Source organism: Phalacrocorax aristotelis, chromosome W, assembly GCF_949628215.1.
Source record: "Phalacrocorax aristotelis chromosome W, bGulAri2.1, whole genome shotgun sequence".
Classification (NCBI taxonomy): Eukaryota; Metazoa; Chordata; class Aves; order Suliformes; family Phalacrocoracidae; genus Phalacrocorax; species Phalacrocorax aristotelis.
This window is the reverse complement of record NC_134310.1, coordinates 4,802,053-4,945,705: the sequence shown is the minus strand read 5'-3', so window position 1 is coordinate 4,945,705 and position 143,653 is coordinate 4,802,053. Positions and strand designations below refer to the sequence as shown.

Genomic DNA, 143,653 nt, shown 5'->3' with positions numbered 1-143,653 from the left:
GTGTTGCCCCACACGATGATGTCATCAATGTATTGAAGGCGTTCTGGAGCGTCTCCCTGTTCCAGTACAGTCTGAATCAGTCCATGGCAAATGGTGGGACTGTGTTTCCACCCCTGGGGCAGTCGATTCCAGGTGTACTGGACGCCCCTCCATGTGAAAGCAAACTGTGGCCTGCATTCTGCTGCCAGAGGGATGGAGAAGAATGCATTAGTGATATCAATTGTGGCATACTACTTGGCCGCCTTTGACTCCAGTTCGTATTGAAGTTCTAGCATGTCTGGCACAGCAGCACTCAACGGTGCAGTGACTTCATTCAGGCCACGATAGTCTATTTTATTCTCCACTCTCCATTAGACTTCCGCACTGGCCATATGGGACTGTTAAAGGGTGAGGGGGTCTTACTGATGACTCCTTGGCTCCTCAGTTGGTGAATGAGCTCATGGATGGGGATCAGAGAGTCTCGGTTGGTGCGATATTGCCACCAGTGCACTGTTGTGGTGGCAATCGGCACCTGTTGTTCTTTGACCCTCAGCAACCGCAGAACAGAAGGGTCCTTCGAGAGACCGGGCAAGGTAGACAGCTGTTTCATTTCCTCCGTCTCCAAGGCAGCTACACCAAAAGCCTACCTGTACCCTTTTGGGTCCTTGAAATACCCTCTCCTGAGGTAGTCTATGCCAAGGATGCACGGAGCCTCTGGGCCAGTCACAATGGGGTGCTTCTGCCACTCATTCCCAGTTAGGCTCACTTCGGCCTCCAATACAGTTAGCTCTTGGGATCTCCCTGTCACTCCAGCAATGCTGATGGGTTCTGCCCCTATATAGTTTGATGGCATTAAGGTGCACTGTGCGCCGGTGTCCACTAAAGCTTTATACTCCTGTGGGTCGGACGTGCCAGGCCATCGGAGCCACACAGTGCAGTAAGCCCGGTTATCCCTTTCCTCCACCTGGCTGGAGGCAGGGCCCCTCTAGTCCTGATCATGGCACTCACAACTCACTTCCTGTAAATGTGAATCAAAAGTCTCTCTATTACGCTTAGAAATAAAATCAGCGCTTCTACTCCTCTGTCTGGGGACTTGCTCACTGGAAACTGGAGCAGCAGCTTTCCTGGAAGAGCCTCCCTGAGTGACTGTTCTTCCTTGCAGTTCACGTACTCGTGCCTGTAGGGTCGAAGTAGGCTTGCCATCCCACTTCATCATGTCCTCTCCGTGGTCACACAGGTGGAACCATAGGGTGGCCTGTGGTGTATATCCTCTCCTTTGAGCCAAAAGACGCTTATTCCTAACAGCTGAGACACTACTCTGTAGAGGTGGGGAGCAGGACAGATCTTCTTTGAGTTGCTGGACCTCTTGGGATAGTTTCTCCACAGAAGAGACAAGCAAGGAAGAGATATTTGTTTCATAGTCCCGGAGTCTATCAATCAAGTCCTCCACCGTTGGTGTCTCGTCATCTTTCCAGGACGTTACTGCCAATGAGTTTGCATGCGAAGATGGTGCGCTCCGTACAAACTTCCGCCACATGGGTCGTGTGCACTTGGCTTCATCTGGATCTTTGGATGACTGTTGATCATCCAGGTCACCATAAATCACCTCAAGCACAGCTAATGCCCTCAGGTACTGGATACCTTTCTCCATGGTTGTTCATTTTCCTAGGCAATATGTAACATCATCTTTAAAGGGATACCTTTCCTTCACTTTGGACAGGAGTCGCCTCCAGAGGCTGAGGGCTTGGGTCCCTTTTCCAATTGCTTTGTCAACACCCCCTTCCCCAGAAAGGGATCCCGGTTGTTTGGCTTCTTTTCCCTCTAATTCCAGGCTACTGGCCCCATTATCCCAGCATCGGGGCAGCCAGGTGACAATGTGCTCACCTGGACGACGGCCGAAATCTTTTCACATATCTCACAACTCGCTCAAGGACAGGGACCGGGTGGTCTCTATTTCATTTATGACTTCTTCCTCCTCTCCTTGTGACAGCCCTGCTTTTTCATCATCCCGTTCTAAACGAGTTGACGTCCGCTTCCAAGATTTCGTCTTATGTATGGGGGCGACTGATACTGGCACGGGTTGATTCTCTGAGTCAGCTCCAGTACTTGTTGTGGGGGTTGAGTAGCCACAGTGCTTGTCCTGGGGGTTTAAGTGGCCGCAGTGCCTGTCACTTTGCCTTTCAATCCAGACCTCTTCCCCTTGGGAACACTGAATACTGTTGAGCAGGGCTTGGTATGCATGGGCCAGGCCCGAGCACATTGCAGTTATCTGTGTCTCTCTGGAGTTCCCAGCATAACAACATACTTTCTCCAAATATTCTACTAGTTTTTCAGGATTCTGCACTTGTTCAGGGGTGAAACTCCAAAACACTGGGGGTGCCCACTGCCCTAGGTATTTGCCCGTGCTATCCCACATGCCCTGCCACTCATAACTATCAAGCGTCGGAGCAGATTTCTGGGTAATATCCTTAAGTTGCTTAGTCAAAACCAAAACGACATGCCCCAAAACTAACAATAAGTGTATCTTAACCACCCAAGGATGTTCAAGATACAAAAAGGTTGTTGTAATAGAGGCAGAGATATCATTGAACAAAGTTGCAAAAGTACTATTCTGTATTTCCTCCATATAAAATCTCTCAGAGGAGGAGGTATAATTGGTAATTGCCTCAACAAGGTGGTATCCAAAGTACAGTAAGGGTTTCAGGAAAAACCCCAAATACCAGATAAAGCTGAAAACAAGTGTTTGCATAACAAATCTTGTAGCCAAACCTTACTAATCACAGCAGAACACAGCAGACTCAACAAACCAACACCAATCTTTAATACCAACTGCAAAAAGGACAACATGGTGCTGTGACCAGCAGCTGTTGTTATCTCTAACCCTTGAGCCCCACGTTGGGCGCCAAAAAGACTGTCGTGGTTTAGCCGGCAGCTCAGCCCCACACAGTCACTCACTCGCTCCCCCACCGGTAGATGGGGGAGAGAATCAGAAGGGTAACGCTCGTGGGTTGGGATAAGAACAGTTTAATAATTAAAATTAAAAGAAACAACAACAGAAATGCAATGTATAGGAGAACAACAAGAGGCGCAAAACCCTTGGAGGGGCAGAAGTGAATGAACCGCCAAAACAAACTGCATGCGACGCAGCCGATCACCACCCTCCGACCCAACGCTGCGATGCTCCCGAGCCGCAAACTGCCCCCCCTTCATATACTGGTCATGATGTCACATGGTATGGAATGGACATGCCATTGGCCAGTCGGGGTCAGCCACCCCCACCATGGCCCTGCCCCTCCCAGCCCCCCCCCCCGCCAAGTGGCAGAGCACGGGAAGCTGGAAAGGTAGCTGAGCCCCCATGGTGAGGAGAATTAACCCCTTCTCTGCCAAAACCAGCACATGTTTGCTGGAGGAGAGGGGAGATGGTTTGAGTTTATAGTTCCTCTTCTCCCATTACTTTTACCGTTACTTTTACCGTTACTTTTACCATTACTTTTACTTTTTTTTTTAAAAGCTCATTTAACAGTGAGATAGCGAGATAGTGAGAGGGAAATGTCACCAAACATTTGCTTGATTATGCCTATGTGTTGATGTAGTAGGGCTTTCAGATGGTTGCCCGCATGTGGGGAAACACATTTTTGTTTTACTAATACTGGAAACAACTGTGTCTGGAAAAGGCAACTTGTAGCTTGCTCTGCTGCCCGGCACAAGACAAAATTCATTTTAGGCAGTAAAGAGACTTTTGGCAGCTGCAGCATCCTTAGTATGAGGTCTAGAAGTGATCTGGGTAGCTAATGGTGTGAAACTATACCTGCTCTACAGGACTGTTCATCTTTTGCTTCAGCTGGTATGGCCCTGCAAACACACTGAATTGTCACCCTGGGGCTGTTTTGTGCAAGTACCTGCTGGACCAGGGTTTGCAAGGGGTTGCTGATGGAGATGTCTCCACTTAGCACAGTGGGGACAGCTATCGTAGAATCATCGAATGGTTTGGGTTGGAAGGGACCTTCCAAGGTCATCTACTCCAATCCCTCTGCCATGAGCTGGGACATCTTCAACTAGATCAGGTTGCTCAGAGCCCCAGCCAACCTGACCTTGACTGTTTCCATGGATGGGGCATCGACCACCTCTCTGTTCCAGGGTTTCACCACACTCACCATAAAAAATTTCTTCCCTATATCCAGTCTGAATTTCCTCTCTTTTAGTTTAAAACCATGACCCCTTGTCCTATTGCAACAGGTCCTACGAAAAGTCTGTCCCCATCTTTCTTCTAAGCCTCCTTTAGGTACAGAAATGCTGCAATAAGGTCTCCCCACAGCCTTCTCTTCTCCAGGCTGAACAACCCCAACTCTCTCAGCCTGTCCTTGTAGGAGAGGTGCTCCAGCCCTTGGATCATTTCTGATCCCTCCTCTGTACCTGCTCCAACAGGTCCATGTCTGTCCTGTGCTGAGGACCCCAGAGCTAGACGCAGCACTGCAGGTGGGGTCTCACCAGAGCAGAGTAGAGGGGCAGAATCACCTCCCTCGGCCTGCTGACAATATCTTCCCAGATATCATCTGGGGAGGAGCATCTTCCTACACACCCATGGGCAGGCATGAAACAATTGTGGACGCTTGGATCTCCCATTCATCAGCCTGGGGACAAGATTGGTGTCTTTGAGGCAGTCAGAGCTTTCCCTTGCAACTTGTGTCTTAGTTATCCTTCTCCAAACCCAGCAGTATCTGTGCCAAAGGAGTGCTAGCTTGTCTGACTGAAAAAAACCCCCACCCTCGAGTCTATTTAGGGTACCTTTGATTTTTTTATATTTTCTTTTTTTTAGTGCAAATGGGTAGTGCCTGTGTGGCAGTGCAAAGCAGAGAGGGAAATCATAGAATCATAGAATCATTAAGGTTGGAAAAGACCTCTAGGATCATCAAATCCAGCCGTCAACCCAACAATATCACAACTCCTAATCCATGCCCTGAAGTGCCACGTCTACATGTCTCTTAAATACCTCCAGGGATGGTGACTCAACCACTTCCCGGGGCAGCCTGTTCCAATGGCTGACCACTCTTGCAGTGAAGAAATTTTTCCTACCTGCTAGACAGGGTAGGGTAGGTTTAGGGGAGGCCAACAACATCCTGGCTTGTATCAGGGACAGTGTGGCCAGCAAGAGTAGGGAAGTGATCATGCCCCTGTACTCGGCACTGGTGAGGCCACACTTCGAATATCGTGTTCAGTTTTGGGCCCCTCACTACAAGAGGGACACTGAGTTGCTGGAGTGTGTCCAGAGAAGGGCAACAAAGCTGGTGAAGGGTCTGGAGAGCAGGTCTTATGAGGAGAAGTTGTGGGAGCTGGGGTTGTTCAGTCTGGAGAAGAGGAGGCTGAGGGGAGACCGTATCACTCTCTTACAACTACCTGAAAGGAGGTTGTAGTGAAGTGAGTGTTGGCCTTTTCTCCCAAATCACTAGCAATAGGATGAGAGGGAATGGCCTCAAGCTGCATCAGGGGAGGTTTAGATAGGATATTAGGAAAAATTTCTTCACTGCAAGAGTGGTCAGGCATTGGAACAGGCTGCCCAGAGAGGTGGGGGAGTCACCATCCCTGGGGGTATTTAAAGACGTGTAGACGTGGCACTTCAGGGCATGGTTTAGGAGACGTGATATTGTTGGGTTGATGGTTGGATTTGATGATCCTAGAGGTCTTTTCCAACCTTACTGATTCTATGATTGTGTGTATATATATAAAAGCATGTATCTGCCTAGGTAGAGCCAGTGGCGAGGCTTTGGGTCACTCCTGCCTTATCTGTGGGATGCTTCTTTTATCTTTTGAGATGAAAGGTGCCCCAGAAATGAAATCCACCAATAAGCTGTACTCCTTTTGATGTAAAATAGTAATAATAAATACTATCCTGCTGTTCCCCTCATCCCTCGTGGTCACAAAGCACTCCATAAATTGCACTCCAGCCTTTCACATTCCAGCTGTTGCATGTACCGAGATACAGCCGTGCGTGGGAATAGAAGAAATCATATCTTTGGGGCCATTGCTTATGTTACCCACAGGTTAATGTGAATGGTTTGTTTTTCCCTTCACTCTCCCTTATCCCAGTCTGTGATTTGTGTTGATTTGGAGGCTGAGTTCAGCCTGCAGCAGTTTATGCCTTTATTTCTGTTGAGTCCTTAATAGCAGCTGGTGCATCTTGCATCCCCCTGGCCAGGGCAATGTTGACCCGGTCTTTGCTCACCAAGCAGTGGATTGAGGCTTGATGAAATATTTGGTGTTCACCTATTCTAGAAATGGAACAGGGTCATATTTTTTGCCACCTTGCTTTGCTGCCCTTTCCCATGGATCTAAAACTGGCGCCTGGCTTGATGTGATGCTCAGATTTCCCTTTGGCAGGCTGTGTTACCCTCCCTCCTCAGCTTGGGTCTTTGTTCATGGAGGTCTTAGACATCACTAAATCGTGTTTACCTTCTGTCAGCCACACCTCCTTCCCATCCAGCATGGGATGAGTGTTTTGGAAGGAGGGACGAGTGTGCCTGAGCTCTGGTATTTCTCCATGGGGACCTCCTGGCTCCTCAGAACATCCTCTAGGTCCCTGATCACCCTTCTTTCCTCATCCTCACACTTTTGGTCAAGGAGAGAACATAAGCTGGTAGGTCTGATGCTGTCCCGGCCCACACGCATCAGCCTAATTTCCCCAAGAGTAATTTATTTTGTAATTCATTAGACACCCAAGAACCTTTCCTAGCACTGAACCATCTGTGTTTTAGAATCATTGAATGGTTTGGGTTGGAAGGGGCCTTTAAAGGTCATCTAGTCCAACCCCCCTGCAATGAGCAGGGACATCTTCAATGAGATCAGGTTGCTCAGAGCCCCATCCAGCCTCACCTTGAGTGTTTCCAGGGATGGGGCATCTACCACCTCTCTGGGTTTTTTTTTGTCTCCCAACAGTGAAGGGCTAAAGATGTAGTAAAAGTTCAGCTGCAAATTGGCCTCCAGGCTCTTGTTTGCTGGGCCTTACCCAGGAGCCATATCCAAATTACCCAAATTCAGACCGGGCTCCTGTGGGCTGGCAGCAGCCCAGGGGACCACAACCTCCATTGGGAAGGCCCAGCCCAGCAGCCTGGCTTACTTTAAAGCAGGCAAGTGGAAAAGCCCACCAAGATAAATGCTCAGGTAATCACATGGGTCCAAACTGTGCAAGCACCTTATGTCATCAAAGCAATGTCAAAATCAATTTGATGTCTAGCAGGGAGGCAGACACGTTGGGTCCCTTCAGCATTCATTAGCATTCAGGTGGCAGCTGTTTGCCGAAGCTGCTTTTTCTGGGAAATACATTTAAAAAAAAATTAAAGGAGGGGAAAAATTAAAATTAAGTATTAACCATAATTTTCTCTTGTTAAAGGTAACAACAGCCCCAGCACCAGTCTCTAACAGGGATGGTTGTTGGGTTTCCAAGACGGAGAAGCAGAGTGCACACCACAGAAGTGAAGTGATGATCAAATAAGAAAGCAAATGAGTCTACCCCTCATTTTTAACAAAGGCAGGAACAGGGCCAGTGGCAGAGTGGTTTAGCTGAGCAGTTAGAAAATTGGAGGTCAAAGCCTGACATAGCTATTGATGAATTGGAGGGTGATGGAAGAAGAGTAGCAGATATTATGAGTGGGCTGCAGGGACTGAAACACGAAGCAAGATTAAAAGAAGCTAAGTACCTGGAGGCGGTGTGGCTGCACGGCAGCGAGGCGAACCATAATTGCAGTCACTGCATGCTGGAGACTGGAGAGGGATGGGGGAGAGAGGATCAGAGTGGGGCAAAATGGGTGTAAGGCAGAGGAAAGGGGTGAAATTCAGGCTGTTCTCTCCAGAGGATGAATTTGTTCAGGTTGTGTGGTGCATCACCCGCTGGTCATCTCTTTTTGGCCATCTTTCCTTGAGTTATTCTGGTTCATACCCCAATGTTTCCAATATAGCTGCAGGTCATTAATGAAGGGCTGGATTCCGCTCTGCTGATGGAGGATGATCCTGTCTAAGCAACCTCCAGTGCCTGCTCCTGTAAAGCATCCTCATGAGTATTGGGTTCAATGCTTGAAAGAGCAAATCCTTTGAAGATCTGGTCTGCCCTTGGTAGCTCATACCGTGCGGGGCTTACTGGGCAAGGTGTTGGGATGGAGTTGGCTCAGGGCTGGTAGCAGCTCTCAGGAAAGTGTTTCTGCTGGGAATGGTCAGGCATCAGGCTCACATTGCAGCTTTTCTCACAGTGGTGTCACTTACCAGCTCTTGCTTGATGAGATCGCCCATTTTCATGAAGACCTTATAAGCGTCATAACTTCCTATCATAACAGCTTCCTTTGAAACTAGAGTGCAGATGATGCCCTGGGCAGGTGACGTACCAAAAGATGTAGATGCAGAGACTTGGACGTATTTTATTAATCTTGCTTCTTTGCAAAGTGAAGCTCCAAATGAATCCCTAACCACTGTGACTGCAAAATTGCCTCAGTGGGTCTGAGCATGACGGCACCTGCCTGAGTCTGCAGGTAGCCTGAGGTAGTAAAAGAAAGGATGAACTCTCCTGCCTCTTACCAAATGCTTTGGGGAGCTCAGCTCGGTGGCTTTGCCTTGGTCTAGACTAACTTTTTGCTGATTATTGTTTCAGTGGCTGGAGTGGCAAAGGGAACGGATTAAGTCTGTTAGCATCATGCTTGTCCATGATTGCATGTTCAGTTGATTGACTGAATCCATGATTGCATGTATCATTTTTTAGCCTGGCTTCCAAGGAAACAAATCTGAGACTTGGCTCTTTCCCTGGTCACATATTTCCCTTCAGTAATTCTTGAATGATGTTGTAGCTGAGGGTCAAATTTGATGGAGGGCTAGGAAGAATTTGAAACACTTAGGTTTCCTGAGAATAAATATCTTGCTAGAGACCCTACTAATGACCTGAGTGAGGAAACACCTGCAGTGGTATTAGACACAAGCGAATCTGGTAATGGTAGAGCCATGCGATGTGGTTGCCACCTGACTGCAGAGGCTTTCTGGGTGGATGCTTTTAACAAATTAATCCTAAGGGTGCCTGCAGTCTCTGTAAAGCCAGACACTCCTAGGATAAATCCTGGACCTAATTCCAAGCTGTCTAGCATCTCATGTAGTCATTGAGCTTCTGCAGAGCAGGGACAAGAAGCAGCCAGACTGATCTTTGACTGTGAGGCACTGAGGGATTCAACCTTTTGCATGTGTCTGAGCCAGGCAGACATGAGTCTTGAATCAGATTTTAAAAAAAACCCCAACTTGTTAGTTCATTAGACATGACTAAGGGCTGTTTGGGTTAATGAAAAAGTTGAGCAAAACTTAATTGTTCCTGCATAAAGAGCGCATGGAGGAGCTATGGAGGCAGAGGTGATGTGCATAAGGTGTTGCTTGTGTGCTTTTAGGCTTGAAGGGAGTAGATGCGCCAGCATCACTTTGCATGAGAAGGAGGAATATAAAAATAAAGCTCATAAGCTTTTATTTTGAGGGCTTTTGGTGCCACAGCAGGATGCTGGGCTGGGATGCTTTGGGTTCAGCTGTGGTGCAGCATTTTTTTTTTAATGAATTTACTTTATATCGGAGGATTTTGTGCCAAATGAGATACCATTTGCTTGTGGCAATCTCGTTGTGTGCCACTTGGGGTTCAGCTGTCCGCTACAGCTGGCATAGAGCCCATCTTTAAGTGATAATGGGTGGAAGGGGCATCTATATGCCTATGTGCTTTGAAACCCATTTCAGCTCACTGCTCGTGGAGATGTGGACCAAGCCAGAGGTCTCCAGTGCTGCAGTGGAAGTTGGGCAAAGATGCAGAGTGCATCAGTGCTGGTGACCTCCTCCCTGAAATGATTTCCAGGTGCTTTCTCTGGCCACATCCAGTGACAAAGCAGTAAGGGGCAGCTGCCTTTTTTCTGATGCCTGAGGGTGGGCATCCTGCAAGTCTCGCAACAAAGCCTCAGCAAGGGTGTCACCTCCTTTATGCATCCTCCTCCATAACCACTCCATCCGGTTGCATGGTGACATGGGGTTTTGCCTCCTTGCTTTCCTCTCCTTTAACCCCTGGTTGCCATGACCAGCCTCACCTCCTTTCTTGTGGATCAGAGCTGCTGCTCTGATCTTTTGTCTTTTTTATCTACCTAAGGAAGGTGGGAGAGAGGCAAAGAAAGGAGAAAGGGGTGGGAAAGCCATCGTGATTGCTGGGCTGACTGCTCCGGTCCATGCTGCTGCCCTGAGGGGAGAGGGGGACACCAGGGTGAGCATGGGAAACCCCAGCCAGCATCCGTGCAGCATTTTCTGTCGCACTGGCGAGGAGTTAAGTAGAGTTTAATGTTATATCGACACAGAAAAACATACTTGATGTAGAAGAAAACTGACCAAGAAGTGGAATAAGAATTTATGCAACATCTTTTTTTTCCTCCCTCTTTTACACCTCAGTAGCACACACTGATGTTGTCTGGGTGGGTCTGATCTCAGCGCTTGGGTAATTTTATGAATGGTCTTGCTGTTTTCATGGGAGTCAAGTGATTTATGTGCATCTTTGCAGATCTGGGCCTTTAGATAATACCTAAGTGCACACCCACACATGCCGCTACAGAAATATCTTATAACCCCTGTGTAAAAAAATATTTTCTTTTAATTGTAGCAGTAAAGCTGGAATTTCTGGATAGGACTAATGGTGTGAAGTGCCTAATTCCCACCAACGTACATAAGAGTTGAGCACATCATTCTTTCCAAGACCCTTTTTGGAAAACTCCTTGGTGCGTGTGTCTGCTGAGGGTAGATTGTGGGGGGAGAGGAGGCAGCTGGAGCTTGAGTAGCTTCCTGGTGGCCACTCTTGAATCATAGAATCATTAAGGTTGGAAAAGACCTCTAGGATCATCAAGTCCAACCATCAACCCAACAATATCACATCTCCTAAACCATGCCCTGAAGTGCCACGTCTACACGTCTTTAAATACCCCCAGGGATGGTGACTCCCCCACCTCTCTGGGCAGCCTGTTCCAATGCCTGACCACTCTTTCAGTAAAGACATTTTTCCTAATATCCTATCTAAACCTTCCCTGATGCAGCTTGAGGCCATTTCCTCTTGTCCTATTGCTAGTGATTTGGGAGAAAAGGCCAACACTCACTTCACTACAACCTCCTTTCAGGTAGTTGTAAGAGAGTGATACGGTCTCCCCTCAGCCTCCTCTTCTCCAGGCTAAACAACCCCAGCTCCCTCAGCTGTTCTTCATCAGACTTGTTCTCCAGACCCTTTACCAGCTTTGTTGCCCTTCTCTGGACACACTCCAGCAACTCAGTGTCCCTCTTGTAGTGAGGGGCCCAAAACTGAACACGATATTCGAAGTGTGGCCTCACCAGTGCTGAGTACAGGGGCACAATCCCTGCCCTGCTCCTGCTGGCCACACTATTCCTGATACAAGCCAGGATTTTGTTGGCCTTCTTGGCCGCCTGAGCACACTGCTGGCTCATGTTCAGTCAGCTCTCAACCAACACCCCCAGGTCCTTTTCCTCCAGGCAGCTTTCCAGCCACTCTTCCCCAAGCCTGTAGCATTGCATGGGGTTGTTGTGACCAAAGTGCATGACCTGGCACTTGGCCTTGTTAAACCTCATACAATTGGCCTCATCCCATCGATCCAGCCTGTCCAGGTCCCTTTATAGAGCCTTCCTACCCTTGAGAAGATCAACACTCCTGTCCAACTTGGTGTCATCTGCAAACTTACTGAGTGTGCACTTGATCCCCTCATCCAGATCATCAATGAAGATATTAAACAAGACTGGCCCCAACACTCAGCCCTGGGGAACCCTGCTTGTGACCAGTCGCCAACTGGATTTAGCTCCATTCACCACAACTCTCTGGGCTTGGCCATCCAGCCAGTATTTTACCCAGTGACACGTACACCCATCCAAGCCATGAGCCGCCAGCTTCTCTAGGAGGATGCTGTGGGAGACAGTATCAAAGGCTTTGCTAAAGTCCAGGTAGACAACATCCACAGCCTTTCCCTCATCCACTAGGTGGGTCACCCTGTCATAGAAGGAGATCAGATAGGTCAAGTAGGACCTGCCCTTCATGAACCCATGCTGGCTGGGCCTGATTCCCTGGTTGTCCTACACACGCTTAGTGAGCTCACTCAAGATTAACTGCTCCATAACCTTCCCCAGTACTGAGGTCAAGCTGATAGGCCTGTAGTTTCCCAGATCCTCCTTCTGGCCCTTCTTGTAGATGGGCATCACATCAGCAAGACTCTAGTCATCTGGGACCTCCCCTGTTAACCAGGACTGCTGGTAAACGATGGAGAGTGGCTTGGCAAGCTCCTCCGCCAGCTCCCTCAGTACTCTCCAGTGGATCCCATCCAGCCCCATAGACTTGTGAGTGTCCAGGTGGAGCAGCAGGTCATAAACAGCTTCCTCCTGGATTATGGGGGGTTTATTCTGCTCCCCATCCCTGCCTTCCAGCTCAGGGGGATGAATACCCTGGGGATAACTGGTCTGACTGTTTAAAGACTGAGGCAAAGAAGGCACTTAGTAACTCAGCCTTTTCCTCATCCTCAGTTGCAGTGTTCCCCTCTGCATCCAATAGAGGCTGGAGATTCTCTTTGATTCTCTTTTTGTTGTTTATATATTTGTAAAAACATTTTTTGTTATCCCTTACAGCAGTGGCCAGGCTGAGTTCTAGCCAGGCTTTTGCTTGCCTAATTTTCTCTCTGCAAGACCTAACGAGACCTCTGTACTCTTCTTGTGTAACCTGCCCCTTCTTCCAAAAGTGGTAGACTCCCTGTCGTGGTTTAGCCGGCAGCTCAGCCCCACACAGTCGCTCGCTCGCTCCCCCACCGGTAGATGGGGGAGAGAATCAGAAGGGTAACGCTCGTGGGTTGGGATAAGAACAGTTTAATAATTAAAATTAAAAGAAACAACAATAGAAATGCAATGTAAAGGAGAACAATGAGAGGCGCAAAGCCCCGGGGAAGGGGGGAAGGGGAGGGAACGAACCGCACACTACACAGCCGATCACCACCTACCGACCCGATGCCGTGCCACTCCTGAGCCGCAAACTGCCCCCCCTTCATATACTGGTCATGGTGTCACATGGTATGGAATGAACCTGCCATTGGCCAATTGGGGTCAGCCGCCCCCACCACGGCCCTGCCCCTCCCAGCCCGCCCCCCCCCACCACGCGGCAGAGCGCGGGAAGCTGGAAAGGTAGCCGACCCCCACAGTGAGAATTAACCCCTTCTCAGCCAAAACCAGCACACTCCCCTTTTTATCCTGAGTCCCAGCAGAAGCTCCCTGTTCAGCCAGGCCGGTCATCTTCCCCGCCAGTTTGTCTTGTGGCACTTGGGGACAGCCTGCTCCTGTGCCTGCAAAACTTCCTTCTTGAAGAAAGCCCAGCCTTCCTGGACTCCTTTGCCCTTCACAACTTCCTCCCAAGGGACTCTCCCAACCAGTGCCCTGAACAGGCCAAAGTCTGCCCTCTGGAAGTCCATGGTAGTGGTTCTGCTGACCCCTCTTCTTACTTTGTTAAGAATCAAGAACTAGATCATATCACAGACTCACAGAATCACAGGTTGGAAGGGACCTCAGGGATCATCTAGTCCAACCTTTCTAGGAAGAGCACAGTCTAAACAAGATGGCCCAGCACCCTGTCCAGACAACTCTTGAAGGTGTCCAACGTGGCCGAGTTAACCCCTTCCCTGGGGAGATTATTCCAATGGTTGACTGTCCTCACTGTGAAAAATTTCCCTCTGGTGTCCAATCGGAAAGAGCAACTTGTGTCCATTCCCCCTTGTCCTCTCCATGGGACTCCTTGTAAAAAGGGAATCTCCATCTTCTTTGTAACTACCCCTAAAGTACTGGTACATGGTGATGAGATCCCCTCTAAGCCTCCTTTTCTCAAGGCTGAACAAATCCAGTTCTCCCAGCCTATCCTCGCATGGCAGGCTTCCCAGTCCTTTGATCATCTTGGTGGCCTTTCTCTGGACCCCTTCCAGCCTGTCCACATCCTTTTTGTATAGAGGGGACCAGAACTGCACACAGTACTCCAGGTGTGGCCTGACAAGTGCTGAGTAGAGTGGTATAATGACTTCTTTCTCTCTGCTGGCGATGCCCTTTTTGATGCAACCCAGCATCCTATTGGCCTTCTTGGCCGCAGCAGCACACTGTTCGCTCATGTTGAGCTTCCTGCCCACCAGGACCCCCAGGTCCCTTTCCACAGAGCTGCTCTACAGCCAGGTGGATCTCAGTCTGTGCTGCACTCCCGGATTATGTTATCCCAGGTGCATGACTTTACACTTGTCCTTGTTGAACTTCATAAGGTTCTTGCTGGCCCACTCCTCCAGCCTATCCAGATCTCCCTGCAGAGCAGCTCTCCCTTCTGGAGTGTCTACTTCCCCACTCAACTTGGTGTCATCTGCAAACTTCATCAGGCTACACTTGATGCCGTTATCCAGATCACTTATAAAGATATTGAATAACATTGGGCCCAATATTGATCCCTGGGGGACCCTGCTTGTGACAGGTTGCCAGTTTGAGAAAGAGCTATTTACCACCACCCTTTGGGTGTGGCCTGTCAGCCAGTTCCCCACCCACTGCACAGACCACTTGTCTAGGCCATAACACATCAATTTCTCCAGGAGGAGGCCATGGGGGACTGTGTCAAAGGCCTTGGAGAAGTCCAGGTAGACAATGTCCACCGCCTGCCCCATGTCAACCAGGCAAGTCACTTTGTCATAGAAGGCCACCAGGTTTGTCAAGCATGATCTGCTCTTAGTGAAGCCATGTTGGCTTTTCCCAATCACATGCTTCATTTGACTTGTGATGGCCCCCAGGAGGATTCATTCCATAACTTTCCCAAGGATTGAAGTAAGACTGATAGGCCTGTAGTTACCTGGCGCCTCCCTCGAGCCTTTCTTGTAGATAGGGGTAACATTTGCCTTCCTCCAGTCCTCTGGGACATCCCCCGTTCTCCACAACTTCTCGAAGATTATGGAGAGTGGCCTTGCAGTGACATCAGCCAGCTCTCTCAACACCCTCAGGTGGATGGCATCAGGGCCCATCGACTTGTAGGGGTCAAGCTCCTGTAATAATTCACGTACTAACTCTTCCTTCACTGATGGTGGGTTGGTGTTTGGATCAACCGGGAATTTTGTTCCCAAAGCCTGGGACCCAACAGTGTTGGTAAAGACAGAGGTGAATAAGGTGTTGAGGACCTCTGACTTTTCAGCATCGTTGGTGACTGACTCTCCTATTCTGTTTAACAGTGGGCCTTTGTTTTCCTTCTTTTTCAAGAAGTTCCTAAGCCCAAGATGCCTCTGACCACCACATCATCCACCAGTCCTTCTGTGTTTGTGAGCAGGAGGTCAAGTGAGGCACCTCCCCTAGTTGGCTCACTTACCAGCTGTGTCAGGAAGTTATTTTCCACACACTCCAGGAACATCCTAGACTGTTTCTTCTCTGCTGTGTTGTATTTCCAGCAGACATCTGGTAAATTGAAGTCCCCCACTAGAACAAGGGCAACCAATACTTCCTCCAGCCGCTTGTAGAACACTTCATCTACCTCTTCATCCTGGCTGGGTGGTCTATAACAGACCCCCAGCAGGATATCTGCCTTGTTGCCCTTCCCCCTCATCCTTACCCATGAGCACTTGACCTTATCATCAAAGTCACTAAGCTCTACACAATCGAAGCACTCCCTATCATATAGAGCCACCCCACCACCTCTCCTCCCTTGCCTAGCCCTTCTGAAGAGCTTATAGCCATCCATTGCAGCACTCCAGTTGTAAGAGTCATCCCACCATGTCTCTGTGATGGCAACTAAGTCATAGCTATCCTGCTGCACAATGGCTTTCAGCTCCTCCTGTTTGATGCCCATGCTGCGTGCATTGGTATAGATGCACTTGAGCTGGGCTATTGTTTTCACCCCCAACCCTGGCATGCCACCCCTAGGCTCCTCTCTGGTGGGCCTGGCTACATCCCCTTCCCCCTTCAAACCTAGTTTAAAGCCCTCTTAATGAGCCCCGCCAACTCATTTGCAAGAATCCTTTTCCCCCTTTGAGACAGGTGAACTCCATCTGCTGCCATCTTGCTGGTGGCTTTGAAACATTTTGCCATCACACCAGAGCTCCTATGCTGGGAAAAATCATCCAGCTGGTGCTGTGCAAAGCAAGACTGGCTTGTGGTTCTCAGTGTGGGGGATACTGAGGTCCATCTCATGTCAGCCATTGTTAAAAACAAGATATGGGGCTAGACAACCCTTTCTGAAAGTGTTTCTTCCCATGGTGCAGACCTGAGTTGACATGTTGTCGTCCTGTGTAGATTACCCACCTCTTACATGGTGTCCTGCAGTGGGACTCAGTCCTTCAGGTGGTGTCTTGTGGTACCCAGGTTCATGTAGCTCTGGCAAATGCCAGAAGTCTATCTATCTCTTACAGCTATTTCCAGTCTTCTGCTCAGCTTTTTAAACTCCCCATTGATCTGAGCTTGCTGCTCAGCTCCTCTTATTTCTGCTGGAGAACCCAGCACACATGGACTAGAAGGAAGGGCTGACTGACACGTGACTGTCTGAGCCTGAATAAAGCTACTGCTGGACCCAGCGAGGTGGTTTGCCTATCTCCAGTATTCAGTGCCACGCTGGTCTTTCTGCAAGCTGGAGGCCAGCAAGAGGTTTGACCTTAAAAGAGAAGGGATTTCTGAGGGCATTCACCATTGTTCTAATGCTTTCAATTTTGTGTTATTAAAAAAAAAAGTGAAGAGCATTTTGCCAATGTGCATTTGCTATTCCATTCACTGGAAGCAGAATTAGCTCAATGCTGGCTGTATTTGAAGCCCCTGCCAATCTCAAAGGACCTCATTCAGTATCCACTTTGTTTCAACAACTAGCAAGACGAAAGAGCATCTGGCATGCAAATTGTATGCTAGGACACATGCCCAATGTGAGGTCCTGCCCTGGCAAGCAACAGTTCAAACCAACCAAACAAAATATCTCTTTCAGTCAAGAGATCTGCTGTTGGGTTGCCTCCAAATGCCTGTACATTGACACAAAACATTTTTTTCTCATGGTGTCCCTCCAGGGCCAGCCTGTGCAGAAATTGCCACTCTGCTGTGTGCGTCGTTAGTTGATTACCAACATCTAATCATGTTTGGTGTAGCTGTCTAACATGCCATGTCTTGGCTGTCATCGCAGTGTGGTGCAACCTTGTGCTAAAGCCTGGTCATCATTACAGGTTGCCCAGAGAAGCTGTGGATGCCCCCTCCCTGGAAGTGTTCAAGGCCGGGTTGGACAGGGCTTTGAGCAACGTGGTCTAGTGGAAGGTGTCCGTGCCCATGGCAGTGGAGCTGGACTAGATGATCTTCAAGGTCCCTTCCAACCCAAACCATTCTGTGATTCTGTGATCCTCCAGCTTGTGCTAAGGAGCTCCTACAAACAGCTCTGGAGTGCTTTGGAGGAGAAGGGTTGGGGGAAAGTGTGGGTCATCATTCCCAATGCTCTTAAGCCCATGATGATGCTCCTTCTTTACCACTGGGTAAATGTCAGGTCCTGTTACGGGGCCCTGTGCAGGAGAAGGGGAGATCCTAGATCGCTGCTCAGCTTGAAAATGCAGGCTGGAGAGGAAAAATGGCTTTTCACTCCTATCTACTGATCTGATGTAGTAAATTATACTGCGGGGGGGGGAGAGCCACAGAAGCATGCTGCCTTTCTGCAGGGGACCTCCCTGTCCCCTGGTGAGAGGTGTGGGAAGGATGGTGGTCCCTACCTGCAGAGAGCATGAGAAAAGATTTTCAATATTTTCTTAAAATGCATGACAAAAATAGACTTTGGGGTCAATGTTGCTGAAGCATCAGTGAAAGGGAGCGTATCTCTTTGCTGGAAGTGGAGGCAGGCTTTCATGGGAGAGTGTGGGCTTGTTTGATGCTTTCATGTTTTATTGTCTAAGGCAGGGTTGACCCAGCAGTGGTTGCCCTTTGGAGTGTGTGGATCCTCATGGTAGGGGTTGTGTCTTGTCCTGCCCTCAGGTGTTGTGACTGCTGAGGGAATGACCCTTTTGATGGAATAAAGAGAAAACAAGTGGATGACTAACCAAACAAGTTCTGTAGGTACTTGCTCTGAAAGCAAATGTTTGTTTTCTTCTTCTGAGGGTTTTCAGACACTCTTCTGCATTCAGCTTTGCTGGAAAGTTAAAAGGAAAACACTCAGAAAGATGAAATTTCCCATTCAATCCTCTAGGATTTTTTTCCTGAAGCTTGTGTAAGGATCTTTGGAAGGTCAGTGGCAGCTTCTGCTGTGGTGTGATGGACTTATTTCCCTTTCCCCTACACAGCCCTGTAGAGAGCCTTGGCTCCAGACCCTGCTCTCACCGTACAGCTGTGCAAGTGGCAATACTAATTTTTGTGGGCTGGACGAGCCTTCTGCTGTCCTCCGTGCTTTGGCAAAGGAGGCTGCAATTCAGCGTGCGGTATCTTCCATGGCATCTGGGCAGTTGACATTGCATGAAAATGAAAGTGAGTTGCAAGGCCAAGAGGGAGGCAGTGGGGCAGTTAGGACTGGATGTGGCCTCAAGAGGGGTTGGAGGCAGGTCCCGTCACCTGTCCATAGCTCCTGTTTTCCCTTCTTCTCCGTGTCTGTCTGTGTTGGACATCCCAGCAGATCATACCCTCTGCAGATGACTTTGACCTTGGCTGCTGCCCAAACTTGCTCTGCTGGGGCAGGTAGACATAGGAGGAATTCAGAGCCTTTGAGACCAGCAATCAGCCCTTAAGCATTTTCTAAATACTATGAAGCATGATTTAAGCTGATAACTACTTTTTTCCACTGGAAAAAAAATATAAGTCATGGTTTTGGGAAACTGCACTTACTTTAGCTTGAGGTAACTTCAGCTGAGCTTCTTGAAGTCTCTGATCCATCCCAAACCTGCTGAGCTCAGAAAATAAAATTAAAACGGTGATAACAACAAGCCCGGCGTACCCTGTGAGAGACAGAGTGGGGTGAATAGCAAGAATTTGGGGGTTTTTGATCTTGTAGCTTTGATGTGATTCATGAAAAATAAATGCGCTACAACTTTAAGGCTTTGCCTGCAGCTAAATATAAGGGTGTGCTGTCTCCACCCTGCTGCTTTGTTAAGGATATGGGCATTTATTTTCTGGAGTGGATTTTGGCTTTATTTTTTTCCCTTCTATTTTATTTTTTTGGTGCATCACAGCCATGAAATAACCAATGGTTTAAGAGAGTGGCCGTGGAGCATGCAGGAGAGAGACCTCCTAACATTTTCGCTGTGGAAAATTAAAGGATTGGGATTTAACCAGATCCAAATTTCAACTTTCGCGTAAGTGCTGCGTGTCTCGTCTGGTGGGGAGACGATGACGGTAGGGATGAATCCTTAAGATGGCAAGTCTCTATCTTAACTTGACTTTCACAAGCCCCTAGCCTGGTTGATGTTAAGCCAGCAGCCAGGTAAGCCAGGGGCAGCTGATCTTTGCATCATGGGCTTGCAGATGATCAGCCCTGAGCGGATGACTCTTCTTTTCCTAAATAATTTTTTTTAGGTGAAAACTCTGTGTGTTGGTAAAACTCAGAGAGGTGATGGCAGGGTGTGTTTTCAGTCAGTATTTGCTCAGTCTAAACTTAGTTAGTCTCTGACTTTCTGTTTCTGAAGGAGAAGCTGGTTTCGTCTCCATTTTCTATAATCATCTATTTATTTTATTAGCTTTTTCAAAAAAGCTGTATTTCCCCTGATGCCTGGCCACCTGTTTTATATGAGCTGATGAAGGTCTGAGCACTTGCTCTGCTTGTGCAGAGCAGATTTCTTTCAACAAGCCAAAAGAAATGACATGATGATATACTAAAAAGGGCAAAGAACCCACACGCTGTGTTATTTGGTAGCAGCAAATTATGCACCCTGCAGATTACCATTGGTTATGAACATGGTCCATCTGTCTGGATGACAATGTCCTGCTTTCAGACCACCACTAATACAGTTAGAGTTAGATAATACCCATTGAACTCCAAAGCGTCTTCTCTTTTCTGAGCCCTGATTTATTCCTACCAGCAAATGTTGCATGTAAGTAGAAGTTTTATGGCTGTATAATTCACAATTAGGCATCTTATTAGGAAGGACTTGGACTTTTTAAAAAATGACTTGAGGTTGTTCTTTTAGTATCAGGAAACTATCAGTTCTCTAGATTTTCTTGCTTGCTGGCTTCCTCTTTTCCTTTTTTCTTTTCCCTTTTTTTCTTTTCCATTTTTCTTTTTCTTTTCCTTTTCCCCCTCTTTTTCTACCCCTCTTTTTTCTTTTCCTCCCTTTTTCTTTCTGTCCCTTTTCCTTCTTCTTTCTTTCTTTCTTTCTTTCTTTCTTTCTTTCTTTCTTTCTTTCTTTCTTTCTTTCTTTCTTTCTTTCTTTCTTTCTTTCTTTCTTTCTTTCTTTCTTTCTTTCTTTCTTTCTTTCTTTCTTTCTTTCTTTCTTTTCTTTCTTTCTCCTTCTTGCTCTTTCTTTTTTATTTTTACCTTTTCATTTTTCCTTTTCTTTTTCTTTTTGTTTCTTTTTCTCTTTGTTTCTTTTTCTCTTTTTTCTTTCTTTTTCTTTCCTTCTTTCCAGTGAATCACAAGTTGAACTGAGTTGACCTTTCAATCTCAGCTTCATGAACATCAGCTCTGAAATACCACTCTGAAATCACGGTGAGGACTGTAGTACTGTAAATACATTGAGAGATAGATTAGATTAGATTGTCTGTCAGAATTTTCCCACCTACGGTATCATGAACATATTCAGCATTTGATACTTTACAAACTTCTTGTCAGCTGTAATAGAAAGCAGTAATTTGCATTCCTTCTTCATTCATGCTTCAGGAAGATGATAAAATCCCAAATATTCTCACATGTATTCCTATCTGTCTTGTACACTTATTTGTGGTGGCATAGCAGGCTCACTGTGAACTGCTTTTCAGGCTGCTCTGCATCAAGAAGCTCCAGTAGCAATTTTCTGGCTGATTTTGACTAAGGGGCAGAGGAGTGTCACGAGGGGACGTCCGCCCATCAGCCTGGTGCTCTGTTCACTCCTGCATCCCGCTGCCCTCCCACCCCACAGGTCACCTTGCAGAGGTGGTTCATGCCCACATCTTGACCTGTGGTGGCCTTTTTATACAGTGTTTAGTGAATGCCCTAAGCAGATGTTGCCAGACGTGAGGTTGCATGGGGGCTCATGGGCAGGTGTGGGAGCGGGGTGAGGCCTGGCCCCTGGTCCCCCAGCTCAGCTTTGGTGTGTGCATGCACTGGATGAATCCCAGAGTTGGAAGCCCAGCAGGCAGCTTTCTCCTCTTCTACAAGCCCTCTCTGGAGCTTGTAGAAACTCTAATTTTCCTGAGTCACCTTTTGCACAAATGGGATTGAAACAAAGAAAGAGAATGGCACGTCCATGGGGGCAGGTTGGTTTTTGCCTTCCACGCTGCCTGGCACGTTCCTGTTAGAGAATGTCTGGTCAGCATTTCTGCAGCATCTCTCTCCTGTAACACATCTGTGTTTCTCCTCTCTGGGGTCTTCTCTGTGCCAGTTATCTGTGCCAAGCAGAGGACAGGAGGTGAGCTGCTTTACTGACTGCCTGGGGAGAAAACAGTATGGTGGCCTCATTCCATGCCAAATGGATCCAGGCATTGCTCTACTTCCATTAAATATTTTAATGGTAAATTCAGAGACCTTCTCCTTGCTTCGCCTTCCTTTTTCTTACTTCTCTTTCTCCCTTCTCCATCATTCTCCTCCTCCACCCCTGTCATAGCCATTACTGCATACTGGTGCTGCAGCAGGACCTGGGGATGGCTAGATCAGGTCCCAGTGTGCCAGATGCTGCACAAATCCAGAGTGACATTCCCAGCTCTGACTGCCACATCCATGAGCCTTATCTGATGCCAGAGCTGTCTGCCCCTTGTACTGCAAGGGTAGTCTTTGCAGAATGGAGACCCCACGGTATCTCATTGGAGGGGTGGTGTTGTGGGACTCCTGGGAGCTGTTGTGAAGGCTTCTCTCTTTGAGTGCCTGCGGTGTTTGTTGCCAGGATCAGTCCCACTGTCACTCTCCACCTGCTGCTATGGTGTCTCAGGGCTTTGGGTGGCCAAACAGGACAGCAGCATGTACCTGCTGGGTTACTCACACAAGGGTGCAAGGAAGGTATGAAGCACCCATCATTGCAAAGGTGCTTGCAGAGGGTTTTGTGCATGTGGAGCCATTTTAAACAGACTTTTATCCATTGCAGCGATGAGTGCAGGATTTGCTGGGTTGCATCCTCAGATGCTCAGGAGCTGCATGGTGTTTCAGGCTATAAAACCAAAGTGCTGTGCCTGGAAGGAAAGATTGCTGCCACAGCATAAGCAAATTTATCGAAACCAGACATCTTGCTAATTCACCCTGTGCAAGGTGTGGATCTCTCCACCCCGGCCAGACTGAGAACGGCTTGAGCATTGCTGCCTTCTCAAAGAGAGGGAGAGAGAAAGAAACTGCTTCTAGAGACCAAACCAAGCAGGAGTAATCACTTGGGACTCTGGGGAGATTCCCCATCACCCTCCCAGATGGGGAATCATGACCCAAAGCTCCTGTTTTGAGTAAAATGGGAGTGAGAGCCACTGAGTGAGGAGGAACACTGGTCCCAACACTAATGGAGGACTGTTGGAAGTAGCCTGGGCTGATGACTAAGGCTTTAGCCTTAAGACTGTGGGAAATGGGTTTGTTTGGGTCTCTGGGTCTCAGACAAGCAACCAGGTGATGACAGTGTAAGGGGGGGGCTGTGTGATAGCCACACTGAGACCCACACAGCTGGGGCTGCTGCTCAACTCCCCATGCCTTGGGAAGTCCTCTGGGGACTGAGCCCCATTCACAGCCACTGCTGGAGAGAGGGTGGGATGTTGTCCCTTGGCCCTGCCGTGTGTGACCCTGTGCCTGGAGCATGGTTGTGGATGGCGTGGGTGCTCCATGTCCTGGTGCAGAGATGTCCTGCCTGGGGTGATGCGAGTGTGAATGTCCTGTGGGACCCCTGGGTGCCCCAGTCCAGCAGATGCCTCAGGCAGGATTTCTCAGTGCACTGATGAAATGAGGATGAGGGGGGGAGACAGACCTGGGCAGGTCCTGGAATGCAAGGACATCACCACCAACACAATTTCAGCTGGTAGTACCTGGCAGCGTCTGCTCGAGACCGGCCATTTCAAGGCTGCATTGAAGCACACTGTGGTCAGTGCAGACTTGTTGGGGTCCTGGCCACAAACAGGGATGCTTTGGGTAGTAGCTATGGAGATGACAGCAAATACAAGGGACCCACTGCTAAGGCTACTTAGGAGCTGCTTTGGTAGAACAGCCACAGCAAAGGGAACGAGCCCTCAAGGAAGTGCTTTGGTTCAGCAGTGGCATTGCACCAGCCATGCTGGTGGTAGCTATGTTTCCCGGAGGGGAGAAGCCAGCCTGGATCTCAGGTGGCCAGGGCCACTGGGAAATGCCTTGCTTGAGCTGGGAATCTGTACCCACATGTGCAGGGAGCCCAGAAGGGATGCCCAGGGCTCCCTGATACCAGGACTTGCTCAGAGTGAATCATCTCAGTCCAGCCCTGGCAGAAGATGTAGCATCAGAATAGGGGTGGATCCCAAAGGGTGCTGCCAGGCAGCGTGGGTGAGCTCCTGGGACAGGAGCAAGGTGATGTGTATAGGTAGCAGATGCCTGTTACTTAAAATGAGCCCCACACAGATCTCGCCAAGCTGGGACTGTCATGAGATGGCACTAAAGTTTCTTCAGAGCCTTTGTCGTTCTGTCTGGGTCAAACCCCTTGAGCAGGAGTGAGGCCATTCTCCTTCGTGTGACTTTGGAGGAGCTGAGTAATGATTTCTGGAACATGTATATGTAAATCTCTACCTATAGGTCCCTGAATTTTTGACAGTGGATAGAAATTAAAAGCTGGTTTTGTTTAAAGATTGATGAGCTGCAGCTGATGGTGCTCATTTATACTTTTTCCATCTCCTAATGGAAGGGATGCAGTGTCCACTGGCAAATTGAACAAATGCTCTATAGAGGACCTAAAAAGGGATACGTGTGTGTGTATAGGCTGCAGAGGGGAAGTGCACATAGATGTAAGCATTAGCATTTCTAAGAAACAGCAAGTCTTCTTTGGAAGCCTAAGTGAATGCCACTTTCTGGGAGTTGCCTAATTTAAATCATCTTTGCTCTGTTTTGTCCTATCCATTATTTTCAGCTGTCATGTTAAGTGCCACAAAGACTCTTCAAGAGGCTTCTTTCTGCTTGCCTCTAATAATCCCAGAAACAGGCACTGGTCCCTTTGTCCAGGGCGCTCTCTGATGGCTCTCAGTGTTCAATTTGCTGGAGAGGATTCACTTTGTGGAATAGGACAGTCAGCGCTGCAGCGGCTCAAGTGCTGCCATCCTGCCCTTGAAGAGGCAGGAGAAGAGTGAGGTGGAATTGTGTTTTGGCCATCGTGGTTAGTGACTTCTAGGAAAAGTTTTGGAGGCGGCTCAACAAAGGTGATCCTGGCCTGCAAAAATAGATGCTTGCATTTAATTTGCTATGAAATTTGTTGGGGTTTAGCGTGATCCTTGGTGCTCAAGGAGAGCGATAAGTTCTGGTGTTCAGGTCTGGATTAGGGCTTGGAGTCTGAGTCCAACAGGAGGGTCCAAGCCTTGCTTGTCAAAGCCAGGGTGAAGTCCAGAAGAGATAAAGTGTTGCCTGACTTTCTTGGCTTGTTGAGGAGTTAGTAGGGTCCAGTGATGAGTCTTCACATTGAGAGCAGATCCTTGGGGCAGTAAAGTACCTCTAAAGAAAAAGCTGGCGAAACACTGGGGGCCTGTCAGTGCTATGGATCCATCCATGGCAGTCCTGAACTAGACAAGCATCTCCTGTGTGTCCTTGGAGATCCCTGCTTTGGGCCAGAGGTGAACCAGAAGACTTCTTGAGGACTCTTTCAGTACTTTGATGTTATAGTCTTTATATCTTCCTTCAAGGCTGTGTAAGGCATCCAATACCTGACTCAGCATAGGCTTGGGGGAACTGTACCCTTGTTTCCTGGGGAGAAAGCATGATCTCTTACTGGAGTGGAGAAACAGCAAGTGCCCCCACTGCCCAAAATATCCAAAACTCCATGTGACTCCATACTGACTTTGTGCTAAGCTTTCCTTATTCTGCTCCAGCTGCTGCCCACAGCTTTACCTGTCTGTCCATCTACCCCTTCTGCCATCAGTTACTGGTCCAGGTCTGCCCTCCCACTCATGCACCAGTCTGCTTTGGAAATTCACTTTGCTGCTCAGCTTGTGGCAGCTGAAAATACCCTAAGTATGGCTTAAAGTCCCCTAACGATGCTGCACTGGGGCTTAGAAGACTGTTTCTATCTATCAGTTAAGAATGGCTCTGTGACAACCCTTTTCTAGAGATATTAAGGGAAAAGAGGTGTAAAGATAGAGTTTGATGTGCTTTTGAGGAACTCCTTTGCCTATGACTGCTTTCTCATCCAGCCCTCTGGCCCTGGATGTGATGTGATATGATAGAGGAAAGGCACCAAGACTGCATGATGGAGGGAGTCCTTCCTCTCCCAGCTCTGTCCCGGGGATGGCTCAGAAAGCAGGTGAAGGCAGCTGCAGAATGCAAGTTTTCTATAGGTACATAAAGAAATAAACCATTACAGTAGGAACTATTAGTTAATTCTGTAAAATACATAAATAACAAGGAGGAAAATAACTTTTCAAGTAAGTTTTAAAAGTAGAAGTAAAATTTGATTTTTAAATTTGCACTATCCATACAGAAGCACAGGACGATTGCTTCTGAGTGTGTGTAATCCCAAAGCTTGAGCCTTACAGCACCACTGTCAGAAGTTGTTTTGCATTGTTTTTTGTTGGCTGGTGCTGCATTTCATCTGCCATCACACTGCCTAGTCCCTTTGCCTGTTGCTTGGCTTTCTTGAGTCCTGCTGGATTTTTTTCATGGGTTTTTGTGGTCTTGAAGCACCAAATTTAGGAATTAAAAAGAAGTTTAAAAAATGCTATTAAAAAAGCTTACGGTGATTTGGCTGGGGGTGTCCCAAGCTCATAAAAATCCGCTTAAATTGTGCTCTGTCTCTGAGCAAATCCCTGTGCAAAATATCCCCTTGCATATCAACATGGCCCTTCAATACACCTGGGTGCTTTCTGTGAAGTCCCAGGTCTGAAATTGGGTGGAAAGCTGAAAATCTCAGGAAACCGGTCATGACAAAATCTGGACGTGTTTGTCCTGTGTGGTTATGGAAAGAAAAGTTGCAAACTGAACCTCTGAGCTCTCCCAAAGGTTAAAAAAAAAAAGAACCCAATGTGTTTAGAAGAAAAAAAAGCACTGAGCTCACAGTGTTGAGGGCAATCTCATGGCTTTGGGATGGTCTGAGCAGTCAGTGCTGCAGCCTTTCCTCCTGCCCCCCAGCAGCTCTGGCCGGGGCTGGCAGTAAGCCGAAACCATGGCCAAGGAGAGAACTCACCCTCTGGCTTTTCTTTGGAGGCAAGGAAGGTGGATTGTTTTCCGGTGATGGCATTTCCTATTGAAAAATTGAATGCTTCCTTGTTGCGCTTGTGAATGGGACACCTGGGAAGCGGAGCATGCTGGCTCCAATTACCAGCGCAGCAAGGCCAAGTGCTGCAGTCGGGCAGGAATCTATACCTTTTCATACATACTTGAAAAGATAAAACCTTTTTTTTTCTTCTTTTTTTTAATGTCATTAATGAATTCAAAGCAGGAGCTCAGCCAGCCAAGTAGGCTGTAGGTACCCTAGTAGGAAGGAAGTGGGAGGGAGCAGAGGCACTGGCTTTAGGGACTCGCTCCTGACCAATGGTCTGTACGTGCAGGACATCATGGGAGATAATGTGGCTGTCCTAGGGTAAAAGCAGCAGGTTGGTGAAGGGGGCAAGAGAGGGAGGGGGACATAAATGGGCCATAACTGTCATAATAGCATGATATATTAAGTCTCATTTTCAATTCCAAGTATTGAAAGGGTGTAGAACCACTGAATCCAGGTATTGGGATGGCCTGCAATCATGTAGCTGCCTCGTTCATTTGTACAGGGGCTTGCTCCTTGTCTAGACAAAGCCACGCAGAGCACCAGCACTGCTTGCCCTCTGGGACCCCTTCTCCCCAGACCTTTCCCTGCCTGTGCGGGTGGGGTGGCTGGCCCAATTTTTAGGCAGTGCTGGCTGTAAGTGGTGCTAGCTGTGACTGCAGATGGGGCCGTAGGCTCCAACTTTGCACGCTTGCCTTCTGCAGATATCTGGCAGAGCACAAAAACCTCATTGAGGTGGCTAGTTTGACTACACGTGCACATCCCTTGCAGTGCACACTTGAGGCAGGCGGTGCTGCTGCCTTACCAAGCTGTTGCTTCCCCACATTCCTCTCGATATGTAAAATGAGAGCATGCATCTCTATTAATGTTTGCATCCCAGTGTCACCTACAGGTCTTCAAACAGGATCCCCACTTTCCTATGGGTTTGCACAAAGCCTCAACAAAGCCAAAGCTTGCTCTAAAGAGATGGCAGTCTAAGACAAGGGACAGCAGGCAGATGTAACTAGGTGGAGGAGAATAAAAAAATAATGATCCTGAATTGGCTGTGGGAGACGCAGAGGTCCCACCACACACAAAGTAGCTTATAGTATATGGAAATGTTGCGTATACAACTGTATGGTTGCAAAAGATGCACATTGTTCCGTTGTGTTATTGAGAAATAGTACATGATCATTAGGAATGAGCTAGAATGGGAACACCTGGAGGGGCAGAGTTAATGGTGATTATGCAGCCCAGCCCTGGCGTTTCTTCACTTTGGAGAGCTACATGGCATAATTTCATCATAGATTTATATACAGCTAATTGGCACGTAGTTTGATACATAAATAAACCTATCATAAATATCAGAGAAATATTTAATGCTGTGTTTTCCACTGTCATGCTATAATCCTTGCTTTTCTGGTCAGTCTAATCTACCCAATTACTCCTTTCATCATCTTGTGTTTTGAAGACGTGATATCTCTTTCAAAGAACATCTGTCAGACATATATTAATTAGTTAATTTTTCTGGATGGGATGAGAAAACAAGGGTGGGGAACCCAGAGCCCTGAGGAACAGATGTGGTGCATGGCCAAGTAATTGTTTTGGGTTAACATGGAGATGTTTCATGTGCGGCTAGTGTTTGGTCTATAAAGACCGCTCTAGCTCTTGGCAAGAAACAGGTTTCCTAGCAGAGATACTCAGTTTATGCTAAAGCTTGAAGTGAAATTTTCTTAATGTGTGTAATAGAGTATCTGTAGTAGACACCATTGAGATGTCACTTCCAGACTGAGCTTTCCAGATCAAGGATGCTACAGGAAATGGTGCTGAAGGATGTTATTAATTCAGAAGATTAAGCTTAAGTGGTTAATGAATGGGGGAAGTGTGGATGGAGACAATATTTTTATGTTCAAGGACAAATTGAAAATGTAGACTTGTTTGCTGCTAACATCAAAGGTTGCAGCTAGATTAGGACACCCGGATGCTTCTCATCCGGTTTACCCTGAGAACCAAATTTGTTGGGATTTTTGTGTTGTGATCTTGGGTGAATGTCTTTTATTATCACTGTGAGTTTCGAATCAGATACATTTCATGCAATATCAAGAAATATGTTCTATGTGAGGGGACTATGACCAGGTGTGTCATCAGTTCAGGGGCCAAATCCAGGCCTGACAGCAGTGCAGAGGAAGCAGGGCAATGCCCATATAGGTGCTGGGCAGGAATTCCCAAAGGGTGTCAGTAGTGGTGGAGCATGCCTCTCCATCAGGGAGCTCTGGAAATCCTGCTAAGGCACAGTCCTCTCTGTCAAATCCCTCCTTGACACCTCCGGTTCTCTGAGGATGAGGAGTCCCCAGGCTCACTGGGCAGTCACCAGCCTGGGTGCCCCATTTCTGACCTCATGTGGGAGAGCTGCCCCTCGATACTGGACAACAAGGGTCTTTGTGTTGGCAATCAATACGTGGCAATGTAATTTCAGGGGGATGAGTTTTGGATTTGTTCAGGTTGTACCAAAGCTGTGTTTGACTTCCACCATCTGTTTTTACCTCCTCTGCCTTTTTTCATGGTTTTTTATGTGCTTGCAGGCTTCCAGTCCTCCCGATAATGTGTTGGGTGTGGGCTACTAACCTGTCCTTACAGGAGCACCCCTACTTGTGTTTTCCTTTTGGAATAAGGAAAAGAGAACAACCCTTATCCCTTCTTCCCCCCCCCCTTTTTGGTTTCTTCTCTTTTCCATCCTCCTCCCTGTCACCTTTTTTCCCCACCCATTCTCCTGTAGAGCTGAACCCCACTGAAGCATGAGCTCTTCCAGGGGCAGAGGAGCCTGAAGGCTGTAAGCCAGTCTCCGAGCACTGTGTCTTTTCCCAGAGAGGTCCCTGGGGGTGGGAGGACTGGAAGTTGATAGCTGGTGTGATCCCTCAAAGGAAATGCCTTTTTTTTTTGGTGGTGGGTGCTTTGTGTAATGCATCCAGCTCTGGAGTCCTCAGTACAAGAACATGGACCTGTTGGAGCGGGCCTGGAGGAGGCCACAAAAATGATCAGAGGGATGGAACACCCCTCCTATGAGGAAAGGCTGAGAGAGTTGGGGGTTGTTTAGCCTGGAGAAGAGAAGGCTCCAGGTAGACCTTACTGTAGCCTTTCAGTACTTAAAGGGGGCTTATAAGAAAGATAGGGACAGACTTTTTAGCAGGGCCTGTTGCAATAGGACAAGGGGTCATGGTTTTAAACTAAAAGACGGGAGATTCAGACTAGATAGAAGGAAGACCTTTTTTACAATGAGGGTGGTGAAACCCTGGCCCAGGTTGCTCAGAGAGGTGGTCGATGCCCCATCCCTGGAAACATTCAAGGTCAGGCTGGACGGGGCTCTGAGCAACCTGATCTAGTTGAAGATGTCCCTGCTCATTGCAGGGGGGTTGGACTAGATGACTTTGAATGGTCCCTTCCAACCCAAACCATTCTGTGATTCTATGATTTGTGTAATTAGGCAGTGGACTGCTGGTGGGTCCTAAAGGTTTTAAAAAAATGCATCATTTTCCCCCACCCCCAGCCAAATAATCACAAAACTGCCTGGAGGAGAAAGGGATGTATATCATCAGCTCGGGATCTGGTAGAACACTGTACATCACAAGATTTCCAGTAAAGTCACAGCACTGGCAATGCTAGTCTAAGGACTTTTGCTGGGGCTCGTGGTTTCTTTGCCTTGCTCAGTATCATAAAACCTGCCAAAGCAGTGGTGGTGCGCTCCCATCTATCTGGTCTCATACTTCCAGCCTCTTCTGTTTGAATTATTCATGTTCGGTAAGTGATCTGCAAACAGCTCCTGTGATCTCTCTGTGATCTGTGTGTGTGAGACTCACCCCTGCTTAGGCCAGGGCATTTTCTTGTTTCCTTCCTCATGGCAGGGTGTCTGTGGGAATCTCCAGATTGCTCACCACCTCTTTCTGATTAACCCTCCATTATTTATTATTTACGCAGTATAATTTGTCCAACTGTCCCAGGCATGCAGTATTATCACTGGATAAGCGAGAAGACTCCATGCAAACATCTGTAGGTGTTGCTAGACAAATCCTATTGTAGAAATAATATCAAGGAGCTGCAGAGGCACTTGTAGGGCAAATGTCCTTACAAGTGAAGGCAGTGCTGCCAGCTCCTCACCCAGCGTAGGATGCATTTCACTTGCATGTACATCTCAATAGAGCTTTACTGGGCTGTTATATATAAATATATATGTGTGTGTGTTTTCTGTGTGTGTTTTATGTGTTTTCTTGTTTTCCACAAGCTCTGCTCTGTGTTTAATTTAATTTTTTATAACGTGTTCTGATTTGGTCCTAACAAGAGGTTTGTAAAACTAGTGAGAAGGGCAGTTTATGGTCAGCCAATTGGCAGGTGTCCTGTTTACTTTGCAATCCATATAATTAGCAAAACAGGCTGTACACCCACCTCTTCCAGCACACCCACCCCAGGGATGTCTCAGATCTGCCCCTCCAGTATCATCTACTTCATCCTAGTGTACTAGTCTGCATTTTGGGATGAGGGCTTGGATGCTTCAGGATGCTTCAGGAGCCCATTTCCAAGCAGAGCTGGAGCTGATGCTCTGAGCAAGGCAATGCAAGCAAAGAAGGACTCCCAGGTCCCCTTCTGCAGCTGAGTAGGGTGAAAAAAGCTCAATTTGGGGTACCTGCTTTTATACAGTACCCTTGAGGACCTGTGCCTTGCCTAGCACATCCCTCACCTATGACATAACTGGAATACAGTAGTGAGTTTGTTAAACTATCCTACCTCTGCATTCTGGAAAGAAGATTTTCTATTAAACCTTAAGGAAGTTACTGGTCCTGTTAACTAGCGTAGAAGTAATGAACCACAGCAGGGTTATTCGAGAGATTTGGGCCCTGGCTTTGTAAGAATGCATTGTTTCTTTAAATGAGAGGAATAATTTAAGTAAACAAACAAAGAAAGAATTTCTGGAAATTAAAGTACGGTACGAATGGGATGATTTGCTCATCTTCTTTTTAATAGGAGCAGTGCAGTGAACAATTGCATGGTCGACCTCAGAAATCTGTCCATGGTAACTAGACACGGGAGAGAAAAATAGACAGCCTGCCACCAACTTGGTATTAAAATTATATTTTCTGTTTTTTCCATGGTTGTGGGCCAGTCAGGGACTTTCCATGAGCAATCAGCATGGCAGAAATCCCCTTCTGCCTTGTAGCAACCACTGCTGCTAAGCAATGAAAGGTCTGATGCTGGTTTTGGCTTTAGTGGGATTTGTTCCCAGTTTCCAGTGGGATCAGGCTGGGGCAGACCCTTCCTGACAAATGCATCCTGCTTAACCAGGGCTATGGGTGGGTGATGACCCCTTGTCCCTTCCACCTCATGGCCAAGGCTTGCTTGTGATAGGGTCTCAACTTTGGTTTCATCACCTCTACAAAGTGCTGGATGTTAAATCCCCAACTGGGTTTGGGGTCTGTGCGAGCCCTGCATGATCCATGCAGCTCTGGGCAAGTCCTGCAAGAATCTGGAGGAAGGACAGAAAGATGCTGCCAGGCTGGATTTCATCCAACAATAAATAAACCAGAAATACTGGGCCTTCAGGCTCAATCGTCTGTTCCTCAAAAGACATTTTTGGAAGGGATCACTGTGCTTTTGTTCTTCCATTAGGCAAGTGTTTTCCTCCCTTCATCCATTCCCCTTATAGGGAAAGAAGAAGGAGGGCTTGGCCACCCTGAGCTGAGCATCTCGGGGGACCTCCCAAAATAAAGGGCCATATGGAGAAAAGTGCTGTCATCCTGTCCCCGTCATCCTCTTCCCTCCCTTCACCCTGCTCTTGGCACGGCCATGCATGCCCGGGGCTGGCATGCCACGTGTCACTGCCAGCCAGCAGTGAGCATGGAGGGGTGTTCCTAGGCTTCCTCCCTGGAAACCCAGCAAAATTCTCTTATCTCCAGGTTTATCGCTTCCCGTAGACTTTGCAAGGCAACCCTGGAGTTTGTCTTCTGCCAGGGAGGTGTGTTAGCTCTGGGACGATGTTGACAGCATATGTGTCTGTCGTGGTTTAGCCCCAGTCAGCAACCAAGCACCACGCAGCCGCTCGCTCACTCCCCCCTACAATGGGATGGGGGAGAGAATCGGAAGAGTAAGAGTGAAGTAACTCATGGTTTGAGATAAAGACAGTTTAATAGGTAAAGCAAAAACTGCGCGCAGAAGCAAAGCAAAACAAGGAATTCATTCACCACTTCCCATGGGCAGGCAGGTGTTCAGCCGTCTCCAGGAAAACAGGGCTCCATCACGCGTAGCAGTTACTTGGGAAGACAAATGCCATCACTCCCAATGTCCCCCTTCCTTCTTCTTCCCCAGCTTTATATACTGAGCATGACATCATATGGTATGGAATAGCCCATTGGTCAGTTGGGGTCAGCAGTCCTGGCTGTGTCCCCTCCCAGCTTCTTGTGCACCCGGCAGACCGTGGGGAGCTGAAAAAGTCCTTGACCAGTGTAACTGCTACTTAGCAACAACTAAAACATCTCCACATTATCACCGCTGTTTCCAGCAAAACTCCAAAACATAGTCCCATACTAGCTACTACAAAGAAATTTAACTCTATCCCAGCTGAAACCAGGACAGTGTCCATGTGTGATGGCTTGGATAAAGCAGTACTCCTGAGGAACATCATTTTGATGTTCCTAGATGTGGACCAAAGCTCTATGGATGCATCCATGCCAGTGTAGTTTCCCTCCCATATGCTTTAGGCATCCATCCCGGATCTGCAGAGAATGCCTGTGGATTGGAGAGCATCTCCCTGGCCACGTTCTGCATGACCCTTGCGTTAGCTCCCCATACAGGAATACAGAGCCAGCACGGGGAGCTGGGATGGGGTGTTGTGCTGGTTTTGGCTGAGAAGGGGTTAATTCTCCTCACTGTGGGGGTCGGCTACCTTTCCGGCTTCCCACGCTCTGCCGCGTGGCGTGGCGGGGGGGCTGGGAGGGGCAGGGCCATGGTGGGGGCGGCTGACCCCGACTGGCCAATGGCAGGTTCATTCCATACCATGTGACACCATGACCAGTATATTGAGGGGGGTGCAGTGGCAGCGCGGAAGCGGCGCGGCGTCGGGTCGGCGGGCGGCGGGCGGCGAGCGGCTGCGGCGCGTGCGGTTTGTTTCGGCGGTTCGTACCCCCTCTGCCATCCCTTCCCCCCTCCCCCGGGGCTTTGCGCCTCTCGTTGTTCTCCTTTACATTGCATTTCTGTTGTTGTTTCTTTTAATTTTAAATATTAAACTGTTCTTATCCCAACCCACGAGCGTTACCCTTCTGATTCTCTCCCCCATCTACCGGTGGGGAGTGAGCGAGCGACTGTGGGGCTGAGCTGCCGCTAAACCACGACAGGTGTTTTTTAAATATAGGTTGTATAGGGTTTTTTTACAAAAGACTGGACTAAGACCAACCTATCTTGTTTTGCCCAGGCTCCAAGGCTGACCCTACTGAGAGCCCCTGAGATACTGAACAATATGGGAGCAGAGACCACTTGACTGCACTCAGCACCTTTCAGGATCGGGCCCTAGGTAATTATTCTAATTCTCTGCCTGGATGACAGATTAAATTTGATGTTCTGGGCTATGCGAACCATCTGGAATGACGTTCCTAGTTGTCCATCCCATGAATCCATGGACTTTTTTCCCCCTGAAGGTTGTCACTCCGTAGATCAGTGGCTTGACACTACAATAATAACCACTGTTCCCTTAGAAATAAAACAATATATCTCCTTTGCTTCCAGAGGAAGAATCATAGAATCACAGAATGGTTTGGCTTGGAAGGGACCTTTCAAAGCCATCTAGTCCAGCCCCCCTGCAATGAGCAGGGACATCTTCAACTAGATCGGGTTGTTCAGAGCCCTGTCCAGCCTGGCCTTGAATGTTTCCAGGGATGGGGCATCGACCACCTCACTGGGCAACCTGAATTGCTGGATCACCATTCTAGCAAGTCACCAGCTCTTCTACTTGGGAAGTTCTCCTGAAGGTAGCTTGCAGAAAGATGCAAAAAACCCCAAAAAACAACAACCAAAAAAAAGGTTTTCACTCCCATCAGAAGCAATCAAAGGCTTAAAATATCAATATTTGTTGGCAATGATGCTTGTTCATGTCAGACTTTTAAGAAGGGCTAAAAACCTACAGCTGCAGGAGCCTGCTTTTTAAAATAAACCTAGCAACTATTTTCTGCAGAAAAATAAATTGTGAAAATCTTATTTACCCAGGTTCACAGCAGCTGCATTCTCTCCTCCAAGCCTGGCCTCGTTGTTGTGTCTTTGAGAAACTTTAAATCTTTGCTCCAAGGTGGATAGATGGAAATCAAAGAGCCTAGGGCCAAGCAGCACCCTGCTCTGCATCCTCATGGAGATGCAGTGTCAGCCCAGAGCCTTGCCCTGGGGGGGACCATGGGCAGGATTTGACCCAAGATTTGTTCTTCCAGCCCAGTGAGGCCAGCTCAAACTCAGAGTATGAGCTTGAGAAGCGAGGATGTCAGGGGTGAGTTGTAAGAGGAGTAGGAAGGAAGACAACAGGATGCTGTGGATGTTACTCTGAAATATTAAGGATGATTGATTTCTTGTAGGGTTGGCTTACTGAGTGAGAATATATTTCTTATGAAATTCTCTATGCTGATATAAATATTGGCCAACAGAGGGTTATAATTTTTAACCCCCTCTCAGATTTTTTTCCTCACAATAAATCAGTTAATAAAAACCAGTTTCCCACTGATTTCGGCAGAGGTTAAAGCCCAGCTCTCAGGATCAGGGTGGCGTGAGGGCAGATCGTGTGTTGCTGGCCGCTCTCCCAGAGCATCCTCTCTCTGTGTGGGAACAGAGGGCTATTCTCCATCCCTTGCAGCTCTGTACAGTGACATTTTCAGGACCCAGGCCTGAGGACTTTGACTGGGTTGTTTCCTGTTTTGACAATCTCCATTTCAAGTACTCTATACACAGCATTGTGCAGGGAATTTAAAAAAACCAAACCACCCCATATTCTTTCCTCCTGAATATTGTGGTGGGTAGTGGGGAGCTAAGCTTACATTTCCAATGGGGTGGGAGAAGACACAGATGGTAAAACAAGCTCAGAAGGTGAAAGAGAGGAAAATTAAGAATCAGAAAGAAGAAATAGGCTCATTATTGGGGCTGTGGTGCAATATTTTTCCCCATCCACTCTGAATTTGTGGGGATGGGGTGCTTTCTTGGTGCCGAAGCTCATACGCTCTGTGTTTAAACCACCACTGTCAAAGCTCGGAGAGTGACTAAAACAAAAATGTCACATGTCAAATGGATGTTTTCCAATTGACTGGTGTGCAATGTAAATCCTGGGGAAGGAAATAACCCACCAAACATTCACTAGCCCTGTGACTGCGTCCCCCATCCCAGTGCTGGCTGTTGGTGGCAGGCCCTACTAGGACCTGCACCTTGGTGGCAGGGCCGGGCAGGCAGGCAGCTGCCTGTTTCAGCATCCTGAAGGTTTCTGCAAGCAGCATTCTCTCCCCAGTAAATTTTTGTGCAGTATCAGATGCAGTAAATTTTTTAACAGTACCAGATCCGGATTTGATCTATATCAGTGATTAGGAGGATCAAGAAGTTGCTTCAGGTGATCATGGTAGGAGAGAAAGCATCTGCCTGACAAGGAGCCTGGGCTGGAGGCTCATCCTAAGTCCCTAAAACACATCTTCAGCCAAGGACTGATCTTTGCTGCTGTAAATTCAGAGGATTTGGATAGGTAACACTCCCAGAGAGCATCAAGGCAAGTGCGTCTCCACTGCTGCTTTGCACTGTCCTGAGTTTTCCTGAGGTTTTGGCGTGGCCGATTGCTCTTTGATGTGTTGTAACCTGAAAATAAGGATAGATAAAGGCAAAATGTTCTGGGAACGATGCCAAGCTGAAGGCACTGAATTATTAAGAGATCTGTATCTGGATAACAGATATATGGTCTTTCACAACTTTTAAGAGAAATTATGGTGTTTGCAGAGTCAGATTGGGCTGATCCTCAGAAATAGAGCTCTCCTTTTTAAATTGTATTGCTTTTATTATTATTATTTTAATAATAATAGCATTTCCCCTGTGAAGCCATATATGAGAATATTATTTGCGTAGGAACTGGAAATGAACCTGAAATGATCAGCATATTTTTTAAAGGCACCTTTACAAGTCACTTGGCATTGGAAAAAGTACAACTATCTGTCAAAGCAAGGCTTGGGGATAAAATAATTAGAAATCACACAACCATAGCAAAGGAAGATTAATGCTAAAATTAGAAGCCATAAAATTGTTTTTAGATTAGACTGGAATCTGGACAGGCTGTTTTATTGTACCATGTTACTTAAGAAAATGCAAGGTGAGAGGTGTGAATTGCCTGCATTTGGTTGTGTTGCAATGGAAATGCTATCGCTAATGTTAGGTGGGATGATCTATGAGATAATTTTCAGGGAAGCCCTTAGGAAGTGGAAGTACAATCCACCATGAAAGATGAAGAACTGCTAAAGGAGCTGGGTTCAGCGCTGGGCTCTTCTTCCCATGGTCTGCTCCTAGTTTAGTTTCAAGGTTGTAGCGGCCAAATGCCCATGTTGCATCCAGAAACCATGGTGGGATCGCTGGGTGCAGAAGGATCTGCATCCACAGGCAGTGTGGGTGTTAGTTGGAGCTGCTGTGGTCCCAGGACCTGAGCTTTTTGGATCAGATAGCAATGTTAGATGGGGCATAGCCCATGCAAAGTCATTAGTTCATATATCTGCTGGAGCTCCTTATGCATGAACAGGAATGAAGCCTCTATCAGAGAAGGGCCACAAAAATGATCAGAGGAAAGGCTGAGAGAGCTGGGGTTGTTCAGCCTGGAGAAGAGAAGGATGCAGGGAGACCTTATTGTGACCTTTCAGTACTTAAAGGAGGCTTAGAAGAAAGATGGGGACAGACTTTTTAGCAGGGCCTGTAGCGATAGGACAAAGGGAAATTCAGGTAGATTCAGACTAGGTATAAGGAAGAAATTGTTTATGATGAGGGTGGTGAAATCCTGGCCCAGGTTGCCCAAAAAGGTGGTCGATGATCCATCCCTGGAAACGTTCAAGGTCAGGCTGGACAGGGCTCTGAGCAACCTGATCTAGTTGAAGATGTCCCTGCTCATGGCAGGGAAGTTGGACTAGGTGACCTTGAAAGGTCCCTTCCAAGCCAAACCATTCTGTGACTCTGTGATCTCTCATGGAGGCTGTATTATATCTGGAAAGTGTGTAATGCAGTGGGACCCACCTTTATTCTCAGCTGGTGTCAGCTAATAGAGGTGCATGTGCCTCTAGTGCTGGTCTTCAGCCCCATCACACCATTAGTTTCCAAGGGGTCTCTTTTGATTAACACCCATGTCAGTTAAGCCTATTGCAGTGTGTATTGTGTTTTGGGGATGGGGATGTACCTGAACATGCCTTGGTTCATGTGCTGGGGACATGGCATGGCTGGGGATTTGCTTCTCCCTGTGTGGAGGTACTGGGAGCATCTTCTTACTGCAGCGGGTTGGGATGCAAGGATCTGCCACCACGCTGGGTGGTGGATGCTTTTTTAGGAAAGGAGCCAAAAGTGTGTCCCATTTGATGTGTGAGGCCTCCTAGTGTGTCTGGAGTAGGATGGAGAAGGGGACAAGGAGTGATATGGGACAGCTTCAGTGTGAAAAGTGGCTGAACAGATTAAGTCCTTCAGTCTGGAGAAGAAGCTGAGGAGGTATCTTAGTGGGATATATAAGCCCTAGTGGTGTGGAAGTGGATAGGGAAGACTTATTTGTTGTGTCTCACAACAGAAAAGCTAAAGAACCGTGAAATGATTGGGCAGAGGCCTTAATCAGAAGGACATGTTTTTTTATAAACATATAATTAAACTGTGGACCTCCTTGCCACAGGATGTTGCGGATGCCAAAAGTATAAATGGCTTCAAAAGCTGATTAGAGAAATTTATGGATGAAAAGTCCGTCAAGGGCTGTTAGCACAGTGCTGCAGGTACAGCCACTGGATTGGGAAGCAGCTCAGCTGCTTGCTGGCCATCAGGAGCATATACCTGAAGAAGTATTCCATGTCTCCCTCAGAGCTCGGATCTTGGGCTGCAGGACCTCGGGCACCTGCTCTGGTGTTGAACCCCATTCATGCTGGTGGAGGACAAGGGAAGCTGCATCTGCTGTCCCTCTCTCCTGGGCTTCCCATGGCAAATGCATACCCATACCTGAAGACTGGGCATCGCCAAAGCAGACCAGCTGGGTAGCGTGGGGCGTGATATTCCCTGATATATCAGCAAGCCTTCCCCTGTGAGTTAGGTTACTCCAGCATGCCTGGCTGAGGCAGGAGTACAGGTCCAGATGGGTTAAGATCCTCCAGTGAAAATGTCCTATCACCAGATTTGTCCTAAGTCCAAGTGAGCATCCCAAGAGGGTGTCACCGAAATCGGGAATGAACCTCGTAACACCAATGTAGTGTTAAAAGGCAGGCATTCTTTATTTGCGGAGCCAGATGCACAGGGGATCGCTCCTCCTAACGTGCATACCATCAGATCTCATTGTGCCAGTTAAGTACATGCTTCATATACATATTCATTAACTTTCTGATAAAAGATATACATATTCATTATATGCAGACATCATTTGCGCATGCCTATTGGTGTCTCCGGGTGGTCATCAGGGGTCTCTGGATGAAGGACATACTCTTCCTCCCTGTGTCCGCTAGTTAACCCTTGTATTTGCGCAAACTCAGTTCTGAGATTAGGTATGTACTGTCCTTGAGGGATGGTCTGTTCTGGTTTAGTGTCTGCTCTGCAGTTCCTTATCTTTATGGCTCTGTACATCTGCTTTTCTTAAGGCCAAATGTCATCGTGACTTTGTTCAGGTACTTCAAATCTTGAGGCCTCTCTGACTCCCCATAAGCAACAAGGTTTAGTCATCGTGCAGGCTGTTCTTGTTTCGGCTACCTCATTATTCTATCGTGCAGGCTGTTCTTGTTTCGGCTACCTCATTATCTTGGCTAAGTTTTGGCTCTGGGTCCCAGCCTTAGTTGAGCTACACTAGATTGTATTAGTAACTCCCAACCATTTATACCCTGAATCATTGCTACCTAAAAGTGAGGCTTTAATTTAATCCTTAAAACAGAGGTTTGGACCCTAAGCACTAGGAGTGAGGGTTTTGGGATCTAAAAATTAGGCGTTGAGTCTGAAAGGAGAGGGGTTCTGACAGAAACACATTATCTATTGCATTCATGATTAACTAATGACTAAAATACAGATTAAAGAATACACTGATTGTCCCCATGTTACCGAATGTTGCCATTTCATCCCATTTTCCTTCCCGCTTGCAAAACAGCATTAATTTCAAGATGGTATTATATTTCAATGTTCCATTTTCAGGCCATTTTTCTCCATCCTCCAATTTATACATTGGCCACCAATGATTACAATATTCAATTAATTGTTTTTGAGTTAGCGGGTCACCACCCCCGATGTCTTTCCAATGCTTCAAAATACATCCTAAAGGTGTTCTTTGTGGGATAGGTTTCTTACTCGGAAACGTTCCCATCTCCCAATCGACTAGTGGTTGTGATTGTGCACTGTCACAAGTACTAGTCAGAGGGACTCCAACCCCTGTTAGAGCTCCCTCTGGGATTCCACTCTCACTGGAAATCCCCCACTGGGATTTCTAGCCCCTTGCTAGATATCCCTGGAGACTTCAACCCCCTGTTGAAGACTCCCCTATCCTTGGGCCCCGCTCCACAGGCTTTCGCCTAGCAGAGCCTTACCAACCGAGGTACCTCTTGGCCCCAACCCTGCGTAGCTTTCGCCGCACTTTACGGGCAGGCCTGTGGGACTTTAACCCACTATCCTATCCTATCCTATGTAGGAAGCTAACCCCACGTATTATTCTACCTAAGTTTCTTCTTAAGAGAATGCCTTGTTTACCTCAATCCAAGGGATCTTGCTCAGAATTCTCTGGTCCGGGGATCGGAAGTTCTCCCCGAGAATCCCTCGGTGCCAGTTGGAGGTACCACGATCCCACGGATCTGCTGAGATTCAAAAGCAGGGTCCCATCTGGGTCGCCAAAACTGTTACCGAAAAACGCGGTAAAATCAGAAACAACTCTTTAACACCAATTTAGTATTAAAGAGCAGGCATTCTTTATTCATGGCGCCGGATGCGCGGGGGATTGCTCCTCCTAACGTGCATACCTTACATCACTCCTCTCACACAATTTATAGATCAAAAATTTACATATTCATTATTGTCTTTTTGCTGATTGGTACAAACTTGCTCCATATGTAAATTACTGCGCAGACTCGGTTGTCCTCCTCCATTGTTCTTTTTTGAGTAGGTGGTATTACTTGGGTCGGTGGTCCGTGAGTCGGTGGTCGCGATCTCCCCCTGCCGGAATTACCTTTTACCTACTGGGCTCTCAGTCTTGGCAATCCTGGCCAGTTTTCTCAGTCCACTACACGAAACCACACTTTATCATTCTCTTTGACAGAAATGCGTTCCTCTACTGACAAAACACATTGTCTATATAAATGATCACCTAGATACTAAAACACAATGTGTTTTGGTCACAACACAGATCAACGGATACACTGATTCGTACACTCCATGTTCTCATATAACAACATTTCTAGTTGATTTCGTTACATTTTATTGCTTTTTGGTCACACCCAGACTTAATGTTCTGTTGGATGGTTTAGCAGCATCCATGTTTAGTTAACTTCATCACCCTGGTTACAAGGGTACAGGGTAGAGAGGAACTGGCATGCTCCATGTATAAATGCCTTCGGAGAAAATGTGTCTTGATACTAAGAAGTTTTCTGACATAATTGGAAAGGCATAACATGAGCGAGAAGTTGGAGGACAAAGTCAGGTGCACCCAGGTGTTTTCACCACGGAGGTGACCAACTAGAGGTCCCTGTCACCCAGAGAAAGGTGAATTCTTCAGGGCTGGTGCCTTGAAATGGGGAGTGGGGAATTTCTGGGATAAACCTGAACTTAGTGGGATGTGCTACCTAAATATGGATGCGACTGGGCGAAGCCCTTCACCTGGTCCCACCAGAGGTACCAAATGAAAGGATCTCCTGGCTGGGAAGCACCAGTGCCTCTGCAACCACCCGCAGCATCTTGTCAACACATGCATTTCCTGGTGCCTCAGTGCCTGCAACAGGAGAGTGGAGTCGAACAGCCTGCCTGCTCCCTCCCCCCGAAACACTCCCCACCACGCCTCCAGCTTGGTGAAAGCAGGACAACTCCTCATAAACTCTTTGTAGCCCAAGAACAGAGCCATGGAAAAGTCTGGCTGGGGAACTTTACTAATTCTAACTAATGACTCCAAAATACTGACTGAGGGGAACAATTGAGTACCATCAAAAGGTGCAGACAAAAGAAATGCAATGTATTGTAATAGCAAACAGAGCTGAATTTGGTCTGATGGAGCACCTTTCATATTCAGAGCATTTCAAAGTGCTTTGCAGAGTAATGAGCTGCATGCTGACAGTGGGGCTGTGGAGTGGTCTTTATGTGCCCAACAATAGCTGGTGCAAGAGGACCTGCTCGTGGTGGGAAAGGGGATGGTGGCTGGGATGATGGGGTTATCCTGCACTTTCCTGTTTTTTCAGTGCTGTTAGATCTCTAGCTAGCACTTCAACAGGCACTGGAGGTGATCAGGCAAGACCTATTTGCCTGGGTAAGATTAATTCATTCACAAGTGCCCATGGCACTATTATGTCTTGAAACAACTCAAAGCAACTTTCAAGCATCTTGCTGAGCTTCAAGGCATCTAAATTTAAAGCTATTGTGCATATATCACACAGGGTGTGCTGTTTGCACAGAGCCTATCCAAATCTTTCTCATTTTGCCTTTATATCATCTGGGGCTGATATGAGTAACCTGTACTCAGCCTTTGAGCGTAGTAGGAGGCAAGGCAACTCTGGAGGCTCAGAGGAGACTGTGCTTGGAGGAGGACCAGGACTGAAGGTGGAGGTGATGTTGGTCCTGGTGGTGTGTTTGAGGTGGATTTACATCCTCATACTCTTAGCCAGATGGATGCTTTGCCTATGGTTCTCATTTCAGCTGAATGGTGTGGTAGGGACAGGAGGGAAGATATTAGGAAGTCAAGAAATGGGTTTATAATCCCAAGCCAGCACCGCTTGGTCTAGGAGGGCATCAGTGGAGCCTCGCTGGTGTTTTCCAGCAGAGGGGCAGACCTGCTGAGCCTGGGCATCCCCATGGGGGATGCAGGAAGATGCAGTGCCTGACGGTGAAGCATAGCCTTGGGGTGGAGGGGGTTCTCACTGCCCTCTCCAGTGCAGCTCTGGGGGGAGGGACTCATCTGGATTTAGCAGAATGGGTTTCCTTGCCTCCTGTCTGGGATTCACCATCTGTTTGAGCTTTTAATATCACTTCATTCTCCTTCCCTACATCCCATGCCCCTGTCCCAGATGTATTTGTTTAAGTGGCTTTAATTAACTTACATTTTCCTGTGCATGACAGCTCCTTGAGGTTTTGGTAGCTGTTTTCTGTCTTTCCACAGTTGTCACTGACATGTAGCACTTTCCCTGCAGACTGGCCTTCAAGCTTACCATGTTTTTTCCCTGCTCTGCGGAATTATTTTAGCATACTGGAAGGAAATGGCTTCCATGTGAGCCTTGTTACACACACGCAATTGATTATTAGGTGTGATTTTCCTGATCCCTGCCAGTATCTATGAGGATTTTGAGCAAGGAAGCCAGCCAGCAGGGGTGTAGGATGATGGTTTAGGTCAGATAGATTTATCTTCACGAGTGACAAGACAGGTAACTCTGGAGTGGCATGGCTACAGGTGTTATCATTTGGGTGCCTCCTCAAGAGTGAAGGTTAATGTCGTGCCACTACTGATCCATCATGGTGTTGTCTACAGGATTTATAGGTCTTCTTGTGCCTTTCCAGCAGGTTCACTTTTATGGAACTCAGAGCTATGTACCTGCTCCCTGGTTGCAGCAGCCGTAGCGGTCACGACAGCAAAGCCCCTGCTCTCCTGGGTTCATTTGCTTTTAAACCCAATGTTAGGAATAATCTCTGCTTGTTATTGTGTAGTTTTGCATTTCCCCAGTGGAGGAAGGTGGGATGGATGCGGGCAAGCCCAGCATTGGAGCCTTCTCTCAAGGGAGGGCATCAGGCAGATGAGGGCAAGACAAGCCCTGATCCTGCCTTCCTGAGGACCATCACCCCAAGAAATTTAAGCAGGAGGATGTCAGGGAGCAAAGAGGGACTCAGATCTTAAAGTAAAATCTGTTTTTAAAAAAAAGCAATAAATCCAGCAAATTAAAATAAAAAGGCAGCTAACATGAGTGACAATTGTACAGTATCAGATAACACCACATTCTGAATTCCAGTGGGATAGAAAATATGAAGCAAAAATCACTCAGGTGCTTCTAGATAGCAGTAAGGAAAGCAATTCCCATTTACTGGTAGAAATAAAATAAGAGGTCCTGATAAACCCTCCATGACTAGACTGGATTAGGGCTCTAGCCGTGAAAATTCATTACAGGCATGCAAATCTCACCAAGCTAAACTGACTACAAACACCATTTATCTGGAGAAGAGATGATTCACTCAGAATAAACATATTTCTTTCAAAGGGAGGGGAGGGGGTATCTGTCAGAAATCTGTATCCCTGCCTTGTCATTTATTATGCAAATAAGTCCCACACCTTTCTAAACCATGAAGGATGAGTTTGTGTTGGAAGAGTGATCTTAAGCTGTTCCAGCAACTCCAGGACCAGGAACTGCTGATTTCAGGAGGGCTTCTGGTGGCAAGAAGTGCCAGTGCTTGTCAACGAGGGTAATGCAATTTGGTCAGATGTTTTCAGAGTTCCCATATACAAACTCATTGCTTCACATTATTTTGTATTATTTATTTTATTTTATTTATTTATTTTATTTTATTTGCCCATTCTCTGTAGGAATGCCTTTGTATCTGGGTCATGTGCAGAAGGGAGCCCATGGCATATTCTGCTCTGTCCTTGTCCTCAGCTCTCTTCCTTTTGGCATCGGCACTGGTTAAAGCTGCATTGCTTTGCTGAGTAGGGCTTAGTGGAACAGGATATGTTTGAGCTTCAGTCTGTGGTTGACTCTGAAGTGGTTGTAGGTGACTGCAGAAGCACTTAGCATGGTGTGTAAGGACCAAAACATGAACTAACACCTTTTGTTCTAGCAATTAAGTAAGTATCTCAGGATGCTAATTTTAGAAATAGAATTGAGCTGGTAGGAGCCACGAATAGTAGATGAAACCTTGATGTTCCTTTTGGTGGAGAGAGTGCTGAGCCAACGTTAAATGAATGACAAAAAAAAACCACAACCCACCCAAACAGAAAAAGATCTCTAGAAGGTTTTTCCTGTCAAGGACATTTTAGTTTTTGGTCCTGTATTTTTGAAAGGCTCCTGATGAATCATATGGCCCCAATTCAGTACATGTGAACAAAGCTCCAGAGGTGGAAGCCTGACCCCACAAACCCACCCAGCTCCCAGCTCCGAGCAGACTCTGAGCACGATTTGGGGCAAGTGGGTCTCCTCCCTAAGGCAACATGAAAGTCGGGGATGCTCAGAGTAGAAGGATCCAGATGGGACATTGTACATGTATATAAGCAGGTTGTAGGACGCACAGAGAACCTGGGTTATAGAAAAGCACATTCAAAGGACTTTCCTAAATGCTTGATCCCAGATTTCTCACATACTTTCTCCATCACAGCCAGTAGAGGTATTTGCACTGACTTCTGCCTCTGGTGATATTAGGAGACCACGTCAGATGTCTTCTGGTGGGGGGGAGAGGGAGAGGTCCTTTGATGAGCAGGAGGGACTGACCACACCATGTCTGCTGCAGCTGAGGGGGAAGGCAACGCATGTAGATGTTGGCCATCACATGACTCTCTCTCATTTCTTCAGGGGCATCTTACATTTGTGTTTTGCCCTCAGCATTTCTGCAGTACTGGGCTCGCCAGGCTCTTGCAGTGCTCTGGAGTGATTCTGCTAATGGGATCTGACGTGATGGCTTTGCATGTTTTAAGTAAATTAAACACAGCTGCTAGGAAAATCCAGTAACCTTAACAGCACCATGGCTCCATTGTCTGCATTGTAATTACAGCGGCAACTTCCTGGGAGTTCTACTTTCTGGTTTATTTTTAAATAACTTCTGAGCTACCCTTTGATTAACTGTTTCATCCCCGAGTCCTGCCTCTTCCTTGTTCTAGGTTTAACCCTTGCTTCTTCTTCAAGCATCCATCTCATTGCATTTTAAGTCAGTCACAAAATCAAGCAGCTGATCGCAAAAATGACACTCTTCACTCTTCCATGAATATATCCTGCAATTCTGAGCTGAGGGAGAGTCTGAGGAGAATTTAAAACCAGCGCTTATGGGATGTGAGAATACCACAGGCATTCAGACAGCAGTGGTTTATGGATGCTGGGGAAGTGCATCTTGAAATATGCAGCTTTTTCTGTAGCTTCAACCGAAATCCTTTGTATCCCTTCAGAGAGATGGGCTTTCTGTCACAGCGAAAGGAGTTAGTTTTATGTAGGAAGCAAAACTAGGAGCCTAATTAATTTTCCCTCATCAGCCCATGAGTGGAACCCATGCCTGCAAGAGCAAATGATCAACTCCCAGCACGGGTGTAGCTGTATGCTCCTTCCCTTCATTAACAACTACATGGGCTTAAATTTTTGGAGGAAACCCAGGCTCAGGGAAATGACTTAGGGTTTTGCATTAGAGCCTGCAAAAGGGCTCAGAAACCAGGTGAATTTCAAGTATTTCCCAGTGCAAGGAGGGAGGTTGGCTCCGCATCATGGGATGCTCGTCCCACCTCGAGGGCTCCAGAGCTATAGCTCCCCAACTTCACTCAAGGTCACATTGTATTTGGTTATAGAATCACAGAATCACAGAATGGTTTGGGTTGGAAGGGACCTTTCAAAGTCATCTAGTCCAACTCCCCTGCCATGAGCAGGGACATCTTCAACTAGATCAGGTTGCTCAGAGCCCCATTCAGCCTGACCTTGAACGTTTCCAGGGATGGGGCATCGACCACCTTTTGGGGCAACCTGGGCCAGGGTTTCACCACCCTCAGCATATATCATGGTTCTGGCTACCCTTCATCCTGCTGGTACATGGGATGGGCTATCTCCTGGAGATCTAAGCGTACTTCCAACAGAGCCATTTACCAGCTTGTTTTCCAACCTGACTTCTTTTTTTCTTCCACTGGACTGGCCAAGACAAGCAGATCTCTGCTGTGACACCCTCGTTTGCTCTCCCATCTGCTGTCTGCAGCATGTTGTCATATATCCATGTTGAAGAGCAAAGCAGGTGCCTATGCATTTGATCTGGGTGAAAGCACCGAGTGAGTGTGATTGGGGTTGTAAAGCTTATGCTATTGTGTTTTATGGTAAATTTTAAATTGACTTTGCAATCAGGGCATATCAGAGTTTGTAAAGGAAAGTTGGTGTGATGTGTTGCAGAACATAAGGTGGTAATTTCCCCTCTTATTGATGCTATCAACAGTAAAGAATGAAGCAGCTGCTTCTCAGAGGATTGGTTTTTTAATGCATTCAATTTCTGTAATTTATAGACTATTATTTATTATGTGGGGTTTTTCCCCCTTTACTGGCTTTCCCTCTCCCTCCATTACTAGAATAATGCAGCACCATCTTATCTACCACTTTTCATCAGTAGATTTCAAAGCCCTTTCCAACCACAGCTGACAATTGTTTCCATTTTCACACAGGAAGGGGAAAATTAAGGGCTGGAGATGGGAAAGGATGTCAGCCCAAAGACACAGCCAGGCCACTCCTCCTCCTGAGCACGATCCATGCATTCATTTCTCCCCGGGCTGGGAGAGATGAGCTGTCTCATGGCATTTTTGGCTGGAAGGCACAGTCCCTGGCAAGCCCTGGTCCAGCAAAGAGAATCCTGTGCCACCACTCTGCCCCTGTGGTGCCCTGGCATCTACTGTGGGTGCTGCCACAATCTACCCATGCTGGCACTGTCAGATTCCTATGAGCCAAAGCACCCTTTATCTACACACAAAAACGGGTTGCCATTAAAAATGGCAATAATCATCACAAACGATCTCCTAGGCAATGAAACATCCACATGTGGCAGTGCATGATAGATGTGCCTTTTCAATATATATTTGCCAGGTGGGATTTTCTGCAGGAACGTGGGTGACTTGGTTCATAGAATCACAGAATCATAGAAAGGTGGGGGTTGGAAGGGACCTCTGGAGAACATCCCGTCCAACCCCCCTGCTTGAGCAGGCACACCCAGAGCAGGGGGCACAGGACCATGTCCAGGAGGGTTTTGAATGTCACCAGGGAAGGAGACTCCACAGCCTCTCTGGGCAGCCTGTTCCACTGCTCTGTCACCCTCACAGGAAAGAAGTTTTTTCTCACATTTAGCTGGAACTTCCTGTGTTTCAATTTGTGCCCATTGCCCCTTGGCCTGTCATTGCGCACTAGTGAAAAGAGTCTAGTCCCATCATCCTGACACCCACCCTTTAGATATTTATAGGTATTTATGAAATCCCCCCTCAGTCTTTTCTTCTCCAGGCTGAACAAGCCTAAGTCCTTCAGCCTTTTGTCATAAGGGAGGTGCTCCAGTCCCCTAATCATCTTGGGAGCTCTCTGCTGGACTCACTTGAGCAGTTCACCATCCTTCTTAAACTGGGGGGGCCCAAAACTGGACACAGTACTCCAAATGTGGTCTCACTAGGGCAGAGTAGAGGGGGAGGATAACTTCTCTCGACCTGCTGGCCACAATCCTTTTTATGCAGCCCAGGATATTGTTGGCCGCCTTGGCCACAAGGGCACATTGCTGGCTCAGGGTCAACTTGCTGTCCACCAGCACTCCAAGGTCCTTCTCAACACAGCCATTTTCCAGCAGGTCAGACCCCAACCTTGACTGATGCAAGGGGTTGTTTCTCCCCAGGGGCATGACCTTGAACTTGTTCTTGTTGAATTTCATGAGGTTCCCCTCTGCCCAGCTCTCGAGCCTGTCCAGGTCTCATTAGATGGCAGCACAGCCTTCCGGCATATCATCCACTCCTCCCAGCTTGGTATCATCAGCGAACTTGCTGAGGTTACACTTGTCGTGGTTTAGCCAGCAGCTCAGCCCCACACAGTCGCTCGCTCACTCCCCCACCGGTGGGATGGGGGAGAGAATCAGAAGGGTAACGCTCGTGGGTTGGGATAAGAACAGTTTAATAATTAAAATTAAAAGAAACAACAACAGAAATGCAATGTAAAGGAGAACAACGAGAGGCGCAAAGCCCCGGGGGAGGGGGGAAGGGAGGGGGGAGGGGAACGAACAGCCGAAATAAACCGCACGTGACGCAGCCGCTCACCACCCACCAACCCAATGCCGTGCCACTCCCGAGCCGCAACCTGCCCCCCCTCAATATACTGGTCATGGAGTCACATGGTATGGAATGAACATGCCATTGGCCAGTCGGGGTCAGCTGCCCCCACCACGGCCCTGCCCCTCCCAGCCCCCCCCGCCAAGCAACAGAGCGCTGGAAGCTGGAAACGTAGCCAACCCCCCACGGTGAGGAGAATTAACCCCTTCTCAGCCAAAACCAGAACATTCTCCACCCCTTATTCCATACCATTTACACCATGCCCAGGTCCCATATGATGCAATACAACCGTACCAACCACCACCCCTCCCCTTCCCATCCTTTAACATAATACACAGACGACATTCCTTTAGTTCATGGACCTTCCCTGTAAAATGTCCATTAAAATGTCCATTGAGTTCACCCAGTCCATGACTCTGGGCTCCATCTGTCATATCAGTCTTTCAGGGTGGGAGAGATGGTGTGTGTGGCGTTGGGTTGCTGCATACCGAGTCAGTCATCGTTCCATCACTGCTGCACGGCTTGCTTCACAGTCTATCTTCCATGGGTTGGGAGGCTTGTACTCTGATATTATTGGTACAACACAGAGGTGACACACAGTATTATATAGCAGTTCGCATTGTGCCATTCAGTTCATTGACTGTTTTTGCCCAAAATCAAATCCCCTTGAGGCACACATCGGATTTCTCCATCCTCCCGCATCACCCACCAAGTGCACCCAGGTCCTCGAGCAAAAGCAATCCCACGAATGGGTTTGCCTTTGCCGGAGGCAGGAAGAACCCAGACTGTTTTGCCCAGCATAGTTTTTGTGTGCACTACAGGGACTCTATCCCCTTCCACAGTATGTAGGATTTCTGACTGGGCAGGGCCAGCTCGGTTGGCAGATCCCCTCGTGTTGACTAACCACGTGGCTTTTGCTAAATGTGTATCCCAGTGCTTGAATGTTCCACCCCCCCATTGCTCTCAGTGTAGTTTTTAACAGTCCATTGTACTGTTCAATTTTCCCAGAGGCTGGTGCGTGATAGGGGATGTGATACACCCACTCAATGCCATGCTCTTTGGCCCAGGTGTCTATGAGGCTATTTAAGAAATGAGTCCCATTGTCTGACTCAATTCTCTCTGGGGTGCCATGTCGCCACAGGACTTGTTTTTCGAAACCCAGGATAGTGTTCCGGGCAGTGGCGTGGGGGACAGGATATGTTTCCAGCCATCCGGTGGTTGTTTCTACCATTGTAAGCACATGGCGCTTGCCTTGGCGGGTCTGTGGGAGTGTGATATAGTCAATTTGCCAGGCCTCCCCACATTTATATTTCAGCCATCGTCCCCCATACCACAGAGGCTTTACCTGCTTCTCTTGCTTGATTGCGGCGCACATTTCACATTTGTGGATAACCTGTGCAATAACATCCATGGTCAAGTCCACCCCTCGATCACGAGCCCACCTGTATGTTGCATCTCTCCCTTGATGGCCTGAGGTGTCATGGGCCCACCGAGCTAGAAATAGTTCACCCTTATGCTGCCAGTCCAGATCCACCTCAGCCACTTCAATCTTGGCATCCTGATCTACCTGCTGGTTGTTCCGATGTTCTTCAGTGGCCCGACTCTTGGGGACGTGAGTATCCACATGACGTACCTTTACAACGAGGTCCTCTACCCGGGCAGCAATATCTTGCCACAATGTGGCGGCCCAGATGGGTTTGCCTCTGCGCTGCCAGTTGCTTTGCTTCCACTGCTGCAGCCAGCCCCACAGGGCATTTGCCACCATCCAGGAGTCAGTATAGAGATAGAGCATTGGCCACTTTTCCCATTCAGCAATGTCTAAGGCCAGCTGGATGGACTTTACCTCTGCAGACTGGATCAATCCACCTTCTCCTTCAGCAGTTTCTGCTACTTGTCGTGTAGGACTCCATACAGCAGCCTTCAATCTCCAGTGCTTCCCCAGTGCGAGCCAGCACTGGCAGTCGGGGTGCCAGGACCAACTGTGCCTCATTACCAATCACTTCTGAAGCAGACAAACCCATTCATATGCTGCCAATATCTCTTTTTCAGTTGGAGTATAGCGGGCTTCGGTATAGCGGGCTTTGGACCCTCTGTATCCCCGACTCCAAAACCCTAGTGGTCGACCTCGGGTCTCCCCATGTGCTTTCTGCCAGAGGCTCCAGGTAGGGCCATTCTCCCCGGCTGTGGTGTAGAGCACATTTTTTACATCTTGTCCTGCCCGGACTGGCCCAAGAGCTACTGCAGGAACTATTTCTCATATAATCTGTTCAAAGGCTTGTCGTTGCTCAGTCCCATTTGAAATCATTCTTCTTCCGGGTCACTTGATAGAGAGGGCTTACGATCAGACTGTAATTTGGAATATGCATTCTCCAAAAACCCACAACGCCCAAGAAAGCTTGCGTTTCCTTTTTGCTAGTTGGTGGAGACATGGCTGCTCTTTTGTTGATCACATCCATTGGAATCTGACGACGACCATCTTGCCATTTGATTCCTAAGAACTGGATTTCTCATGCGGGTCCCTTCACCTTACTTTGTTTTATGGCAAAACCAGCTTTCAGGAGGATTTGGATTATTTTCTCTCCTTTCTCAAAAACAACTTCTGCTGTGTTGCCCCACACGATGATGTCATCAATGTATTGAAGGTGTTCTGGAGCGTCTCCCTGTTCCAGTACAGTCTGAATCAGTCCATGGCAAATGGTATGACTGCCTTTCCACCCCTGGGGCAGTCGATTCCAGGTGAACTGGACGCCCCTCCATGTGAAAGCAAACTGTGGCCTGCACTCTGCTGCCAGAGGGATTGAGAAGAATGCATTAGCAATATCAGTTGTGGCATACCACTTGGCTGCCTTGGACTCCAGTTCGTATGGAAGTTCCAGCATGTCTGGCACAGCAGCACTCATCGGTGGAGTGACTTCATTCAGACCACAATAGCCTACTGTTAGCCTCCACTCTCCATTAGACTTCCGCACTGGCCATATGGAACTGTTAAAGGGTGAGGAGGTCTTACTGATGACTCTTTGGCTCTTCAGTCGGTGAATGAGCTCATGGATGGGGATCAGAGAGTCTCAGTTGGTGCAATATTGCCACCAGTGCACTGTTGTGGTGGCAATTGGCACCTGTTTTTCTTTGACCCTCAGCAACCGCAGAACAGAAGGGTCCTTCGAGAGACCGGGCAAGGTAGACAGCTGTTTAGTTTCCTCCGTCTCCAAAGCAGCTACACCAAAAGCCTACCTGTACCCTTTTGGGTCCTTGAAATACCCTCTCCTGAGGTAGTCTATGCCAAGGATGCATGGAGCCTCTGGCCCAGTCACAATGGGGTGCTTTTGCCACTCATTGCCAGTTAGGCTCACTTCGGCCTCCAATACAGTTAGCTCTTGGGATCCCCCTGTCACTCCAGCAATGCTGATGGGTTCTGCCCCGTATAGTTTGATGGCATTAAGGTACACTGTGCACCGGTGTCCACTACAGCTTTATACTCCTGTGGGTCGGACGTGCCAGGCCATCGGAGCCACACAGTGCAGTAAGCCCGGTTATCCATTTCCTCCACCTGGCTGGAGGCAGGGCCCCTCTAGTCCTGATCATGGCACTCACAACTCACTTCCTGTAAATGTGAATCAGGAGTCCCTCTATTACACTTAGAAATAAAATCAGTGCTTCTACTCCTCTGTCTGGGGACTTGCTCACTGGAAATTGGAGCAGCAGCTTTCCTGGAAGAACCTCCCTGAGTGATTGTTCTTCCTTGCAGTTCATGCACTCGTGCCTCTAGGGTCGAGGTAGGCTTGCCATCCCACCTCATCATGTCCTCTCCGTGGTCACGCAGGTAGAACCATAGGGTGGCCCGTGGTGTGTATCCCCTCCTTTGAGCCAAAGGACACTTATTCCTAACAGCTGGGACACTACTCTGTCGAGGTGGGGAGCAGGACATATCTTCTTTGAGTTGCTGAAACTCTTGGGATAGTTTCTCCACAGCAGAGACAAGCGAGGAAGAGATATTTGTGTCGTAATCCCGGAGTCTATCAATCACCTCTGCCACTGTTGGTGTCTCGTCATCTTTCCAGGACATCACTGCCAATGAGTTTGCATGCGAAGATGGTGCGCTCCGTACAAACTTCCGCCACATGGGTCGCGTGCACTCGGCTTCATCTGGATCTTTGGATGATCGTTGATCGTCCAGGTCACCATAAATCACCTCAAACACAGCTAATTCCCTTAGATACTGGATGCCTTTCTCCATAGTTGTCCATTTTCCTGGGCGATATGTAACATCTTCTTTAAAGGAATACCTTTCCTTCACTCTGGACAGGAGTCGCCTCCAGAGGCTGAGGGCTTGTGGTTTTTTCCAATTGATTTGTCAACGCCCCCTTCCCCTGAAAGGGATCCCAATTGTTTGGCTACTTTTCCCTCTAGTTCCAGGCTACTGAGCCCCATAATCCCAGCATTGGAGCAGCCAGGTGACAATGTGCTCACCTGAACGAGGGCTGAAATCTTTTCACATATCTTGCAACTCGCTCAAGGACAGGGACTGGGTGGTCTCTATTTCATTTATGACTTCTTCCTCCTCTCCTCATGACGGCCCTGCTTTTTCATCATCCCGTTCTAAATGAGTTGACGTCCGCTTCCAAGATTTTGTCTTGTGTATGGGGGCGACTGATACTGGTAAGGGTTTATTTTCTGAGTCAGCTCCAGTACTTGTCGTGGGGGGGGTTGAGTGGCTGCAGTGCCTGTAGTCAGGGCTGGAGTGACTACAGTGCCAGTCACTTTGCATTTCAATCCAGAGATATTCTCTTCCCTTTGGGAACACTGAATACTGTTGAGCAGGGCTCGGTATGCATGGGCCAGGCCCGAGCACATTGCAGTTATCTGTGTCTCTCTGGAGTTCCCAGCGTAACAACATACTTTCTCCAAATATTCTACTAGCTTTTTAGGATTCTGCACTTGTTCGGGGGTTAAACTCCAAAACACTGGGGGTGCCCACTGCCCTAGGTATTTCTCCATGCTATCCCACATGCCCTGCCACTCATAACTATCAAGCCTTGGGGCAGATTTCTGGGTGATATTCTTAAGTTGCTTAGTCAAAACCAAAACGACATGCCCCAAAACTAACAATAAGTATATCTTAACCACCCAAGGATGTTCAAGATACAAAAAGGTTGTTGTAATAGAGGCAGAGACATCATAGAACAAAGTTGCAAAGGTACTATTCTGTATTTCCTCCATATAAAATTTCTCAGAGGAGGAGGTATAATTGGTAATTGCCTCAACAAGGTGGTATCCAAAGTACAGTAAGGGTTTCAGCAAAAACCCAAATACCAGATAAAGCTGAAAACGAGTGTTTGTATAACAAATCTTGTAGGCAAAACCTTACTAATCACAGCAGAACTCAGCAGACTAAACAAACCAACACCAATCTTTAACACCAACTGCAAAAAGGACAACATGGTGCTGTGACCAGCAGCTATTGTTATCTCCAACCCTTGAGCCCCACGTTGGGCGCCAAAAATACTGTCGTGGTTTAGCCGGCAGCTCAGCCCCACACAGACGCTCGCTCACTCCCCCACCAGTGGGATGGGGGAGAGAATCAGAAGGGTAACACTCGTGGGTTGGGATAAGAACAGTCTAATAATTAAAATTAAAAGAAACAACAACAGAAATGCAATGTAAAGGAGAACAACGAGAGGCGCAAAACCCTTGGAGGGGGCAGAAGTGAATGAACCGCTGAAACAAACCGCACGCGACGCAGCTGCTCACCACCCACCGACCCTACTCCGCGCTGCTCCCAAGCCGCAACCTGCTCCCCCTTCATATACTGGTCATGATGTCACATGGTATGGAATGGACATGCCATTGGCCAGTCGGGGTCAGCCACCCCCACCATGGCCCTGCCCCTCCCAGCCCCCCCCATGGGGCAGAGTGCTGGAAGCTGGAAAGCTAGCTGACCCCCACGGTGAGGAGAATTAACCCCTTCTCAGCCAAAACTAGCACAACACACTATCCCATCATCCCAGTCATTGATGAATATATTGAACAGGACAGGACCCAGCACAGACTCCTGGGGAACACCACTAGTGACAGGCCTCCATCCAGACTCTGCTCTGTTGTTCATGAGCCTCTGAGTTCTGTTGTTGAGCCAGTTCTCAATCCACCTCACTGTCCACTCATCCAACCCATACTTCCTTAGCTTGCCTGTGAGGATGCTATGGGAGACAGTTCCCTTGACTCCAGCGGGCTTTTCCAGGACACAGTCCTATTCCAGGCAACACAGACTTTCAGCAAGGCTCAGGCTCTGGAGTTGCTCTGTTAGTTGACAGAAATAAGGTTTTTAGCTGAGTAGAATATTTTCTGCTGAGGTGGGATTCATCTGTCTGCATTTAGATACCTGGATCCAGTTTTGGGCCCCCCAGTTCAAGAAGGATGTGGAACTGCTTGAGCAAGTCCAGCGGAGAGCTAAGAAGGTGATCAGGGGACTGGAGCATCTCGCTTACGATGAAAGGCTGAGAGACCTGCATTTGTTTAGCCTGGAGAAGAAAAGACAGGGGGGATTTCATAAATACCTATAAATATCTAAAGGGTGGGTGTCAGGATGATGGGACTAGACTCTTTTCACTAGTGCCCAATGATGGGCCAAGGGGCAATGGGCACAAATTGAAACACAGGAAGTTCCAGCTAAATGTGAGAAAAAACTTTTTTACTGTGAGGGTGACAGAGCAGCGGCACAGGCTGCCCAGAGAGGTTGTAGAGTCTCCTTTCCTGGAGACATTCAAACCCCGCCTGGACGCGGTCCTGTGCCCCCTGCTCAAGCAGGAGGGTTGGATGAGATGATCTCCAGAGGTCCCTTCCAACCATTCTGGGATTCTGTGATTCTGTGGATGGTAGCCACCTCTTCCCTAGTTGCCCAGGCTTCCTTCACCATCGATGGAGAGCAGTAAACACAATTTCAGTGGTGTGGTTTCTCTTCTCCTGGGGTAGATATCTAGCTGAGATCCGTTGTATCTTGCTGTGGCTTCTCTCCTTTGCTGATGGACTCTAGCTAACAAGCTTGGTCTAGCTAGCTAGCATTTTTCTGCAGGTACAGGAGGGGTCTCTGTCCCTGGGTGTCTCCTTCCCACCACGCATTTCAGTATCCCAACATAAAATTGAATGTCTGGAAGGAGAATTATCCCCAAAAGGCAGTGTGGCATGGGTTTTGCACACCCGATGTCATGGGCTCTGGTGTTCCACTACGGCCAAGCTCTGTGGTTGCACTGCAGGTCCTGATGCACCATGGTCAGATGTCTTCTTACCTACCTCCATGCACCTCCAGAAGGGATGGGGCCACCCTGGTCTGCCCACCTGACCAGTGAGCATTGCTAAAGGAAGCTATAGCTTTATTTTTGCAGATGATGAAGGGGACAGTCTGTCATTTCATTGCTAGCAGGACACCTCAGATGCTCAGGCTGGCATGGGAAGGCAGCATTACAGTTTTCTCCTCGTCTTCACTGAAGCCAGGGTTCACTCCCATTTCTGTCTGACAACATGGCAGTGTTCGCCTGCAGCTCCATTTTTTTTCTTGCAATTATTAAGCCTGTTAGAAAACAGTTCTGGCACCTTCCTAATTCACTAATGTGTCTGGTGAGGTCAAAGACTCCTGAAAGCATATGAAGGAAATGGGCAGAGTCCTCTGGGAGGAGCCTGGGGTCACCCAGGTGTGAAGGGAGATGTGAGATGAGCTCTTCCCCAGGCTTAGGCTCGTTCATTAAAGCTGAATCACAGCAAAAGTGTTTTATGATGTTTGGTTTTCAGATATGCCAAGAAGATGAAAAAAAACTGATCGCAAAAGTCCCGGGCATTTTAAAATAATATTTAAAATATTTAAAATAATATTTGATAATATTTACTGAAGATGCTGTAATACAGCCTGTAGCAGCATCTGCTTTCCAGATTAACAGAGGGCTTGCAAATGGCACTTCAGAAGCAACCTCCAAGATTATTTGAAAACTAGAGAGCAAATTCCATTTGTTGAATGATTCATTACATGGGTTTATGTATTAGTTGTTCCTTTTCATTTCTTTGTCAAATTTATTATCTTCAGTGATATTATGCAGGAGGCACACAGACACTGTAACCATCCTGGAAGTATTTATGTGCCAGGACTGTGCCACTCATCACAGCAGGGGCCTGAGAGTGCAGAGCTGGAGGGCATCTGCTTCTAATGCAAATGGGTTTTATTTCGGAGCTGTTGAAACTTGGACCAAGAGCTGGAGGTGGGCTGCAGTAGAAAATCAAAATAAGAACTAATCTTCCATTATAGCTGGTGGATACTTGGTCAGTGCAGCCAGTGGAGTTTGGAGGGTGTTTCACACCCCAAAGTAGGTACTGATGTTTGAGTAACTGAATAGCTCTTGCAGACACCCCAGATTGTGCTGACTGCATCCCCTTGGACTGCAGTAAGAGCTGGGAAAGCCAGCACCCATGAAGGTCATGATTCAGCTGCTAGACATAAGTGTTTGGTTTTACCCTAAGACATATCATTTAGCCTCCAGCTGTCAATCAAGAGGGATGCAGGTCCAGAGTCATATCTGGAAAAGCCAAGCACAGGTCTCAGATAGCTTAGGGAGTCCAATGTGGCGATGGGAACCTGCATTTAGGCAACTAAATCCAGGATTTACATGTGGGCACCCCAACTGAGATGCCTTAATCTGGAGCTGAATCCTACTAGGGACTGGTGCAGATTTATCAGGCTGTCCCTGGCTGTCAGATAAGGGCTTCACTGTGCTTCAGGTGAGCTAAATTCTGGATGGTCAGGGCTAGAGCATGGATGGGCTCTTTGGAGGATAGTCCATTAGGAGTATGTGAGTGCTTGTTCTGTTTGGGGCATGGCTGTCCCCAGTGTAGACACCCTGGAGAAGGGCTGTTTCTTCACATGGGGTTGACCTCAAGAGTAGGACAAACATGCCCCATCACCAGGCTGCTTGGAAATCATCCTTCCGAGCTCTGCAGCTCACCCCAGCCAGGTGATGGAGAGGTCAGCGTGCTAGAGAGACAGAAGCGCCCTTTCTAGAGACACGTGGTGAGAGGAACAGACCCGCAAGTGAGCTGATGTGGCATGTTAGTGATGTATTCAAGGAGAGTAATTAGAAACCTTAACATCATATCCAGGAGGGTGTGTTTGATTCATTTAGAAACTACCCCAAGAAGCTAAAAAGGACCTTGTGGCTGAGGGGAAAGCCACAGGCAAGCCTGTTTGCTTTACAGCTTTTCATCCTGCATGTGTTTTGGGAATGGGAGAGCAAAGCCTGGGCTGCTCCCAGCAATGCCCATCCTATTTTGGAAAATGCTACAAGGGCACCAAGGCATCCTCTCCAGCTCCCTGTTTGCTGGCTCAGAGGGTAGACCATGAGCATGGTTGTTCACAGGCACTGTTCTTCAGACCCCTCTTCATGGTAATGAGTTAATGAAATTGTAACTCAGGTGCAGCCTTTGCTTAGCCCAGAAACTCCCATTTATAGCCTCTTCCCATGAGGATTCTCCTGAGCCTCAAACAGTGATTTTTTTTAGATGTTGTGTTGCAAGCTGTTGTGCCCCTGAGTTCCCCTTGCCATGGGGAAAACCCACAATACAGGACTCTGCCTGCAGAGAGAAGGAGACAACTTTAAGTAGGAGTTAAGGCTGAAGCCCGGCATCACACCAGGGAAACGCGGTGCCAGCCCGTGCCCTGATGCAGGGAGGAGGTTGTGCACTGACCTTAGCAGAGCTGATGAGCTCCAGCATGAAGCCAGGTCGTTGCAAGATTTTTGCAGCCTTCCCTGGGAATTTTGCCCAAAATAAAGACGATAGTGCTCACCCATGTGGGTATGTTGACAGTGGTCTGCATTAAGCTCTTTGCCCCCTTGCTGATCGCTTTTGGCTGTTGAGCAGCAAACAAGCCATTAGTCATTGGCAGTGGTGGTTACTCATCAGCTAATGATCTGAACTGGGGCTGGGGCTAAGGAAGGAGGTCGCACTTAAGTGCACAAGGTCAGAGCAGCTGGATGCTCTCAAAAGCGGATGGACACATTAGCTGCTGAGAATTCTCCTTCTTGGGGATGATCATGGCCCCAGAGTTTGGCCAGCCTCCATGGCTGTAGTCACTGGGCTCCACCAGTAACCTGTGCTCCATGCATTGCTTACTGCCTAAATGTCCTCATACTTATGGTCGTAGAAGCACAAAAAAGAAAAGTACAGGCCATCACAAAGGTTACCCTTTGTGGTTTTTCTCTGTTCCTTGAGTGTGCACACAGCGATTATCTTACCAGTTTAATAAAATGGGTAAGGTGGTCAGAACCCCTTGGTTCCTCGGTCCCGGGACAGTCATCCAGGCATCAACCTGACTTGAAAAATGTTGTTGGCACTTTCCCATGAGAGAGAACCCAAAAAAGGCTGACACAAGATTCAGGTGGATGCAGTTTCCATCTAAAAGGATGGAGAGGGTAAGAGAGGGTTCCCAGTTGCTTGCCTGTGTCACAGGTAGTAGGAACTAGTGCTGGTGGACCCTGCCCCAGTAAGCCCATGCCAAGGCCTGCCTGGAGAAGGAAAAGAGGAAATATTGGGGTGATTGATTCAGTCAGCACTTGGGGACCCCAGGAAAAGGAGGCAGTGTCTCCATCTCCAGCTGACCCATGATAACAAGTGTCTTATTGCTTTGGTTTCAACCTTCTTATGTAAAATTTACTGAATGGGAATGTACTGTGTTGGCTCTGCCCATGCCAAATGCGGCAAATCCAGAGACTGCATGCAATAAACAGCTGTTCCTTGCTTTGAGTGACTCCCAGTTGACTGCTCACCACTGAGCCTTGGCAGAGAGATCCCTTTTCCCTTGCAGTTTCCACTAGTTGGTGGGAACCCCTTGACCCTGGCCAAAGCTTAGGTGCAAACCCAGGTTTAAGGATAGGTGTGAGCTGGTGGAGACATTTTTGGGAAAATATCCCAGATCATGAGCTCATTGCTTCTTTTGCATGCAAGTGCCACTTCTCCAGCTGACTGCTGAACCACAGGAGCAATTTCCAGCTATGCACTCCCATAGCATGTGTGCCAGTTGCCCTGGTTTTGTAACAGCCATGGTGGTCTTCCTCTCTGTCCTTACCCAGGAGGAGACCTGGGCCACCACCCCCAGCTGTAGTAGGGGGGCTCTGGACCCCATTAATATGATGGCTGCCTGCTGGTGGGAGTCTCACACCTTGAGGTTGTGCTGAAGCGGAGTCAGGTCCCCCAAAGCATGCTCACACTGATCTCCTTCATCAGCCCTCTGAGTCCTGCCCACCTCCAGCCCAGCTGCTGGCCACCTTGTCCCTCACCAGCCACCCCGTAGCCTGTGTTAGCAGCTGTCTGCATGTTTCATTATCTCCCCTGGCACATGCTGGTGACAGACCTATTCACCTAACATCTCCTGCATGGAGGTGTCAGCTCCCTGTTCAGAAATGCCAGCCCGCTGTCTCCATCGTTTGAAGTGCAAAGTGATGGCCAGAAGTTTCTGTAGAGCTTTTTTCCAAAGTTTTTCCCAAGCTAAGAGGGGCAGAGGACTTGTACGGGCAGAGTTGGGGGGATGCCGGTTGTACGCCTTCCCCCTCTGCGCCCCATCACCTATAGGATGTGGGTTTGTTGCGGGTATCACCAAGCTACCACTGACAACCGAGCTACAGGTGTAGGAAGACCGAGGGAATTGATAATCCCAAAGGGACCAAGGTGTAACATTTAGCTGGGGGCTGGGATGGGTGAAGTAGCCAACATTGCTTTGACAGGATCTGTTTCTGGACTGTTCATCTCCCAGCTGTCACAGGTGATGTGATACAGTGGGAGGATGGGTGGGGTTTGCACCTCCATGGCACGATGTTGCTAGGTGATTTTGTGATACAGGCGTAAGGGAAGGGTGATAAGCAGAGAAACAGCTGAACTGACTGTGCAAACATGGGTGGTAGGAGAGCAGCAGTAGGCCTGGTTCAGTGGTTTCTCCAGACTCGGCCCTTTTTAACCAGAAGCTCAGTTCTGGATCTGATTAAGGTGGGGTTTTTTTTGGTTTGGGGTTGTTTTTTTTCTTCTCTGTTGTTCCTTAGGAAATGCTCAGATGAGCAAAGGGAGCATCGCCGGAGATTTGAAACAAAAACAAGGGTACCGGTCAGTATGCATTTGGGTGTGCTGAGCTGGTGGCTTTGTGGGGAGAGCTAGTGGCTCCTCGCAAGCAGGATGTGAGCTGAGCAGTATCAAGTGGCTGTCCTGATGTCTTTCTGAGGTCTTGGGGGTCTGATCCTGCCCTTCAGTTAGTGGTGGCTCCTGCGGGAGAGGAGGTAGTTTGTCGTGTTGATGTATCAGCACAAATCAGCTTTACCACCATGATTCTCTGCTGTTGTCAATGACTGAACCACTAATTGCTCTTTCTGTAAATCCGTAGAAGATGCTCTCATAAATATGTGTGTTCTGTGTGCTGCAGTGCTGGAAAGAGCAGGCGGCAGATACGCTGGCAGCTGCATAGGAGTGCACTGAGCAACAGTATTTGTTAATGCTTGGAGTGCTTTTGGCTTTTGTTGTGCTTGGGCCTGCTGCAGACCCAGTCACGGGGCTGTAATCTGGGTGACATTTCAAGGTCCTCTCCAGACCTGTTTTCTGCAGCTATCATGCAGGAGGCTGTGGCTTGGGCATTTGCTTAGAAGTCTTGAATAGGAAGAAAGGCGTGTCCTTTTTTTATCATCTGAGCTGGTTTGAATACATCAGAGCCAGTTCCTGAGTTGATGTTGCTGAACTGACACCAGGTGGGAGGCCAGTCTTTTTACAGCATCTTCTCATGAGCAACTGCCTGGTTTGCACAGCTGTGCTGTGAGTCCCCACGGGTCCCCATCCATCAGGGACTGAATCCCCACATCGCCCCTGGGCCCCACGCTGCATATGTGTTATGGATGCTGAGGAGCACCTCAGTGCTGGGTTATCACATAATCATAGAATCATAAAATGTTTTGGGTTGGAAGGGACCTTTCAAGGTCATCTAGTTCAGCCCCCCCGCCATGAGCAGGGACATCTTCAACTAGATCAGGTTGCTCAAAGCCCCATCCAACCTGACCTTGAATGTTTCCAGGGATGGGGCATCGACCACCTCTTTGGGCAACCTGGGCCAGTGTTTCACCACCCTCATCATAAACAATTGCTTCCTTATATCGGTTCTTGGGTCTCTGCTGTAGCCTGGACTATGTGGACGTGCAGAAGTGGTGCTGGTGGCAGGTGCATCATGGGGAGATGTGGATTTTAAGACTCAGCTCAGCTCCTTACAGTGTGAGCTTAGATGAAGGGAGGAGGTGACACCAGCAGAGATGAGAAGGGGCTTCAGGAAGGACTGTTCTTCAGACATTTAACAACATAGAGGCCCTTTATAGTCAGTGGGGATGTTTTTAGCCCATGTTACATCTGATCTAGTTTGGGCATCTGCCCTAGATGAGCTAGAAGCCTGTCTCTCTTCTCTGGCTGCAAGAGCAGGCCAGGTGAGGGGATGGTGTGTCTGCAGGGTCACCTCCTGGCAAGGCAGGCAGAGAGGGTGCTGAGACCCTGCTTTCCCCCATCACCCATCCCAGCAGAAGAGCTTGAGAAGTGACGCTGTGTTCCAGGGATCATCGCTGACTCCAAAATAGGTGCTAATCAGGGCCTGGAGCAGAGACCAAATTGCTCTCTGACTCCCACACCTCCCACTTCCTCCCTGCTGCCTCTCTGCAATCAGCTAGAAAATAAACTCAGCCTATCTTCCTAGGAGCAGCAACCCCCTCGCCTGTAAACAAAGCAGCTTGGGAGGCCACCAGCTGCAGAGCTGAGTGCAATCACCAGCCTGGAGATATTAGACTGTGCTCCCCCCCACCCCAGGGAGCCCTTGCACTCTCAAAACCAATCTGTGTTTTTCCCTCCATGCACTGCAGCCCCTGCACGCCTGGCAGAGACAGAGATAACTGTGGGGACCAGCAGGTATCTGAAGCACTGGGTATATTAGAATGCTGGCTTTCCTGATTTACATCAGTAGGGGTTTGGTCCCTTGAGCTCCTACAGTCCTGGAGTGATTCAGCTTATTAAACATCCGTTTGCACTGTCCTTAGCATTAAAATAATTGGCTCCTCAGCATATTTGAGTTGGAGGGTATCTAATAATCCTGTGAACTATCTATCAGACTCCATTATCATCTCTGCACTCCTGCTCTGGCTGTCTCATGTCAACTCTGCCTGGGTTTTACAAATAGGTTTAGTTTCTCCTGCATGTTTGCTTCTTTTTTCTTTCTCTCTGTCTCAAAGTAGCAGTTTCGGGCTCCTGACAATTTGTGCAGATGCTCCCGTTGGCTGCGACAGCATTTTTCTGTTGACTCATGAGTGATGGGTCCCATCCTTGTCCTGGTCCACTCCTGCCGGAGTCCCCAAGCAAAAAGTCTCATTTGCCACAAAGGAAGAGAATCTTTATCTTGATGGAAAGAATTTCCTTTTCCAACTTACAAACTGATAAACCATCACATTGTTGGAGTTTCCTTATTGGCTTGTAGAATTTGTAGGCCACACAATAATGACCTGTCAACTCTCCTCTGGCAGACCAGCACTGCGCCACTCACAAACAGGGCAAAAACCCCCATGTTGATGGTATTTTAATAAGGATACTTAAGAGGGCTCCTGAAAAGCCCCCTAACCAGATGTGTAATGCGTGAGCTGAGACTTTCTCATATTATTTTTGGTATGTGGAGCTGCCACCTCTGTACCAGTGATGGGAGAGATGCTCAGCACCTCTGGAAATCAGGTTTGTGCTCGCCTCCCCGGGTCTGCAGGATCCTGGAGGAGGTGGATGGGGTGGTAGAACATAACCCTGTGGATCAGATTTGCTTTTAGAGCTAATCCTGCTGGAATCACACATACCAGAGCCGGGGGGGCTGCAGTCACATGCGTCTCCCTCTTTACAGGCTCCAGAGCTGCTGCTGGATGTTTTGCCAATGTCAGGAGAGACATATCTAGGTTTTGGTCATGCAAAATCAGCTTCTTCCTTTTTGTACAGCTTAAGAAATGGTCTTCCTGGTGAAATGTTGGAGTTATCAAGACTATGAGGTATGTTTTAGGCTGACAGGCTGGTATTGCAGGCATACCAGGGAGTAGCACTGGGACAGACAAGGAGAGTCCTTTTTTATAAAAAGGACACGTCTCTCTTACAAACATCTCCCTATATAGTCTGGACACTCCTTTTCTGACTCACCCTAGAGACATCTTTTGCTCCTGGGATATAAGACATGCAAGGCCAATTCAAACAACTTCAACCCATTTAGGAGCTCTTCAGTCCTTGCACTGAATTTTACCCCTGTATTTCAAGATTGCCCTTTAAAAAATCATTCCTAGTTCTCACCTGTCAAGAGCAGATTGATAAGATGAAATTAATGTTCTAAAATAGCAGCCTGGTACTTTTGTAAAAATATATCAGTGTGATTGTCTAAAGGACAAAAGCATTTAATTGTGTACCAAAATGTGTTTGCTTTTGCAAGGATAAGTTTCACTTTACATCCTTGTTCTGGGTCCTATATATTATTGGGCAGGAGCCATCTCTAAACTAGCCAGCTTGCAGTGTAAACAGAAAAAAACCCAAAGGTGAATTATTATGGAACAAGAGCTATTAATTCTGGTTAACATGTGGAGGAGACCGATGCTGGGTGGTGTAAAGTGACCCACCAAAGTCCACATACCTTCAGCAGAAGCAGAGCCCTGGTTGTCTGAGATGTTTGCCATGTCTTAAAGGCTACAAATTTTACTTCTCCGGAAGATGTGACAGCGCTCCCATGCAACTGTAAGACAAAAACCCCACTGATTTCTGTGCCTGTGCCCTAATGTCATTACTCTCCTTCTTTTGCACATCCACATAATGACATTCATGGTCACACACACAAAATTACTTTACAGAAAGAAAATGAAACTGGCTTCAACCGGCTCCTGCCTCCTGCTGTGGTTATCTCCAGACCCTGGCTCGCCCAGGTTGAAATGAAAAGGGGAGTTAATGTAGCAGGGTCGTTTCTCACTGCTGAATTGGTCAGCCATCTATGGAGCCAATTTCTGCAGCTTTTCAGTGGCGTGGCAGACCCCTGGGTAATATTTGACTGAATAGAGCCATAAGCGTTTAAGCTGCATTGCTAGGAATTGCTGTTTTATCCTATGCATCTGAGATTTCAACCCATCAGACATGAAGCAGGTCAAGATTCTCATGCCATTGTGTGCATTATAGCGAACAGAACAGAATATGCTTGATAAAAGAGAGGACTTAAAAGAAATGCTTCTTTAGACCTGCAACTTTCAAGTCCCACAATGCATCAAAGACCCCTTGTACAGACTTTGAAAGGGGTGAAAGGCATTACCTAATATTTGGAGGAAATTAATAATAAAGCATCCCAAGTTCCGGGAAACTAATTTAGGAGTGCACATTGCACTGTATTGCCTCTGCTGGATTCGCTCCCCAGAAGAGTTGCTAACAAAAGATTTTTTTAAAAATAATTACATTTGGAGACCAACTTTTCTGCCTTGAAATGCCCCCTTTTTTATAATGTTTCCTGTTAAGACTTACTTATGAAAAGATGAAATGCAGCCAGCACCAGTTGTCAAATGAAGCTCAAGAGCCTGTAAGGTTTCCCACCGTTCCCCTCCCCACCGCAGTTTTTTGTTCCTTCGTGTTGAAAGCATTGCTTGCAGGATGCTTGCAGGATGCTGAGGCACTACCTGCTCATGGAGTTTAATGTCGTCTCAGGAAAAAAAAAACACAACCTATTTGTGTGGTCTTTGCTTTTGTTCCAGCAAAACCACCTTTGGGCATGCAGCAGGAGCTGGGAGCCTGGTACCATACTGAAGGTACCAGTTATGTTTCTGGTGTCTCCAGGGTTGCTGAAGGTGCTGTTTGAGTCCTGAAATGCCTCTTGCTATTACTTGGTTTGTTAGATGCAGCGGTTCCTCATGAAGTACTCTCCACAGCTAACAAGGCTTCTGTGGGACTTGGGAGCTGCAGAGCTTGTGTGGGCTCAATTTCTGCCTTGTAGCATGAGAAGCAGTGCCAGGTCCGAGTGTGGCTGAGGGGACATCCACCCCATTGGGACCGGTGGGATTGGACTGATGGCTCTGAGAGCATGGGATTCAGCGGAGAGGAGGTTTTGCTCGCCTGTTGGAATAACCTGCTCTAGAGCAGGGTTTTCCCCTGAGAATCAAACCCCATGGCATGGAAAATTTCTCCAAATCCAATGAAGTGATGGGAGATGAGGACAGCTGGGCATCCACGAGGACATTCAGGCAAGAAGGGCTCTGCCAACATGGGAGAGGGGCTGCTTGAAGTGGGAAGGAGGATTCAAGCTGCGGTTCAGGGAACTGACTCTGAAAGGTGTCAAGGACAGGGGAGCCAAGACACCAAGCAACACTTGAGAGATAATTATCTTAACTATCAGCAAAATTGCCTGCAACCCACAGCCGTGACCTGAGCAGGCAGCGAGGCAGAGGGCTGGCTCTCTTCCCTGCCCTGCCCGTGCCCATCCCTGCTGCCTGCACTTGTCACATCAAACTCCATTTTTACCATCTGTGGAGATCAGTTAAATTTGAGTGCTCTCTTACCTGCTTCTCCCCCAGGCCACAATTAACTGAGGCCAGGAGGGCAGGCAGGAGTGCTCAGGCAATATGTACAAGAAAGGGATCTTAATGGGTCACTGGGGTCAGACAGGGAAGGGGATGGGGATGATGGGCAGTGGGGAAGCAATGCATCTCCTGCCAGCCGTGGGGGTGATTAAAACATCAGCTTTCTGTCCAAATGAATCAAAACTAATCTCCCCACCATTAAACTCCTGGTGCTGGGGCTGCGGTTTCAGTGGGACCTTCTGGGATGGGAGGACAGCAAGGTATTGGGATGGGGGAGGATGCCTTTGAATTATCTGTCATTGCAAGGCTAGGGGATGGCGAGCTTTTAAAAAATGGTGGGTTTCCCCATCAGAGCTCAGCCCAGCAGCCCTGGTAGGCTGGGCCTAGTTATTTCAGTTATCAGAGTTATCAGAGAGGCTGTAGACGCCCCATCCCTGGAACCATTCAAGGCATTTAACGTCAGGCTGGATGAGGCTCTGAGCAACCTGATCTAGTTGAATATGTCCCTGCTCATTGCAGGGGGGGTTGGACTAGACACCCTTTAAAGGTCCCTTCCAGCCTAAACCATTCTATGATTCTATTTAGCATTTCTCCACTGCATCCTTCATGAACTGGGTGTGCTCAGTCGCTGCCTCAAGATGCTGATGGTCTCAGCCACAAAGCCCAGTTAGGAGATGAGACACAAAAAGCGGTGTACAGGGGATGACACACCACTTCCCAGCCTTTCCATTGCCTTTTTCCTTAACGCCAGAGAGTCAGGTGATGAAAGCCTGGCCTATCTTTGGCACTGTGGCAATCAGGATCAAGGATTTCCCCCGTGGAAAGGGGATTTGGCAGCACTGCAAGGGGAGGTTCATGCCTTGCCTTAACAATACGTCAGTGTCTGGGGACTTTTTAGTCTTGTGCTTGTTTTTTATGATCCATATTACTTCTCTTTTAATTTTTATTGCTCCACTTTAGTTTTTCATACAGTGCTGCAAGCACCTCTGTGGGCAGGATGGCTCTGCTTGCACTAACTGTCACCTTGTGGCTTGACCTACATTTAAATGAGGGGCAGAGAGGAGTTGGACGCGGGCTCACCAGCCCTTTAGCATGGTGACACCCCTGCCTGTGTCAGCGTTGGTGCAGACAGCTTTTATCTGCCTGCCCACTGCTGTGAGCTGAGAATTTGGTCTTGCTGGTCTCCTGTGCCAATGCAGCGGTGCCAAGGGCAGCTACATCTGTCTTGGTGACTCCCCGGGCAACCTCTTAAACTTGAGCTTGGGCAAAGAGTCACCCTGAAACATGTGCACCAGCAGAGCTGGGAGGAAGAGTTTGGTCTGGGTCTCCTCTTGAGGTGAGGCTACACAAAACTGGTGGCTGTTGGGCTCTTGGTGCTGTTTCCTCCCAGCCCTGTGCTGGGCTGTGTTGCTTTCTCCTGTTCTTCAAGCAGAGAGTGGCAGGGCATGATCTTTTCCTCTGCAGGGCATCTCATTCAGGGGATCTCTGGTCCATCTCATGCAAGGGGTCTCTGGTCCTTGCTCGGGTTCCTAGGACATTGCTGAGCCAGGTAAGCAGGCAGGGATTGCTGCCGGCTGGCCCTGGTTTCTTCCTCCCAGAAGATATGTGCTGACGTGGAAGTCACGGACACTGCACACGACCAATATGATCAAGCAAATGCCAGTTTATTACAGACACAGCACGGTTAATATAGCTCTGTAACCACCTTATCACACACAAGCCTCTATTGTTTATTATACACAAGCCTGTTATTAGTTGGTCAGCACGGCCTTGGGCTTTATCCCAAAGATAGCTACTAGCAGCATTGGCAACGCCTGCCTTGTTTTGCTACCCTGTAACGAGACACTCCCGCCGATGGTATGGGATGCGTCCCCTGTTGACAAAGTAGCACCTGTGGCCAATCTTGGAATGCAACTTATCAGGAAGGCGTAATGCCCTCCTACACGGTCCCACAGTAAGCTTGTACAATGCTACTTCGTAAGTCTTGGGAAATACAAAATCACAGCTGTTATTAATAGCTACATACATTGGTTTTAACTCGCAACATCCTTCTTGAGGCCTTCTTGTTCCCAGGCAGATTAAGTCCACACAGTCTGAGCCTGGATTGTTCACTACGTGTCCTTTGTTTTCCAGATATCCCACAGATATGTTTCCTTCTCTTCTGTGTGTGTCGTCTTTGCTGTAGTCCTGTTTCTTGTTTGCTACCCATTGCAGAGAGAAATAAAATCTCCTCTAATGTCACCCTGATATATGAACATAGTAAAATGTGGAAAACTATGAGGTTTCTCTGGGAAACATAAACAACTCAGAAGCAGAGGGGGTCATCCACCCTCTCCTGAGCTGGAGCCCTAAAGTCCAGTTCCCACAGGTCTGCTGGTGGCTCTTGTCTCAGAATAGCTCTGGATAAGATGTGCTGTTAGGGTGCGCTGGTTTCAGCTGGGATAGAGTTAATTCTCTTCACTGCAGCTGGTAAAGTGCTGATGGCACATTGATGTTTTAGTTGTTGTTAAGTAGTGGCTCAGTGTCGCTAATTGGCGCCTATTCTAGTTAGGGACCTTTCCAGCTTCCCATGCTCTGCCATGTGGGCAAGAGGCTGGAAGGGGCGGGACCACAGCCAAGACAGCTGATCCAAACTGGCCAATGGGATACTCCATATCATATGATGTCATGACCAGTATATTAACTGGGGGAGGCAGTTGTGGCTCAGGGACTGCTGGTGTTGGGTCTGTGGGTGGTGACTGGCTGTGTTACATGTTGTTTGTTTTGGTTGTTTATTCTCCCTTACCCCTGCCCTGGGTTTTGCCTCTCTTGTTATTTTCCTTTTCATTGCATTATTATTGTTGTTGCTATTGTTTTATTTTAATTATCAAACTGTTCTTAGCTCAACCCACAAGCTTTCTCACTTTTACCCTTCTGATTCTCTCCCCCATCCCACTGGTGGGGGAGTGAGTGACTGGTGGTGTGGGGCTGAGTTGCTGGCTGGGGCTAAACCATGACACAGGGGAAGCAAAGGGAAGGGATTTATTTAGCTTGACTGGGAAGTGGGCACTTTAGAAGCTGTATGGTCATGGGGTGACTTCTATTAATGAGACAGTCAGACTGGACTGGTTGGCACATTGGTGTGAAGGGACACCTGCCCTGGGTGTCTCCTGGGGCTCACTCCACACCAGCTGGTAACCCATGTCATTTAGGGGGGGTTTTGTTCCCTGCTGCTTGGCATTTCTGTCTGCTGCTCTGGGACAGATCCAAATCCTGCTGGCATTAGGAGAGCTTTTTCACTGACTTCAGCTGGCTCCATCCTCCCAGAAAGATGTGACACAAAGTCTGTGTAACAGTTTATTCCTGGTGACAAGTGCACCTTCCCTGGTGACCTTTCACACTGTCAAATGGAGAGAATGGGGTGCTGGTCCCCTTCTAGGCAGCCTGAGAGCAGGGCTGTCAGAACCAGGGAACTTGCATGCTGTTAAGAGAAACCTTCCCTGCAGTACCCAAGGGACCTGAGTGCTGGTTCAAAAGGTTTCAAAGCACTGTCAGCTCCTGTTTGGGGCTGTAGCACTGAAGGGAGATCCTGCCCTTGGCAGGTCATAGGCTGAAGCAGGCTGAATTTGAAGCGATTATGGTTTGAAATGATCTTTCAGGTTTGTCAGCCCCATCACAATTTAACTCCTGTAAGGGCAGCCAGGAGCCTGGGGTGCATGGGGTTGGGCAGCCAGCCAGCCAGGGATGGGTGTTCTTGCAGGTGACACAGCTGGGCCCTGTGCTTTCTCCAGCAAGGCAGTGCTCCAGTTTATCTGCAGCAACGGAGAAAGTGTGAGTAGTCACAGGAAAGAAGGGAACAAAGACATCAGCCTCAGCGTTGAGTTTGCCATGGTGTGTGCTGAGGTCCTTCTGATGGCAGCAGAGCGGTAGGGATCCATCCATTTATTCATCCATCCCTGTATCTATCTATCTACTCAGCTCGTTTTCAGACCATGGGCATGTGGGTACATCCCTTTCCCCTCTTCTCAACAGATCTGACGTTTGCTCATGTCAACAGTAGAGCCTCCATTGGCTTCCACAGTGCAGGGTGACGCTTGCTGTGCTTGTCTCCCATGAGCATTCCATTTAAAATGTAACCAGCTCATGAATACTGTTGCTCCAGGTTTCTTCATTAAAACACCCTGTAAAAACATTTAGAATAGCTTTTTACCAGGAGCAACAGAGCCTGGCAAAAAATATGGGAATATTTCTTGGTATGGAAAAATACCCCCAACCAACCAAAAGCCAATTTGTTCTGGTGGAGCAGAGACAATGCAACAAACTCTCTTTTGTTTTGCAGTTCACAGATATTGTTATCTTCACACCTGACATCTTTTACTGAAAATTCAGTATAATTTCTCCCCCTTTTGCCCAGGGAACTGGTAGATTTGAAGTGTCTTTATCCTTTCTAGTTCTGTCAGAACTGATTACTGCAGAACAGGTAGCATCAGTGGGTTGGGAACTGCAGCCTGCATTTCAATGCCTACCAGAAGTCCCATCCGTCAGTGGGAGATGAATATTTCTCCGCTGCTAAAAAAACTATTTATTTTGACCCGTCATTAAGGATATTCATGCAGCAGGGTGAAAGGTGGGAATGATCTATACTTTGTGTTTTACAAGCCTATTGTATTTGTCTTGGTGGTAGAGGAGTGGTAAAGAGCTCTGTGCTTGCGCCTGTTATGATAAGTGAGTTTTGGAAGAGGTTTTCTGTCTGATAGTCCATCTAAAACTGTGGGGAAATGCCATTCTAAAGGCTGTTAAAACACAATTGCTCGCTGATTTACACAGTCAAGGAGTGCCTCTTTAGTAGGAGATGTATGCCGAATAAGTGGTGCTTTTAATAAATAGATAATGGAATGGCATTTTATCTTCTGCTTTAATCCATTATGTTAGTGTAAGGTAGTGTATCCCTCTGATAGATTTGGAGATAGCAGAAACTGAAAGTCAAACCACTTTCTTTGTATTGGTCTGAAGCCAAATCACAGGTTAGTGAAAGGCACTGGGTTCGCAGCACTTGCGAACTGGGGGGTTTTTTTTGCTGTTGAGCAATGATGGATGGGTTTAGTTGGGTCTCAGCGGGCTGGTGTGCTGGGCACTGATCACAGAATCATAGAATATCTCGAGTTGGAAGGGACCAATGAGGATCATCAAGTCAACTCTCTGCTCCTTGCAGGGTCACCTAAAACTAAACCATATGACTAAAAGTGTCATGCAGACACTCCTTGAGCTCTGGAACATGGCTTGGTGCCATGACAGCTTCCCTGGGGAGCCTGTTCCAGTGCCTGACCGCCCTCTCAGTGAAGAACCTTTTCCTAATGTCCAATCTGAACTTCCCCTGACGCAGCTTCATTCCATGATGCCTTGGCTTTGGCCGTGGGGCTGGCACCTTGCTGGGTGGCAATGCTCCTGCTTCACATCCCCAGTGCTATGTGGGGACCCCTCCAGCCTGTGGCTTCTGTGGGTTTGGGTGGGTGGGGAGATCCACATAGACCTGGGAAATTTTGGGTCTGGAGGGTGACCCAACTGCTGTGATGGGACCAAGAGGTTGCCCAGCTGTGGTAGCTCTGGTGAGCAAACCCTCTTCCAGCGATGGCACAGGTGTGAAAGGGCAGATGGAGAGGAGGAGCGGTCTCTGAGGGTAGCTGGTCTCCTAATGCAGTTTAGCAGCTGGTATTGAGGAGAGCTGGCACCGCATCAATAGTGAGCTCTCTGAGGACCATCTGTGAGCGAAGGGCAATGAGAACAATTACAAACCAGAGGAAAAATATCACAGAGAGAGAGAAAGAGAGAGAAGCTGGAAAAAGCTGGGGAGGAGGCATAGAGCCAAACAGAGGCAGAGAGAAGGGGACAGTAGCATCTCTAACCTACTGAGTGGCCAGAGAAAGTACATTGGATGTTTCTGATCTCCCTGTCTTATAACACAAGGTCTGTTTAAGGAAGCAGCCGTGTCCATGAGAAAATGCTCTCCCATCAGGTTGGTTTTGTGAAACTCGCTGCCGCAAGATGCTTCCAAAGGTGGGAACTTAAGACTCAAAAAGGCTTATCAGAGCTATAAATTAGCAGGAAGCCATGAGATTTGGAAGGGGGATTAGACCTCCTTATTCAGTGTTTAAGACAACCTTGAGCTGGTTGGGGTTGAGAGAGCACCTTCCTGGAGGCATAGCTAAATTTTGGTGCATCAGCCTGCCGGTGTTGAGCTATTCTGGGCAATTGGTGGACCCTGGATTTGACCTAAAACCATAACGCCAGGTTGCTTGGGCTCTTCAGGTCATTGCTGTCCACAACACTTTGCTCCCAGGAGTCCTGCCAGTGGGGAGAGTGGCTTTGAAGCTCTTCCCAGGGTAGGGAAGAAACCAAGAAAAGAGCAGATATTTCTTAATGGTAAGCTGGTTGGTCCATTTGGTACTCCCAAAAAGGCTGGTGAGATGGCACAGCACCGAGGAAGGCTGTAGAAGAGCAAAGTTAAGTAATCAAAGTAGAAGGTGATTAAAACCCAAGTAAAATAGCAGCAAGGATGGTTTCAAGGGAGGGAGAAAGTCTGGCAGGGCTCCATAGAGGAGAGTAAGCAAAGGGAGACTGGAAATTAAAACAGGGCAATAATGAAGGTCAATCATATCTCCAAGGCTTTGGGAACTAAGAGTAACACTAACTCTGAACTGCAGCAGCTGCTATGCCAGGGAAGGAGGATGGGAAGGAAACATTGATTTGTTAAATGGGTAGAAATATATTGGTGTATAAACCTGTGACATTTGTTCCCCTGGTCTGAAGGCGAGAGTTGCAGTTGAGCCTGGTTAGGCTGATGTTAACAAGGTTTGCTGAGGTTTTACAGGTTTTTTTAAGCCAGCCTTCCTTTTGGATAGCCCTGCTAATAAATTCCCCTTCTCTATAATGTCTCCTGGTGAAATGAAAGGTGGACTAGAGGGTGGAGCAGGTGCTGCTTTTCTGACCTCTCACTTAGTCATTTGGTGCCTCTTTTCTCCTACCTGGGAGTGCTGGGGAGGGAGAGAGTGTCTGAAGGGATTAGATTGCACAGCAGAGGTGGACCAGCTGCGTCACCTTATCCCAGATATCTCCAGATCATCAGTATCACCCTGACCTGATTTAGGCTGCAAGACTCCCTGGAGCCCATCATCCTCCTGGGGCTCTTCCCAAATGCCTCCTTTCCCAGAGGGGATCAAGGAGTCCTCATCTCTCCTCCCCTGCATCCCATCCAGCTGCAGGACAAAGTCCTCCCCATTAATGAGGCTCGTTAGGCTAACATGAGGGAGTGGACATGCAGGGCCTCCCTACATCTCTCCTTCCCTCCTCCTGACCATTTTAGCCATCACTGCTCCATCCTTCAAGCAGGACAACACCTCCAGGAGCTGGAGTGAGAGGGTGTCACAGTGAGGTGCCACCTGGCAGGCCACCACGCTGTCCCTACCAGGAGCAGGAGCACGTGCTGTCTTTGGGGTGGTGGAGGGATAGAGGAATATGCACTGTCATCACCACCTGATGGGGTTTGGAGGCAGGTGAGGGAAGATGCTCCCCCAGCTTTTGTTTCCCACTCCTCCGCTGAGCTTTCTAGCGGGTTTTCACTATACCCAAAAACTTTCTAGCTTGAGCAGCCTCCAGGAGTAGGTTGTGTAGGTGTGGCTTAGTGTTTGTACGGCTCAGACTTTGTGTTGAAATGGCTTGGAAATGCTCTCACACCTAGCTGTGGTTGTGGCTGTTTGGGGGCACACTTAGGTTTGCTATGAGATCGGAGCCCTGCTGCCCCTCCCAGGGACCTACCATGGCCAGGACCATCACCTTAGCTTGGAGCAGCTGATGTTTGGGTGTGGGGTGTAACTCCTAGCTAACATGGCCAAGCCACCCCACCACCAATGTGGTGGGTGCAAGGGCTGAGCTGCCATCACTTCCACGGCGAGCCCTTAGCAAGTCCAAGCGCTGCAAAATAGCTTTTCAATGTAGAGTGCATCTTTCATGATTATTCTCCCCAAAGTAAATTCTTTTTATTTACAGTATCTTGACCTAAAGACCTGCTCCAGCAGGAGAAGATCAGGTGGAAATCATGGTGCTCCCTTGCTTCTGTAAAGCTCCTGATTTTTGTTTCTTTGCTGACTTTCTCTGTTCCCATTATCTCATGATGGGGGAGTTTAACTAAGTAGGTTTGGGAATGGCAAGGCCATGGAAGTAAGAGCCATCTCCTGTGCACAGAGATTCATTACCTGCTCCTATCTAAGCCAGGAGTGAGCCTACTTTTCTTTTTTTTTAATAAAAAAACCATGACACCAGGAACTTTTTTCTAAATCAAATTAAAGCACAGAAGGACTTGAGAAAGTATGGGGTCTACAAACTAGTGCTGGACCAAAAAGGACTCATTAAAATACAAATTATTTAGGAAAACAAACTGGAATGCCATTATACAAAGTGTCACAGACTCATTTTCATTTCATTGAGTCCAGCCTGGGGTTTGGCTGCATATGATAAATGAGTCTGTCCTACTGCTCCTTCTCCTCTTTTTTTTTTAATATGAGGGGGAAAATATGCAATTACAATTTCAACCTATTGAAAAAGTCAGGTCCTGCTGGAGCGGTCAAATTCAGATCTTTGGGGAGCACCTGGCTTGGTGTGTCCAAATCACTAAGGGACCTGTTCCTTGCCCCTGCAGTGCCCTGCAGACCAAAGACATGGACCTACCCTTGAGATTTGAGAGTGAAGCGCACACATCAGCCAATAGGCATGCACCCTCCTCTCCCCTGCAGGGCCCTCTTCTGCTCTGAACCTGGAGAAAAGTGGTCTCCCATAAATTTGCTGAGCCCAGGGTTCACCCAAGCAAAGGATGGACATTGACTGGCCATGCCCAAGATGAGCAGCTCTTCCTACATACCATGTGCCCCCTGCCCTCCACCTTCACCCTCCTTGTGCAGGCACCTTTGCACTAGCTGCCCATCACTCAGCCTTCCTCCTTGGTACCACATCAGCCACCTGGTCCTTAGGGCAGCACTGCCTTTGCTGAATAATTTCTCTTTTTCTAAGAAAGATGGGAGAGTAGGAATAAAACATAATAAAATTGAAGATGTGGTAGTGCATGACTTCATGGGGAGCTGGATGGTGCCTCAGATAAAAGGTGGTACCTGTTGAGGGAGATGTGGTGGTGCTTATAGGATTCTAGGGAGAGCATAAGTGTTACTGGGATGAGAGAAGCTGCTTCATGTAGGGTTGTTTAAGCATTTCAATTTTCTCTTGCTAAAGGTTTCTAAAAACCTTTTCTTTCAGCTGCTAGGTTTCTGGTTTTGGAGCAGCAAAGAAGACCTAGATGTCCAAGTCTGCAAGGCTGCCCACAGGGATGCTCACTTCTGTGCCTGGCCTTCAAGGTGTCACTGAGGTGTTCACCCATGCATTATGTGTGGCGTTTTCCCAAGGGGCATCCAGGGCTCAGAGCTAGGAAAGGCCAGATGGAAGTATTTCTGTTACAAAAAAGCTGGATCAAACTTTGATTTCCTTGGGGTCACAAAGGTCAGCGTCAGAATTAAGCCCTGTGAGGAGCACAGAAAAGGTTGGTCTGGGTCATGTGTCCTCTCCTAGGCAATGGCCAGCCCCAGATGCTGCAAAATCCTGCAGTATCGAGTCACTGATCCCAACCCCTCTCATCCCAGGTTCTGATTTACCTCCTGATACCCATTCCAACGATTCTTCCTTGGAGTTGGTAGGGTGTGCATAGCATCCAACCCTCTGCTGTCCTGCCAGGCCAGGCATCCCCATCTCTCTGCAGGGACATGATCCCCACCACCACCTGCCATGGTGTCACCTCCCAGTTTCTGCATCTATTCTGAGCATCCCACCTCTGTTTTATCACTGACTGTCCTCTTCTCATCCTCTGAGGTGGAGTGATGACCCCAGCCAGATGCTTGGCTGCCATCATCTCCATTCTGCTCAGATGGCTTGGCCTCGCCTATTTGTGTAGTGCACAGCTGATTTCACAGAATCCCAGAATGGTGGGGGTTGGAAGGGACCTCTGGAGAACATCTCGTCCGACCCCCCCGCTTGAGCAGGGGGCACAGGACCGCGTCCAGGCGGGGTTTGAATGTCTCCAGGGAAGGAGACTCCACAACCTCTCTGGGCAGCCTGTTCCACTGCTCTGGCACCCTCACAGGAAAGAAGTTTTTTCTCACATTTAGCTGGAACTTCCTGTGTTTCAATTTGTGCCCATTGCCCCTTGGCCCATCATTGGGCACTAGTGAAAAGAGTCTAGTCCCATCATCCTGACACCCACCCTTTAGATATTTGTAGGTATTGATGAAATCCCCCCTCAGTCTTTTCTTCTCCAGGCTGAACAAACGCAGGTGTCTCAGCCTTTCATCATAAGGGAGGTGCTCCAGTCCCCTGATCATCTTGGTAGCTCTCTGCTGGACTTGCTCAAGCAGTTCACCATCCTTCTTAAACTGGGGGGGCCCAAAACTGGACACAGTACTCCAAATGTGGTCTCACTAGGGCAGAATAGAGGAGGAGGATAACCTCTCTCGACCTGCTGGCCACACTCCTTTTTATACAGCCCAGGATACTGTTGGCCTTCTTGGCCACAAGGGCACAGTGATGGCTCATGGTCAACTTGCTGTCCACCAGCACTCCCAGATTCTTCTCAACAGAGCCACTTACCAGTAGTTCAGCCCCCAATCTGTACTGGTGCATGGGGTTGTTTCTCCCCAGGGGCATGACCTTGAACTTGCTCTTGTTGAATTTCATCAGGTTCCCCTGGCCCAGCTCTCAAGCCTGTTCAGGTCAATTTATCAGCAGCGATCTTATATTTGCTTCCAGATAAGAAAATGTTGATTATTGGGGCTGGGATTGAGCCTTGTGAAATCCCCCTGGAAACAGTCTGATTCCCCTCTGACAGTTATTTGTTGAGATCAGCTCTGAATCCCCTGCACATGTACTTTATCCTTACAATACAGTGCTCATTTTTTAATCAGCACGTCATGTCATAGTAAATCAAACACTGTACAAAAGCCTATGTATATTATCTCTAGGCGATTATCTTTATTAACCAAACTTGTAATCTCCTCAAAGAACAAAATCAGCTTGCTTTGATGTGATGCGTTTGCCGCAGAACCTCTCTGATGAGCATTAACTGTTTTCCCGTCCTTTAATTTATCTTCTGGTTGACTCTCAGGAGGGTTCCTATTATTTTACCCGTGATTGATGGCAGACAAGCCAACCTGTTCATCAGGCCGTTGCACTTGCCCCTTTTGCAGGTCAGTGCAGCATTTGCATGCTTCCAGCCGTCTGGATCTTCCCCAGTATTCCAAGATTTATTAAAAATTAATATCAGCGGGCCAGAGAACTTCTCAGCCAGCTGTTGGAGGGCTATTGGGAGCAAGTTATCCAGGCCTGTTGATTTAAAATTGTTTATCACTGGTAGATGCTGTTTAACAACCTCCTTGGTTACTAATGGACTGGAAATTACTTCATCTTCCTCATGTGATACAAGCATCTCATCCTGCTTCTTTCCAAATGCGGAGTAGAAATATTGATTGAATAATTCTGCCTTTTTTGTGTCATTACTTTTCTCCCCATCTGAGGCTGCACTACTGATTTATACAAAGGCATTATAATATTTCCAGGATTATTCGCTGTCCCTTTCCATATGCAGCTGAACATCTTGTTAGCTTTGCAGCTGCAGCTGTACACAGAGCAGAGGTCTCCGCTGTGCTGTCTCCATTGCTGGGAGGTCCTTTCCTTGGTTTGACACAGTTTAGGACCCTGGAAGGTGCCTGAGGAGCAGAAATTCCTCTCCTGCCCTGCATCGCTTTGCATTTATTAAGGAAGAGTTATTCATTTGCTGTGCAATGCAATCCATTTGGGTTGCTGAGCAGTTGGGCCAGCTCTAAAAGCTCCAAAACCATTGGACCTCCCCAGCCCTTCCACAGAAGATGAGATTTGCCCGCAAAGGGTTCAGATTTTTTTTAAGTCATGACATTCTACATCTTAACATATCTGTTAACCCCCCGCCTCCATGTTGCCATGATCATTTTATGTTAGTCAGCCCTGGATGGACAAATTCTCATCTCTCCTTAGCAGTTTGTGACTGCTTGCTCTCTCCCCAACCTAGAAGGTGGCTGCTATTTCTTTTTCCCATCTTATCTTTGCCCTTTTCCTTTCCTCCCTTTTCCCCAGCTCCCTCCTGCTCAGGGTTTCTTAAATAATAAATCCCAGGGCTTGGGGCAGGGAGAGCAAATGCACTTGCTGCTGGGGCAGAGCTCTTCGAGGGGTCCTCCTGCAGGTAGCAGAGCCCTGGGACTGGTGTTAGCAGTATGGGTGAGATAGGGGTGGCAGGTGCCCTATAGAAAGGGCAGCCTTATTTCCATGTACAACCCATGTTCACTGATTCCCTTCCATTTGCTGTTTCGTTCGCACCTTTGAGCAGCTCTGAGAGACAAGGACAACATGAGTTTCCCATGCACAGAAATTGAGTTTTTCTGCTGTGATGCTCTTATCCCCTTCATTGCTGCTGAGTCAGCAATGTGGGAGGTGATGAAGGGGCTCTGACCTGCAATTACTGCACATGCTGTGGGACAGTGCCCAAGAATGCCCAAGTGATGGGACAGCCCATCCACAGCATGGCAACATGATTTGGGGCTGTTAGTATTTTTGGCTGGTATGAATTTCTTCTTGTGTTGTCCCTGTTCATACCACTCCCCTCAGTGAATGTGTTGCAGGATCACATGTATCTGTTTTCATTTAATCTGTACTAAAGAGGTCATTATATAAATACCTTTTCTCCCACTATAAGTCCGATGTAATGGTCTTGAAAGGGCAATCCAGTTACAATCCATGGTGGGCTCAAGCTAGGAGATAGGAGGATCATGTTTTGGGTTTGGTGGCATTTTTTTCCTGGATCTGCTGTATTTTGGTTTTTTCTTTGTTGAGTGGAGAAAAACGGGGTCTGGTGGTGAAGTCTGGGGGTACAGAGGGTAGGCATGGATAGCAGGCGTGTTTCATTGTCCCATGTTGTCCTCATGGCAGGTTCCAGCCCATTCAGGCTGGGAGGAGGTGGGCAGATGGCGTCTTCATCTCTCCTCCTTAGGTGAAGATAGATAGGGCTGTGCCATCTCCTCCTGGTCATTGCTCGCGACTCACATTTCTCCCTCAGGCTTTCCCCAACATGGGGAGAGAGGAAACTTGGAGCTGAGTGGACACAGCAGTGCAGAGAGACCACAGGATACAGCTTTTAATCAGTACAAGCCTCAACCCACCTATCCATGGCTTTTCTCCTGAGAAATCTTCACCCGTGGTTCAGCTCTCTGCAGCCACATCCATTGCCAGCAGAGGTGTGTAGTCACCAGTGAGATGCTATGGAAGGGAGATGCTCACAGCTCTCATGCTTGCTCATGGGATCATAAGTCTCAAGTTCCCACTTCAGGAAGAGAGCCAAACTGTTTTCTTTAGTCTAGCAGAAAAAGGCTTATCATAGAGTCACAGAATGGTTTGGGTTGCAAGGGACCTTTAGAGGCCATCTAGTCCAGCCCCCCTGCCATGAGCAGGGACCTCTTCAACCAGAGCCAACCTGACCTTGAATGTTTCCAGGGATGGGGCATCTACTGCCTCTCTGGGCAACCTGGGACAGGGTTTCACCATCCTCAGCATAAACAGTTTCTTCTTTCTATCTAGTCTGAATCTACCCTCTTTTAGTTTAAAACCATTACCCCTTGTCCTATTGCTACAGGCCCTACTAAAAAGTCTGTCCCCACCTTTCTTCTAAGCCCCCTTTAAGTACTGAAAGGCTGCAATAAGGTCTCCCCAGAGCCTTCTCTTCTCCAGGTTGAACAACCCCAACTCTCTCAGCCTGTCCTCATAGGAGAGGTGTTCCATCCCTCTGATCATTTCTGATCCCTCCTCTGGACCCGCTCCAACAGGTCCATGTCTGTCCTGTTCTGAGGACTTGGTGTGATGAGATGCTCAGAAACTAGAGCTAGGCACGTTCAGGCTAAAAAAAAGAAAAATATGCAATTTTTTTTTAATACTGAGACTAATAAAATGCTAGAAACACTTGCCCTTGATTTGAAAACTTTCAGCCAAGATTGCCTCTGCTTCTAAATGTTGGAAGGCAGGAACGAGGGCCTTGCTTCAGAAATTACTGGGTGAAGTATTTTATTTTGTATGAAGCTGCAGGGCATAATACATGATCATAACAGTCCCTGTTTCTTGAAAATACCGGTATGAAATGAACCTTTGTTTTGTAGCCTAAATTTCCTATGAAGTATGGTCTGCAATCCATGCATAGCGTTAGCATGGATGTTAAAATCTTGAATAATAGAGTGAATATTAGGAGGAGTAGGCAAAGGAGGAAAAATGTTCTCCTGTAAAATTTGGGACAGCAAGGGATGGGGAAGCTTGGGAAGCAAAGATGCAAGCTGTGAAGGAAAATACTCTTGTACCCACTAAAGGGGGATTGATCAGTTGTGTTCAATATTGTGTGTAGCTCGGGTCCTCCCTCCCAAGCGTGGTGTGAAAGCAGAGGAAATAAAAGCTTAGCTTTTGCTAAGGAAAAGAATGACCTACAATGTCAATTTTTCTGCGGGAAGAATGGCTGAATTTAGTGTTTTCCTTTCTCCCTCCATCCTGCTGCAACGCTTCGCTGTGAGGCTGGGCAGGCCGGTGAGCAGATAATGAATCTGCCGAAATGTGGCTTTGTTTTGGGAGATGGAGGAGGCTTTAATGCATTTAGACTTACAGCACCTCTCCGATGCCGTGCCACCAAGCCTTCCGCATCCTAATCTGTTGCCCTTAAAGATGATCTTTCTCCCACCAAGAAAGAATTGCACAGGCAGCAGCTCTGCCTGGCTTCATGGGGAAAGGTTTTCCAAGCAAAATACAGGTTTAATTCAAAGTTTGTGTAGAAGTTTTGACACATTCTTGCTAACGTGCATTTATTCTTATTCTCTTGTGGCACCATGAAGATGCAGGGGAGCAAGAAGGAGTGGGAACTGTGGGGCCAGCTTCACCCAGAGGTAGCTGCATTTCCAGAGCTGGTACCAGTCCCTGCTGGTGCAGATATACTGGGGGAACAGGGAGGTCAGGGTACAGCTCCTCCTTCGAGAGCTTCCCAGTGAAGCTATATGATGTAGCAAAATCATATTCTTCAACAGCTTCTTTGCCTCAGTCTTCACTGGCAACCTCTCTTCCCACACCTCTCCAGTTGATGGACCTCAAGGCAGGGACTGGGGGAGCAAAGTCTTTCACAATGTAAGAAAAGATCAGGTTCGTGACCACCTGTAGAGCCTGAACATACACAAGTCTATGGGACCTGATGAGATGCATCCCAGAGTCCTGAGGGAATTGGCTGATGCAGTTGCTAAGCCACTCTCCATGATATTTGAAAAGTCATGGCAGTCAGGTGTAATCCCTGGGGACTGGAAGAAGGGAAACATTCTGCCCATCTTTAAAAAGGGTAGAGAGGAGGACCCTGGGAACTACCGTCCTGTCATCATCACCTCTGTGCAGGGGAAGATCATGGAACAGCTCCTCCTAGAAGCTATGCTAAGGCCCAGGGAGGACAGGGAGGTGATCCGAGGCAGCCACCATGGCTTCACCAAGGGCAAGTCCAGCCTGATCAACCTAGTGGCCTTCTGTGTTGGAGTGACTGCATCAGTGGACAAGGGAAGAGCTACGGATGTCATCTATCTGGACTTCTGTAAGGCCTTTGACATGGTCCCCCACAGCATCCTTCTCTCTCCCAGATATGGATTTGATGGGTGGACTGTTCAGTGGATGAGGAATTGGTTGGATGGTGGCGTCCAGAGGGTAGCGGTCAACGAGTCAATGTCCAGATAGAGATCAGAGACAAGTGGTGTTCCTCAGGGGTCGTACTGGGACCAGTGCTGTTTAATATCGTCATCAATGACACAGACAGTGGGATCGAGTGCACCCTCAGCAAGTTTGCAGATGACACCAAATTGAGTGGTGCAGTTGACATGCCTGAGGGATGGGATGTCATCCAGAGGGACCTGGACACGCTCGAGAAGTGGGGCCATGTGAATCTCATGAAGTTCAACAAGGCCAAGTGCAGGGTCCTGCACCTGGGTCGGGGCAACCCCTGGTATCAATACAGGCTGGGGGATGAAGGGATTGAGAGCAGCCCTGTGGAGAAGGACTTGGGGGTACTGGGGGGTGAAAAGCTGGACATGAGCCAACAACGTGCACTCGCAGCCCAGAAAGCCAACCATATCCTGGGCTGCATCCAAAGCAGCGTGGCCAGCATGGTGAGGGAGGGAATTCTGCTCCTCTACTCTGCTCTGGTGAGATTCCCCTGCAGTGCTATGTCCAGCTCTGGGATCCTCAGCACAGGACAGACATGGACCTGTTGGAGTGGGTCCAGAGGAGGGATCAGAAATGATCTGAGGGATGAAACACCTCTGTTATAAGGAAAGGCTGAGAGAGTTGGGGTTGTTCAGCCTGGAGAGGAGAAGGAAACCTTATTGCAGCCTTTCAGTACTTAAAGGGGGCTTAGAAGAAAGGTGGGGGCAAACATTTTAGTAGGGCCTGTAGCAACAGGACAAAGGATAATGGTTTTAAACTAAAAGATGGTGAATTCAGAGTAGATATAAGGAAGGAATTTTTTATGCTGAAGGTGTTGAAGCACTGGAACGGGTTGCCCAGAGAGGTGGTAGATGCCCCATCCCTGGAAACAATCAAGGTCAGGCTGGACGGGGCTCTGAGTAACCTGATCTGGTTGAAGATGTCCCTGCTCATGGTAGGGGGGTTGGACTAGGTGACCTTGAAAGGTCCCTTCCAACACAACTCTGCTGTGATTCTATGATTCTAAAATACCATCATATAGCTACACATACATTAACACCCTGTACACCTATACAATATCATCTTGGCTACATCCAGCCCTGTTCCATAGGAATCAAATTGTGTATTCATTTCTCAAGGAAATCTCTGGGTAGCATAAACAACCTTATTTCCACTGAAGACACTGGAGCCTCATTGAGTTCCACCATCCACGTTCAGCAAAGCACTGGAGATCCCTTAGGATCTATCTGGATTATGACCATTAAGGTTTGAAATATGGAATCACTGAGACTCTAGCTAGATTGTTTTAGCAAAGCACTTAATCGACATTGGTTTTCATTGATTTGCTTTAGAGCTTTTTTTTTAAAGCTAGGAATACTGTGACAGCAGCTTTGCATGTACACAGAGCCTGGACCTTCAAATCTACCCAGTCCATGCCATGGGGCAACTCGTAATTCTCTCGCTGGAAGCTGCTCCTTGTCTGCAAACCATGGGGCTACTAGCACGGAAATCCCTTTCACCAGTCACCCATTCACCCTTTCCCAGTGTCCAAAATTACCTTTTAAAGATGAAAAAGCAGCAGTTCTTATCAAGGTCATGAGCACAGAGACCTTAAACCAGATAGGACCTTTCCCCATCCTCCTTCCTCCTGACGTAGTGGTACCTCAGCGATGAGGGTGTGCATCAAGGTTGTGGGCTTACATCCTTCCATTTACTCTATCACCTTTAAAATAAGGCCAGCATTTGGAAGCACTTAAGCAAGGCTTAACTTTACTGCCTGGAAAGCAGTGTTGAAGTTAATGGGGATACGTACCATGGCAAACAGAAACATGTGTGGCTGTGTGGGACTCACCGGACTTTTCCAAGTTTCCCTTTTGCAAGCAGATTCTTGTGAGATTTGGGGAGAACTATGTTGATGAGTTTTGGTTCTTACCAAAATTAACCTGTTAAAAAAAATATCTTTTTTATCAACAGGTTTTGGCAATGAAATAGGGATGTTTGAGGAAGAAAATTATTTTCCTTTGAAAAATGTGACTGGTGCAGCAAATCTTGTAGCACATCTTCCTCTGGCTCTCAGAGAGCTGGATTAACTGAGGTTGATTATTGGGCTCCAACTAGCAAAAGTTTAAAATTGGCCTGAAAATCTCAGGTTCAAAAGGAAAATTTGCAAAAATTCATAAAACCAACCAAACAAAAAAAAACCCGTAGAAAGCAAAGCTATGACAAAATTTATTTTGCCCATGAAAATCTTTGTTTGATGATAATTTATTTTTCTGATTAGACAGGCATCCTTCAAGTGTTCTTTCTTCTAGAAAGCTTTCTATTCAATATACTTGTAATTAGAGCTTTCCTGACCTGGGATAAATAATCATTGCAACCTTTTCTATCTTTTTTTTTTACTAGGTGTTTCCTGTTGTGCTTGAGAACCAAGCTGGCATCTGGTACAACTCTTTGTTCTCTTCTTTCTCCTGCTATTCTGATTTTAGACCCTTGTTAGAGGTATTTTAGTCTCTCTTCCTTTATAGTCTAGGACACCAGTTCATCCCTCTGTTAACGGTGATCAAAAACTGGGAACCAATTTCACATGGAAAATGGGAAATAATTTCCAGGGTTCAGTAGGGACCTATTGGTCTGCAGTGGTTTTGGACTCAAAGTCATCACAGAGATGTTTCAGTTGTCACTGTCCCGTCCCCCCTGTCGTGTCGTGTCCCCCCCAAGAATTCTTCTGTATGAAAATGTTGTGTTTGTCTTCCAGGAATGTGGGGGCATTTTTAATCATATAATCATTTAGGTTGGAAAAGACCCTTAAGATCATCGAGTCCACCCATAAACCTAACATTGCCAAGTCCACCACTAAACCACGTCCCTAAAGCAGCACATCTACATGTCTTTTAAATACCTTCTGGGATGGTGACTCAACCACTTCCCTGGGCAGCCTGTTCCAGTGCTTGACAAGCCTTTGGGTGAAGAAATTTTTCCTAATATCCAATCTAAACCTCCCCTGGCACAACTTGAGGCCATTTCCTCTCATCCTATCGCTTGTTAATAGGGAGAAGAGACTGACCCCCCACCTCACTACAACCTCCTTTCAGGTAGTTGCAGAGAGCAATAAGGTCTCCCCTCAGCCTCCTCTTCTCCAGACTAAACAACCCCAGCTCCCTCAGCTGCTCCTCATCAGACTTGTGCTCTAAACCCTTCACCAGCTCCATTGCTCTTCTTTGGACACACTCCAGCACCTCAGTGGTGCTGGGGATACTTCCATAAAACCACCTTGGGAAACAGCACCATGACCAATGTGCTTCAGGAGCATGGGATGGATGTAATTGTTTCTTCAACACATTGGCTGTGGTGGATTGATGGAGGCAAGCCATTTTGATGGGAAAAATAAGTAGTTTTTGTAGGAAATGAAGAGTCGCTTGGTTTTGTGCTTGGGAAGCTTGGCCAGGCTGTGGGTGTGTGGTTAGATGGGTGCTCCAATCCCATGGGGGATGCAAGCTGTGGGATTACCTGGAAAAGCAGTGGGTGGCAACTGGTGTTCCTCTCCGCACCAGCTTGGCAGTCACTGGATGCTGCCTAAGTTTTGCTTTAACCTTAGCTGGGGCCAGACATATTGTTTGCACCAACTTCATTTACTGATTTACCCAGACACTCCTTAGAAACCCAGTAGTCAGAGGAACTGCAGATAGTGGTTTGGGTGTGGGGATGGAAGCAGTATATTTTCTTTTCCTACAGATGAAGAAAGCATGTAATAAAAGTTTCAAAAGTAATGGTGCTCTAAGCACGGAGCTCTTACAAGCCGTGTCTGGGAGTGTCAGGTTGCCCCAGGCTATCTTACGCTTGATTTTGCCTTGTGCTTCAGAAAGATCTCCCTTGTATAAACAATTTTGGTTGTGATTTGGGGTTTTTTTAATGTGCTTCTTAAAAGGAAAACCAGCAGAAAGGCATGTAACGTGGAACCCAGTGTCCAGCTGCTCTCATCAGATTTATTGCATTAACAAAAAAACCTGTGTTTCCACATTGCCATAATACCTGTGCTAGAAAGGAGCTAGTATTTTTTTAACTGCAGCGTTAAACCTACTGCTCGGAGATGTGGCTGCTTAATTTGGGGTAGAATCTCAAGAACGAGCTGATCCCTAGGGCACCCAATGAGGAGAAGAGGAGGGACCTGTTATTTATCACTCAACACAATGATCAACCCTTTGGGGTTGCATGCATGCCAGCAAGCCGGGCTTAGCAAGGTTAGGCTGCTCACAGTGGTGGAGGTGGCATGCTCTGCTGAGCTGGGCTCCAGTGGGGTGACTCCTCTGCCAGGAGCATCCTCATGAATGGGGACTGCAGGAGGTGGGTGTGGGATGGGGTTGTTGGCCACATGGGTGCAGCTGAGGTGGCTTCCAAATCTGGGTGCCAGGGGGACTTTGAAGCACCGTGCTGGACACTTCAGAGAGGTTTTCAAAGTCACTTGTTCATTGGATTGGGCACCCAATTTGGGGTCTTGTCACCTGGACAACACAGCAACTGGGGACTTGGGTAAGCAAACCCCCCTTTGAAGAGGTCTTGCCTCCATCTTCTTGCTCTCTTGGGTCATTCGTGCACAAAACGTGCTTTTTTTAGTTAAATTATATCCAGTTCTTTTCCAAAAGAGGTTTTCATCCCCCCCAGATTTACCTTGTCTCAGCCAAACGGGTGCACGGTTTGCAGGGGAAGTGGAGCAGATCAGTAGGAAAGTCACCCATGGAGTCACCTCTGCAGGGGCAAATCAGCACATGGTCAGGGGTCACCGGTTACACCAGGGAAAGGCTTGGCCCACTGAGTAGAAAACAAAAAGGATGCAATAAATCTGCTTTAAGAAAAATTAGATTAAAAAAAACCCACAACAAAATCCCAAGTTTTTCTTTCCAAAGAACTTTGTGTGCTTGTTTAAAAAGGAAACATGAAAAGATCCTGGTAAAATCAGTCTGTGTCCCCCATGTTGTTTAGACCTTAATAGTACAGGTGGATGAGGAGGGCTCTGTGCCAAATACTTTTGGTTTAGAGGGAGTGGTGGGAGTGAATTCTACTAACTGCGCCTAGAAAGGCTTAACTCTCTGCACACAAATCAATGACAATCTCTGCTTGGCTGAAGACACCTGGGGAGTGACACTGCCGGATTCCCCATGCAGCCAAGGCAGGTGAGGGGAGGACGAGGGTCGGCACCCGGAGCAGGAAGGTGGGTCAGATGCTGGTTTTTTGGCTTCCAAAATATGTAAAAAAAAATTTCCCCCCACTTTTAGGGCTTTTGCGGTTTATTGAGGGGAGGGGAAGGTGCTTGAATTTCATGCTTGGAAGCTAATCGTGTTTTGTTAGAAATCATCAGCACGTTGTAGCAATCCTCTGTACTAATCTATCGCCATTTACATGTGTTTTTAATTGCTGTTTGAACTTGAACTTGTGATTCTTTTTCTGATTTCCTTGCTTGGTATCTTGAGTCTTTACCAAGACCGGGGATTTTGGCTGTGTATCAACACCTGTATGATACAACCTCTCAGTTTGTGGGTTTTTTTTGTAAGTCCGGCTTAGTTAGTTGTTTGCTTGTTTATGATAGGAAATAGTGCAAAAACACATCTGCTAACATCTCCTGCTGGGTAGGCAGAAAGGCTCTGATGAGGTAGATGATTATTAGACTAGATGATAGAATATTAGATGATATTTAGAATAGACTAGAATATATATTCTCTATAGGAATATATAGAAATATATAATATAGAATATTTATTCTATTCTATTCTATATTTTAATACTTATTTATTAATATTTGTTTTAAAGTAATTTTTGTTTCAGTTGTTCTTTGCAGAAAACTTGAAAAAAAACCCCTCTCTCCTCTTAAATAGTTAAAACGTCTCAGCAGATTTAATGCTGGCAGAGAAATTGCGATTAAAGACAGTCTGGGAAGCGTGGTTGGGATGAGGCTGCTGCTTGGTGCAGGGTTAAGCCCAGCTCAAGCCGACCTGCTCTGCACTGCCCATGCCAGAAGCAGGGATCACATGGGTAAACCAGAGGTGCTTTATCTGGAGACCCCCTACCTGGAGTTTGGGTTTAAAACTCAGTCTATCTCAGGCACTTTTTGCTTCTTTACTAGCAAACAGGATGCAGCAGGACAATATGTTATACCCAGTTAAGCTTTAATATTTTTAACAGCTCCTTCCTGAGTTTAAATGCTATTTCAGCAGCACAAACCCCCTCTCCAGCTCCCCTGATCCTGCATAGGTAATTCCCAGAGCTGTGCTGCCAATAAAAACAACAGCCATGGTTTTGTTTAAGGTTGGGCTGAATGAAAACAGGAGGGGAGGAGTGTGCTCAGCAGAGGAGGAACCGGTGCTCGGCCATCCCGGTGTTGCTTTCCAGAGTGTGTCGGGTAGATGGAAACACTTGGTGCGGTTGTGCGGGGACCTGCAGCTTGTTCTGCCCTCGAAAAGGGGATGTGGCATCTACCTTCCAGTTCACTCAGGTACAATGTTTGGGGGAATGAGACCGAGTGGGATTTTCCCCTCCTTTCTGCTTGGTGGAAGTGGGATCGGATGGAGGTTTCTCCTCCTGGGAGGGCTGGGAGGTTGGGAGCAGCAAAGACAGCTGGGTCTATCTGAATCCCTGTCACAGGGAGTGGATGCCGTGGGCACGGCCAGCCCTTGCTGCCTTCAACATCTCCAACACCCCACAATGAAGAGCAAGCCTTTTGTGGGCTTCTCAATGTGTATCCTTGTGTATACGCCCCAGGACAGCCCAGCAAATAACTCCTGGAAAGGCAGATGAGATGCTTTGCCGTCTTTCTCCAGTCTTCTCAATGCCTTCCATCACTTTCACCACCGCAAAAAGGACATTTCAAACCCGTGCTCTGGAGCAGGCAGCATTTAACACCCACTTTACACTTGTCCTTGATGCAGTTTACTTCAGGTGCCAAGCAATGAGCAGTCAGACCTGGCATGTTTGAGCACTGAGCAAGCGTTCAAGCATTAGCTGTACAAACCTGGGATTTTCCAGTGAGCCCAGGGCTATCTGGCACCTAACTCCCTTAGCCTCCTTTGAAATTCCTCCTCTAATTAATAAATAAGTGGCAAATTTAACTGACATAATTTCAGAGCTATTGCTCTTAATTAAATAGCAAGCTATTAAAATAGTTTCAAAACACTGAAGTCTTCCCTCCCCAGTTCATAGTCCTAGTCATATCCCCATTAAGTGTTGCTGGTGGAATGGTTTTATAAATTTGGAACTAATTAGAAAAGGTGAAGGATCTCAGACCACATCAAAACATGTTGTGTGGGTGATCCTAGCAAACGGGGCAGTGATGGGAGGGCTCATCCCTACCCCTGCCCGTGCCCCTGCCCTCCTGGCAGGATGGGGATGGGAAGGCAGCATCATGCCAGGTCCCATCAGCATGGGGCCACCCATGCAGCCCCACATATAATTTATATATTTATGTATAAATATTATATATAGATAAAATAAATGTTCATATAGTATATAAATTTATATAATGTATAAAGTGTGTATATATATATGAGTATTATATTCATGTATAATGGTGCAGAAGGGGCAGCCGACACCCAGCTACACCACGCTGTATGCTGGATCAGCGAGGTAGCTGCACGGTTTATTTTGGCTGAGAGCTTTAGCGATGAATAGAGGGAGAGGCTCCAGGGATGGGATGCTTCTGCCAAGAATGATTTGGAGGCCTCTTTATATTAGTCAGAGCTTTTTTACTCCTTACTGAAAGCCTGAGCGGAGCCATGCACCCGATGGCATTGCCATCCCCCACCCTGCCCTGCCTAGCAGGGAACCAGTTTGGGAAGTGCCTCTGTGTTGCCCGCAGATGAGCCAGCCCAGGAGGAGGTAGGAGACCACTTTGGATTGGCATCCTGGCACCGCTGGGAGGAGGCAGGGTGGAGCGATGGAGACCAGCCAGCTTCCTAACTATGCAAACAACCCACACCCATGTTCGGTGTTTATCCCTGCCAAGCCTGTCACCATGGTATCTGGGCATCTTTTGCCAAGGTGAGTTGAAACTGATGGAGCAGATCCTCTGCCAGACCCCAGGCTCTCTAGGCATGTGTCTGGGAGGTCTCTTAGATCTGCTGGATTTTCCAGAGATACTGCTACTGAGATAATCCCAATTGTTTTGCTGCTGCCTTTGGACCCCCACCGCTGCCTGCCCCATCCCTGGCCAGCTCCTGTCTTCCATGAACTCATGAACTCCTCAAAGCAGGTGCATCCTCACCTCTGCCATGGGGTTTCCTTATGCTGTGTCGCACCACGGTGCCAGGCAGGCAGCCAGAGAGGTGGCTTCACAGGTCCCCTGTGCTGGGACTGCTGCCTTGATGTAAAACTTGGGCCCTTCTCCCCAATGTGGCTGTGGCTGTGGGCTGCTGGGAAGTGATCCAAAGCCTGGTGGTACCTCCAGGAATACATGGGATCTGGGTGCATCACTGGGTGATCAGCTGGTGATCTATCATGTTCTCTGTCATGCTACTCCTGTGTTTTGGGGCAAATTGCTCCATCTGCCACCAGCAAAATGGAGGTGAGAAGGTTTGATGTCCTCCCTGGAGGACATGAGAGGAGGGGAGGGGAGGGGAGAGGAGAGAGGCTGAAAAAAGAAAACAGCAAAGAGGAAGGAAAAGCAAGCCAGCGTATTTTTTTCTGCAACATATTTATCTGGAAAAAAAAATACATTTTTATTATCAATGGAGAGCAATTTCAAAATGGGAAATTTCCCCTCCTATCCTGCCGGCAAGTCATTGCCCTGGTTGCTTGCTGCTGGTGTGTGAGAGGAGAAGAATCACATTGGCTAATCCCCATCTCCTGACTGTTGTGTCCTTTCCAGAACTTCTCCCTAACCTTGCAGGGATGCAGACTTCTGGTGCAGCTGCCTTTCTTGCACAGGAATAACTGGTCAGAGGATGAAACTCAAGGCAGCCTCAGAAGCATTTGGCAACTTCTTGTTTCCTAGTGGCTGCTCAGTGATTGCATTACAGCTGCTTTTATAGCCTGCACCGAGAGACTGAATGCCAGCTGAAAGGGGACTCTGAAGATTCGCCTCAGCCAGAATTAATACCTCCATGCCATGGCTAGATGCTGGAAATACTAAAAGGGGAAAATTTGCAAAAGAAATGGGTCAGATTTGCTTTCCTTTATCATCAGGTCCTTGTGCTGTGACCAGGTTTTGCTGCCTCTGTCTTTAGGGAGGTGTTGGATGAGACATTCTTCTCCATGGACAGGTCCCAGCCCCTTCAAGGTGGTAGGTGGCTTTGAGAGCTGCAAGGGAACATAAGAACATCTGAGCATCCTAGGGCAGAGAAAAAGGTTGTGATTTACATCCAGGCCCAACCTTGATTCACTTCTGGCAACTTCTGCCCTCTTAGTCCTATGCAGAGAAGAATTAGAGATTAGCTCCTCTACACCTTAATTTTCCTGGATGTAAAATAAGTCAGTAGTCACCTTCCATGGGTCTTGGACTTTTTTTGAGATGACTTGGCGATGCTGTGGATACAGGGTGGAAAAATGAATGCCAAGTGTTATATTGAAAGAGGATCAGAGATTTTATGCTCATGGCTGCAGAGGAGCAGGCAGGTTGCAATATTCCAGCCTTTCCACCATGCACACGCACTTTACAAACAGTTTTGTTACAATTAATGACAGTGTAATTAAAGCATAACGACAGTGCTAACTAAGAGCAAAATCTTGTGAAACATATAGTGTTTGGGCTGATTTTGTAATTGCTCCAGGTTCCCCAGATACAAATTACACCATCAGGGCTCCTGATTTATGGTGTAGCGATATACGCACAAATAACTCAGGGCCTGCGTGGGTTGCAGGTGTGGAGGTCCATGCCCCATCGGTTCTCCTTGTGGGTGGTCCATAAAGTGTGTGGTTCTCTTTGAAGTGTGGGTTCTCCTTGAAATGTCCCATGGGCAGCAGGACATGGATGGCACTGGCTGTCCCCCTCTGCCCCATCCTCAAGGCTTCTAATGAGGTTTCTTCACCAGGGAGGTGGCAAAGCTGCCCTGGGTGCAGCTCCATCCTGGGCAGAGGGACACAGCCGGTGACAAGCCACCAATGGGGACATGGTGGGCAGAGGGATCTCATCCACCCGTGGTGGTCCAGCCTATGGGACAATATGGCTGATGGCGCAATTTAGCCTTTGGGTCCCAACATTTTCATGCACGCAGAAAGCCCCCGTGTGGGTGAGGAGGCAAGGCCTGGCTTTGCTAAATTGCAGGCAGCCTGATCCTTGCAGGGCTATCTGGTGTCGCCATGATAAATCATGCCGAAGCATGGTGACTCAGCTGGAGAAAGTGACCTGCAACAGGAATACAAAGAGGTTGTGCCCTTATCTGCTTCTCCAAAGGGGACCAGGCATTTTGTTTTAAAGCTTTGTTTCCTCCACTCTGGTTTTCAGCCATACTGGGAATATCGTGCTTTGTTTTTGTGCGGGAAGTCCCTGGAGTAGGTGTTTTCTCACCTTTAATTAAAAGGAGTGAAGCTGTGACTTTTTAGCAAAGAAATCATGCTTTGCAACCATTTGGAGGTCATTTGAGTTAATGCATTTCAAGAAATGCAAACAAAACCCCTGAAGTATCCAGGCATTGCTGCCTGGAGTTTAAAAATAAGTGAGGTATGCTTCTGAAAAAGTCAGGAGATCAAGTGAAAAACAACAAGATGAGCTAAAAGCATCAGTTCTTACAGTAAAACTCCTCTGTGTTCATTTTCTACCACTGAATGCTGGGGTTTGGGCTGAGCGTCACTCTCTGCTCATGTCCCAGTGCTGGCATGAGCCCACTTGCTCACACCAAGGGCTCCCTGAGGGTTTCAGCCATGGAGGGATAATCTCTCCACCAGGCAACACAAAATCCCATGGTGCTCATGAATGTCCTTTGCTATGGGTGATGGGTGCCTTCCCAGCGCACCTGGAAAGCCGTGGTGGTTCACACCACCATCCTGGCTGTGGCTCAGGGCTGAGCATCCTTCCCTGGCAGGTTTTGGCATTGGGTACCAGTGCTCCCCCCACCCCCAGCACATCCCACCAGCAGCAGGGCTCCTGCTCTGAATACTACACTCTGAGACAGAGAGAAAGAGCCTGTACGCTGATTAATTTGAGCCCGTGCTGCTCTTATCCTAGTTTCAAAGTAATTCTCTCTTGTCCACAATTTTCTCTCCTTACAATTCACTGCATATTTGTTAGGTTTTTGTGAGGCTATCTGCAGCCACATTAAACCAATTTACTCCTTGAAATATCTGACCTTTGATCTGCCAGCCACTGCCTTTTGGAGCCAGAAAAAGAGCCTTTAATAACATGTCACATGAAAGGCTCGCTGCAGAGCCTGTCACTTACACACCCAAACTCCAGTTAATAAAGTATCGGATGAATCAATTATTGCCTAATAATTTTTACCTATATTTTTGTGCTAAACAAGGAGAGTATTTTCCCCCTCTTTTCCCAGTCACATTATAATCTCCCACTAGAGAATACTAATAATGCAAATACAGGTACACAGCTATTACTAATATTTCTCATGCATCTTCAACCTCTGTGGCCAGCTCTGATCCTAGCAGACATGGCAGGTTTTGCAGAGGTGTTAGACTATCTTGGTGTATCTCATTTGGAGTCCCTGCAGCATCCCTGTGTGCTCTGCTGTGTGCTGTGTCTCCTGAGCCCTTCCAGCTGCCCTCTGCAGCAGGCACAGGAGAGAAGAGGGGGGTTAGTGGTTTGCAAAGTGCTTTGCTGGGGATGTTGCAGCTGTTTTCCAGGCAAGGACAGTGAGGCGGGGGGGTGTCATGACTTGTCCATCACAGCAAGGTTGGAAGCAGCCACCCCAAGGACCACGCTCCTCACCAACACCTCCCAGTATCCTGGGCACCTCCTAGTGTCCTTGTGCTTCAGGGCTGGATGCTCCACTATCATCACTGGAGGACTCCAGCTCCACTATCACCGCTCCAGGGGTGATGCCTCACCTCCTAACCCATGGAAAGGACAAAGTGGGGAGAGGACCCCTTCCAGCAGTCTGCTGGCACTAATGGCACAGCCGGCTCTCCATGCTACGAGACTGTGTAGCTCACATCACGGTCATGGCTGCATCCAGCCACACTGCATACTTTTTATTTTACATTCTTATCATGTATTAAGTGACCAATATGTTATCTCTTACTGCTACAGAGCCATCGACCTCTTAGGGGTTTGTTGAGAAAAATAGAGGCAGATGTGGCCAAGCTGCTGTTGAAATAAGGATGTGAGGATGGAGCTGGTGGGGTGCAGCGTAGTTCCCTTGGGGTCTCTGCAGCCTCTGGGCACAAGATGCTGCCTCCCTGAATCCCAAGAATTCATCTGTAGCATTTCACACTGGGTCTGAGACCCCTTTTTGTCAGGCTGCTGGCTCTCACCTGCAAGGTTCTCCGATGCATTGCTCTGAAACATTATCTTGCCCAGCAGCTCCATTTCACTCCCAGTGACATCTCTCCAGGACAGGAGCAGGCAGCAATTTGGAAGGGAGCATGCCTGGATACAGATCCATCCTGGAGGTGGCCTTGGCAACACACTTTGGCATTTATGTGTTACTGATTTTCCCTGACATTTTTCATCTCTTATATAGTTACTTAACAGCACCAGGCTTGCACAAATTGATGGAGAAGGGCTGAAAAATGCAGGAGGCAACCCAGGTCTCTCTCTGCTTTAATCGTCCTGGGATGACTTCTCACTTGCCATATGGGGAGGGACGTGCTCCTGACATCCCCAGCCTGCAAAACACGGCAGCATCGAGCAGAAGCAGAGTCTTGAGATTCAGGGGAAGGAGAGACCATCTGCATCACTCTCTAGCACATCTGTGCTGATTTGGCTGCAAATACTTGGTTGAAAGCCTGTAGGATTCATCTTTCTTCACCTCTGTCTTTACCAACACTTCCAGGTCCCAGGCTTTGGGAACGAAATTGCCGGTTGATTCAAACACCAACCCACCATCAGTGAAGGAAGAGTTAGTACATGAACTACTACAGGAGCTTGACCCCTACAAGTCGATGGGCCCTGATGCCATCTACCCGAGGGTGTTGAGAGAGCTGGCTGATGTCATTGCAAGGCCACTCTCCATAATCTCCAAGAAGTCGTGGAGAACAGGGGATGTCCCAGGGGACTGGAGGAAGGCAAATGTTACCCCTATCTACAAGAAAGGCTCAAGGGAGGCTCCGGGTAACTACAGGCCCATCAGCCTTACTTCAGTCCCTGGGAGAGTTATGGAATGAATCTTCCTGGGGGCCATCACAAGTCAAATGAAGCATGTGATTGGGAAAAGCCAACATGGCTTCACTAAGGGCAGATCATGCTTGACAAACCTGGTGGCCTTCTATGACAAAAAGTGACTTGCCTGGTTGACATGGGGCGGGCAGTGGACATTGTCTACCTGGACTTCTCCAAGGCCTTTGACACAGTCCCCCATGGCCTCCTCCTGGAGAAATTAATGCGATATGGGCTCGACAAGTGGTCTGTGCAGTGGGTGGGGAACTGGCTGACAGGCCGCACCCAAAGAGTGGTGGTAAATGGCTTCTTTTCCAAGTGGCAACCTGTCACTAGTGGAGACCCCCAGGGATCGATATTAGGCCCAATATTATTCAATATCTTTATAAGTGATCTGGATAACGGCATCAAGTGTAGCCTGATGAAGTTTGCAGGTGACACCAAGTTGAGTGGGGAAGTAGACACTCCAGAAGGGAGAGGTTCTCTGCAGGGAGATCTGGATAGGCTGGAAGAGTGGGCCAGCAAGAACCTTATGAAGTTCAACAAGGACAAGTGTAAGATCATGCACCTGGGATAACATAATCCGGGAGTGCAGCACAGACTGAGATCCACCTGGCTGTAGAGCAGCTCTGTGGAAAGGGACCTGGGGGTCCTGGTGGGCAGGAAGCTCAACATGAGTGAACAGTGTGCTGCTGTGGCCAAGAAGGCCAACAGGATGCTGGGTTGCATCAAAAAAGGCATCGCCAGCAGAGATAAAGAAGTCATCATCCCACTCTACTCAGCGCTTGTCAGGCCACACCTGGAGTATTGTGTACAGTTCTGGTCCCCACTATACAAAAAGGATGTGGACAGGCTGAAAGGGGTCCAGAGAAGGGCCACCAAGATGATCAAAGGACTGGGAAGCCTGCCATGTGAGGATAGGCTGGGACAACTGGGTTTGTTCAGCCTTGAGAAAAGGAGGCTTAGAGGGGATCTCATTACAATGTACCAGTACTTAAGGAGTAGCTACAAAGAAGATGGAGACTCCCTTTTTACAAGGAGTCACATGGAGAGGACAAGGGGGAATGGACAAAAGTTGCTCTTGGGGAGATTCCAATTGGACACCAGAGGGAAATTTTTCACAGTGAGGACAGTCAACCATTGGAATAATCTCCCCAGGGAAGTGGTTGACTCGGCCACATTGGATGCTTTTAAGAGTCCTCTGGACAGGGTGCTGGGCCATCTTGTCTAGACTGTGCTCTTCCTAGAAAAGTTGGACTAGATGATCCCTGAGGTCCCTTCCAACCTGTGATTCTCTGATCTTCAGAAAGGCTGGTATTAATTGCCATTGAAATGGGAAGCATTAAAAGCTGGGCAAAGAAGACATAAAGAAAAACAGGGAAGCTTGGAAATACTATGGGCTGATAATTCTTTCCATCACTCTTGAGAGTATTAACAACATTGATGGTTAAAATCGTTACTGTAGCTAGGCTTTGCCTAGCATTAATTGGGAGGGGAGGAGGAAGTGAACATTGCTGGGGAGATTTCAGACCGAATCCCAAATTTGAAATGAGATTCAGATGGTCCTGAAGACCTTCATAAACCTGCATTTCTTATATGCATTAATAAATAAAGGTACCAAACCAGATCTCATTCTCTGCATTATTGACTGCATTTTGGATGGAGGCACCTAATGTACCTTCCAGCTTTAATACTGGCTCACACCTTGTGCCTTCATCTCTGCTTACTCAATAATAAAATCATGATCAGGGGCACATTTTATCTAGGTCTGTATCCGAGTTGAGTTTCAGAGGGGAAGTTAGCCTGGAAGAAGACAGGGATGGGGGGAGGGACCTGTGCTAGTCCTGGCCATGGAGAGCCACGTATTGACCTGGAAGTCCTGCCCTGGAAGACCCCACAGAGACTTTCACCTTGTCCTTGGGTTTCTCACAAATCAGTGCTTTGCTTTCACACCTTCCAGCAAGGAGAACCCTGGAGTCATTGGGTTAATTCCTCTTAAAATGATGCTGTCACTTTTACCTTCTTTTATATTTGAGACCCCGCGGTGCCCAGACAGAAGCATCCCAGCTGAGCTGCTCCGCATTATTTCCCAGCCCTAAATCCACAGATGCTCATCTTGTGGCTCCCACTGTACCCCATCTGTGTGGGCGAGGGGAAATTCAGTCCTTTTTGACCTTCAGTTTTCCTCCTTGGGAGATGAAATTAATACTCCCTGCAGGGATGCTTGCAGGGATGCTGCTGGGATGAATTAGTTAATAGACCAAATCGTCTGAGTCTAACATTCATCTTTCCAATGACCACAGGGGACTTTGGGTTGGGACTGCTGGGATTTTGCCATGACTTGGACAGGAGCATCCTGCTGACTCCACCAGGATCTGGCCCTTGGGTGGCGAAGGGCTGAGGCTATTGCAAAGATGCTGCAGATGAATCCCTGCAGCCCTGCACCGCATAAATTCCAGGCTCACAGTGCTGTCTCTGCAAAGGTAGATTTGGTTTCTATTAATAAGAAGATAATAGCATGGGAAACCTGGCTACAGGATGGCCTGTACCCAATTACCACAGTCACTGGGCTACAGCAGCCGCTTCCCTGCAATTATCCCACTGCATGCTGGTGCAGCACGACCCTCTGCATTTTATTCTTAGTAACAGAGCCCCAGACAAGGTCAGGGGGGTCTCTGCAGCCGAAAGTCACCTCCTGGGGGATGCAGGAGCTGAGATGGGGATGGTGGGGCTACCTCAGTGTCACCCGCCAGGGGAGGGGTCAGTGGGAACAATATAGGAGCGATGTCCCACCAGCCCTGGAGGATGCAGCCACAAGGCTGGCAGCAAGGCAGTGCCCTGTTTTGTCTGTGTCCCAAGCCAAGTGGTGCAGGGGGGGTCCTGGTGACCTCTGGGGGGGCACATCAGCCACTGTGCGGTCCACAGCAATCAGCCTTATTTTGTGAGGGGCACAAAAGCCCCGATCCAGTTAAGACATGTTTTAGTGGTGGACTTGGCAGCGTTAGGTTTATGGTTGGACTTAATGATCGTAAGGGTCTTTTCAAACCTAAATGATTCTATGGTTCTATGATTTAAGGCTGGATGTGATGCTTGGTCTTGCTCCCAGTATAGAATGGGTTGTATGGAAGCTCTGCTGGTTTACACCTGGTGGCAATTGGCCCATCCAGCTTTGCAAGCCGAAGTGCAGATCACGGAGGCAGGAGGGACAGGGACTGGTCTGGGGTTTGAGATTTGGGGAATCCAGGGCGAGTTTCTTTTCCAGCACGTTCCCTATGCATCTGTAGGAAGCCACTTTGCTTCTTTATCCCTCAGCTGGGTATCCGTAAACACAGATAATAGCCTGACAGAGGGGTGCAGTGAGAAGAAATGCATTGCAGCCAGGGAGATGCTCAAGAGCAAGCTACCCAAATCACACAAGAAACACAGAAGACTGTTCCTAAACCTGTGTTGGTTGTGGGAAGGTGGTGAATGGAAAATATATGTCAAGGATAAAAAGTGATGCTTAAAGGACAGGAATAAAGCCTTTCTCATGAGAAAAGCCCAGCTCTAGTCTATGCTGTTTCAAATTAAGTTTTCAGTTTCCTAAAGGCAGCAGACAATGCTTCACTTGATTCTCTCCCCACTGTCATTAAAACTCGAGTGTGTTGTCTGGTGTGCTAGTTTTGGCTGAGAAGGGGTTAATTCTCCTCACTGTGGGGGTCGGCTACCTTTCCAGCTTCCCGCGCTCTGTCGCGTGGCGGGGGGGGCTGGGAGGGGCAGGGCCGTGGTGGGGGCGGCTGACCCCAACTGGCCAATGGCATGTTCATTCCATATCATGTGACACCATGACCAGTATATTGAGGGGGGGCAGGTTGCGGCTCGGAAGCGGCGCGGCGTCGGGTCGGTGGGCGGTGAGCGGCTGCGTCGCGTGCGGTTTGTTCCGGCGGTTCGTTCCCCCTCCCCCCGGGGCTTTGCGCCTCTTGTTGTTCTCCTTTACATTGCGTTTCTATTGTTGTTTCTTTTAATTTTAATTATTAAACTGTTCTTATCCCAACCCACGAGCGTTACCCTTCTGATTCTCTCCTCCGTCTACCGGTGGGGGAGTGAGCGAGCGACTGTGTGGGGCTGAGCTGCCGGCTAAACCACAACATCTGGATTATAGTATTTTGCCCTACCTTAAGAGCTCTAATCTTTTTAGGACCATTTTTTTGCCGCTATCTGCAGACACTCGAAAACCTTCTCGACCACTGAGTGAAATACAGTCCCTGTCTTGGGGAGCTTTACCTCCCCTTTGTCTTCTGCAAAGACAGAGGGAAAATAACCACTTAACACATCTGCCAGGTCTGAATTTTCTCCCCCCTCCACCTCCTCTTTTGCAGCTATCATTTGTCGTGGGTTGCTTTCTCCCAGTGTCACCTGCCTGTTGCAGGGAGATGGTGAGAAGCCTTTTATTGTTTGCTGAACATTTCGCTGCAATTTGCTGTTTGCTATTTCTTTCAGGCTCCTTTAATCCTTTTTTCACTTGCTGCTGCTTATTTTTAGTTCATGCGCCATTCTTTTTTCTTCCCCAAAACTGCTTGTGTTGAAAAACCCCACTTTGCTGCTGATGGTACCTTATTTTGAGCATCGCTGGTTACCTGCAAAGCCTCCCTGCCCCCTCCTTCCCCAAATGCCCTGCCAGGCTGCATGTTGGATGCAACGAGCTGTCATTCCCAGCTTCTCTGACTACTCCCGTTTTCCCCTTGGAAGTTCTCTTCCAGCCCTCCCTGGAAACCCACTTTTCCTTCGTGCCCAAATAATTTTGCTTTTGTTCAGTGAAAATCCCAGGTGAGCTGTGAGAATGCTGAGCTCCCAGCGATACCACCAGCCCAAACCCTGCCATCCCAGCTCCTTTGGGTGATTTACACTGTCCCAGTGCAAACTAAAATCCTCTGGCTTTGCTGGCTGCCAAAACACTGCCAGCAATGGGCTGAGCCAGCCAGCTGCCAGGCTGGTGCCACCAACCATGAGATGGGGGCACGAGGTTCAGCACATGGCAACCACCTGGCATGGGAAGCTCTCATGATGGCCCCGATCTGGAGCCTCTCCGAGCTTTAGGCTGGCTCTAGTCTAAGGATAAACCTGAACCTTAGACGGGAGCCAGCTGATCATCAAGATAAGGTGGTGAGTTGGGATTTGGAAAAGCTAACTCCAAATTTTGGCTCTATCATGGGCTTCCTCCATGGCCTTCAGCACATCACTGAGTATCTCTGTTCCTCATCTGTGCAAATGAGGTAATCTCTTTTTTCGCCAACTGTTTATTTGGAGCACAAGCACTTGGATTGCTCCTTTTTTGGTCTTGCTTATACAGTGCTTGTAAGGGGATGAGCGTCCCCCTTGTAGCTATAAGACACTGGTGCAGCATAAATGGTCACTGCAATTAGTAAAAGATAATAATAATAATAAATCCTGCACCTTGCACAGTAGAAACTTCATCTCATTTGAAGATGCTCTGAGCTATCATCAGCAAACAACAGTAGTGGATATTTTTATTCCCTTGCCTGTACATATACTGGTAGGGCTATGCTTTGCTCCTGTTACTTGGATATACATCTGGAGAATTAAAATCCATCCCTTCTCCTGCTTACAATCAGGATTCAGAAATTCAAGCAGGACTTTCTTATCCATACAAACATCTGATCTGCCCCAACTGACTGCCCTGAAGGCAAATAGCGAAGTCCAGCATAACCCCCTTGTTCTTGAGCTATCCAAACTGTCCCTGCTGTGTCAGCCAGGAAGATATATTTCATTTCTCCCTGGTGGTCCCGTCTCCTCCCTCGTTAATATTGCAGCAAGCATTCCTCCTCAGGAGCACCGCCTGTCTCTGGGGAAGGCTTTCAGCCTCCCTCTTTTAGGCAGGTACATGGCAACTCTACATCCTTCATGCAGACACGAAGCCGGGAGCATCAGCTCTGCTTTTTTCCTGGGATCACCCAGAAGGTAGATTTATCATAATCTTCATCTGCTGGGTTTTTTTTAATGAACAGGTGAATTTATGTTGGAAAAGCAACTTGAATTTCCTGACCTCAGAAATTATTAGGAATAGGTCCAGAGACACTCTCATTTTGGTGCTTTTTTGCTTTTCCTCTAAGATGCTGCTGGCAGCTGGAGGTGCAGCCCCAGAACTGCATCTTTAATTGCTGTTTTCATGAGTATGATGGCAACTGTGGTTTAGGGGGAAAAAAGTGGGTTCTCTGTTAATAACCAACTGGTCTCGCTGCTGATATCTCAGACCAGCAAAAAAAGAGTTATTTCTACTATCTCCTAATAACAAACTGATTTCCTCTGTTGTTCTGCAACATCAGATGAGTTCTTGCTCCCATTTCCCTTTAATAACTGCTATTTTGTTTCCATTATTACTCAATAGTAAAATCTTTTCACATAAACTTTACCAGAAGTAGATTTACAGCTATGAAAATAAGCTTGGGCATAATGAGCTCTTGTCATTTTATTATCTATAAAGCATCTTGCATGACTTTGTAGTTATAAAAATGTAATTATACATTTAGATTTTTCCATCATCTCTGTTTGTTTTGGGGTTTTTTTAAGAGGGACATTATGAAAACTAAGAAATTCATGCTTAATATAACTCAAAATATAACTGCCTTTACACTGGCTTCTTCCAGAAGAACAGCAGAAAATAATCACCGTGCGCTGCAATGGTGCAGATCTGCCCAGAGTGACATTCATGTTAAGACATATCTTTGGGGTTTTTTTCATGCGCACGGAAAATGTCGACATTTCCTGGTTTGAGATGCAGTATTTACTGATTCTTACGCGGGGCAAGATGTTAATTGTCATCAGAGGCTCTGGGTGTGGGTAAATCATTGTATAATGCCCACACCCTTCGGGTGGCTTAGGGCGCGGCATTGTCTTTGCCTCACCATGCAGTTTTCAGATGTATTATTACCCAAAAGTAACGCACTCTTCTGTGCTTCATTGTTTTTATTAGGGATAGCTCTGAGCCAGCACTCCAAGCACCTGGCAAAGCTGCTGTTGGATGTGGAGCTCATAACTCAGGCTTGTCTGGGCTTCCCACTGGGATTCCCTGCAGAGGGGCTCTCACTGCTGATGCTTTGTGGTGGGAGCAGGTCAATTGGGGCATCAAAGTGCCTATGACATGGCACTTTGGGACATGGTGGTGTTGGGTTGACGGTTGGACTTGATGATCTTAGAGGACTTTTCAAACCCTAATGATTCTATGGTTCTATGATCTCCTCCCTACAGGAGTGATGGGCACATTGGCATGTAACCAAAGACATCCGTCACAGTTGGAGACCACCCCACTGGGGACTTGGGCTGATCTTACCTAGGCTCAACTCCTAGACAGAGCTTACTTAGGTGGAGCTTTCTGTGATGAGTAGCGGTAGGAGATGGAGAGGTGGGAAAGTCAGGTATTTCTGTTGGTACTGGACAGGGCAGGACAGAGTTACCCCTTTGCAGAGGACTTCTAGCCTCAGTCCTGTTTTAGGGACTTTGGTTGGACTTGCTCCATGCAAGAGCTTTTGAATTTGTGTGCTGTCCCACCTCTCTGTGAGACAAGGATCATGGTAACTACTCAACTGCTTTTCCCACGTGGTGCAGGCTCCTGATGGTGGCCAGTATAACCAATTCTTACCCCAAATAAAGCCTTTTCTTGCAAAATGTTTAGGAAAGAGATGTCCCATTGAAGAGCTCACTTCATGCATCCTGTATGGCCTTTTTCATAAGCACACCAGATGTCACATAGTCTCCACCCTGGCATGGCTACCGTGGTGATGGCTCTTCCACCATCTCCACCTGACAGGCTCCACCAGCCCTCAGGAGCATCTGTGGTGTCATTGGTGACCTCCCCATCCATGGTGACCCCCCCCATCCATGGTGACCCCTTTGCCCACCTCAAGGTCACCACCATCTTCTCCGACCACCCAGCTCTCCTTCTGTAAAGGTTTTTTTATTACTTTTTCTCACCTGAAGTAAGGAGCTGTATTTAAGTGAAACACATCCAAGGCAGACTTGCAGAGAAGCCTCACTTTTCCCTGTGCCTCATGACTGAATAGGGGGGCAAAGATGCAACCCCCCCCTTATTAGAGTAATATATTTTTCCATCTCAAATGGGAACCAGGGATGTTTTAATGATTGGGCTCATTAGATGGACTTTCCACTTAAAGTGTCCGTCTGGCAATTAAGGCTGGGAAAAGCATGACTGATGACCACACCTTCTATGACTTGATGGGGAGTCTGAAGGCTGATCTTATTATCACACTGATACAGTCTGTGATAAAAAAGAATTTAAGATACTCTCCAGAGGTTTATTTGCCCATTAGGAAGCTGCCAGGAGAAGGTTAAGGGAACTCGTAAGGTCAAAGCTGAACAGAGAAAAGTACTAACCACTTGGGATCTGGGTGGGCAGAAACCGGAGGACATGGTTTCTGCTCTTTGCTCTGCTACTGAACTGTTACATGGCCTTCAGCAAGTCACTTTGTTTCTGGTTTCCTTCCGATGTGGCTGGTCATCACCTCGGGTGGGCACCGTGGTAGCCCTGCAGATGCTTGATGTAACATTACTGTGGCTTTGTCTTGGTGGCACAAGTCCCTGCTGCCACCTGCTGCCGGAGAGGCATGTGGAAAAACAATTATGTTGAGTGGAAGGAAACATCTACAGTGAGGAATAAAATTATGGTGTTTAGGGCAGGGAGCTGAAAAAGAGTACGGCAGAGTTTCTGTTCTCCTCCAAGAGCATCCTCATGGGTCTTCAGTGATTCCCTAACCTATTCTGTCTGCTTTAAAACATGACCTGCTGTACTATTTTACTTAAGCCTGGTATTTAATGGACTGGAATTTATTGTAGAGCTCACCATGCTGGCTTCAAACCTCCTGTTGGGTACCATTTTACTGACATTAGCTTGCCATAGCTTGTCAGTGATTTTAACTGTGTTGATGGGTCGAACGCCCCAGGATACAGGAGCTGGCTCTTTCAGCTTTGTACTTAGCTTTAGCTTCCTTAAGTACAGTTGGGAGAGATAATTCAATCAAATATGTTTTAGTACAAAGTGAAGTTTTTGGTGACAAAAAACCTACCGTGTGTGGGTCAGTTTTGTCAGATTAACAGAGGAATTGTGAAGAATGGAAGCATCTCATTTCAGCATCTTCAAAGCAAAAGTCTTGACTTTCACAGGCAATGTAATTTGTATTCCTCAACATTTCCTGTGTTTTTAATTAAACAGATGCCCAGAATTTAGGGAAAACATTTGTTTCAGGCCAAGCAAGTAATTTTTTAACATTTTTCTGTTCCACAAAGGAGAAGTGCTGCTCACTCCCACCCTCCTGCTCCCATGAACCAGAAAAGCCTCATCTCCTTTGCTCTGCATCCTTTGCAAGGGGGTAGTGCCAACTCCAGCCCCGTCCAGGTCCATTAGGAAAACAAAGAGTCCCAGACTTCTCTCATCGTCCCTTTGTGCTAAACTGAGCGTTGGGAGGGAACACCCCCATCCCATATTACTTAGAATTGTGTGAAAACTAAATAATTGACCATGAAGGCATTGGCTTTATGTCTTTTAAGAAATCCTTTTGAAGTTGACTCTTTTGACCTTCAAGGCCCTGCATACTTTTTCCTTCTCCTCTCTCCTCCTCTTTGTTTTTCCTTGCACTCCTGTAATCTTCTCTCCTGCCTGCTTCCTTCATCTCCTCCCACCCTGCCCCATGATTCCACTTAATCTGTGCCCTGTGTTTGAAGCGCTCGGTGGCTCATGCAGCCAGCAGCCTGCTCTGCCCCTGGAAGCCTTCCTCCCAGCTCCTCTCTGCTAGGAGCCTCTCCTACCCACCCTGTTTTCTCCAGCTGGCATTTTTACCTGGGCTCTTTCCACCCTCTGAATTGCTTTTTCCTCCCTTCCATTGGGAAATGTTAAATTAGGTGACCTGCCTTAATCTTCTGGCTGGCCAAGTGCAATATGTCCACCCATGGCTTTCAGCAGGGGGTGGGCTCTCTACCCTCTCTCTGGACAGAAGTAGGATTCCACCCTGCCATGCTGTGCTGGTTTTGGCTGAGAAGGGGTTAATTGTCTTCACTGTAGTGCCTGTAGCAGTCACGGACCTTTCCAGCTTCCCATGCTCTGCCACGTGGGCAGGAGGTTGGGAGGGGCGGGGTGCTGGCTGGGGCAGCTGATCCCGACTAGCCAATGGGATGTTCATTCCATACCATGTGACACCATGACCAGTATATTAATGGGGGCGGTGGGGGGGAGGGCAGTTGCGGCTCGGGGACTGGTGGCGTTGGGTTGGCGGGCAGTGAGTGGCTGCATCATGTGTGGTTTGTTTTGGTGGTTCATTCCCTTCCCCTGCCCCGCCCGGGTTGCATGCCTTTCATTGTTTCCCTTTTCATTGCATTTTTGTTGTTTTATTTTAATTATTAAGCTGTTCTTATCTCAACCCACGAGCGTTACCCTTCTGATTCTCTCCCTGTCCCACTGGTGGGGGAGTAAGTGAGCAGCTGTGTGGGGATGAGTTGCCAGCTAAACCAATAAACATGCTAATAGTGTAATAACTGTGTGACCTTCCTAGTTGAATCCACATCATGTCCAAACCCACTGTCTTCTCTGTTGGCCTCATGCTCTCTCCATGGGTGGTTGTTGCTGTACGCTTCTATGGGAGAACTTATCTCGGGCCGCATATCTCCGGGACACAGGGCTCTACCCACCCTGGGGACAGTGATGCACAGACATCAATATGATGGATACAAAATGTCCGTTTATTTAACTGCGTCACATGCTTATATAGCTCTTGCGCTTCCTGTTCCTGCCACTCCTATGGGGAGGAGTCTATCTTTCCGTCACATCCCGTGATCTTCCGGTCACCGATCCCTGTCTATTCCCCTACATCTCCCCCTCCCCATGCCGCTAAAAGTTCTACAAAGCTACTTGTGTAAGCAGATACATATTGCGGTCAGGTCTATATTCATGTAACTCTTGCAGGCGCTCTCTGATTTGCCTTATAACTCAGCATAACAATGGCAGCCCACAAGTAACCATGGTTACTACACACAACAAGATTCCCCCCAATTATTACTATCCAATCCCAGTTCATATCTCTCTTTTGCCGCCCTTTCCCAGTGTCGCTCTCGCTGCAATATTGCTTGCGATCTTGTCAAGGAGCTCATTTCTTTTCCCAATGGTACGGCTAGCATGAGGATCCATGTCAGCAGACCCTGCAAGAGACAACTCAGAAAGGGATTATTCATTGTACATCCTTGCACAGTTCTGCTTTCACACACTTTGCAGGCACCCATTCTATGCGCCCTTCATTCTCAACCGCGGCGTAGCCCTTCCCCAGGCATCTCAGTTTCCATCCTCTCTCCCATTGCTCACTGCCTGGGAACCTTACTCGTACCTGCGGATAGCGCTTGCCTGCTTGAGCTTTGCCAAAGTGCTTCTCCGCTGCTGTAACTTGCTCCTGCCCGCGTATAAAATGATTAAGCGAATATAGTGCACACATTAAAATAGTTTGCTGAGCTGCTACGGGTATAGCTCCCTTATACCCCTCCCCCTCCCCAAGCTGTATTATTTTTGCTTTCAAGGTGCGATGAGCGCGTTCAACTATTGCCTGCCCCGTGCTATTGTAAGCAATGCCGTGTTTTAATACAATATTCCAAGCTTTACACCATTCTTCGGTACTTCGAGCCCGAAAGCATGGTCCATTGTCTGTTTTTATCTCGGTGGGCTTTCCAAGCCACGCCATCACCGTGGTCCAATGTACAGCCAACTGCGTTGCAGTCTGCTTCCGATGTTGAGTAGCCATGATGACTCCACTATATGTATCAATTGTAATTGCCAGGTGCCGTCCGGGGGCCAACTGTGGACATTCAGTAAAGTCAGTCTGCCAGATAGCATTTGCTTCCAGTCCTCGAGGGTTGACTCCTGCCTCCCACAATGGCGAGTGCTGACAGTAAGGACAGGTGGCTACTACTTCTCTTGCTGCTCTTATTGAGATGCCACACTCCTTTGCCAAGGCTTTAGCACCCAGGTGCAGTTTTTCATGCAGTTTCTTTGCCTCCGTCAATGTCCAGACTCCCGCGGCTGCCTCATCAGCCATGCAATTCCCCTCAATCAGTGGTCCAGGCCCCGTCTGATGACTGCGAATGTGAATTACTGTCACAGTCGCTCCTCGCTGCGATAAAGCAATGTCTAGCATCAAGGCAATTTCCGTGTGTGGTACACCCTCTCGTTTCATGGACGTGACTAATTTATACACGTATAAAGAGTCCGATCCCTGTCTATTCCCCTACAGGTGGTCATTGGGGATGTACGTTCCTACACCATCCAGCACACAGTGGGGTCTCACCATCTCATCAGCAGGCTCTAGGAATGCTCTAAAGTCAGAGTTTGGAATAATTCGATAAAATAGGTTTCAGCCAGTGAAAAAAGATCATTTAGGTAGTATGTAAAAATTGCTGCAAAGCTTCAATTTCACCAGTTCAGGAAATGCTTTTCTCTGCTTACCAGGAGTTGTAGCTTTGCTGGGGTGAATGGAAGGACTCAACTGACTTATCATAGAATCACAGAATGGTTTGGGTTGGAAGGGTCCTTTCAAGGTCATCTAGTCCAACCCCCCTGCCATGAGCTGGGACATCTTCAACTAGATCAGGTTGCTCAGAGCCCCATTCAACCTGACCTTGAATGTTTCCAGGGATGGGGCATCGACTACCTCTCTAGGCAACCTGGGACAGGGTTTCACCACCCTCATCACAAAACATTGCTTCATTCTTTCTGACTTCAACAGGACAAGCTGTCTTCTTTCTAAAGAGTAAATTTAGCTCTGAATAAAGGATGTGTGCACATGCACACACATGTTTCATGGAGATATTTAGACATGAGAGTGCTGGAATTTGAGGGGAAGCAAAACTCTAGCCCAGCATTTATCTGGGCAAGGTTTTCTTGCTTATTTCCTGGGAGGGAAGAATATGGATTTGCTCCTTGTGCAGGTAAATATTCATAGTGATTTCACGAGGACTTGAATTACTCCTGTAGCAAACATGTGAGCTGAGAAAGGGCAGCAGTGGTTGGTTTTATGAAGAACTGCTCTCCTTTCTTGCCAGGGTACAAAGTTCATTTTTCTACTGACACATCTCTGGCAAACACCCAACTAGAATGTGGCATGAGGAGCCAAGTGATTGTGTTGTCATGGCAAAGACTAGCAAAAGAAGAGCAAGATTTATATTGTGGCTGCTCAGAGGGTTGGAGAAAAATGGCCCAAAGCCAGAAGTCATGCAGGCATGGCTGATATGGTCTTCAGTTCTTGCCAAGTGTGGGCTGGTTGGTGGCTTATGTGAAATGGGCTGCATAGTCTTGGTCCAAGTCTGGGTGGGCATGATTCCACATCACAGAAATCAGCCATACAATTGACACTTTTGCTGACAGTCTTAGTAGAAAGATGAGTTGCTGAATTAGCCCAGAAGATAAAAAAAATTAAATAATTTTGCAGCTAGAGAAGTGCTACTTTCTACCAGGGAAGCAAGAAGAGTAGATGACCCCAGAAAGCCCAACATACACACGACTATGGTGATGTGTTTAATTTACCCAAAAGCAATGAGGGGAGGGCTTTAGGTTGCTCTCTGGAGATGTGGTCTCAGGTGCAGGTCCCCTGCGTAGCTGTGGTTGTATTATTTCATCTCTTTCATGCCTTGGCTCCCTATCTGCAAAACCAGAGCATGTAGTCAGAGAATGGTTTTGGTGGCAGGGACCTTTGGAGGCTCACGATTTAACTTCCTACTCTAGGTCAAGCTCATGCCTTTGTGTGGGTGAGTTTTGAATAGCTCCAGGGATACAAATCCCATCATCTCTCTGGCTTCATGGTTCAATGCTTGACCAGCCTTTTAATAAAAAATGTTTTTCTTACATAAGAGTTAAACTTCCTTTGCTGCAACTTCTGTCCATAGCTTCTTGTGCTCTGAGAAGAGTCTGACTCCATCTTCTCTATAGTTATGCATTAGGTTGGTAGATGAAAAAATTAGATTTCCCATTAACACCTTCTTCCCTGGGCTGAACAAACCTCTGTTCTTACCATGTGTGCTCCGGCTCCCTAAACATCTTGGTGTACCTCCACAATGACAGTCTCTGTCTGGAGAGCCCAAATTGGACACAGTGCGCCAGCTGTGGTCTCACAAATGATGACTAGAGGGGAAGAATGACTTCCCTTGACCTCTGGGCAGCAGTTTTGCTAATGTAACTCAGTGTGTGTCTGGCCATCTTCACTGCAAGGACATGCTGCTGACTCCTGGGCACCTCATTGGCCACCGGGACCAGCAGGTCTTTTTCTACAAGGTGGCTTTCTAGCCAAACACAGGTGGTGCTTTCTTCCTACCAAGGTGGCATGGATGGGAAGTGTCAGGGTCTTGGCAGAGCTCAAAGGGTGTGGAGCAGGCTATTCCTGGAGATGCAGGGTCTGGAGAATCAGACGGGGTGTGAGCTTGGCTATGTTGTGTGTTGCTGGCTACAGCAACACTTGACTCAGCTTTCCTGTTTGAAAGTGTGAAGCCCATTAACAACTGAGGTGTGAGATGGCTGTAGGAGCAGGAAAACACTGTGGAAAGCCTGAGGATACACTGGAGCGCTGTTTTTCTGGTCTCAGCATTGTTCTTGTTCAGAGGAGGTGCAGCTTGTGCATCTGCTGCGGTTGCTGATGCGGTACCTGCCCTGTGAATATAAAAGGAAGATTTCTGTCTCCACCACTGCCCATCCATCACCTTTCACAAGCCTAGAAGCAAAAGGAAGAATAAAAGGAATAACAAGAAAATAAAGAAACATTGCAGCCAGAAAGCTCTCCTCTGTGTTTCACAATTTTATAAATTATGCCCGCCCTTTCCTTTTTAATTTGCAGGCATATAAAATAGGCTTGCAGCAGAATCGTATCCTTCCCATTAAAGTTTCAGAAGAGAAATACAGGTCCCATCTGCCTGTTTAGCAAACCTAGGTAGTGCACAACAATTTCTTCTTTTTTTTCTCAAAATCTGTTTTATGGCAGCAGCTTTTTCTTTAAGGACTGGCCATTCATTTCATTTTCTCATTTCAGCGTGCATTTTCACAAGCGGCCTCCTCTATATTCTCACACAGGGCTTTCTCCAATGCCTTCAAACTCAAATGCACCTAAAGAGCAGAGGTGCAACCTGCCCATGATGATGGTCAAAGAGAGATGAAGGTCATTTAGGACTTTATCAGGGTTGCTAGAGGTGGATTTCTGCTCTGCAGAGAGGACAAACACTGTCTGAACAGCAAGAGTTGGCAATAATGAGAAAATAAACTGGTTTATGGAGGCATCCACATGCTTCACTTCCATCCATCCCTTCTTGCCTCCAAGGATATTTGTATTTATTTGGTGCTGGTCTGGATTTGGGGTGGGTATGAGATCTTAGTGATGGGTTGTCTGCATGGTGTGGGCATGAGCATGGCATCATCCCCTGCCTTACAGCAACTGTCCCCACGAATCACCCATGTAAAGGGCAGGGGGAGGAGGATGCATTTGCATGCATAGTACCTTGGTGTGTAGGGTTGGGTGTGTACACATCCGGGGGACCAGTGCCATCTCTGGCTGTATGTCACCAAGGAAGGCTTACACTTTTTGGAAAGCAGTGATGAATGAGAGTGCACAACAGCCTCCACTCTAATTGAACCCACTGGGTCTTCATAGAATCACAGAATGGTTTGGGTGGGAAGGGACCATTCAAGGCCATCTAGCCCGACCCCCCTGCAATGAGCAGGGACATCTTCAACTAGATCAGGTTGCTCAGAGCCCCATCCAGCCTGACCTTGAATGTTTCTAGGAATGGGACATCAACCACCTCTCTGGGCAACCTGGGCCAGGGTTTCACCACCCTCATCATAAAACATTGCTTCCTCATATCTAGTCTGAATCTACCCTCCTTTAGTTTAAAACCATTACCCCTTGTCCTATCGCTACAGGTCCTACTAAAAAGCCTGTCCCCATCTTTCTTATAAGCCCCCTTTAGGTACCAAAACGCTGCAATAAGGTCTCCCCAGAGCCTTCTCTTCTCCAGGATGAACAACCCCAACTCTCTCAGCCTTTCTTCACAGCAGAGGTGTTCCAGCCCTCAGATCATTTTTGTGGTCTTGATACCTGTTCTGTGGCTTATCATGGGCTACATGAGGCATGTGCAAGATGGCTTGAACGATTATTTATAGTGCTGTGCCCTTAGAAATCCCTCCTATCGGCAGAAGGACATGTCCCTCTTTTTTACCATAAAGCCTCATTCTTATGCAGTGGCATTCAGAGCAAAGTGAATTCAGAGGACCAGGGCTATGTGCCGGCTTTTTCTGTGCTCTTAGCCTACCGCACCCACATCTGTGCTCTGCTCGCGCACATGCTCACAGCACCATTACCTTATAATTAAATCTCTTTTTTCCCCAACTGGAAGGACTCTGCTATAAACAAGGGTTTTCTCTAACAATAATTGCACTTGGTGGAGGGCAAAGAGCTTCAATAACTCAGGGCTTTGTTCTGTGTGCAGGGAGCGAGTCCCTCTGCCTGTCCTCAGGTATGCCAACAATGTGAGCATAACTCCCCTCGACCTGACATGAATCTCAGGGCAGGGTTGGCAAATAGATGTAGTGGTCAAAATGGGACTTAAGTGCATTTATAAATATTTTGAAGTGCTGATTAGGAAAGGAAAGTCCCCAGTATGCTGTGGCACTGGTGTTTCATCGAGCGCTGGTGTGCGGCTTTGAAGTGCGGCATTGGCAAGCTGGTGGGTTCCTGCTCATTCCTAGGAAGAATTGAATGGAGATATATAAAAAAACACGTAAAATGCAAGACACAGCATTTAGGCTCCTTTTTGGTGACTGTCTTCGTGGACAAATGGGGAGAAGAAATTAAGGTGCTGCAAGGGGTATTTTGCTAATGTGATGCATATATGGAACAACGTAATGTGGATTAGAAATGCCAGAGATGGGAGGCGAGGTGGGTGGATGGAGAGGTAAATGTTTCCAAATGTCTGCTTTTATTGTGGCCCCTTAACTAATGAATTTTCCTCTACTAGCTAGAATTCACAGAATACATTGAACCAAAGATTCACATATCTGTGCTGTGAAAGGAGATGCAAAATACAGACAGTGAAACAATGGGGATAGTGGGGTAAAATGCTGATGTTTTCCCACCCAGAGCAAAAAGTATGTCCTGAAATAGTGTGAGGGATTCCACATTTCTGCTGGTGCTCTTCAGGACATTTCCTAAACACACATCCAGAGCATCCTCCAGTCCTTTGCTCAGGAGATGGATCAAACCTGCACCCTGGTGAGGGTACGCAGAAGCAGCCATGTGCTCCCTGTGCATGTGCAATGCCCTCCTCCAACACACAGGTGACTGGGGTTGCTATTGCGTTAGATGTCTGCATTTCTTTTTTTGTGTAAGATAGCAAGAGCAAAGCAGCTGCTCTATAAGATACTCTCTGTCTAGCAGCTGAGAGCCGAAACCTCTGTAGGTATGGGTAGGTTGCACTGCACCACGAGGTTGATCTGTAACATCCCATAGGTTTGCCTGGAAGTTGTACCACTTTAACTAGACCAGCCTAGTTATACTTGTACCATTTCCCCCTAAGCAGATGCAATCAGAACTGTACAGATGTTGCCTTACACATCCAGCTGTACCAATGGGAGATGATGCCTCTCTCCTGGAGGTTCCTGCCTCTGTCACTATGCTGCCGGAACTGTCTTCCAGGAGCACCAGTTAAGTTCCCTTCACCCAGCTGCCCACAGCAGTTGGAAGAAACCTGGTTGCTGTTTTTTCCCAGCAGAAATTGGGATTTTCGTAAGAACAACCTCAAAGGCAGAGCTGTGACGAGTAGTTACCTCTGGCCTGATAGTGGATGGGAAGCTGGGGGGGGTCCTTTCTTATGCCTCTAGCACATCTTGGACCAAGAGAGAGCAGCTGTCCTCAGCGCCCAAGTGCTATACAGGGGCACACGTAGTCCTTTGTGTGAAAGGGAATGAGCCACAGTGGTGTAAGATGCTTTTGTAATGGTATAGCTGTTCCTGTTCTAGCTCTTGTGCCCATGCAGCTCTTTCTGTAAGTCACGAACTAGCTGCGGATCCCATGCCATCTTCATGGTGGCACTACCACAGAAGCTCAGTGCAATGGATGGTGCAATTCAGATCCATCTGCAAGACTGTCCTGCAGACCACTGTAACATCCTCATCCTCTTTACACTAGTGCAAATCCAGAATAGTTAAATCCCTGGAGTCAATCCATAGTTACACCAGGACAAATAAGAATACACTTTATCCAGCAAAGCCTGAAAAAAGCGTAAAATCCATCTGTGCAGCTCCAATGAGGCCAAGTTCTGACTGTAGCCAGCACCCTGTAATTCAGACTCCTTTGGACATCCCCTTTCAGTCCTGACATGAGCAGCTTCCCTTGAAAAGTTTTCCTTGTAAAGCCTTTCTGAACTTGTGCATGCATTGATGTTATGGTTATCGCACATGTAATTTCATCTGACATTGTAATGACAGCATGGGGAGTTCAAAATGTAACAGTAAATATAGTTGTTAGGAGAAAAAAATCCCAGCCTCTTCACGTCACAGGAGAGATGCAGACAGACTCCAAACATCATCAACATTTCTGGTTTCCAGTTGGAAACTGCCTGGATTTCAAGATAGGCCAAAACAAACAGGCAAGACTGTCTCTCTTTACATGGCAGGGCTGCATTTTCTCCTCCTTTTGCCTGTTATTTTTCTTTTTGAAGGGTTGCCCCTCTAAAATCCTTAAGAGGGGAGAGGCTGGGGTTTTTCCCTGCTTGCTTGGGCTGTTTTGATAGCCAATGGCACGATGCACCCCCAATCCTGCACTCACACCTGGCCAAGAGCTGAATCCTGACTCGAGCCCTGGTTATTTTTGAATGCTGTCAGTTTGCAATGCTATATTGAAGGGTCATTTGCCAATTCCATTATAAGCTTCATTTACAACTCAGCTGTTTTAAATCGAATCAGACTGAGTTGGCGTGCATGTGTAGTCAGCTGGGACATAGGACTTGCCTTGCTTGGGGGCCTGATCCTGCAAACCCCCTCCATGCTTGCAGAAGCATCAGTTGAAAAATTAAGCCTATTGATTTTTAATTTTTTTTTCCATGCATTTGAGCAGAAATGTCTAGGCAGTAAATAATTTTCTTTTCCTTCCTCCAGGAAGAGTCCAGATGTTTTTTTTCTGTTGATCCTCACCAGCTTTGACTATATTTACCAAGCTGGGCATGGGTGGGCCCACCGAATCACACAGATTGCTCAGGCGGGTGAGGCTTTGCAGGATCAGGGCTGAGCTGACAACTCAGCTGCTGTTTAGCTTTCTAGCAGGTTGGCAGAGAAACCAGGGTCTTTGTGCGCAGGAGGAGTTGAGATACAAATGAGGTCTGAATCTGACCCCTGATGTTCAGTTAAATTGCTTTGTAACCTTGAGAGCTGGATTAAATCGTCCTCTGAAGATAGGGAGTTGCCTCTGGATATTCGGTGCTTGGGCCACACCATAAGGTTATGCTCATATTTTACCTGTGGTCTTCAGAGAGCTAATTGGTTTACATACAAGAAGTCTGGATGAAAGTCTCATCCCCCTGTCCCTGAGTGTCCTCCACTGAAGCCCAGCAGTATTTCCTCTAGAAACACCCAGCTCAAGGGTTAGAGACATGATGTACCTCGCTGGGGTTTCAGCATGGTGGGGACGTCTAATTCAGAGAAGTGTTGACTTGCAGAAAAATTATCATAGAATCACAGAATGGTTTGGGTTGGACGAGACCTTTCAAGGTCATCTAGTCCAAACCCCCCGCCATGAACAGGGACATTTTCAACAAGATCAGGTTGCTCAGAGACCAGCCCAGCCTGACCTTGAATGTTTCCAGGGATGGGGCATCCATGATGCTCCTCCTCGGGTCAGCGAAGGATGGGGAGATGCAATATTCAGCCCTCTGTGATGGAGCTGGGGCTGTACATGACTCTGAGGAGACGCTCATGGATAAAAACTGGGTGTATTTGGTCCCCTCTCTGAAAGCAGGGACTTGAATTTTTCATCCTGTGTTGGGGTTGACTGTGACAGCACGGTCCAAGCCCAGGGCTAGATTTCTGCCTGTGGTACAGATGATGGGGTGGTGGTGCTGGAGGGGCCATGTCTTTGCAGGCTGGATCACTGGCACAGGGCGAGATGCTCTGCAGAGGCACCTTCCATGAACACACCTCTCCAAAAGCCACTTTATGTCCACATGGGTGCTATTCTGGCCCAGCTCAGCAGCAGAGCTCGTGTGCCACCAGTCTGAGGTACCACCCTCATAAATACTCATGGCACTGCAAGCCTAACAAATGCCAACATGGTGTGAGTGATGGAGGGCACAGTGGGAGGCAAAAGATGAGGCTGAGCTTGCGTTATGGGGCTCAGCCCAAAGCAAGCTGGATCTTAGAGACATGCTAGCTCCTGAGGTGGTCCTTGTGAGCAGTAGGATGAGGCTTCTGCCACTGCCTTGGTGCAAGGCTGCGGATGCCTTGGCCACGTGGTGGGTCTGCCAGTGGGCACATCTTGGCCAATGCATGGGGATGGGGACTCCTCCTGGAGGGATGATGTTGGAAAATGTGACAAAGACCAGCAATAAACTCCCCCAAAGAGGGATGCACATGACGGGGAATATCCAGCAATGATGCAGGGGAGCCTGGGGAGGGTCCTGAAGAGCAGCCCTACGTGGGCAGGGGGTGGAGTGTGGCTGCTGCCAATGCCACCGCCGCTGAGCTGAGCCTCCCACCCCACCACTTCTGGAGCCTGCCTGTACATGCTCCCAGGCTGATATTAAGCCTGCTCAAACATTGCACTGCCTTCTCCTCGCATTGTTTTCTGTACCCCACACCCAGCACCAAAATAGCGATAACCCCCCACCCTTCCCCACCCTCCTGTGGTGACTCAGGCTGGCGAGCAGGCACACATCTGCTTCTGATTTAACATGCAGACACTCTGACCCTTTTATTTTTACTCTCAAAGTCCTCCCTTCAGTGGCTTTCTGGGGGCAAGGGGAGAAAAGAGAAGGGGGAGCTGGATCCCCATTCTTTGACCCCTGCTTTTTTGGAGCACCCCAAAATTTTTTATTTTATTTTGGAGCAGTGTTTTCATGCAACCTGGTGACAGACTTACCCAAATCCACGTCCATGTCCCTTGCAATCCTGTCCACTCTGGAGGGACACCAGCCAAACCAGTTTTCCATGGTTAAGCTGGGCACATTTTTCTGCTGTGGTTTTGTTTTGTTTTGTTTTTTAGTCAGGAAGCAAACCCACCCAGTGTGTGCATGCTGTTCAATAGGAGCTTTTTTAAAATTTCTCTTCCTTTTTCTGGCTCTGGAGAAAAGCAGAATGAGAGGGAGCAAAGGGGCCTGCCTGTTCTCCCAGGGGAGCTCAGAATGGGAGGAAATAACTTTTTTTGCTATTTTTAAGGCTGTGCTGGAAGGAGGTATCTGCCACCAATGGGCTCATGGGGTTGTAATGTTGTGCACCCGTAGGGACGTATCCTATGTGTGTATATATATGTATGTGTGTATATATATTTATATGTGTATATATATGTAGGGTGTATATGTATCCTACATAGCGACCTATAGCAGTGGCTGAGCAGCTTGTACAAGGGGGGAAAGAGATGTTGGAAGAGAGTGGCTGCAAACACATGGACAGAAATGCCACCAATAATGTCATGTGAACTCTCATCCAGGTCACATCAGAGGTCCTGGATGGACCAGCAACCTGATGTTCAGCCAGGCCAGCTCTGGCATGGGCATATATCTGGTGGGGATTTTCCTTTCACTCTCTTTTTTCCTCTTTTTTTTTTTGTAGAACACAGCATGGGAGAGGGGACGCATCACTTGAAGTGTGAGCGACTTTCCATGAGAGTGGAGTGGTTGCACAGGATGACTGGAAACTTTTCTGTTACACTTGACATATTCCCCCTCCCACAGGATGTGTACACACACATAATGTGTGTGCATATAGATACATAGGGAGGGAGATATTCAGCCAGGATCATTTGCTGTACCAGTGACACCGCATTTAAAAAGTCCCTAAACACTAGAGCATGGCCAGGAGAGCATCAGGGCTAACGCAGAGTCGTGTAGAGAGACCTCTGAGCGTTTCCAAGGGAAAGCCCCATAACTAACTGGATATTGAGCACTTCCAGCCTTGCAGAAACCACACCAGAGAGGAGCCAAAGGGACCTGATGCCCAGAGCACCATCCCCTCGAGCTCCAGACCTCCAGGGAGATGCTTGGGTGGGTCAGATGTGACCACCCTATAAAGCCCTCTCCTGTGGCACCTGCCTAGACACTGTCATCAATTAATTATCCCCCCTGCTTTGTGCTTAGATGAAGCCCTCAAAACACCATCTGGAGCAAGGCTGTGCCTTTGATGTAGTTCTGCTAATTGTTTCTGTTTATTTGACCATTCATCCCCCTTTGCCAAAACCTGCTCAGCACATCAGATGGGACTTGCCATGCAGCATGCAGACTTAATCAGATTGGCACCCAGAAGTGATCCAAAGCTCCTGATTTTGGAGTTTTATATAAACTCTGAAATTGGAAAGCGTGCTAGGTAGTTTAAAGAAGCTCGAAAGAAGAAACCAAAGTGAAAACATGGCTCTTCAATTACAGGAGGCATTGAACGCTACTCTGGCCCTGCCAGAACTCCTGTTTGCATGTATCTGGGGTCCAAGAACTGGTTTCAAGGAAATAGGACAGCCATGGGGCTTGGTCCTGGTGGTGCAATGGCATCTTCCTAGCATTAGTCCCACAGTGTGCAGAGCTGCTGGGTGGCAGGTCCCTGCAGGCTCACCCAGAGGCAAGGTGTTGAGCCACCAAATTTCATACCAGAGTCTGGGAGCTCGTTATAAAATGATGTTCAGGTCATGTCAGGGTGGGAGACCTTGGGGTAGAATTAAGGGGCTGCTGGGGCTTTTTGAATATCTGGTGCCTGCCATGATGAGTGACAAGGGGGAGAGGAGAGGCGCTCGACTTGGTCATCATCACATGCCAATGGAGAGGCCAACTTGAGCAACAAGCCCATAGAGGAGCTGAGGCCAGGAAAAATGGCCTTAACTTAAATACCCCATGGGCTGGGGTTGGGTCCTGGTGGTAACGGAGCAGTGGCAAATTCCCATTACAACCGGCAGCACCCAACTCTTCAGCTCATTGGGGGAGGATTTAATTCATAATTTGCAATTTTGCCAGATTGTATCTGTACATAAACAAGTTGTTGAAGTGCAAGTTGCCTGGTGTAGGCTCTCGGTAGCTGGAGATAACCTGCAGGGATAGATTTGTTGAGAGATGCATAATATTTGCTGCAACGTATAATGAGCCTTAAAAAATTCCTGAGGATGGATTCACAAAGGGCACAGCAGACACTTGTGCCTCCACACCTCAGTGAGCGAATGAGCAGCACCTGTAATCTTAAGCAAATAGTCCTCGTGGTACTTCCCAAGTGATATCATACCAGAGACGTACAGCAGATCTCCAGTGTTGATGTGCCCCAGGTCTGCTTGGCTGGCTAAACTTCTGTTAGAATTTTGGGAACTGGAAAGAGTGGCTGTCACTAAAATGAAGCAGGCATTAAATATGTCATTGTCCAGTTCATTGGTCACTCTGGAGGTGGCTCTCCAACACTTTTTATTTTGGATTTGCTGATGGGACTTCAGGTGAAGATGGCTTCTGATGGCCTGCTTATAGGAAACTAATAGTTCCAGCCAAAAAAAGTCAGTTTTATATAATATGTGTAAATATATATGGTTCACATGGGCTCAACTTTGCCAGCCAGATGTTGTTAAGGGTGAATCCTTGTATGCCCAAGGATTTTGTTTGAAGATTAGTATTAGTATTGAAAAGTCCAGTAGGTAATGGAGAAATACCAGGCTGAAGGTCACCTGTGTGATCTCAGTCCCCGAAGTGTAACCGCTTTAATTATGTGATGAAACCACGCTCGACTTCCGGGGCTCTTCCTTCAGCTAGGAGCTGTTTCACGCATCCTTGGCATTGTGGAGACTGGCCAGAAAGCGTTGGGCTGTCCCCCCAGGGCTTCTTGGCCATTCCTCTCCTCCCAGCATCAGTGGGAGGTCTCCATCTGTGTCAACGTCACTGGGGCTCTGGCTGGCCACTGTAGGCAGCCTTGGCACTGGCATCCTATGGAGCATCTTCTTAAATTATACTGACATGCTCCATTTATGGAGTTGCTCCCTTGCCAGCAGCCACGAGGGGTGATACTACCTCTGCAGCCACCTATGGGGCTTTCTCCCCATCCTTGATGCAAACGAGCATCTTCCGTGGCCAGTGTGACCCTCTTTGCATCCTTCCTCATCAAGGCATCTCCTACCCTTGACTACTTTATCCAGATCTAAGCAAAATCCTTATTCTTTTTGAGGAGGGATCCTCAGTTTTGGGTGGATGAGCTTATTACGTACCACTTAAAAACCAAACACCCCACCTTTCCTGGCTCAACCCTGTACTCTCCAAGCAAGACTGGTCCCAGGGGGAAGTCTGGTCTCTGTCATTAGAGGCTGGGGCAGGTGCCCAGCCTGGCAGTAAACCCCTGGTGCTATTGCTAGTGAGCCAGTTCCCTCCTGCAGCATCATCTTTGGGTCTGCAAAGTGGCTCATCTCCTCTAAAAATCTATCAATTTCCTTGCAAGGGAGACAGTGTCACTGTGTTTTCCTCATTGTTTCAGGCATCTTGCAGGGAAGAGATTGAAAGGTGAGGAGCACTCTCTGCCCCACCTTCCCGCCAGAGGGGAGAAACACTAGGTATTAGGGTGGGTGGTTTAATAACATGTTCTTCTGGAGACAAGATGTTCAGAGGAGAGGTGTGCTTAAGGAAATACTTGCCTTTTTGGGGGTTTACACCTTCCTTTTTTTTTTTTGTTCATAAAAGGAAAAAAAACACCTCTCTGCCTGCCTTTCAAATAGGCTTTTAAGGATCCTAACTCCTTCTTGGTAGGAAAGAAGTGTCTTCCAAATTGGAGTCAAGTGCTTGGCCAAGGCAATGGTGTCACCCCCGTGGAGCTGGCTTCGGGTGGGGTGTCAACGTGGGTGGCTCCGCACAGGGACACTTGCACAAGGGACTTGCTCAAGGTTGTGGAGCAATTGATGGATGAGGGCACAGAGCCCCAGCAGCCCTATATCCCCAAAATAACAAAACGGCTAAGGAGCAAAAGCTATCAATCACTGGTCAGTGAAACACCATCCTTCCCAAAAATGGAAGGGTTTTCACCCAAAAAGGGGATAAAGCTCAGCTCTCCCCGATTCCCCCTTTTTCCTGTTGCAGCCTCAGGTACCTAAATACACTGGCAGAGCTTGCCATGCACCCACGGGCAGTGCGGGGTGAATTGGTTCTGTAGCCAAATAGCATCTCCCAGGGTCATTCTTTTATAAATGGGGCTTTTCACTGCAAGAAAGTAATGAATGAGTTTTAAGCATGCCTATACATGCAATGTTTCGAGATGTCATTTGCAGAATATATTTATTTTAGGTGCCCTCCACCCTTTCCCCCCCACAACCTTGGTTTATTTTAACAATGCTGTAAATTTCTATTATAAAATGGGATTTTTTCTATTTAACTCCATGTAGTCCATTCTGCATTTTCACGTGTGTGTGCATGCACTGGTGACATTTGTCACCATCAGATGCTGTTTTTAGGCCTGTTATTCTTGAGGACCCCACCCTTGGCTTGGAGAGGGGAAGGGGGGAGCGCAGGAAGAGGGAGAGGAGGGAGAGGGAGGAAGGAAAACATCAGGCTCAGCACACTTCCAGCCTGTGGCCATCAACTTCCCCAGAAGCATGGGAACCATAAAGTCATTTCTCAAGCTTGCTGAGCTCCAGAGCTGTCAAACCACCTTGCAAGTTTTAAAAATGCAAATGTATGCAAATGACATTTAAATGACATGAATCACCTTCAGTTTTGCCAGGATCCTGTAAAGTTATCGGCTTGCCTAAGTGCTTCGGTTAACAGAAACACATCTCAAAAGGACCAGCAGGGGAAAAGAAAGGAAAAGGCATCCATTACCACCAAAGGGAGCTGTACATCATTTTATCTTATAATCATATGCCCCCATATCTTCTAATTCCATTTTTTCATGCTTTCTTGATGCCAACTGAATAATCCACAAATTAGGGAGGAGGCAGTTTAGTGTCTGGAAAAAAACCCTCTATAAAAACAGTTGTCAGGGTAGTCTAATATTCTGCTTTTCTGATCTTTTGCACTTAGGGTGATCTAGCAATAAAAGATCAAAATAGATTTGTAGGAGGACATGTTCCGTCATGTAAGGAATTCCTTTAACACTAATGCTCCTTCCAAAGAAAAATAAATGAGTAGAAGATAAATACAGCAATAGAATTTTAATTGCTCATGTGTATTATTAAGGATACAAAGCCCTAAGAAGGAAGTTATCTCTTCTTTCCTGGCTCAGGAGTTAGTTATTGTCTTACACTCCACTTGAAGAACACATTGGATTTACTTACATTTATTGGTGATTTTCAAGGAAGATTTGATATGGAGCTGGTTGGGCTGGTAGAGGAGTGCAGCTAGTTAACATGGTTAAGCACAGCACACTGTAATGAATCAATTTGCTTCAGACAGCAGACATAATTAGCGTGGAGCTAATGGGCACACCAGGGGATGAGGGACTGGAGCATCGTCCTTCTGCTGAAGACGTCAGTGGCTGGAGGTGAGGGGAGCTCAGAGGGGTGTCATTCCCAGTTCCTCTCCCATCTCTGGGCATGGGGAGGTGGGTGGAGAGGGCTTCCCATGGTGGGGGCTTCCCTCCAGCACCCCCGTGAGGCTTCACTAGCTCAGGGGCAGCTTGTCCCCCATCCCTGCATTGTTCCCACCAGGCTGGTGGTCTGTAACCCACCGTCTTCCCAAGGCCTTTGCTTGCCGGCTCCCACACAGCAAGTGTTTGGCAGTGCTGATTAGGTGTGTGGGAGATATCTGCAAGGTCTCAGCTGGTGATTGATCCTGCAGAGGGAGGAGAAGGGAGACAGTGTTCCTCTTCCCACGGAAATGTTTGCTGCAGAGTCTGATCCCCTCTGCGGCTCCCCAGGCTCCCCCAGAGGTCACTGGCTTGCTAACCAAGGTGAAGCAAGGATTTCCCTGGACTACTTCCATCAGACCAGGCTCTTTTCATCCCCAAGGGCTGGAGGCAGGTGGTAGGGTGGGAGCCAGTCCCACACCATGAGGCAGACCAGGTCCCCACAGCTGGTGGGAAGGAGGTTTGGAGTCAGTGCAGCCAGAAACTGGGCAGAGAAGGCTACCTAGGACGTGGTGATGGATCCCAGGAGAGATGTGGAGGGGGCATGGGGTGGGATTGGGAACTTGCCAGAGATGCAGAGGGTGAGATTAGAAACCTGCCTGATGGTCTCAACCTTGCAATAGGGGCTGGAACAGGGCTGCAGTTTTATTTATGTGCACCCTGGGCTGTCTCGGAGATCAACTGCTTGGCTGTGAACTGAGTGTCTACCTGCAGTGGGACCACAAGCCAGGGCTCATAGAGGTGACACTGCATGAACACATGCACTGTGTCCTAGGGGTTTCCAAAGGGTTAGTGTATTCAAAGTTCTTCTGGCTGTTTGATGTATTCTGTGTGTGATGGGACTAATGTATTCGTTGCCTCCTGGAGGAAGTCGCTCTCCTTTCCTGGGATTTTTCATGTGGAAGGGCTGCTGGAGCCATGTGAAAGAGGAAACATCTTACAGATTAAAAAAAGGGCAAAAAAATCAGGTTTTCCTTTTGGGTGTGGGCTTTTTGCTTCCGACTTTCCCTTTGAAGCTGGAGCTGCTCTAGCAGAGGAAGGTGTCTGCCAGCTGCACAGGGCATTTGATGCCATGCTAACAAGTCCAAACAGGATTGGGAATGGAGCAAGTTCAGCTTATGGGTGAAGATAGCAGACAGCCATCTGCCCCTGGCCAGGCCCTTGCTCTCTGGTTGTCTTTCTCTGAGCATTTAGGTACACAACTCTTCGCTTGCCACCCCCCCCATTCCCAGATCCCTCAGAAAGACACCCCTTTGTGGGTTGTTCACATGCTGAGGTGACCTGGGATAGTTTTCAGGCAAGAAGTAGCAGGAGGGCACAGAACTGGAGACCTGCTGCCTCATAAGGACTGCTCTGCTGATGCAGCAAACAGCCATGACCAGCAGTCCCTCCTGTTTGGGACGTCCAGTTGTACCAGTACGAAAAACAATTGCGTAGATGAGATGGACACTCCCTGGCTCATCTTGTTTCAGTGGTGTAGGTGCTGGCACTTGGCCGTGTGAAGCAATACACCATCACACTTCCCCCACATAGCTCCTGGCAGGGCAAAGCGAATATGTGCCCGGAAAGATGTTGGCTCTGGGAGGATGTGGAAGAAACATGATGGGGAGGGATGTGAAAGAAAAGAGGGAGCTTGTTGTGGTTATGAACCGTGAATAGGGTAGGAACTGAGAAGAGAAGGATGGAGACAAAGAAGGAGATGGAGAGATGTAGAGGGAAGCAGAGGTTAAATCACAGAGGACCTAGAAAGAGTTAAAGGTGACATGGAGATGCACTGGGGAAGTGCAAGCAGGAGGTGATTACAGAGGTCCAAGTGAGGCAAGGGAGAGGAGGACACGGAGACAAGGCAGGGTCGTTTTGGCATTGATTGGGAATCCCCTGTTAATGGTCTACTATGTGTTTTGTCCTAGGGCACTAAATGAGAATATGGCCAATGGCATTGAAGATCTTATTGGGATCCCATTCCCAAACCACAGCAGTGAAGTCTTATGTGGTTTAAATGAGCAGAGGCATGATGGTCTCCTCTGTGATGTCATCCTCATTGTACAGGACCAGGAGTACCGGACCCATCGGTCCGTCCTTGCTGCCTGCAGCAAGTACTTCAAAAAACTCTTCACTACCAGAACTTTAACAGACCAGCCCTATGTTTACGAGATTGACTTTGTCAAGCCTGAAGCACTTTCTGCCATCCTCGAGTTTGCCTACACCTCAACCCTCACCATCACCACCTCAAATGTCAAGCACATCCTCAGCGCTGCCAAGATGCTGGAGATCCAGTGCATTATCAATGTATGCCTTGAAATCATGGAGGCAGAAGAAGAAGATGACAAAGAGGATGAAGATGACGATGAAGACGAAGATGAGGAGGAAGAGGAGGAGGAGGAGGAAGTGGAAGATTTTGTCAATCAGGGGAACCTAACTGATGTCCGAGAAGTAAGCTGTCACCAAAGCCCTTCTAAGTCTGATCTTACCAAAGAAGCATATACAGAAGCACCTAAAGACTTTCCAAATCACTATCCAGCTGATAACTCTGCTGGACACTTGGGTGTGATACAAGACTTCTCCATTGAGTCCTTGCTAAGGGAAAACTTGTACCCTAAGGCAAACATCCCAGAAAGGAGGCCAGCTCGCTCTCCTCTCACCCCTAGCTTCTTCCCCCATCTATGGAATGGTGATTTTAGCTCCTTTTCCCAGCTCGAGGAGCTACAAGTAGACAATGGCCCCTTGGATCTGGTGATCAAAAAGAGGAAGATCAAAGAAGAGGAGAAGGAAGACCTGCCTCTGCCTCCTTTCCCTAATGACTCCTTCAAGGACATGTTTACCAACACCCCAGAAGGTCCCTTAAGGCATATTAAGCCAGAGACTGACTATAGCGCGCGCCTCAATTTCCTAAGTGCTACCCAGTTTGGAGGAGATTTTCCCCCATGGCCCCTGGAGGAAGAGAGGAAGATAAAACCCAAGGCATCCCAGCAATGTCCCATCTGTAACAAAGTCATCATGGGGGCTGGCAAGCTGCCCAGGCACATGAGGACCCACACGGGAGAGAAGCCATATATGTGCAATATCTGTGAAGTCCGCTTTACCAGGTGTGCATTGGTTACCTCTGCCATGCATGGCCATGTGCAGGGTGGTGGTTGTTGAAAGGGCCACATCATGACCCATGGCTGATTCCTAAGCTACACATCTCAAAGATGTGCAAAGAAAGCAGGGTATGATCTCTAGCCCTTTGGAAAAAAGGGAGGAAGGGACGGTGGAGGAAGAAAATGAACCTGCTGATTTTGGTGGGTTGTGGATCACATCCACAGCTCACTGGATCCATCCGCTCGCTTGACAAAAGCTTAAATAATAAGTAACAGGATATTTTCAACCCCACCATAGCTCACCACAGTTGGATCAGAGGGAGCTGTAAAACAGATGGTCAAACAGCCAAGGATGCTTCATCTCTAATGTACTGGGAGATGCGTTGAGTTGGGAGGGCCACATAGCTGCGGGATGTAATTAGTTTGGGTTTGCACCTTTTGGCATCAGTGTAGACCACAACAAAGTTGCACATATTTAGCCATGACAGTGCCTGGGCTTTCTGAGGCTGGAGCCATCCTAATTATTATACGTTGTAGTGAGATGGGTCTTGGTCTCTTCTCCCAAGTAACAAATGATAGAACGAGAGCAAAAACAACCTCAAGTTGTGCCAGGGGAGATTTAAATTGGATATTAGGAAAATTTTCTTCACCGAAAGACTGGTCAAGCATTGGAACAGGATGCCCAGGGAAGTGGTTGAGTCACCATCCCTGGAGGTATTTAAAAGATGTGTAGATGTGACACTTTGGGACATGGTTTAGTGGTGGACTTGGCAGTGTTAGGTGAATGGTTGGACTCAATGATCTTAAGGGTCTTTTCCAACCTAAATGATTCTGTGATTCTATGATTTATCACACCGAATGTTGGCTGCCCAAGAGCCTGGCACCTCGACTCCTTCGATGGTCAATGGAAAGAGATCAGCACCCTCAGAGAGGTAGATGAGGAAAAGGGATTAGCAGGGGTCATCCCTGACCACAAAGACAACCTGTGGGGCTTAGATTAGGGCACCTAACTTTTAGGTATCTAAAGTTAGGTGAGACCAGCTCCAACATGGGCTGCTCCAGGGCAGGCATGACCAGCCAGATCCACCCCTGGTACCAATTCCCAGCCTTTGCACCTCTCTCCACCTCAGCAGACCCTTCAATGGTAATAAATCAGAGTAGGATACAGAAATCTAATGCTACAGCTTGCAACCCTTTTCTGAAAAGCTGGGCAAATTTAATCAGTGAGCAGAGACAAACAGATTTCTGGGCCTGCTCTTGCTGGGTATAATTAATATCTAATGAGTACAATCTTTACCATAATAATAAAGCTTTCTGACAAAAGCATGGTATTTCAGCTCCTGGCTGTGTGTGAGAGAGAGAGCCCTATTAGTCTGGGGCGAGCAAACCAGAGGAAAATAACATGCACAGTAGGCAAAGTCGAGCTCCTGACAATGGCCGGACACCTGGGGTGCTCCTGCATTCAGCCTGTCTTTTCTTCTCCCGTCCCTGTGATAATATTCAAGTGGAAGTTATGCAGATGATGAGGATTTGACCTGAAAATAAATTTCCATGCTCTGCTCCATTAACGCAGCAGACACCATATTATAATGCGGGGAGCATTGTGCCTCAGGCGGGCGTACGCAACATGAGCCAGCTCACCCTGGTGTTTGCAGGGGAAAGGCCACTGCCCGGTGCTAACTCCTGCCTGCAGGAATTTGTATCCGGCTCCTGATGATGCTGCATCCTCAAGTTAGCGCTAGGTCATTACTTCCGGACAGGCGGGTGCTGCTGGGAGGAGCGGGATGGGCTCAGCCCTGCAAGTGTGGCTGCATCCCAGGCTGGAGGGACCACCTGGCCAGCCCAATCCTGCGGTCCCCATCACTCTCCTGGGTGTGATGCTGTGGGTGCTAATTGCTGACAATGAAATAGCTTGGCTTGACCCATCACTGACACCTTCCCTGTGATGGGCATACTAGAGCTGAGCCCTCCCAGAGAGCTCCCAAAGTGCTTTACAAGCAAGGGCAGCATCATTGAGTTCGTTTGGGGAAACTGAGGCACAGAGAGATGTTGATACTGACTCACAGTCACTGTGAAGGTTAGTAGGAGGGTTCAGGTGGGAATTCAGGTATCCTGATCCCTAATCCAGACAGGTTAAATCAGCTTCTTGGAGGTTAAAAGCTCCACGCAGAGATGGTCTAGTGTGGCCCATTACTAATGCAGGGTTAAACCCAATAGCTTCTAAATACAAAGCATAGGGGTAGGAGGGCTTTAACCCAAGAAAATAACCACAAAGAAAATTGGGACTAATCCAACAGTGAAGCTGTTCGTTCAGGTCACCCCGCACAGAGCTAAAGGCTGGAGGGTTTTTTCCTTCTTTAACACCCTGAGCAAAGTGGAAATTTCAAAACATTGGTTTATTTTTAAATGTATTTGGAAATATTTTGAATAGCATGCAACTGTGTGGTTTTATTTGGTTTTTTTTCTAGCCATTTTCAGCATGACTCTAATGTGAGAGCTCTCCTTTAGGGGAAGGTGCATTTAAGCAAAATGGAGTGACTGAGATGTAAAAAGAGATTTCTGCCAGGATTTCCTAAACTCCACCACTTGCATTAGGTGTTTTACTCTTGTGGGGGGTGGGGGGGCGGGTGGGTGGGTGGGGGGAGCATATCTCACACTTCCTGAAAGCATCAGACTCACACCCTTGGAAGTGAGCAGTGCCTTCACTGGGGAGATGCAAGCCCAGACAGTCCCTGTTGGGGTCCCCTGGGAGTGAGGGTGCAGGGAAGCAGAGGTTCCCAGATGGGATTTCTAAATGAATCAGTCCTTTGCATTATTTCTGCATTCGAGAAACTGTGGAGGAGCAAATTTACTGGGGGAAATAGAGAAAATAGATTTTCCTGATGGGGAGTCCCCCAACCTCCCCATTAGATCCCTCTCCCTTCACATCCCATGGCAAGGACCCCACTAGACCAGGGCCCTAATCATTCGCCTAATGCAATTGCATTAAGGTTATTCACACACATGGAGTGCAGTTCTCCTTTGGAGACCCTGTGAGCCGAGCTCCCATCTCGCAAACCCTGTGTTCCCCATGCTGCATCCTCCCCTGGGTGCATCACCACAACCAGAGCATCTTACCCCCCCAACCTCTGAGCTGCTCCAGGTAGGGCCATAAAACCTCTTTTTCATTCCATGGAGATGCTGCCAGGGCAGGGAGGATTGAGTTTCTCCCCATCTGCTGCCAGAGATGGGTAATAGCCTGAAAAAAGCTTTGCCTGTATTTACATATTACAGTCCTGGCACGCTGCATGTTTATTAGGATAAGCGATCCTCCTCGGTTAAACATTACATATATAGGTTTAAATTATATTATAGGTGGGGCCGGTAGCTCTGCTCTTTATTAACATTTTCCAACACTTTGCATTACGAGCCCTGTGTTCATCTGCTTATGACTTCGCTGCATATTATCCATTTGGGATGAAATTTTCCACGCTGCTTTGTCTGCTGCTGAGCACCAATTTCAGCCCTTTCGGGGGAAATGCGCCCTTGTTAAAAATCTTGGGAAAACAGCATCTTTGAAAATTTCAGAATGGGAAGTTGGGATTTGGCCCTGGGCTTGGCATGGGGACCAAGAGACTTTTTTTGTCTCCCTAAAAATCTGCATGAGTTGTAAACCTCATGTGAGCTTGTTACAACCTCCATACAGGCAGGGAGCATCTCCACTGCATGCGCTGCTGCTGCAGATGCAGGACCAGGCTGGGACTGGCTTCCTGAAGGCAATAAAGCATCATCCGGTGAAGAAGTGACTATCCTGCTAGGGATACTCCTTGATCCCGAGGGACTGGTTTGCAGGGATGCCCATCCCGGGACTGCGCTCTTTGCGGTGTGGCCGACACTGGCGTGCTGCTGGTCATGTCACCAAAAACTATTTTGAGATGCACATAGGCAGGGTGTTGGAAATTGGTGCAAAGGCAGCACCTTGCAAGTTTTGAGGGCTTGACCTGCCAGCTTAAATAGATTTTTTGGGGTGGTTTTTACTTTTTTTGCATGCTCACATATTTTATATATAATAAGGATATGAATTCCATATATTCTCCATATTCTTAGCCACATTACTAATGTCTTGGTGGGATCATACTGAAAGCATTTTGGAAAAAAATATGAATTCTCCCACTTTGCTGTTTACTTACTTGAACTCTGCTCATGCAACCTAGGCAACGCACTTGGCCTGGTTCAGCTACAGTCAGCTTCTCTTTTTATTATTGTATGCCTTCACTGTGATTTTTGTAGATGGCAGAAGGAAACATTCATTGAAAAAGAAAATAGTGATTGGACTGCCAGCTTGTGAAAATATTCTTGCTGCTTTTAGATGTTCCCCCTAAAAAGAAAAACTATATTTGTAAATAAGTGCTATTGGGATGGGTATTATGCAGTCCCATGGCTGTATATAAAAACCTTCTCCAAAACATGTGTGAGGCTGGATGTGCGTGTCTTGGCCTTGGAGGAGATGGATGGGAAGGACAGCGGGTGCAGAGTGCCCCAGTGCTGCCCACACCTCTGCCTGCTTCACCCTGTGCAATGCTCCCACTTCAAACAAAAGCTCCTGAGACACCCAGCCCTACAGCCCATGTTCTCCTGGTTTTAGTTGGTTTTGGGGGATGTGAAGTGGTGTTGGGGTGGGGCTGAATGCAGTCCCCAGTGTTTGGGCATGGGGCAGAGGCTTTGGGGCAGCAAGGATGTTCACGCCCCACCATCCTGGAGAGGCAGCGGGAGATGTACGGGGCAAATTTGGCATGGTTTTGTAAAATAAAGAGAGGCCAGAGTTGAGAGTACATGGTCAGTGTAAGGATAAAAGGAAAGGAAAATCAGCTTCAAGAGGGACTTCATTTAAGCAGTATTGCCCCACATTTCCAGGCTATCAAAACTCAACTAATTTCCTTATTTGCAGGCAGAAATATAGCTGTACTTATTTAGATATTCCCATATGGGTTTTGAGTTTATTCCAGAGGGTTTTTTCCTCCAATTTAGGCTGTTTTGAATTCTCTGAGATGGGCTGCAAACTCCTGACATGGAGGACTGGGTCTATGCGATGTTTAGGTGCTGTCACCCCAGGAAGGAGGAGGTGGATGTAAATGCCACCCTGCAAGAGCAGCCATACATTGGGGCAGTGCCATGGCTGGAAACCCCAGGATAAGCCCCCCACCCTCCCATCACCTTTCCCTCTCCTGATCCAAGGGGCAATCCCAACTGCATCACTTCCAGCCCACACCACCTGACTAAGCGCCTTTTCTTTTGCAGGCAGGACAAGTTCAAAATTCACATGCGGAAGCACACGGGGGAGCGGCCATACCTGTGCATCCACTGCAATGCCAATTTCGTGCACAACTACGACCTGAAGAACCATATGCGCATCCATACGGGTGTCCGGCCCTACCAGTGCGAGTTCTGCTACAAGAGCTTTACACGCTCCGACCACCTCCATCGCCACATAAAACGCCAGAGCTGCCAGATCACACGACCCCGGCGAGGACGCAAGCCAGTGGCATGGAGGGCGGCCAGCTTGCTCTTCACTCCAGGTGGTCTGCCAATGGAGAACACCTTTGTGATGCCACCAACATTGGAGGAGCTGAGCAGCCACCTCAGCGGCACGACCATGTGCCTTCCCGGCCCCAGCCCCAAGCACTTTTTGAGCAGGGCCAAGACCACCTCCAGCTTGCAGGAGCTGGAGAGCCACTTTGAAGAAACCCAGATGAAGCTCTTCAGGCGAGCCCAGCTAGACATGGAGAGGAACGTGGGCATCTTTGCCTTCACCCTGAGCCATAATGAAAACCTCGCCGCCCAACCCTTTTACCCTCTTCCCAATCCTTGGAGCACAGGCTTCAGTGGCTTGGCGGGACTCAGCCATGTGGCTCCCATTTCAGAGGCAAGCAACTAAACCCGTGCCTGGTCCCACCATGGGTCTGCTCCCTTCCCAACAGGGCAGCCAGCTCCCTTGGGGTCCCTGCCTGCCATTTCACATCATCTGGCTCCCAAGAAGCTCTTTGTCCCCTTGCTGGCATGGCCTGCTGGGGGGCTTGGGGCATGGGACCATCCCCAGGTGGGTGGGCAGGTGCTGCACCCCATGGCCACTGGAACTTTAGACTCTGCAATGCACTATGGCTTTGGGGCCATAGGGCACATGCTGCCCCATCCAGCTGCCAACCGCTCATGGCTCCATCCAGAAAAGCCAGGCCAGAACTGCTGCTCTCTTGAACACTCCCAAAAACGTCACTTGCCTTAGTCCAGGGCATGGCCATCACCATGAGATATCTCTTCTGGGAGAGATGTTCCCCATTTTCCACCCGTGGGGCCTGCTGAACAGCAACAAACCATCCAGCTTTGGTTTTGATATGTTAAATCCCTTGGCCCTTTTTGGTCAAAAGGACTTTTTTTTTAATTAATTCCCATGTCTGGCAACAAAATTTATTCTACAAGGGATAAAGGGGAGGGTCAAGCAGCCACTTTGGGAGGGGGAGGATCCTGGCCATTGCCTTTCTCAGCAGTATTTCAGATTTCCAGGGCTGGTGAAAGCCCTTCTGTGCAGAATGAGTTGAAACCCTAAAAAAAGTTTTTAAAAAAAGAGGTAGAAAATCACCCAGGAGCAAAGCTCAGTAGAAAAGGGGTTTTTACTTATTTTGGTTCTTTGTCCATTTCAAAATTTCAGAAGGAGGACTAAAGCCTATTTTGAGTATTTTAACTTCAGTTGCTTGAAAAGGTGAAGGAAAAATTTTGGAAGGGTCAAAAATGTTTCAATTCTGAGCTTTTATTAAACCCTTGCTTTGTGAAAATATACCATGTGGGAATTTTGAAATTAAAAATTCATTTCAAACCAAAGAGTCAGAATTCACTGCTGCTGACCGTTCTGAAATGTCTGGATTTGTGTCCTTAATTCCCCCTAATTCCTATATATATTTTGATGAAAAAATTTACAAAACACTTGAGTGTCCCCAAATCTGCAATATCGATGGGAAAAAGTTGGGTGTGCAAATATCCCTGCTGCTTGTCTCAAGGGATCTTTGTGGAAAAGAAGTCCACTAAAGATGTCTTGCAGATGAGATTGTCTACTTGCAAGCAAGTAGAAATACTATTTTTCTTCACCATTTGTTGGTTCAAGAGATGAGGTGGTAACATATGATGGGGTGCTCCAAGCTGAAGGTTGCCCACGGTGGCCACCAGGTTTGGGGTCTTTCCCAGCATCCCTGCAGACCCTGGCCTGGCCACCCCTATCTAATATTTTTATTGAGGCAAAAAAAGTGGCAGATTGGCTGGCTACTCCCGAGAATAAAGGCTTTTGATGGCCATCTGCCTCTGATGGCTCCTCTGGGATGTGGTGGGACCCCAGTTTCACCACTGGCTGAGATGGTGCCCTGGGAAGCTGGTTTTACCTGAAACCGTCTCTCAGAAAATGTAAATGTTACAAATTTAGGGCTTTTTCTTTCTCTTTTTACTGTTACCTTTCAACATCAGCAGAATCAAAGGGAACGAGAGGACCACGGGTTCATTAATTTTTCAGTTTGCCCATCGATGGTGTTGATCTGAATCGGTGGCTCAATGAGGGTCTCCCCACCGGAGCATGGAGGGGATGCAAGGGGTCCAGGATCCACAGGCCCCTATGAGGGCATGAAGGACTTCTGCTCTGAGACCATCCACAGCAGAACAAACCCCAGGAACTGCCCAACGCTCACTTCCTCCTCCAAAAAGAAATCCACAAAGACTCCACATGCAACAAGTCAATGGAAGGAAAAAAGAAAAAAGAAGAAAAACACTAAAGAAAGCTTCATCAAACTTTTTTTTTCCCCCATATCAACTTCTTACACAGGCAACATTTTGCAGATAACTGGTTACTTCAGGTGGTTTTTTGGTCTACGATTTGGAATCATTGTAAAGCATCTAAAGATGCCAAGTACTGTATAACCTACAAGTACTTGAAGCAAGGTGGTTTTTCTGTCTCAATTTTTTTGTTGGGTTGGTTGGGTTGTTTTTCCTATTTGTCTAGGAGTGAAAGACCTTTGCAGTTTTTCTATTTATAACTATTTTTACGTGATTGCTTTATGTACAAAAAAATGGGGGGAAAATCAAAACAAAAAAGGAGAAAAACACACAAACAAATTTGCCTTAGTTACTCATGGGATAATCACCCTTAACTTTCATTGATGCTAGAAGGTGGATGGAAAAAAAGATACTAGATCCTTTTATGTATTTATTAAACTGCATCAATCGATGCTTTAAATTATTAGCAGGACTTGGTTCTCTTGCTTGTGTGCACATTGAGAAGGCCAAGCCACTGCAGATGCTGAGCTGCCTCCCTTCTTGAGCCAGCGTGGCCATCCCCGTGGCCTCAGGTCTACGGATGTTTGCTGGACACACAAATTTCGTGCTTTCCAAAGGCACCTTTTGGAAAGCCAGAATAACCACACATTAATTAAGCATCTAGCTGGTATGGGCTCCAGCCCGAGGGAGTTGTTGGCATTGTGATGCTGATGACAGTTAATGAGTTAAGGTTGATTTTCTCTCATTGCACTGGGTTGGGTTGGGTTGCATGGAGCTGGGTGCTGGCGGCAATCACGTTTTGGGGTGGGGAGGGAGAACTAGAGAAAACCCTATTTCTTCCCATTTCAATGTTGTACAGTTAGTCCAGGCCACAGGTATCCATTTGGGATCTGGACTAAGCATGAAGGTGCCTTCCTGGGCCTCTGCTCCCCTTCCCCAGCTGGGACAGGCATGATGAGCACCAAGCCTTGGGCTAGAAGGATGTGGGGCTCTCTCCCACCTCATGGTGTGGTGGCTTCTCGTTCATCTTCTCACCAAGGCTCCTAGAGCCTGGCTGCAGCAGGTACTGATGAGCACTGGGCTGCATCCAAAGAAGCGTGGCCAGCAGGGTGAGGGAGGGGGTTCTGCCCCTCTACTCTGCTCTGGTGAGACCCCCCTGCAGTGCTGTGTCCAGCTCTGGGGCCCTCAGCACAGGAAGGACGTGGACCTGTTGGAGCGGGTCCAGAGGAGGCCACAAAAATGATCCGAGGGCTGCAACACCTCTGCTGTGAGGACACACTGAGAAAGCTGGGGTTGTTTGGCCCGGAGAAGAGAAGGGTCCAGGGACACCTTATTGCGGCCTTTCAGTACTTAAAGGGGGCTTCTAAGATGTAGACAAACTTTTTAGCAGGGCCTGTTGCGATAAGGCAAGCGTTAATGGTTTTCAGCTAAAAGAGGGGAGATTCAGACTAGCTATAAAGAAGAAACATTTTACAATGAGGGTGGTGAAACACTGGCCCAGGTTGCCCAGAGAGGTGGTCAATGCCCCATCCCTGGAAACATTCACAGTCAGGCTGGACGGGGCTCTGAGCAACCTGATCTAGTTGAAGATGTCCCTGCAGGCGGGGGTTGGACTAGATGATCTTTAAAAGTCCCAACCCAAACCATTCTATGAATACAGCTGACATGAATGTGAGCCCCATAATTCATGTAGCCACTATGGTGCTGCAGAATTTTCTTGTTATTTGTGAAAGGTGCAAAACCCTGGAAGATAAGTCCCAGGTATGAATGGTGGGACTCATCCCACATCATACAGACATTTGGAAGTGAAGTAACAGACACCCCATGCATACTGAGACACCTACATGTTGACACTTTAATTTTGGGTGTCCTAACCTGCAATGTGATTTCCAGCGTTCCTCTGAAGCCAACCTAGCTCTGGAGGGAGGCACGTACTGCTGGAGGATGATTCACCCCACCTACACTGGACCTCCCAAGGATGGGATGAATTACTTTCAATGGCACCTGTCTACTACCTATCAGCATGGTTTGGAAAAACTAGCTTGGGCTCAGCTGCTTTCCTTTCCCATAGCTACAGTGAGATAAGGTTAACCGTGGGGAGGGATGTTCCTGTCACTGCAGCTCCCTCCTCTCTGCTCAGCTGATGGGGCAGTCGCTGGCAAAACCTTTCCCAGGAGGATGGGTTGCTGGCACAGCCCAGGGACCAATCCCAGCTCAGTCAGCTTCACTTCTTCCCAGTTTGTTTTGACTGAGTTCCACGAGCATAGGAATGCAGTGGGAAATAAGGGTTCAAGTCCATCTTCTCAAGCCTGGGGACCAGGGACTCAGGCTCATGGGTTGTACACTCCACTGTAACCCCAGCAAAACACCCTGAGCTCTTACAGCCACCAGTTATTTTCCTTCCCTTGCACTCCCAAGGAGTGCTCCACAGCATCGGGGTCTGGACCTGCGGGCACAGTCCAAAAATGTGGCTTGAGAAGATGGAAATATCAATCCCCCTCCCAGGGCGGGTGGTCAGTCATTGAGCAGCTCATCTGTGCTCAGAGCCTGCAGAACCATGGCAGGATATATAAACAGTGTGTTTCTGAGCACAAAAAATACAAAATGAAAATTAATTCCTTTCTAGCTGTTTAAATACATTTGTAATTTTTTTTAAATCTTGTGGCTTTTAACCCCATTTTATGCTGATGTTTTGGTTTGCTTATAATGCCAAAAAAAATATAAAATTGCAGGGGGAAGATGAAAAATCTGAAAATCTCTCGGAGGAGCTGCGCGCTAATCAGGCACATGGGAATCACAGAAAGAAACCAGCTTCAGTAAATGCTTGTTAGCAGCAATATATAGCTACGCTCTTGCTCCTGAACAGCTGCTGTTATCTGCTGGATCATCCAGACCACAGTGGGGGAAACAGTGCCGGGGTGATGCTGTGCACACAGCATTTGCTTGCACCACGTGTTGCTGCAAAAGGATCATCTCCCGTGTACGAGCAGCACACGGGGCTGGATGGGCAACTCCCTGCCCTTGGCTTGAAACCCTTTGGTGAGCAGCACAAGAGCCTCTTCCTCCAGTTGTGCAGGAGAAATGAAATACCAAAAAAAATTTTAGAAAAAGGAAAATGAGCCTGCACTTTGGGAACTGAGAGGCTTTTCCATTCAGCAGGGAAAAAAGTGAATAATTTCTTAAAATACCCCCTAAGATGCTTCAGACTTGACTGTGTGGTCCTCAGCAGGACTCCCTGTGACACCAGTGGGGCTGCAAATGCTGCCCCATATCTGCTCCGCTCCTGCCCTGCCTGCAGCCCTGTGGGGCCTGCTGTGCCCCCATCCCAGGCATTTTCACACCCATTTTGGAGGGGGTTAGTGCTTTATTTACAGTCTCGGTGCCCTGAAGCAGGAAGATTGTGTGGTTGCAGAGGAAAGTTTTAAGAAAGTAAATGAAGTGAGACCCCAACCATCTCATTTTAAGAAAATGCTGTGTTTCACAGCAGGTCACCCATGGTTGGGTTTTTACGGTCTGCTGTTGCCTTTTGGCATCTCTGACAGCCTGCATCTCCTTGGCCCACATGTGACTTTCCAAGCTAGAAAAAAAGGGAACAAATGAGAAAAAACCCTTCTTGTAGAAGATACACCTACTCTGCCTGTGTAGCTCAAGCAAACGCAGCCCCATCCCACCTCCCAGCCTCCAGGACCTCCGCCACCCCAGTGGCAGGAGAGAAAACACCTGTGGCTTGGAAATGCCTTATTTTTTTCCTTGTTGTCTTGTGTTGAACCAATGACTTGCACTAATTGCTGTAGGGCAGGATACTGTTAGGTTTCTTTGTTTCGGTCTTGTTTGGTTGTGACTCCTCTTGGCTAAAAAACCAGCAGTTCTATACACGTACCTGCTGCACATTTTACACCCTGGAGAAAATAAACTATTACCTGAAGCAGTGAGTGTCTGGTGAATCCTTAACGCTGCTGTGGGGCTGGGGGATGGAGAAGTTACGGCATCAAACAATGGTGAGATGGGTGATGGACCACCTCATAGTGGCCCGCCAGGGTTACCCTTCATGTGGCATCAGGGCTGTCACCTTGGGCTGAGGAGCAACCCCTGGCGACATTCGATACCCCAGCATGAAAACTGTCTGCAGAAAAAACCCATAAGCACAATTTGGTGTTTTTCTCCCCATTTCTGCTCATCTGCTTTCTGCAGCTCCCTTGCACTGCCCTCGTGTGGTGGCCCGGTGACAGCTCTCCACTGAACGATGCTGGGGACATCGGTGGTGCAGTACCCACATCTGGAGGTATTTTGGGGTCTCAGTTGCACCAGAACAGGTGCAATCTTCCATCGCCTCCCATCATACTCAGCCACATCTACCTGCCAGGCAGAGCAACTACAAAGCTTAACCACGTCAAGATGGAGTTTAACAGTTGGACTCAATGATTTTAAGGGTCTTTTCCATCCTAAATGATTCTATGAGTCTGAGTTTTCTGTGCCCTAATTAACCACAACCAAATAATTAGGCCAGTGAGGCTGGGGACATCCCACCCACAACTGTCAGTGACCTCACAGGGACCCTAATTTTGAGAAGGTTATTCCCTGCAGCCCAAGGGTGAGCCAGGACTGAACCCTCTGATGCCCAACATGGCCCCAGCTAATGTTTCCCTCTTCCCCTCGTGGTACCACTAATAATATTGCCCAGTTCAGGTGAGTAGAGGGGACAAATATAAAACTTTTGCACTGTATAAAGCTCATTTCCTTAGGAATTGAGGCTAAGACAATAAATGCAAATACCAAGAAAGAAGCCAAACAGCAGTGCCACGCTACAACCCCCCCTTTATAATTGGAAGTTTTTTATTTTCTTTCTTCCTGCAGTGAAGACACTGACTGAGATGTCACAAAGCCGATCGGGCTTCCTAATAGTTCATGCAGCACCTCCAGCCTCAGGAGTCATCTTAAATTCAGGCAGCCAATTTGCAGGCAGGCGATGGAAAGCACACAAGGTGCTGGCTTGCTCAGACCAGGCAGGGGTTGAGGTTTTAAGGACAGACCCTGGCTGTCAGCTAAAACCCTCTTCTGCTCTAGGGTAACCTCCAGCAAATCCTTATACCAATGGCTGTGAACCTGCCTGCCTTTAAGGTGTAGATGTTAACTTGGTTTCCAGAGTAAACAGAACACTGTTTTCTCTGTGGGACCAACTTCTGCAATGTTAGCTGCAGTTTTGCATCATTTAGGAAATATTTACAGCTTCATCCTTAAGTTCACAGAACCTGGGTTCTCATTTAAGCGGCTTTTATGAGATGTCTCTGGCCCTCACTGTTGCTGGGAGGTTTTGATGATAATCACTGAAAAATCAGTTGGAAATACAAAGTTCTTGTCAGGTACTTTGCAGCCTTCCAGCGTTCACAACCTTCCTGAGACATGGTCCTTGGATCTGAAGCAAAGGTGAGCACTGATTTGCTCCAAGTGCTGCTGCAGGGATGAAGGAGCCAGGCTGTGACACACCGAAATCTGAAGACAAGAGTCAGACGAGGAAAGTGAAGAGTGAGCAGGGGCTCCGCAGGAGGTGGAAGATGATCTCCCATGGGGAAACCACTGCTGGAGCAGCAGCCCACACACAGATGTGCTCCTCATCCAGCTGGCTGGTGTCCTGCTCTTTTGTGTTTGATCAGCTCAGCCGATGACAAAGGTTAGTGTAGCTTCAAGCACAAGGGATGCTTTTTCCCTAGAGCAGAAATAGCGAAGCTGTATAATAAATGTATCTACTTTAAGATAGATTCAACAACCCTAATGTATGTGAAAATACATACGCAGATCTACATACATATGTGTTTAGCTGCTATCCTCACTAGATCTCAGGTAGACGACAGTATTATTTCTCCTTTTGGTGGGGAAACTGAGGCACGAGGAGGCACAGAGATTTATTGATGGCTCCCTTGCAGCACACAAGTATCTGAGTGTGCTCTGTCAGCCCACCCCCTCCACATGGTCCTTGCACGGGTGCAAATCACCACTGGGGAGTGATCAACCTTGGCAATGGCTTCATCAGTCTGTTAAATTTAATGCTAGCAGAGTGCATCCCCATGCATCCTCATCTGCTTGTCTCTAGCATCCCTGTCTGATACAGTGGGCCACTGTGCAAGTCACCAGTGAGAAAAAATCTGGAGCAAGAAGGAAAAAGGAAGTAACCAAGACAAGACTTTTCTGAAGCAGGCCATGCTAAGATGAGCCTGTGAGAGCAACAAGAGCCACCAGGGACCCACGTGGCCATGGCTGGTTCAGGAGACTGTGCTCTGCAGTAGCAGGTGTCTGCCATAAAGGGTTGTTTCCAGGGGTGGAAGGCTGCCAACGCCCCCCAAAAATAACAGTGAGCAACACCAGAGATAAATGTCCATGTCGCACCGGTGATGCTCTGAAGCAACCAGGCAAGAACAAGGGAGAACGAAACACGGGGAGGACTCCAAATAACAATGAGGAAGAAAACCTCCTTCCCAATGCCCCTACCAGAGACATCAGAGTAAAACCCAGCAGCAAGGAGAGGATGCAGCCACCGCCGCCAACCCCCCTAACCGGGCACGAATGTTCAAAGTGCAGGACACCGTCACATCACGCACATGGGTTTCTTGTTTGTGGCAAACACATGCACCCGCCACACTGAAGCCCACACCACTCACGCCAGCTGCTGTATTAACACCCCATATGCCAGGGCATATGCTTGATCCATCCAGGGGGATGCTCATGTAGGCCTTAAGGGGAGGAAAAGGGACATCTGTGCATGTGGGAGCGGGTATGATTTAGGGAGGCCTTGGGGACCGGAGATGCAGGTGTCAGGGAAGGATGCTCAGCAAGTGCGAGAGCCTGCATGGGAAGGTATGGGGCAAGCAGCTCTGCCCAACAGTGGCAATAGGCCCCTGATGTGAAGCAAAAAAATCTAAAAAAGAAGCTGGAAGATGTTGAGGGGGTGTCAGAGGGCACCACCAACCCTTTGCAACGTGTTTCTCTAAACCAGTTTGGCAAGAAGTTGCACATGCAGAATTTACTATGAAAAGGGATTTTCAAGATGCCAACAAGCTTAGAAAAATATCACGCTGGAAATCTGAAGGCGCTCAGTGTTTCTGCACATTGGGAGCATCTCCTGCCTGGGTGGCAGCAATGGGGTGGATGAAGGAAAAGGACTCAGCTCATCTAGGTCAGACACCCGCAGCAGAGACACCACCATCTCAGCTTGCCATCTACACTCCTCCTGTAGTCAAGGGGAGAGTAATCCCTCTCAGGGCAAACATCTGAAATAGGTCAAATAAACCACAATGTGCCTGTTGCTTTCCCATGGCCAGGAAAGGAGGATGTATGTCCTGTGTGTCCTCTCTCATGCACCATTTCTTTGCTCATCAGCCTCCTGCCCCATGCTCTCCACCTGGCCCTTTGCATGGAGACCCAGCATCACTCTGAACTCCATTCAAAGCTTTCCCTAATCACCACTTAAATGCCCGGGATGAGATATTGCTTGGTACTAAAGGCAAAATTCCCCGTACGGATCAGCAGAGCAGAGAGGCAGGAGGTTGTGGGTGTGCCGGCAGCGTGTTATGTGCCGGCAGCTTGTTATGTGCCAGATGAAGGGCTAATGAGGGCCATGACCAGCTGAAGCTTCACAGGTTCAAGCCCAAAGTACTGAAAAGGTATGTTAGGCTGCGCTGAGTTAACCCGAGATCCCCAGGGAAGGGATGGTGGGATCTGTACCTCTTTTGGTTCTTGCTATGGGGTGAATGGGATTTCTCCTGTATCTTTGGTAGCTCAGCCAGATATAGGTGAGAGAGGATACCTGCATCATTCAAAAGGTTAGTTAAAGTGTTTGAAAAAGTAACTTTTTGGCTTGGGAAAAAAAAGAAATCTAGCAATTTATCAGTCTTGGCCTCAGACAAAGCAGGGGACCTAAGCCAGGTTTAGAGGCTTCCTATTACATTTAATAAAATATCTTGTGTCCTGTCCCACCATCATACCCCAGGCATGCTGTGATTCCCAGCCCATGGCTGTAACCTGTTCCATCTCCCTGCTTAGAGAGAAAATCATTTCATTTGAGTTCAGGACTGAAATCTGGGCTCCTTGAAGGAAGGTGGCTAATTTTTCTGCCTTAGTTTCTCTATTTGTAAATTGGAAATTATTATTTTTTCCATCTTTATGGGCTGCAGTGAGGATTACTACTTAATCTGAGACTCTGCTGCGCACTGACAAGGGAGCTCGGTGTGAGAGCATGTATTAGCTGTATTGATTGGGATGCTGCTTCCAGGCTATGGCCATAATCGCTCCAAGGATGTGGTGGGATTTGTGAATGGAGAAGGGGGAAGGGATTTAGGAGCTAATTTTAGTGTCAGGGTGAGCAGGTACATGCTCATCCCTGCTGCTAACTGGGGACCAGCTTGCTCAGGCAGAGATGAGGAAATTTAACTACAAGGAAAGATGAGTCGTGCTGTGCCCTTAACCTGTGTGCATGTACAGATACTCTTGTGGGGGTTCACTATTAGCCAAGACATGGGAAATGTCTCCAGGTGTTGAAAAGCACAAAAGCTGAAACGAGGTGACAAAGAAGCTGTAAGTAAAGGCAATCAGGGAGCTGGTGGGACAGTAGGAGTTAGAGAAGCCTAAAAAGGAGAAAATACATGGGTATGAGGGGATGGTAGGGATGTGGCTTGAAAAGAAAGCCATCTCCTTTGCTGTCCCAAGTCCTCTGCACTGTGGGGCAGAGTGTGGTTTTGAGAGCAACCACCAGCCTTCCCCTACACCCTGTGGATTAACCCAGCTGCGCCCTGACTCCAGCATGTCCACATGATGCACAGGCCAGGGCAGCTGCAGGTTATTCTGTTGGTGAATGGGCCAATGATTAAAGTGCCCCAGAGCCATCTAGAAAGCATAAGCTAAGGTGTCTAGAGTCCTCTCTGCTAAGTTTTAGGGGGTTCTCTCCCCTTGGGTGGAGATGTGCTTTGGTCTCAGAAGGGGGTTTGAGCTGGGACTTAAGCTGGTAGTATAGGCAAACCCATTAATTCAGCCAACTTCACTGTACATGCCCAAGTTTAGTGCCTAAGTCAGGGCACCATCTCATCTCCTGATGTCCTGGAGAAGCCACAGCGGATAGATGTTGAATTCTGGGTGAGCAGAAATCCCTTTGGGAATTGTTCCTTTCTCCCTACCAGATGCAGACAGAGCAAGTACAGTGCTAGCTCAGGAGGATGAAGTGAGATGGGATGAGTGCAGGTCAGGGGCATGCAGGGATAAATACCACTGAACATGCCAGAGTGACCCGACATCCAATCTCTTCTTCCTATTACTGACAAGATTTCCAACTAAATGATTAAGCACAAAACTCTATTTCTTTCCCAACGCAGTTGTCACAGGTAACATGGTTGATAATATCCAGAATGCAACCAGTTTCAGTGCCCCACACCAGTACTCTGACCAAAGACCTTTTGGCCACCATCAGCTGTTTAGCATTTTTCTTCCAATATCTGCCCTTGCTCCTGTTGTTGTGGCATCCAAAGGAAAAAGCTCAGCCTGTTTCAGGATTGTTAATTGCTGGGAGATATTTAAAATCCCAGCGATGCCATTGTGTGCCGCTAAGTGAAGCCTGCTTGTGCTCAGGGACTTGTTGCTTGCTTCAGGTTTGGAAAACTGGTCAGAGAGAAGAGAGTGTTTTTCTGGTAATGCATTGACCCAAAACATGTAAAATCTGTGCTCAGTTCTCCACCCTGCCCAGACTTTCAGCGTGAGCTGGGATGTGTTGTGTCCACCTATGGCAAACAGGGACTCTGCGATCTGGCCATATGGTGTTGGGTGGATTGGCAATGGGGCTGGGCCATCTGAGCTCATTGCTGCAGCATCCCCAGGTAGTCACTGTGGTTTAAACAGGCATTTTTAGGGCATGGTTCGTCTTATCTTCCCTTAAATGTCACAAATGGATCATGTCCCAAAGTGCCTGTGGTCCTCCACTGACTCTAAAGGGAGCCCAGAGTCTCTTGCTCAAGTGCAGACCTCCTTACTAAGATCTTTAAAGCTAGGGTTGATGAACCCCACACTGCAGACACCAAAACTAACCCCAATTTCAGGTAGTGCATCTGGGTGCTATGGCAAAATTAAAAGTCCTCAGTAAAGGTCTTTTTGCCCAACCTCAGTCTTGTCCTCTGCTTCAGCTTGTGGCCCCTCTGAGGGGTACAAAGTGATTGCTCTGCGTTCCAGGACTGAGGGGTTTCCATGGGAGCCATGCAGCCGGGGCAGTTTGCATTTTGCGCTTGTGTCCTGTAAATTAAAGGAACCAGCTGGGCAGTTCTGCCTTGGACATGCAGGCATAGAAGATGGAAGAGTCCCTGCAGCACTGTAACCACGTAGGCATCAGTCCTGCCCATGTGAGAGACAAAATCCAGCTGTGCAAGCCTTGAGCTTGCTGCAGTTGTCTCTGTTGGTGCAGGATCAAAGCCTAAGAGGATCT

At 47.8% G+C, this 143,653-nt stretch overlaps 1 protein-coding gene across 2 annotated transcripts; it reads left to right on the top strand.

The window, feature by feature from the left end:
- Window positions 1-87,378: 87,378 nt before the first annotated feature.
- ZBTB7C (zinc finger and BTB domain containing 7C) lies at window positions 87,379-133,659 on the top strand. 2 transcript variants are annotated; one of them, XM_075077225.1, is made up of 3 exons: window positions 87,379-87,498; window positions 124,243-125,418; window positions 130,690-133,659. In XM_075077225.1, exons 1-3 carry the CDS (start codon window positions 87,446-87,448, stop codon window positions 131,324-131,326), a joined length of 1,866 nt encoding a protein of 621 aa, XP_074933326.1. In that variant the 5' UTR covers window positions 87,379-87,445; the 3' UTR covers window positions 131,327-133,659. The 2 variants fall into 2 exon arrangements, with proteins under 2 accessions (XP_074933326.1, XP_074933325.1); XM_075077224.1 differs by lacking the exon at window positions 87,379-87,498 and adding an exon at window positions 121,658-122,248.
- The last annotated feature ends 9,994 nt before the right edge of the window (window positions 133,660-143,653 follow it).

Excerpts from the sequence above, each read along its gene's own strand:
- ZBTB7C (XM_075077224.1), top strand. The coding sequence starts at position 122,184 with ATGGGCACACCAGGGGATGAGGGACTGGAGCATCGTCCTTCTGCTGAA. Across the intron at positions 122,249-124,242 it reads GAAGACGTCAGTGGCTGGAG|GGCACTAAATGAGAATATGG; the intron begins GTGAGGGGAGCT and ends GTTTTGTCCTAG. Across the intron at positions 125,419-130,689 it reads TGTGAAGTCCGCTTTACCAG|GCAGGACAAGTTCAAAATTC; the intron begins GTGTGCATTGGT and ends TTTCTTTTGCAG.